The 144179-nt window shown below is 44.5% G+C and overlaps 1 protein-coding gene across 1 annotated transcript; it reads left to right on the top strand.

Annotated features, from left to right (window-relative positions):
• The first annotated feature begins 73306 nt into the window (after positions 1–73306).
• Positions 73307–120116, top strand: LOC144930899 (uncharacterized). The gene is made up of 4 exons (XM_078854470.1): positions 73307–73387; positions 73666–74022; positions 74641–74934; positions 120061–120116. Exons 1-4 carry the CDS (start codon positions 73307–73309, stop codon positions 120085–120087), a joined length of 759 nt encoding a protein of 252 aa, XP_078710596.1. The 3' UTR covers positions 120088–120116.
• Positions 120117–144179: the final 24063 nt, after the last annotated feature.

Below are 144179 nucleotides of genomic sequence, written 5' to 3' on the forward strand. Positions count from 1 at the left end.
AGCCTACAGTTGCCGAGGCTATGAATTGCCAAGCCCAGAGTTGCAGGGGCTCAGTGCTGGCAAGCCCTGGCACAAATTAAGCACTGGACAGGTCATAATGGTGAGGATCTTTTGAGAGTTTTGTTGGGTCACCCTCAAAGTTATATAAGTATGATAGAATTATAATTATATAGTAGTAGAAATAAAGATAGACAAAAGAGTATATAGGTATTGTAAAAAGGTATGAACTGATATCAGTTCCATGCTGTTGAATTTCACTCTGTAACAAATGCAAGGCCAAAGTGCTAATTATTTCAGGCCGGTACAGGACAAAGAGTCTGTGCTGGAAAGTGATAAGAACTTTGAGGAAACAATGCTGTTCTTTAAAACAACACCCTGATGCTCTTCCCCTGTGAGGGCCCCCTTGTTATGCCTTTGTAAATCTTGGTATCCAAAGAGGGAAAAATAGATAGTGGGATAAAACTTGTTAAATGAATCAAGAGTTATAGATTGCATTGTTAAGTAAAAGAATGAATGATGAGTGAATGGAATTGAGAGCCTGAAGCAGGGAAATAATTGGTTAGTAAATGGTGCCAGCCTAATCCTAAGAATTTCAACCTTGATATCGATGGGCCGAAGAATATGCAAAGTGGAGATAACCGGATGACCCCCGGCAGGCAAACCGGAATCCACCCAAAACGCATCAAGGAAGAACAAGAAGATTACACCTAGCCATCATGGAGCCGTCATGGATGTATCACCTGCTGATTGAGCTGATTGATGGTCATCTCAATTGTAAATTCAGCATGATGAAGCAACTTCCATAGACTTGTATTGAACCAGAGACCTATAAAAATTGGGTCCAGGGACTGTGTTCTTTGAGTCTGGTTCTACGACCACCCTCCAGGAGCATCGGATGCGCATCTGACAAGGACTCGGCTCCACTCTCCTGTCCAGGCCAGTGACTTGGCATGAGCAACATCTAGGCTGGTGTCACGGAGTGTGGGGGAGTCCAGGCCCTGCACCCCTCTTCCTGGGATTCACTGAGACTCTCAGCCAGCCAGTAAAACAGAAGGTTTATTGGACAACAGGAACACAGTCCAAAACAGAGCTTGTGGGTATACCCAGGACCCCTCAGTCAAGTCCTTCTGGGGGAGCAGGGAGCTTAGACCCCAGCCCTGGGGTTTCCTGCATTTCTCCACCCAGCCGCAAACTGAACCACCACCACCACCCCCCAGCAGGCTCTCTCCTGCAGCCTGTCTTCACATTCCTGGGCAGAGGTGTTACCTCCCCCTCCCCCTCCTGGCTGAAGTTACAGGCTTTCAGGTCTCCCATCCCCAGGGCACATTCCCAGGTCAACACTCCCCCCTCCCTGCTGCCACATCGTCACAGCTGGTAACTATAACAACCTTTATGTAGAACCTGTGTGTGAATGTCTGTGTGTGTGAATGGATCTCTATAGAAATTGCATATAGGAATATTTTGTTGTATTTACAATAAACGTGGCAATTTGCCTTGTCCCTCTTACAAGATCCTGTTGGTATCATTTTTATTAGTGTAACAGTTTCTCAGAGCAGGAAATGGGGTTCATTCCAGGCCAGATTCCAGACCGTTGCCTACCCCACGTGTCAGCTGCCAGAAACCTTCTCAAGTTCTCAGATCAGTGCTTCCTGTTTGACATGTCTAAATCTGCCCATTTCCTCAAGCTCCTGTAGTTCGACCACAGTGCATCTGACACTATGTGTCTCTGAAAAGAGGAGATCCCATTTGCTATAGGCTGTGGACTACTACAGGCAGACACAGGATGTGTGGGGGCGATTCTAATTTCATTATTCCTCAGTATTATCAGAAAATGCCCAGCTTGTTATAATTTCTTGGACAAATGTGGTAGAAAGAGACACTATCAAATAACAAAAGGAAAGGTTTAGAAAGACAAAAAAATTCAAAATAGAAAAAGCTTCTTTGGTTTTTCTTTCGGTGGGGGAATCCACAACAGTTTCTCCTCTAAAGCCATAGAAATCTAGCTACTGGCGCTGAGTGAATGGTGCAATCAGTTTCTCACAAATATATATATTAAGTCAAACTCCTGGGGCTTATAAATAACTATCCCTGCGTGACAGGCCCTGGTTTCTTAAGTCTGTATTTGTTTAAACTCCTCCCTCAAGCTGGCAGAGCTCAGAGTTTCCATCTTTGAATCACATGTGCAATAACATCCCTGCTATATCAAGTTCCTTAGAAGAAAGTGCAGGCATGTGGTATGCTGGGTATGACCCACTCAAAGAATTACTATACATGCCAAGAATGGGACTTGGTCTGGCTGTTTGTTCACCCCACCCCACCCCACGGAAGCCAGTTCTAATCCCAACTCTGACAACATGTCTCCAGGTGTGTTGTCTCTTTAACAGAAGGCCCAGGTACAGCACATCACTGTTCTGAGTCCAACCCTTTAAGGACAGGCATTTTGGGAGTTGTAGTTCCCCAGGGACCATGTGACAGTAGGCTGGACACATGGCCTGCTGGGAAAGGGGGCAGGACTATATAAAGTCAGTTTCCCCTGGAGCATGGAGGGAAACCAGTGATAAGGGCAAAATCTGGCCTGGGCTTCTGCAGTAAGGGAGAGCTGGGTGTGGTTTGCTAGTGGAAGCTCTTGGGGGACCATGGGTCTAGACTGAGACAGGTGTTTCCCCACTGGGAAAGAGCTTGTAAAGGGTTGTGTCGCAAGAAGCCTGTGTGGCATCTCAGGACTGGGAAGCCAACCTGCAAGGCTCTATCCTTTGTGTACTAGCTTGATCAGAGCTAGAGCGAGTATGTCTCCTTGAGCTGGAATTTATACCACCTGCTTGAAGCATAGACACAGCCACAGAAGGATCTTGGCTTAATAGGAGAACATAAGGGCTTGCCTGTACATAGAGCTACTCCTGTATAACTCTACCTGTGTATATTTATTTCAGAGTAAGAGTACCTTATTCTGGTTTAGCTTAATCCACTTTCAAATGCACTCATATTTCAGAATAAGCATGTCCACACATGGAGTTATTCAGGGACAGCTGTTGCTCTTTTAACTCAAACTCTACCTTAATCTGAATTAATGTTCAAGTTTAGACAAGCTCTTTAAATTGGTTCAGTTGTGTTCCTATGACTTACAAGGAAATCCTCTCTAATTTATCTTGTAGTGAAGCATACGTTTCGAGGAGGCTAAGTATGCATGCAGGCCATCTGTCATCCTAAAATCTCCTTTTCTCTAATGCTTTGTTCCAAATGCTAAATACAAACCATTTTGTTTTAAGAAGACAATTTGGTCACAGGTTCCTGAAAAGAGGAAACACAGGTGCCTGACACCCAGTCAGGCCTGTAAGGTGATAGGCAGTTGCTATACACAAGCCAGTGTGCCCAGGTCCCAGTTTAAAAATGGAAGAATTGTGAGATTCCACCCCCGAGGCCGGTGATGCAAGAGGCCAAACATTGGCTGGGTTTGCACTCAGAGACCAGAAAGAGGTTAGAGACGGAGATCACCCTGAAACAGAAACAACAGATTCTTCTCTGCTGTTTGTGCAGCCAATGCTGCAACTCCAAAAGAAAAAAATACCGGGTCAGTGGTGGACTAGTGTCATATTGCATCCAGGGCAAGCTTTAATTGCAACCAGGGCAGAGCCAAAATTTACATCATCTGTGTCAGGCCTCTTCTGTCAGAAGAAAGACAGACTTTTAGATTTAGTGTTTGAAAACAGACATTTAAACTAGATGGAACACCAAAGCAGAGGAATGCCCATCAAGACATGTACTTTTCCATTCTAGATTAACAACCATATAGCCTGTGACCAAGGGATGTTGGGTGGGGTGGGTCAGCGCTATGAAGTGGCACCGAGCATTCTCTGTCTCAGGCACTTGGCTGGCTGGGTCTTGCTCACATGCTCAGGGTCTAACTGATCACCATATGTGGAGATCAGGAATGAATTTTCCCCCAGGTCAGACTGGCAGTGATGGTGGGGTTTTTTCCCACCTTCCTCTGCAGGCTGTGGATGCAGATCTCTTGCCAGAATCATTTGGGACTCTCTCACTTAATTATTTCCTGTCCATTGTAGGGGCCTCGAGCACTGGTGAACCTCAGTCCCTCCTAGTATCTGCCTGGGGCACATAATAATCTAGTCTCCTTGGGTGTCATTTCCATTGTTGGGTTTAGTGTGCAGGGGCTGGATGGAGTTAGTAGCCTGCAAAACACAGGAGCTCAGACAACGCAATCAAGTGGTTCCTTCTGGCCTTAAACACTATGCCTCTAAGATATGTCTCTAACAACCAACGTGAGACACTGGTCACATATAAGTAATCTACTTGTTTTAATGTGCCTGGGGAGAGTTAACCACCAACAAATATTTACATTGGCTGGAAAAGTCATCAGCAACCTGAACAAAACCATTATTCAAACACTGAACAGAGATATACAGTACAGTCTCTGATCTCCACCCCACCCCCCCAATCTGGCACAAAATCAGTTGGCAGATGGGAGGAAAACCTGTTGCAAAAACGCAACAATTTGAGTTTCTTGTGTTTGTGGGAGCCCCTAAATGAAGACATTTTCATTGTGACCAACAGAGAAATCAGAGGTAAGCAAGACAGACTCCGAAAAGTGTCTGATACCTGTGACAATGGTGGCTCATGGACAGAAAGGGCTTGTGCTAGGATGATCAGGTTCACTCAGGAGTAGATTACATTACTCTGAGTGTAGTGCCACATGATGCAAAGTCGTGTACTGGAACGCATTTGCCTTCGTCAGCAGGGGGAACCTGGAGGGCTAGACTCATCTCCGACTCAGAGCATCCCCGGTGAAGTCAATGGAACTACACCAGAGATGAGTTAGTGCAGCGGTTCTCAAATCGTGGATCAGGACCCCAAAGTGGGTTGTGACCCCATTTTAATGGGGATGCCAGGGCTGGCATTTGACTTGCTGGGGCCTGAGGGCTTCATCCCTGGGCAGCAGGGCTCTGGTTACAGGCCCGTCACCCAGGGCTGAAGCCCACAGGCTTTGGGCCCTCTGCCCAGGGTGGTGGGGCTCGGGCTGGGCTTTGGCCCCTCCACTCAGGACGGTGGGGCTGGGACTGGCTCAGACTTTAGCCCCCCTCCTGGGGTCGTGTAGTAATTTTTGTTGTCAGAAGGGGGTTGTGGTGCAATGAAGTTTGAGAACCTCTGAGGTAGTGATTTGCAGTTGCCTCCATTTTTGCATGCTGAACCCTTAACGGGACCTGATATGCAGACAGGGCTGAGCACCCACTCTCAGAATATAAGGCCCCTATACGTGTTGTCATAAATATAAAGGGAAGGGTAACCACCTTTCTGTGTACAGTGCTATAAAATCCCTCCTGGCCAGAAGCAAAACCCTTTCACATATAAAGAGTTAAGAAGCTAAGATAACCTCGCTGGCACCTGACCCAAAATGACCAATGAGGGGACAAGATATTTTCAAATCTGGAGGGGGGAGGGAACAAAGGGTTTGTCTGTCTGTGTGATGCTTTTGCCGGGAACAGATCAGAAATGCAGCCTTACAACTCCTGTTAAGTTAGTAAGTAATCTAGCTAGAAATGCGTTAGATTTCCTTTTGTTTAATGGCTGGTAAAATAAACTGTGCTGGATGGAATGTATATTTCTGTTTTTGTGTCTTTTTATAGCTTAAGGTTTTGCCTAGAGGGATTCTCTGTGTTTTGAATCTGATTACCCTGTAAGGTATTTACCCTCCTGATTTTACAGAGGTGATTCTTTTACCTTTTCTTTAATTAAAATTCTTCTTTTAAGAACCTGATTGATTTTTCATCGTTCTTAAGATCCAAGGGTTTGGGTCTGTGTTCACCTGTACCAGTTGGTGAGGATTCTTATCAAGCCTTCCCCAGGAAAGGGGGTATAGGGCTTGGGGGGATATTTTGGGAGAAGACGTCTCTAAGTGGCCCTTTCCCTGTTCTTTGTTTAAAACGCTTGGTGGTGGCAGCATACGGTTCAAGGACAAGGCAAAGTTTGTACCTTGGGAAAGTTTTTAAACCCTAGAGTTCAGAGGGGGGAAGGAACCTGGACAGGTGTAAAGCTGAGGAGCCAAAAAACCAAGGCAGCCCCAGTCACTATTTCATGTCTGAAGATCTTGGCCTGTGTTTTTGGAATCTGAGGTCATTATAATAATTGTTCTTGTGCTTTACTGACTCAAAGCACCATACCAGCATTAGCTTGTTAGTACTCCCCACAGCATGGTGAGGTAGGTAAATATCACCCTTTTAGAGTTCAGAGACATCAAGGCACAGAGAGGTTCAACATCACAGAAAGAATCACTGTGCAACATGGATGGCTTACCTGCTGAGCATCAGGTACACCTTTGCCTTTGCTTCCCTTTGCCTCAGGAACAGGGCATACTGGCAAATTGCTCCTCCTATTCCACAGTAGATAAAAGTCCAACACTAAGGGCTTCCACAAATAATCCTTCACATTCCCGCTGGCTAGGTTCTTCCCCTGGACTGCAGAGATTCCATACCAGAATTTAGCCACAGTTTTGCAGGCTTCAGTAGCCCATTACCCTCCTCCGGCTCTGCACTGGTCTCACCCCTTGAAGCATGGCTTCTTCCCATCCTCCCTATAAATTTCAACCACTAAACAAGAACAGGTGGCCATTCCAGGCCTCCAATCCCACACTGCTGCCCCAGGCCTTTTCCTTCACCTGCTTCCAGGGTCCTTCTGCATTTTGCCTTTTAGCCCCTGGAGAAGCGCTCTTGCTGAATTTACTTACCTGTACATTCCTGGAATGAAATGGTCAAACAGCACGTGAGGCAACTCCTTCTTCCAAGAATCTCAGCTCAACACCAGTGCTAGGTTCCTACGCATGAACTCTTCCTGAATAACTTAATCAGAGCCCAACGCAGAAAGAAAGCTCTCCTGTAGCTCGCACCGTTCTCTCTTACCTGAAGCTGCCTCTATACACCTCTTTCATAACTCAAAACTAACAACGGAACATGTGTTCCCGAGAGTCAAAAAATCATTCACGTACTGGGAAACTTGGAAGACTGTAACGGCACCTCCTGGTGATGTAGACTACAAAATTGTACGGGGCTTTAGGAGAAAACTTTCTCTGGGGACCGAGGTTATCCCATAACTGTTTGCTGCAAGGTTTCTTGTACCTTCCACTGGAGTAGGGGAGAGTGACCACTGTCACTGAGAGGACACCATACTATATGGAGCATTGGCCTTATACAATATGGTAATTCCAGGCATACTGCAACTATATGCAGACTGTTACTCGGGGTTCGTAGCAAAGTGACAATTCAGCCCTAAGAGGAATGTTCTGATGCCCTTATTCATATTGAATCGTACTCTGCCCCAGGATAGTTCCCTTTAAATCTATCAACTTAAATATGTTGAATATCAGAAACTGGCCCTTAATTAGTCACACATATCACACAGAGCCAGGTTCCAATATTCTGACTCACGTCAAGCAGTAACTTGATGTCAATGTGACTAGATGTGGAGCAAGGAGCAACTGAAAGGAGTAAAGCCTTTGGAATTCGGCCCATCCATAGCCTGAAACTGAATAGCTGAAAATAAATTGTGTATCCCAAATATGACATCTCTTGGCTAACTGTGCAACTCCAGACTTGGTGAATAGCCAAGCATTAACGCTTTTTTAGGGGTTTTATGCCAATAAATTTTTCTGGAATATCAGAGGATAGTGAGCACGAAGGGATACAAACCTAGTACAAGTGAACATCTGGAATATTAGTTCACCTTTTTAGTGGTTTTTTCTCCCCAACATTTTCCCACTTTGGCTATTAAAAACTTCTTGGTCTCTTTATTTTATTGGTTGAAGCTATATTACTATTTCAAATACGAATGTCAATGGAAGAGGAATACACAAGAACCTAATTTCTTTCTTCAGTTCTGGACAGGCAGTCTGTAATTAGAGGCAATTGAATTGAGGACATGAAATAACGTCCTCTAGAGTGAATGAGTTCTTCTATCACAGCATCATATAAACTAGATGATCTGGACTCTACTAGTGAGTAATTAGGTTTCTCTTTTTCTTTTCATTGCATCGTCATGTCACTATTTCAAAAGAGACTTCTTTTTCTCTTACAACTTTAAAACCAATTTACTGCATCTGAATGAAGCTCAATGCAGCATTAAAAGAGGTTTAAAGGACGGAAAAATGCAAAATTAAGTCTAATCCCTGCCTAGTATATATAAATATTTTTAAATAGTATAGCATTTCAGTAAATTGCTTCCCTAGAGATTTTCTCCCAAGACCATAACCACATATACATTTCAACGATATTTTTAAAATGTCAGTAGAGTATTAGAAATAGAGAACACCAATTTGAGGGAGACACAGCATGGTGCTCAATATAGAGTGGTTGTACTGAAATAGTTTCTACCGGTTTGAAGGGTTTTTATCTGTTAGAGAGATTTCCTCTACCTATAAGGCCTGATTACTCCTTTTATGCTGGTGTAACTCCTCTGGAGTCAATAGAGTAACACTACTATAAGGCCAGGGTAACAGAGTGCTAATCGAGCTCATAATGAGGAATTCTGGTTCAAACTGATCAAATTATTTGTTCAGATGAGATTAGACAAGGTGTAAACACTATAAATATTAAGAGAAAATAAATTGACAGAATGTTGAAGGGATTAAGGGTAAAATTTTCAGAGATGCCTAGGTGATTTTAATCCCTTTTGAAAATGGAACTTAGGTGCCTTTGAAAATTTTTACCCCTAGCCTTTACTGACCACTAGTTGTCCATATCACTGGTATGCCAGAAGATAGCACCCCAGCTACAGTGTTCCTTAGCTACATTTGAGGACATCACACATGTTGCATAATCCAGCAGCAGCTTTCCTTCCGAATCAAGAGAGCCCAAGAATGCTATGACTTGATTATTTTGCTTCAAGAGCTATCATGCCATAGCCCCATTCCCTCAGAGTGCTGCAGCCTAATATAGCTGTTTTTAAATCTTTCAGGGGATCAGGGTTCCTTAAAAGCCCAAAACAGGTCCTTTCTAACCTGCCACTAGCTCTTCCTGTCATCTGCTCCACTATCTGCTAAGATACATGTGGAAGAGACATGCATCTTTTCAGCAAAAACAGGGAGGAGCAGCTCAAATGAGAATGGCTGAGACTTTCCTGTTATTCCAATCTGAATGCATAATAGTGCATCATAGGAGAGAGTAAATGGCATCTTTAAAAAACAATGCATACTGAACTGAGATTGAACCAGAAGAACAGATCTTGAGAAGCCACTTTAAAAAGATGTGGCTTTTAGAACTTACTGATATGAAGAAATCAGTAAGTTCTAAATACTTGATGTGGGACCAACATGCAACGAAGATCTAGCATGTTTCAAACCCTGATATGCGAAAGGAAGATTGAATAAGCCAATTCTGTTTTGGGATTGCGTCAAGCTGTTGGTTTCACTTTTCACACACATTTTGAGGGCTGCTCATTATGTGACTTCTCTTTATCTTGAAGATAAGACCATCAAGAACTAAGATCCAAGGATGTTGTAATGTTCTCTTGTTCTTGTACTTACCTGACCAGATTTTAATTTGTTCATCAAAGAGGTCTCACGGGGGGACAATTTCCATCAGTCCAGAAAAAGTTTCTTCACCCTCTAAAGAAATCCATTGTTCTTGTGGCTGCTGAATCTTGGAATCCTACCGGCACATGAAATATAAGAAAATCAAGAGTCTAATGAATGGAAGTTACCAGGGAAGAACGGGAGTTGGCAGGCATTCTGCCTGCTTCTGTCTTCTCAGCCACCATCTGCCTTCTCTGTGGGAACTCACTTGGAGGCAGTTCATTTCAAGAGAATTTTCAAGTGAAGTGTGAGAAAAGCAGCCAGTCATAAATATTTAACTCCTAAGATTTTAGGCATTAGAGATTAAACATGAAGGCGAAGATAAAAATACAATCTCAAATTTTATTAAGGCAAGAAGTCCTAATGTAGATTTTTTTTTACAAGAACACTTCTATAAATGGTAAAATAAACACATTCTCTGCTGGTTCAAATGGGTGACACACCAAAGGAGACAAGCGCAATTGTCTTCAGTGGGGATCTACTCATTCAGAGTAGCAGAGAAATTGGCCCATTGTTCTAAGGTTCTCTAAGTGAGTGTAGTCCCTATGAAATCTGTCCCATTGACAGCCCGGGAACTGAGATACTTCTTGCATCAAGAACTATTCCAGACGAGCAGCACAAGTGTAACTTACTGTCTGAGTGTGTGAGGAGTCCCCATCTTTATCGGATTTACAGAGGATGTGAGTTTATTACAACCCTTAGCTGAGCTTGACTCTTTAGCCCAAACTCCGGAGACTTATCATGCTTTTGGCTCTGGAAGTTCCAGCTTCAATCCTGGTCATCCAAGATGGCAGCCATGGCATAAGTGTCTCCAAAACTGCCCTGCTAGTATGTCTCAACCACGAGTGGGAAAGGGACATAGATTGATCTCGTTGTCCAACCAGTCTCTAGCTGCTGAGCTGGCTGCCATGAAAAAGGTCACTTGGAATATGATGTGGACACTTGTCCATTTGCAACAAATCAGGAGCCTCCACCTCACTTGAGACAGGACAATGAATTGGCAATCGATGATGACTGTTATTACTGACATGGTGGGGGTGTCAGTGTACCCAGGCACCTCCTGGGTTTGGTGTGATGTCCCATCTGTTGGCACAGAGGAGAGAGAGAGTGATTGATTACGAGTCTGCTCTATAGCCATAGCTAACACCCAGTTGGCTTTTAGCTCATGCTGTAGAGGCTTATGCACTTCGCTCCAGAGGTCCCAGGTTTGAGTCCGCCTGCTGACAACCAAGGTCTGTCAGTGCTACATCAGGACCAGTGGTCTAGAGATGTGAGAGCCTGTGGCTCACTACCAAGTCCTTCAGCAATCTATTCCACCATTTGAGTTTGGTCTGCCTACAAGAACACTTTGCCCTGAAACTGTTAACTAACATTCTAACTGTGCACTGACGACTTTACAAAGCACTCTGGGATCCCTCCATGTGTGCTTTATTAAATGTATATTAATATAATACATGCCATATTATTCATAACACTGTAATTTCTGTAATTGTTCCTTCTGGGTTTGAGTTGAGCTTGCAAGAGACAACTTTACTTCACAGCCTGCCTTTGTTCTCATAGGCCACAATAGTTATGGAAGAAGCTTATTAGACCATCTAATCCATCATTTACCTGCCAGGGTGGGATAAAGTCCCTCAATAGAGACTGTTTATGGGAGCTGATGCGCCCTACAGGATTGTAGGGCACTGAATTGAGTCAGGATGTGCAGATTCTATTCTTGTCTCTGTCACTGATTTCATGTGTGAATTTTTGGACCAGTCATTTAATCTCTGGGAGGGAAACTGAGGCACAATCTGTAACCTGAGGATCATAGTTCTAGTTTCTCATCTCACACTTTGAGATCTACAGACCAAATTGCGCCTGAAGTGCTGAGTATTATTTACTATTCTGTTAAACTAAGACTAAACCTGATCTCTTTCTCTCTGATCTCTTTCTCTCCATTTTATAGTCTTTCAGATTACAAAGAGAATTCAGGAATGACTTGATAGCTTAGGCTCTCCCTGCACCAGGAACAAAGGATAAGCAGCTATCTGTTTCACAAGCCTAGAGAGACTTCTAGCCAGAACTGTGAGAGCTTAAGAAAATCTACCTGGCAGGCAAGTTCTCTCTTTTTAAAACAACATTTAAGCTCAGGCGACAAGGGAGAGCTGAATTTAAAGTCAAATAGGAAATCTTTGAGGAAAACAAAGAACTGAAATGTGTCCCCCTTGTTGTGAGTGTAACAGACGTATGATCTTTTTCTTTCTTCCCTTCATCAAGTTTGCTAATTGAATCTCCCAATCTGGTATAAGGCAACATATTAATGTTGGCAATCCTCAGGATCGCTTTTTATCTCAGCCCTTACAGAAGGCTCTGGCATGGAGTTCACAGCCTATCTAAGCAAGCCTAAAGGTGCTTGTTAGCTATAGCTCATATTCCTTGCCTTTTCTGCACCCAAACCAATGCATAATTGGCTTAGGGTGAGGCCAGCACAAGATTTAGCCCCACCACTTAAGCCCCAGTGACCAAGGATGGGAATTTTCAAAGTGCCTAAGTGACTTAGGTGTACAAGTCCCATCCAGTTTCAATGGGCATCATGCACCTAACTCTCTTAGGTGCTTTTGAAAAATCCATCCAGAGACTACAGCTGGTCTCTAATGGATCTGAGTGGTGGTCAGTCTGTGCTGGCCCCCCACACACAGGTGAATTTCACCCTGGGTATTGAAACTGGTCAGAACATGGGGTTTTGGGGGGAAAAATCTGATTTCTTTTGGTGGGAAAATAAAAAATCTTAGGTTAAAAAACAAAATAAGTTGATTTGGAAATACCACTGGGGTACCTCATGCCCCCATTCTCCTTTATGGCCCAGGATTCACGGCAGGACTATGCTTCCCATGATGCACTATGATCTCCCCTCCTTGCGAGCCACTGTGGTGGACCATAGGAATCCCATGGCTGTGGTTCATCCTGGGAGATGTAGTCCTCCTGAGGCGTTGGAAATATATAATAACAGGAAGGTAAGTAGCTGTAGATAAAACTTCATCTATAACTTAATCTACAATGGTGTGACTGGTTACTCTTCCTATTCGCCTTGCTCTGTTTTCCTAGTATACAGTACCTAAATCCTGTGCTTCTCAATAGAGATGGGTCAATTAGTTTTGGATAAAATACTGACCTGAGCTTTCACTCAAAACTCAAAAGATCTTGAAATGAGGCATTCTTGGAGTTTAAGACACTGTGGATATGCTTTTTAAAGCCTATTCCTGAACCTCTAGTCTTTTCCTGGGACCAGAAGTGCAAGAATACTCTGGGGGAGTATGATGGGGTGGCTGCCCCTCACTGGCAGAAAAGGAGTTAAAAGCAGCCCTAGGGAGGCTGTGCCGGAGACAGACAATCAGAAGAGGGCTGAAGGGAGCAGTCAATCAGGGCCAGGCAGGCCCATATAAAAAAGGGAGCTGCACTGTAGAGGAGGGCAGTTCTCTGCTGGGAGCCCAGGGAGGAAGGACTGTGTCCCTGAAGGGCCAAGAGAACTGCCAGCACCCTGGACAGAGCAGTGCTGCAAACAGGGGCTGAGGAAGCCAGAGACAGCTCCTTGCTGGCTGCTGGGGAGTTGCAGGCTGAGGCCCTGATACAAGGGTAAAGAGGGTACCAGAGCCACGCAGGAAGTGGCTAGACCATGGACTGCAGTTTGCCGCTGGCGGGAAGTGGCTGAATAGCGGTCTGCAGGTCCCCCGGAAGTGGGGAGCACAGTGCATGGCATGGCCAGAGGGCTGTCTTGCTGAAGAGGACACCATGGTCCTTGGAGAGATGTGGGTCCAAGAGTGGGAGTCATGGTGGCAATGAAGGGGGCGCACTCCACTGCAGAGCTCATTCGCAAGACAGGCTGAGGAGGCACCAGAGCAGTGAGTGAACCCATTACAGGGGGAAATGCTGCTCCTATGCGATCTTCGGCCTAACAAGAAGCTTGGTTCCACATAACCTTGTTCCTTTGAGATTCCCAGCCCAGTGCTGTTGATCCAAAAGGTTATCCTGTTCTTTATTGGCTGAGCAAATGATGTCTAACGCCGCTGGATGGTGCCTGTCCATCTGGAATGTGATAACTTTGGAATGCCACATCCAATCAGTTCCAAATCTTCAGGGAATGGTCTAGACATCAGTGGGCACTAGCCTGTTGATTTTTTGTTCAAATCAGAATTCCAGGAAAAGCCTGATTTGTCAGAGAAATCAAGGCCTCCAGGCTGCCTGGTGGTGCAGGCAAAGGAATCTCTCCAGTGCCCTTTGTTCTTGCCCAAACAGAGCAGAGGCAGCAGATTAACTTGCTGTGGAGGAAACCTGTGTGTGGCCTGGACTCTAGCAGAAATAAGGCAGCCTTACGGGGAGAGTTGTAGGGGGGAAGATGGGGATTTGGGGAGGGGAAAGCAGAGTGTTGGGTGAAAATTGAGAGGGGGCAGTGTGAGGAAGCAGCAGGAACCAGAGGGATGGCACATTGATTGTGGGGGGAGGGGAGGAGCAGGGACCCTCAGTGGGTGATTGGAGGGAGGGAGGGCACAGAGCCTCTGGCATGGGGGAGTAAATGGCACCCAATGGTATGGAAGAGGGAATCATTGCAGGCGGAACCCTTGGCATGGGGTGGGAGAACTTGCAGGGAGCCCTGAAATAGAGAGGGATGGGAGAGTGGCACACAAGGGGACTGTGGAGGGATGCAAGGAGGCTCTGCTTGGCTTATAGGAGCTGCAAAGTGTAACCCCCTTCACCCCCAGTATTATGGTGTTATGTGGAGACCCGGATTGGGGATTGAGACCCCCATGGCCCTAGGCAACCTACAATCACACAATAGAGACCCTGCCTTAAAGAGGTAATAATCTAAGTGCCCACAATTCAAGAAGGGTGTTGATAACTTGGAGAGGGCTCAGAGAAGAGCCATGAGAATGATTAAAGGATTAGAAAACATGTTTTATAGTGATAGACTCCAAGTGCTCAATCTATTTACTTTAACAAAGAGAAGCTCAAGGTGTGACTTGATTAGTATATAAGTACCTACATAGGAAACAAATATTTAATAATGGACTCTTCAATCTACCAGAGACAGGTATAATCTGTTCCAATGTCTGGAAGCTGAAGCTAGACAAATTCAGACAGGAAATAAGATGCAATTTTTTTACAGTGAGGATAATTAACCATTGGAAGAATATACCACGGGTCATGGTGGATCCTCCATCACTGACAACTTTTAAATCAAGATTGGATGTGTTTTTTCTAAAAGATCTGCTCTAGGAATTATTTTGAGGAAGTTCTCTGGCCTGGGTTCTACAAGTCAGACCAGATGATCACAATGGTTCCTTCTGGCCTTGGAATCTAAAGAAAAGAAACCACATGCGGAGGAAACATTCAAATGGATGGTTGTGGTGTAGCAAGGTGAGGACAAGGTAAAAATAACAGGGTTTTTTTTTTGGCCTAGATTACCTGTGTGCACAAGATGGATACAGTTTGACTAGGCATCCCATTCTCTGATTCTAGCCCAAAGCTGATGGAGACACAGCAGCCTTATACAGAATCCCATGACCATCAAAACCACGTAATAACCTCTTATTCTGACATGCACAAGTTTTGGATCCTCGGGATGGCTTTATAATGAGTGGGAAGGAACATGGAGAAAAGGGGATCAGGGTGAAGAGCTGAGGGCTAAGGCAGCTCAAAGTCAAGAGAGTTACCATTTCATGCTGTTATGCCTCACACAAATGCGGCTGTACAAAGCACTGTGCTATCCTAACTTCATGGAGTGCATCAGACAGATGCTGCAAGATTAAATAGACTCAGAAATCCTAAGTATGGACAGAGGTTTTGCCTTAAGGTGGTGCATTATTTCCCCTCCCCATGGTCTACTGTATCTGATTCTTTCTGTGTCCTGGGCTGACCCTAATCTGATTATTACTGTGGATTTTACATAACCATGCAATGTTTTTTTTGTTTTGTTTTGTTTTGGGTTTTTTGGACAATTTCTTGATTTGTAACAAAACACTCATTTGCTGCCCATTAGTGTTTCTGAAAACAAGCTGTGCCAAGACTCAGTGTATCAATGATCTTTCAGCAGGCTGTAATTGCCTGTTGTATTCAAATGCTAGAGAACAGTGTAGTATTTTATTTATAGAATTACTGTAACTTGAGAAAGCTATAATAGACTACTCTCTCTCCTAACCCATCTATTGTAGCAAGGAAGAAAGTGCCCTCTTTACCCTAAAGTTCATGCCAAAAAACCCAATAATATTGAAGGTTTTGGTGATGTGAGCAGCTGTCCAGTAAGAATTTGACCACAGTTGCGCCCTCTGTGTACCCATGGTCAAAGAGCCATCAGTGACCTGATCGTTTGTGACCTAGGTTGGAGTTGAATCAAAATTATGCTAAGCTAAGACTCTATATCCCAGTTCTCTTTTCTCCCGAGTGACCCACTCCCATCTCCTTCATCTATCTGCTTTAACAAAAAAGAACCGTCATGAATGTATACATTGGTGCAGCCTTACAGAGTGTCTATATGGGTGCATTAGGGTCTGAAGACCCTACCAGAAGGTCCACTGGGACGTGCGGGGCCATATCTTTGTTGGCTGAAATTATTTCAATAGTTGCTGGGTAGCTGTGGAAAAACTTCAAAAAAGCATGTTTAATTTTCTTTGTTATTCCCTCATTTGAAAAGTTTCAATCCTCCATTGAAGAAACCTTATAATTTAGACAACCAATCGTACAATAAACTCAAAGTTGACGTTGAAGTAAATAGTTCATCCACAAGCCCATAAGCTGAACATTGTTTGGTGAATATTTATAATAAATCCCTGTAAAGAATTCATATTGAAGAAGCACTCAAAGACCCCGGTCCTAGTTGGAGTCCCTTTGTACAGGGTGCTGTACAAACTTCCAGGAAGACAAGCTCCCTGCCATAAAGAGCAATCAGATTAGATTGGTTCATGAATGATTCTCTAGCCAAAAATGGGATACTATTTGTATTGTATACTATTCAAAATGAGGAGAGTTCGTTGAATGATTAATAAGTGTGCAGGGGTTTTAATTTCTAACTTTCACAATCGTAGGCTGTAGACTTAAAGTCTCCAGTGCCTAGTGACATGTGAGGCAACCCATTTCCCCACTGCTTTCTGTCCAGAGCAGGATGTTTAATTCCACCGTAATTCATTTCCATGATGGCAGCATCCTTTGTAATCACCCTGCAATAGGTCATTTTTATTTATCCTCTGTCGTCTCTTCCCTAGAGGTAGAAGACAGATGTGCTTTCTACTTCTTTCTCAGGGCAGCTTACTAGCATGTTCAACCAATGAGGCTGGTTGGGTCAATCTTTCCAGTTGATTCCCAAGATTCTTCTTACACAAAGCTAGTGAAATGAGTTCTGATTCCTATTGTGTAATTCCATCATCTGCCACACTTAAGCAGCAGACAGTAGTGTCAGGAAGACAATAGCCTTGTAGAATCTCATTTTGGTATGTAGATGCATCATGTTGCTCTTCCAGATGTTTGACAAATGAGAAAATGACCCACTGGCTTTGCCGATTCTTGCCTTCACTACCTTAGTGAGCTGGCTATTAGCAGATATTGTACTTCCAAGATAGACAGTCATCAGTTCTTCCATTCCTCTCCTTGCCAGTGCTGACAGCATTCTTTCCTTTCTCCATGATCTTGGTCTTCTGCATACTGATACTAAATCCCACTTTAGCAGCTTCTGCTTCTATACTCATAAGGTCGTTTGACTCTGTCATAAATATAAAGGGAAGGGTAACCACCTTTCTGTACACAGTGCTATAAAATCCCTCCTGGCCAGAGGCAAAACCCTTTCACCTGTAAAGGGTTAAGAACTTAAGTTAACCTCGCTGGCACCTGACCCAAAATGACCAATGAGGGGACAAGATACTTTCAAATCTGGAGTTGGGGGACAAAGGGTTTTTGTCTATATGTGTGATACCTTTGCCGGGAACAGATCAAGGATGTGAGTTCTCCAACTCCTGTAAAGTTAGTAAGTAATCTAGCTAGAAAATACATTAGGTTTTCTTTGTTTAATGGCTTGTAAATTTGCTGTGCTGGATGGAATGTATATTCCTGTTTTTGTGTCTTTTTGTAGCTTAAGGTTTTGCCTAGAGGGATTCTAGATTGTGTATTGAGAAAAGGAGATTTTTACCTTCAGTCCTTTTGGTATGATGTCCATCTGTTTGCATCTGGAAAGGAAGATGATGTCTGTCTATCTGTATGTGTACGAGTTTTTTCATGAAGTTGATAGATTTCCACTCCATACAACTATACGGATACAGACTAACACGGCTGCTACTCTGAAATCTGTGTATTGAATCTGATTACCCTGTAAAGTATTTACCGTCCTGATTTTACAGAGGTGATTCTTTTACCTTTTCTTTAAATAAAATTTCTTTAAATAAAATTCTTCTTTTAAGAATCTGATTGATGTTTCATTGTTCTTCAGATCCAAGGGTTTGGGTCTGTGTTCACCTGTACCAATTGGTGAGGATATTACTATCAAGCCTTCCCCAGGAAAGGGGGTATAGAGCTTGGGGGAATAGGACTCCAAGTGGTCCATCCCTGTTCTTTGTCTAAAACACTTGGTGGTGGCAGTGTTTTACCTAAATCCAAGGGCAAAGACTTTGTGCCTTGGAGAAGTTTTAACCTAAGCTGGTAGAAATAAGCTTAGGGGGTCTTTCATGCAGGTCCCCACATCTGTACCCTAGAGTTCAAAGTGAGGAAGAAACCTTGACAGACTCCATCCAAGTTTTTATCTGGCATAACTAGAACATCTTGCAGCTTATCTTTGCCCAGACAATACTAGTGTCTTTGGCAACAGCTCGTCTTCTTATCACAAAGTCTGACAATCATAGAGAATTAGAAGTGTTTCATTTCCATCTATCTTCTCTTCAGTATAAAAGCACTATATAGTCTTGGTTCTTTCAAAGCTTCCGGCACTCTGCTGAGACATTCGTTATTCATGCCTTGCTGCTTCCCCCTCACCCCGCTCCCACCCTTTCGAGGAACTTGTAATTTCAATGCTTGCTTCATTGCCTTTTTGAAATGCTGACTCAGTGGAGGAAGGAATCCCACTCATCAGAGAGGGACTTGAAATAGCACAGCTGCTAGCTACAGCACTAGTCCCAGCCCATAGAATCATCATTCCTAGACTAATTTTTGTAGGCTTAAATAAGGATCTGAGATGGAGATGACCTGAGATTGAGGGATACTTTTCTTGGCTGTCCCTTTTGCTTTCTGAAAAGATCCTTAGCACCAGAACTGTTTTTTCTTGTAGAAGATCTGGACTCTTGTCATTTAAGTTCTGGCAGAATGCAAATGGAGGAGATGTGAATTACACTCTTACTTCAATTTTTAGTACGCTTTCATATTTCCACTGCCTTGGCCATTGGAGGTTGGGAGCAGCAAACTCAGCCCATGGGAGTGGGAAAAGGAGTGTCTGTAGAGCAGCAATGATGAGCTTTGAAGGGAGTTACATCTCCTCATCAGCTGGTAGGATATCAGCTGTGCCTTAAGGCAACCAGGATGCTGGGGCTGATGAGAGGGAAACAGAGGAGAATTCTTGGGGCTCAATGAGAAATGCTCCTGGGGAGGAGAATATAGTAAAACATATTATGTAGCACCATTCTTCCATACAGACGCTAAAGAGTTTTGTCAAGTATGTTATTGGGTCATTTGCCAGTCACTGAAATGCAGTGACATCTGGGCTGGAATGCAGCAGCCATTTTGCATCAGCAATTCTACACTGCACTTCCATAGCAGAGGGAGATCAAGAATTACCTCTCTAATGCTCACAGACTGAATGGTCAAGTGAACTCATGACTCATGAACTTCAAGTGTACCCTTTGCCTACTCTCATCTACTTTTGTCTTCCCTCATGTCATGTGTTAATCCCTCCTCCTTCAAGGAATTATACAAATGCTTAACTTCATGAATAATCCCCTGAAGTCAGTGGAGCTAGTGAAAGTTATGGGGCTAGCTGCACCTCTGTGTCCTTTCTGGTTCTAAGTGCACCCAGCTGAGGTATTGAGCCTCCTGCCATTACCTGCCTAAGAGTAGAATAATGTGATTCTTCTAGTCTTAGACTGGAACATGGCTACAGTAATCTGAATACACCAACTGTCTAGCATCGAGCAAGTCCAACTGGGTTTGAGGCACCTGTTTCCTCCTTTTGGGGAACCTGTTGTCACAATGTGGCCCATTCCCCCTCTAGACAGACACCAGTCTGTTGTGAACCGACCCAATCACTGGATTCCATGTGCTTCTAAACCCCCTGGTGTGGGTAGTGATTCTTTCCTCTTAGACGCACTCATAGGTGCAGACTCTGATCCTGAAACCCTCTTGAGCAGTGGGACCCTGTAGTCTGACCACCTTGAAGCAGTTTCCCCCATCCCTCCTGACCTCCTAATTGCTTACACAAGTTTCCCCCTGAGTCCACTGCTCTGTGGGAGCACCGATTTTTTTTCCTAGTACCCCTTGGGGACAATGTGGCAAGAAAGTAAGGCGTACAGACTGACCAAAGGAATTTCTTAACCACAGGCACTTTACTTTTAACAAAGCACCGGAGTTACAGATCTTCGAGAAAACAACTAAATCCTGAGTGCATTTTCCTCTGTCACACCTGTGACCAGTGACAGCGACCAACAGCCTTTGTAAAAACAAGTTACCTGTTTAGAGTCATCTGAACTTAAATTTCATTGCAAGCTGTTTTTTAATATAGGCTTTCCTCTTACAAAGAACAGAACCAACTTACATTCTTTATGGAAGCCAAAAAGCTCTGGGGATCCAGGCTGGTCTGTCTGTATTTCAGAGCCTGTCTCTGCAGTCCATTTCCCTGCTTTTTCCTCAGGGAAGCTGGGGGTTTTGAAAGCCCCCACCCTCATGTTGTGTTGTGGCCCAGATGATAATATATAGCTCAACGCCTTTATTACAGTACCAAGATATGAAGTCTTCCTCCAACTATTTTTGTGTGTGGTTCCTTTTTCCCCTGCCTGCCCCCCTCACCATCCACCCAGTCTCTCTAGGAGAATGCCCCTGTTACGGTTCCTCCCTTGTTTGGCAATTTGACCCATTCAGCAAATAAAGGCTTGAGCTCTCCGGTCTTGTGACTGTATCTAGTTGTGGGGAATGGGTGCTTCCCTCTGACAGCCTCACACACCATCTCTGAAATCAGTCGATAAACTGCACTTTGGTATGCAGCTCAATAATCAGTAGAGTAGCCCTGTGATGAATGTAGGGGTGCTCACAGATCTAAATAAGAACACATGTGTTTGTGGGGGCATTGAACTGTAAATTCATAAGGCAGGGACCGTCACCATGATTGTCCGTAAAGCTCCTAGGGTACTATGTTAAACAAAATAATTGCAGCCATTATAAGGCAAATACTTTATTTTTGGTAGCATACGAATAACCCTGCACATGAATGTTCAAGCATTTTAAAAACGTACTCCAACATCTGGGGGAAAAAAGATTATTATATTAATTACTTCCTCCAAGTTAGTCAAAGGCATCATTAGGAAAGCCTAATGATCTCCCTACTCTGTTTGCATAGAAACCAAACCTCAGAGTTGAGTAGCCAGTATAGTGCATTGTTTACATGCTGTGTGACTGTTATTGAGTGAGAGGTATCCTACCTATGTTCTGAACTGTCAGCAGACAGGGAGTTTAAAAAGGATATTAAACCTTAATGCTCTCATGAACTGGTAACAAATTTAGGAAGCAGTGTTGATGTTACCTCTCCTGTTCTCTGCCTACTAGCCCCTTGGTGAGTTTCATTGTAGTATTATGATATTTCAGGTTCCCAAAAAGAGGACACTGCTGCTGGAAGTGGGTACAGTTGGGGATATTGGAGGGGATACCTGTGATTTGGGGTGGGGAGAGCTACTCACTGGAAGGTGAGAGGCAGTGTTGCTCCCTGTCCCAGTGGCTGGGCAGCTGGCCCTGTGGGACCCCTTGCCAAGACCTGTGTGGGCAGGATCTGGCAGCTGTGGTTGCAAGGGAATGGACCAATCACATGCAGGGGAGGGACCAGTTGGGAAGTAGACCAATCGGGGCTCTTTCTGAGCTGCATCTTATGTACTCTTCAAAAACCCTGGATGTTGCCTGTTACTTTTTAAATTCCCCACCGGACAGAGAGAGAATGCTCAAAAAAGAGGCTTTGTCCGGGAAAACTTGGATATGTGTTAACCCTAGTTTATGTTAACAACCTGTGGCTGGAGGCCCTGAATTAAAGATGTGTCAGGACCCGGGAAGCTGGAAGAGGAACTGATTTAATGAAGCTTGTTTCAATATTTGAACAGTTAAATATTAAACCTGTTCAAATATTGGCGCCAATTTACAATGGAACAGATTTTTACATATGTCCATTTGTTCTCCTAGGCCAGAGTCCCCTGAGACAGATTCTCAGTGCAGTCAAGTTCCACTTGCTTGCTATTGTTAATATCAATCCTAAATAAACACTGCCCCATCAGCTGTGCCTAAAAACAACCCCCCACCAATCTATACCATGGTTGGAGCTAGTCAGAAAAATGGAATTTCTGTGGGAAATTCTGACAGAACAGAAATTGTGGAAAAATTTTGATTGGGAACCATTGAGTGGTTTGACTGCGTTTGAATCATTTCAATATTCTATTAAATAGAAGTCTAAACTAAATGGATCAAATCAAGTCAAAATGATTTGTTTCAACTTTTTTCCTGTCACACTTTAAAATCAGTGTGTTCCTGTGAAACATTTAGACTTCAACAAAACTGCAATTTTTCCCCATGGAAAATGATGCAGTCAAACTTTTCAATCAGCTCTAATCATGCTTTCAGACAAAATATTTGGCAATCGCTTCCTCTCCTCAGGTGTTGGTATGTGGAAACAAGTCTTTTGGTTTACTACTGGAATTGATTTAGTTGAGGAAATGGGCCTGAATCAAGCCCTGTGTCCACAGAACCCTAAAATATACTGGTGTGTTTGAAAGCATAACCCAGATCCACATTGCTCATGACTCCCTGTCCTTTTACAATGGGCTGATCCAAAACCCCTGGTCTGAGTGGCCCAAATCTTTGGCATCTGTACTTGGAGATTGGCATCCAAGTTCTGCACCTTGTGCTCATCTCTGATTTATTTATAAGTTTTAAAATTACATATGCATTCTGTTCAGGGCCAGTCTCTCCCCTCCATCAGGGCCAGGTGGCAGCAGGAATGAACGGGGTCCTACTATGTGGCTCTAGGAGAGGACTTGGAAATTTGTCCATCACTAGAGCAGCACTGAGCTCAGGCCTGCAGCAGTTATCTGCACACGCGTGCACGTTGGGCAGATGGACCTGTGCTGGGACCAGAGGACCACAAACCTTTCCGGGAGCGGGGGACAGTGTTTAGGAGGTTCTAGCTATAATAGCAGCCATGGAATACCTCCATGGCCTCTCAGAGGCCTAGGTGAGAAGGAAGCCTGACCCTACTCCCAGGAGAAATCACCATAGCACAGCCTATTAATCAGATTTGTTAAACCCAAGTATTCCAAAATCATGAATCTGGGACAAAAAATCATGAGATTTTAAAGCATTGGGTTCCTTTTCTTTGCCTTCAGGCGTCACATCATTTAGGATTCATGTTTTCAAGCCTCTGAAACTTAGAAGGCTAAAAGTTCTTTGTTGTTTTTTTTAAGTTGAAACTCTCTGGTAATCACCTAATTCCAGCAAACTGAGGTTTTAAGACCCTTTCCCACCCCCCCAAAAAAATTACAATTCATGTTAAAATTGTGGGAGTTGGCAACACCAGATTTCAGGCTATGAACTGGCTGTGGAGACTTGTACCTTCATGATTTAAGAGCTTAATCTCTTTAATTTTTTTATTGTTTTTGTATTAAAAAGCATTTCATTTCACTTGGAAAATTAAAAACAAAACCCCAAAAACTTACGATCACTGAAATGCAAAGAGAGCTTCTGGAAACCATTTCTTGCTATATCAAAACACTTTTTGGTCTCTAAAACCAAAGTTTGGGGCCTGAATTACTTGACTGACCAAACTTGCTTTAAAGGAAACCAAATGTAACTGAGAATTACACAGAATGTTGACAATATGATAGCAAAGTGGGGATCAGCTTGTGGCTCAAATTACACACCTGTTGATGATGGGATGATGAATCAGGGACAGATCAGTTACTTTCTTCCAAACACAAGCCTGTTATTAAAGGCCATCAGGTGGCTCTTTCAACACTTAACTCTTCTTCATATACAGAAAAAGGATAGCAATCTACTGAGCTGAAGCCTGATTCTGAAAAATCCTAGAGCCTGATTTTTTTGCACCTTGTGTAGTCACTTACACTTGTGCAAAAGGCTTAAAATGCTACCATTCACATTTGGTTGCATTTCACACTCATTTTGCAGCGTGCTATGCTATATTCACAGCAGATAAACAGAAGTTAGATAAAATAATAAAATATTCTTGCTAGAAGTTTGCAACATAACATAAGAGTGAGGGGGCATTTGACAGCAGCCTTCAACTACCTGAAAGGGGGTTCCAAAGACAATGAATCTAGACTGTTCTCAGTGGTGGCAGACGACAGAACAAGGAGCAATTATCTCAAGTTGCAGTGGGGGAGGTCTAGATAGGATATTAGGAAAAACTATTTCACTAGGAGGGCGGTGAAGCACTGGAATGGGTTAACTAGGGAGGTGGTGGAATCTCTACCCTTGGAGGTTTTTAAGGCCCAGCTTGACAGAGCCCTGGCTGGGATGATTTAGTTGGGATTGGTCCTGCTTTGAGCAGGGGGTTGGACTAGATGACCTCCTGAGGTTTCTTCCAGCCCTAATCTTCCATGATTCTTTACTTTATTTCTTAGCATTCAGAGTGGTAAGACCAAAGAACTCTAAAACAGAGAGAGAAAGCAGGCTGCTTTCTGAAACAGAAAGAGTAAAGTGTGGTGAATTGTGCCTAAGTGCGCTGGATGAAGAATAACTCTGATCACACATTTCCCTACAGAGCCCTCTAGCCTGCAAGCAGAACCAGGAAACCCCTTACAACTTAAAGTGATGGTCTATAATTTTAACACAGTTTCAATACACCACAGTGTAGATGTCCACATGAGGAGCTGGGTTGAGGCAAATCTGAACTTTATTAAGTAGATAAACTTGTGCCCCTGTGCTCACTTTCCCTTATGATTTTCATCGTATGGAAAATCACACAAGCTGGACCTTTCTGATCCAACATTCAGGACACTATGTGCACCTCTTGTTTGATTTAATTAAGACAGGGAAACAATCCACTATTTTGTTTTTGTTTTTTATTCCCATTCCACAGGGAGCTCTCCTATTTGAAATCTCTTGCTACTATAAGACTTGGCTGAAAATGCAAATGCTGTTATATGGTCCATTTGCTGCTCTCAGCATATTTGTTATTCATTACAATTTCAGGGGCCTCAGAAATGCTTCTTAGTTTTTGATTCTATTTTTCTATGAGAATATTAGCCAGTTAGTAAACCCTAGGGTGAGATTTACCCTGCTGTAATGCAAATGTTAATGGTCTCTAACGAGCTTCCATTCAGCCCCCAGACTACAAAGGGAGCATTTGCGCTGGCAGGGCGGATAGCTAAGAAATAAACTTTCTGTTGATATCTTATTCCCTCTTGCAGCTGGAGGCAGAAGCTGGAAAGAGAAGAACTTCAAAGGGAGAAAACTCCAAATTACACACAATTGCAGCCCATGCTTTGAAATAAGCAAACAAAACAAAATCCCTTCCTGGCTATTATAGTTTAGATGTAAGCAGATTTTTCAAGGTCAGCTCTCTCCGTTCCTGGCTCTCTTTTGTTTTACGGGTGTCACAAGCAAAGCTGGAAAAACAATGGAGTATGGTGCAATGGCCATCACACTTACAATTCCATAACCCTGGAGGACTCCAGATATGGGTGGGCTTAGACTAGGCCCATCTGAAAGTAGAAAGGATCTGATTCTGCCACATTGCTCACATCAAGCAGTGCCCTACTCTCTAGGTACCTCCATCCATTTCAATGGGGCTACCCTCCTGAGCATGTGTAAGAGGGCAGAATAATGCTCACCTGAATGAAACTTTGTATCTACTCCACTTTCGATGGGCTGGGCTGAGACAACCTTATTCATGCTAGATAGAACTTTACACCACAAGTACCGTAGTCCCATAGATTTCATTGAAGTCATTGGGACCACTCATGGAGTGAAGAGCTACTCACTATGAATAAAGGCACCAGAAGTTGGTCCTTGTGGCCATGGATAGGACAACTTACTTTCCTGAACAGTTTGTCAAGGGTGAAAATCACTCGTGTGCTGAAAGCCGGCACAAGGTCTAAATCCTACTTAATCCTTTAAAATAGGGTTCAAATGTTACGCAGGCCTCTTCAGGTCTTCCATCCAGGGGTAAATTTCATCCTAAATGATAACTAAAAGAGCAACATAATTTTTCTTCAATCCTGTGTCTTATATGTGCTCCTTCTTGTGGGTCTCATGTCTATGGCAGATCCTCAGCTCCATGGAAGTCCATGGGGTAATGACCATTTACGTAAGCTGAGGGTCTACCCCTATAAGTTTAACATGTTGGCTAAGGGCTTGTCTAAACACAGCTTGTACCAGTTTAACTATACCAGTATAGCTAGAGCAGTAAACACCCTCCGGTGTCGATGCAGTTATATAAAGGTGTTTTATATCAGTCTAGCTATTGTCATACAGGTAGGAGAATAAGCGACACAGCTATATGACACCTTTAAACTGAAAGACCTGTGTGTGCAGTAGGAGTTGTATCACCATAACTACTAGTAAAAATTACACCCCCTAACCCAAATAGTTATACAGGTACAAAATCTGTGTAGACCAGGCCTCCAGGTATACTTGTCCTCTGCCTTCACCCCACCCTGTGACTGGACCATCTAAGAGGATAAAAACTTGGAAGGCCTGAAGGGGTTTGGGTCTTTCTGGCTGTTGGTTTTTAACCTTGGAGATCTCAGAATTGTCTTGTCTTCCCTTTTTTGCAGGAGGACTTCTTCAGCACTTTGCTCTTGAAATCAATCCGTTGCGCCTCCGTGTACAGCCCATTCTCTAACAACTGTCTGCCAAGTTCTCACTTCCCATTTACTGTTCCTCCATTTCCCTAGGGACTGGAGTGGGCCATTAATCATGTTACAATTCCTTAGTAACTGTGAGGTCACAAACCTACTAGTTCTCCAGTCCTCTACATAATATTCCAGGATCATTAAGAACCAAAAGCCATATCCTCAGTGTTGCGCCATTGATTCCGAGCAGGAAAACCAAACAAGCCAATTTTTCCAGACCTCCTTAGTACATCTTAAAACTGCAGAGAAAGGCACAAAGCCAGTTTGGTTTTCCTTTGCATGTCACTGTCAAAAATATATATACATATTGTCACTGCCCCAGTCAGCCAACGAGATTGATCCTTTAGAAGGCAGGAAAGCCTTTATGCCCTGCTGTTAATAAATTGCTTTGTTGACATGACAGAAGCTTCTTCCTGTGAACATCTTGTTTATAAGATGAATGGCGAATCTGAAGAAGGTTGTGTAATATGGGAAGAACTTATCTTGTATCTAAAAGAGGACACATATGTGCAAATGAGAGGTGTGGGAGACTGGTAGGAAGCTGCTGAGGTGTTGAGTAGCAGTAGAATGGTTTTCTGCTTTCTGTAGTTTTTGTTTCAATGGTATTTAAAGATACTAGTTCTCTTTGGATTAGTTATAAATCAGAGATTTAAACTATGCCAGAAGCAGGATCTGGAAAGGGAGGAGAAGGCTCTAAGTCAAGAAGCAAAGGAAAAATTATGACAGATGACAGTTCCCTACTGGCATGGACATCTACTGTAGTGCATCACCATCCTCAAAGAAGCTGAAAGCCATTCTTTCCCACAGAAAAAAATATGATAGTGACAACTCCCATGGCGTTGCAGGAGCAGGGATGCTTCTATGGTCTGGATGATGCACATGCTGCCAAGTGCATTACCACTCTCACCGAACTCGAGTAGAAAATCCTTGGAGGCCTGTTGATCAATCCATGAAGGTTTAACTTACTTGCTGAGTGACCTCTGTTAGTTTGGGAGATTAATCAGTGAATTTAGCTGAAAGCTACACAAGCCGGGAAGACAATTAGGCTATTGATTCAAAAACCTGTCCTTGTTAAGAACCTACAGTCAGGCTACACTAATAAAGCTTTTTGGATTGATCAGTGTCTTCCGTAATTTCGGATTACTCAGGCTCATTATTTTCTATTCAAGTAAACTCCATTTCAGAGAGAATAATAATATTGTTATACACCTGAAGTGAAATGCCTCTCTGGGCAGGAGAGGCATACGTTTCCCATTGAGCTGTCCTCAGACAAGAGTGTTTATATAATTAAAATACAAACCTATATCTCAGGACTCCCCTATGTGAATGTGGTCTGTATTGATGCTGCATGGGCTCAGACCTCCCTCAAACTGCTGGCTGATATATATATATTTTTCAATATACATGGGTAAATTAGGTTGTGTGACGGGGCAAGGCCAGATGGCTATAGAAAAGTAGTGGGAGATAGATATATTAGCTTCAGGCTAAACAAATCCCTGGTACCAGGATAAGTAAATGGCAGCTGCTCCAGGTCAATTAAGACACCTGGGGCCAATTAAGAACTTTCCAGAAGGCAGGAAAAAAGCTAGGTTGATCGGGACACCTGAAGCCAATCAGGGGCTGGCTGAAACTAGTTAAAGGCCTCCCAGTTAGTCAGGTGGGGGTGGATGTCAGGAGCTGTGGGAGCAAGTTGTGCTGTTGGAGAGACTGAGCAGTACACACCATATCAGGCACAAGGAAGGAGGCCCTGAGGTAAGGGTGAAGTGGAGCCTGAGGAAGTGGGGGCTGCTGTGGGGAAGTAGCCCAGGGAATTGTACATGTCATGTTTCTAAAAGGTCAGCTACCATAGCTGATACTATTAGGGTCCCTGGGCTGGAGCCCGGAATAGAGGGCGGGCCCGGGCTCCCTCCTTCCCCCAACCCCCCCTCCCCAATTAATCACTGAAACTGGGAGACAACAGAGACTGTGCAAGGGATGACAGCTTTTCCTCACCTCCCTCGCTGGCTTATGATGAAAATGGCTCGGTAGACAGTGACCCTTGTCTCTAGAGAGAGGAGGGTAACATGCAGGGTCACAGTGAGCCTCTGAGGCTAGCGAAATCAGTCAGGAAACGTGGGACCCACGGAGACAAGGACAGAGCTTTGTCACAACTGTTAATTCTTTTTGGGGGCAGGGACTGTGTGTGTGTGCGTGCGCAGTGGGGACCCAATCCTGATAGGGACCTAAAGGCCACAATAACCCCAACATCATTTAAAAAAATCCACGAATATGTTCTAAATCCCCATTCTCGCAAACTGGCTAAGATGGACAACAACAGCCCCTGATGACTTTATTTTTAAACCTTGCACAGCACATTTGGCAGCTCATTGTCAGAATAGGCTGTCTATTCCACAGAGATCCGGGTCTTATCCATTCTGAGTTCTGTTGCTGAGTTCTGTTCTACAAATTTGGCTAAGGGGAGATGACGAAGTCGAGCTGGCGCTTGTATGTCACTCTGAGGTGGTGGTATGGTGATAGAAGCGGACAATCATACCACACACACACACACCTGATGGATGGGGAGCTCTACGGATTGGTTAATTCTACTCAGGTGTCCAGCCAGATGTCTGGCACACCTATTGCCTGACCTTAAGAATGGCTATGCTGGGTCACATGAATAGTCCATGTAGCCTTGTATTGTCTTCTGGCACTGGCCACTGTCAGATGCTTCAGAGGGAATGAACAGAATAGGGCAGTTATCGATCAATCCATCCCCTGCTGCCCCATCCCAGCTTCTGGCAGTCAGAGGTTTAGTGACACTTGAAGTAGGGGGTTTCATCCCTGACCATCTTGGCTAATAGCCATTGATGGACCTCTCCTCCACGACCTTCTCTAATTCTTTTACAGCCCACTTATACTTTTAGCCTTAACATCCCTAGGCATAAAAGCAAAAACCAAGAGCAAAATGGGACTAAAGTAACCACCAGAAGCCAAATCAGGAATCTTGCAGCAGAAGGCAACCAGAAAATTTGGCGTGAGCATCAGAATTTCCAAAAGAACCAGCAGTAGAAAGTGAGCCTGCTCAGATATTGGCACTATTTAGATGTTGACAATTAGTTAAATTAAGTTTTACCATGTAGTAGGATGGTCCTAATAAATAAGCTTGGCAGCCGTTCCATTTGTATGCAGACACTCATCTCAGACGTGGTGATAGGCAGTAGGGAAGTTGCAGTTCATTGCACCAAAAACTACTCAGGCAAAAGCGCAGATGACAAATAAAGGATAATTTTCTCCCTTTGTCACTGGAACTTCTATGCGTGGCATGTATGAAGATATACACTCAGTTATGTGTCTATGGGCATATAAGAGATTTTCATTTTATTTCTAGCTGCTGAGTATTTTTCAATCGCATTGGGAGGCTTTTTGGCCACGTTGCATTTTAGAAGTCGTGGGCCTGATTTTGAAACACATTATTATACTGAAAGATGCTAGTGGCTGCCAGCAGCTGGATCTTGGATCCAAACACTATCACAAACCACCCTACAGCCAGAGGGTGTTCCAGGTACTCTTTCAGGCTCAACAGAAGAAGCAATCAGCCTCTTTTCCCGCTATGTCTACACTTAAACCGCTATAACGGCGTTGCTGTAGTACTTCACTGTAGACACTCACTACAGCAATGGAACAGGGTCTCCCATCACTGTGGTTAATCCAGCTCTCCAAGAGGTGGGGTAGCTAAGTCGACAGAAGAATTCTTCCATCAACCTAGGCCCTGTCTACACGGGCAAGTTTCGGCACAGTAAAGCAGCTTTCTGCGGTGTAACTCCCGAGGCACTTAGTGCGCAGAAACTGCACATTTGCAGCGCTGAAGAAAAAACCACCCTGCTGAGAGGCGTCAAGCTTTCTGTGCCAGGGGTACAGCACCACGGTGCCAGTGTAGACACCCGGGTTGATTACAGTGGTTCCTCCATGCCTGTTCTTGCCTCTCTGGTCATCGGTTTGAACTCTACTGCTCTGCGCTCAGGTGACCAGCCATCATCCCATCCCGTAAATTCCTTTGGAATTTTGCAAGTCCCCTTCCTGTTTGCTCGGTGGCGCATGCAGAGGTCTCAGTGCATCTTTCCAAGCGACCATGCCTGCTCCACGCACCAGGCGATCCCCTGCTTGGAGCAATGCCGAGCTGCTGGACCTCATCAGCATTTGAGGAGAGGAGGCTGTCCAGTCCCAGCTGCACTCCAGCCATAGGATACCTATGGACAGATGTCACGATGCATGACAGAAAGGGACCATGACCAGGACACATTGCAGTGCAGGGTCAAAGTGAAGGAGCTGTGGAACGCCTACCACAAGGTGCAGGAGGCAAACCGCCGCTCCGGTGCTGCGCCCATGAGCTGCCGGTTCTACAAAGAGCTGGATGCGATACTCTGTGGCGACCCCACCTCCACTGCGAAGGCCACTGTGGATACTTCAGTGGCTCGCGTGCCACTCGAGAGTGGACCGAGCCAGGAGGAGGAAATCTTGAACAAGGATGTGCAGGGGGAGGGGGACCCAGAGGCAGAGGATGACTTGGAGGTCAGAGATGCGTGCAACCTGGAGCTCTTCTCTACCCTGTAGGAGGCTAGCCAGTCACAGCTGTCAGATCTTGGCAAAGCGCAAACAGGAGAGGAGGCCCCTGGTAAGTGGCTTTGATTTTTGGGAATCGCTGAAGCAAGTTGTTGGGAGCAGGAGGGTTTCAGAAACCAGGCTTGTGTCTGTATGATGTGCATACCACCACATGCCTGAGATACTGGGCAATCTGCTGCCACAGGTTCTTTGGCCGAACTGCTTTGTTTCTTGTCCCATTAAGGATAATTTTCCCATGCCACTCTGTCGTCACTAGGGGGGACCATTGCTGCACACAGGCAAGCTGCATAAGCGCCAGGGTGGAAGCCACAGTCTTGGAGAAGACCCTCCCTTGATTCCCTGCTCACCCTCAGCAGCGAGATCTTCCATAATGAACACAGCCAGTGGAAAATATAGGGACAGGAATGATTATAAGGCCCCCGCTCTACCGTGCTGGCTCTCCCCAAGAGCCATGTGCCCCATGTACAGTATGGTCCTGGAACACTGATTTCCCGTGCCCCCATGGTTACTCACCATTTTGGGGGTATTGTGGCTCATGTGTGCTTGCCTGGGATCAGCCAGTTAATGACAGGAATGTGAATAGTGGCTGTATTTTAAATCACTGGTCTGTGTGTTGCAAACAATACTGCTTCTGCAAGACGAGGTACCGAAAGGAGAATGCAGTGCACCAGAACAAAGTCACAGACTGGCTTTTAGACACTATGGAGCGCCAAGCAAACACGCTTCAAGTGATACTAGCATGGCAAACTGAGCAGCTGTCACAAAACTTTTTCCCATGCACTCCCCAGACACCACCAACACATTCTTACAACCTCCTGGCTCCAGTCTGTACCCGCTGCATTCCACTCCTGCCCCATCACCATCGAGCCGTACGAACTCCCAGCACCCACTGCACTCAACACCCATCCCACTGCAGTTTAGCCCTGCTGAAGTACAGTACCCGCTGCACTGTACTCCAAAGGAGAAGGTTGGATATGATACCTGAACATACATATATCTTTAACTAGGCCAGGACCCCACCTCCTCCTGGAACCCTCCCACCCCCTCAGTGCTGATGTGGTGTTTTTTTGTTTGTTTTGTTTTTGTTTCTCTCTCTCCTCCAGTTGTTGTTTTTTAATAAAATAATTGTTTTGGTTTGAAAGCAACTTTTATTCCATTAGTTGAAAGCAAACAGAGCCCTGCAAAGCAACAGGCAATTTTCTTACACCTTCATAGTACATCGTCCTCACTAATCTCAATCACCTCTTAGCATTACAAGCACTGTACTCCCGAGCATAGGGCGCTGAGCTTCAGCAGTCGAGCCCTGAGTGAAGCTTTCACCCTTCCCTTCACAAATATTATGGAGCATACAGCACACAGCTATAAGGAATATTGTCATCAGCCAGGTCCAGCCTCCCATATAGGCAGCGCCAGTGGGCCTTTAAATGGCCAAAAGCACACTCAACAGTCATTCTACACTTGCTCAGCCTGTTGAACCACTCCTTGCTGCTGTCAAGGTGCTCTGTGTATGGCTTCATAAGCCACGGCATTAAGGGGTAGGCAGGGTCTCCCAGGATCACAATGGGCATTTCGACTTCCCCTACAATGGTCTTCTGGTCCGGGAAGAAAGTCTCTGCTTACAGCTTCCTGAACAGGCTAGTGTTCCAAAAGATGCGTCCGTCATGCACCTTTCTGGACCAGCCTGCTTTAATGTCCATGAAGTGTCCACGGTGATCCACAAGCATCTGGAGGACCATTGAGAAATACCCCTTCCAAGTAATGTACTCAGTGGCTAGGTGGTCTGGTGCCAGAACTGGAATATGCTTGCCATCTATCGCCCCTCCGCAGTTAGGAAGCCCATTTTTGCAAAGCCATCCACAATTTCATGCACATTGCCCAAAGTCACGGTCTTTCGGAGAAGGATGCGATTAATGGCCCTGCACAAGTCCATCAACACAACTCCAACAGTCGACTTTGCCACTCCGAACTGGTTAGCGACCGATCGGTAGCAGTCTGGAGTAGCCAGATTCCACAGTGCAATCGCCACATGCTTCTCCAATGACAGAGCAGCTCTCATTCTCATGTCCTTGCACTGCAGGGCTGGTACAAGCTCATCACAGTCTGATGAATGTGGCTTTCCTCATCTGAAAGTTCTGCAGCCACTGCTCATCATCCCAGACGTGCATGACGATGTGATCCCACCACTCGGTGCTTGTTTCCCAAACTGTGGTCAGCACCTCTGTGAATGCCACAAGCAATCTTGTGTCGTAGCTACTACGCGTGGCGAGATCAGTGTCACACGCCTCTTGCCTTTGTAGTTTAAGGAATAACTTCACTGCCACTCGTGACGTGTTGGTCAGAGCGAGCAGCATATTGGTCAGCGGTGCGGGATCCGTTCCTGCAGACCGAAGAGGCAGAGCGCGCAGTACACAAACCAGTGAAAGATGGCGCCAAATGTCGACAAAAGCACAGAGATTGCTGGGATGCGAAGCGATGCATCACGGGGCATTGGGACAGGACTCAGGATGCCCCGCGACCCCCTCCACTGTCCTACATCTCTTAGCGGCAGAAGAGAAAGAGATGCTCTGTGGGATAGCTGCCCAGAGTGCACCGAATACCGCTGCAAGTGTGAACACGCTATTGTGCAGGCAGCTGCCAGTGTGAACAGACAACAGTGGTTTCCCTTCAATGCTCTCTGAGCGGTGCTGTAACTCCAGGCACTGTAACTCTGCCAGCGTAGACATACCCCTAGTGCTGTCTACACTGGGGTTTAGGTCGTCTTACCTATGTCACACAGGGGTGTGGATTTTTCACACCCCTGAGCGACGTAGGTGGGGTCAGACTATCTTTTTAGTGTAGACTTGGCCTTTATGTCATAAAAACAGCTGAGGGCTGTGGTGCTATTGCTGTCAGGGTTCCCTCCCCACTCTGAACTCTAGGGTACAGATGTGGGGACCCGCATTAAAAACCCCCTGAGCTTATTTTTACCATTTTAGGTTAAAAACTTTCCTAAGGCACAAATTTCACTTTATCCTTGAACAGTACGCTGCCACCACCAAGTGATTTATACAACAGGGAAAGGACCACTTGGAGTTCCTATTTCCCCAAAATATCCCCCCAAGCTCTTACACCCCCTTTCCTGGGGAGGCTTGAGAATAAACAAGATGAGGCTTGAGAATAAACCAGCCTTGGATTCTTAAGACCCAAAAAACCCAATTAGACTCTTAAGAAACAAGACTTTATTAGAAGACTAAAAAAGATAAGAGAACAACTCTGTAAGATCAGAATGGAAGATAATCTTACAGGCAGTCAGATTCAAAACATAGAGAATCCCTCTAGGCAAAACCTTAAGTTACAAAAAGACACAAAGACAGGAATACACATTTCCTCCAGCACAGCAAATTTCACAAGCCAAAACAAAGAAAACCTAATGCATTTTCTAGCTAGATTACTTACCAACTTTACAGGAGTTGGAGGGCTTGCATCCTTGATCTGTTCCTGGCAAAGGTATCACACAGACAAACAAAAGCCTTTCCCCCCGCTCCAGATTTGAAAGTATCTTGTCCCCTCATTGGTCATTTTGGGTCAGGTGCCAGCCAGGTTACTTGAGCTTCTTAACCCTTTACAGGTGAAAGGGTTTTGCCTCTGGCCAGGAGGGATTTTATAGCACTTTATACAGAAAGGTGGTTACCCTTCCCTTTATATTTATGACAATTGCCTAAGGCAGTAGGCTGTATGGTAGGTCAGAGGCCTGGTCTACAACTAAAACTTAAGTCGACCTAGCTACATCACTCAGGAGTGTGACAAATTCACATCCTTGAGAGATACAGTTAAGCCAACCTTAGCCCCAGTGTAGACACCACTAGGTTGACAGAAGAATTCTTCCATTTACCACCTCTCGAGGGGGTGGATCTACTACAATAGAGAAATCTCTTCCGTCACTGTAGCAAGTGTCTACATGAAGAAAAACAAGTGTCTTCCTTTGTTGTAAATGCAGGGGCTAGGATATTGATTGGAGGCAGAAAGTCTGGAAGAAGGGTTTGTGAGCGTGACCCTGAGAGGAAGCAGAGAGATGGAGCTTTTTGGTCACAGAGCTTGAGGAAGGGGTAGAAATGGGATTTTCTGAGCAAAGGAATTATTTGCTGTTTATTTCTACTGGACTTTGTGTGCACTTATTGTAAATAAACAAGCTATTCTGAGAATATGCCTGACGTAAGCCCTTTCTCATCCTACTGGAAACAACCCTGCAGGGACTGAGTTTGGCTCATCCCTCCAGCCAAAGAGGCAACAATAACATTGGATTTAATATCTGAAGACAGGTGTGAGTTCAGTTTTACCAATGCAGATAATTTAGGGTGCATTTTATGGCACTAAGACAGCTAGCTATCTGACTGAATCTGTAAATCACTTGAAGATACCTGCAATTATTTCTGGGTTCAATCCCTAGGCCAATTTGAGGCTCTTCTAAAATGAGCCTGGTTCATTCCTTTATCAAAAATATTCTCAGGATCACCATTTGTGGGATGCAGTGGGGGATGTTGTAACTTCCAGCCATGCCACACAGAATGGTGTGTTTGGGATGCAAATGCCTGCCATGGCTAGTGCAGAAGAGTGTATTGTATTGTTAGTTTTGGGACTCATCAGTTGTGTATCCTGGAGCATGTTACTAAATCTGTGCCTCAACTTCTTGGTCTGTGAAGTGGGTATAATCTTGCGGATCTACATTCCAGGGCCAATATGTGAATGAATTAGCTGACTATGTTTGCGATCCAGGGCTGATAGACCTTATAGAGCTTGCAGACTTTTAGTATCAATCAAACTGGCATTTTTAATGAACACAATTTAATTTTAGAACTACTGAGGTGCTCAAGTCTCCTGCATTGTCAACAGAGATCTGGTACTCATGTCATGTTTTGTTTTCACTGCAATTCCTTCTAATGAATGAATGACTCCACTCAGCTAAATCACTCTCCTAATATATTATGAGACTCTTCTCCAGCGTTGCCTGTGGCCCTGAAAATTTAACTCTATGCCTGTAGAAGACAGAGAGTGGTCAGAATCCAACAGGTCACAGTGGTGCTGTTCATTAAAACTGCCTACAGATCACAGATGGTAAAATTGGAGACCTCAGCTTAAGGGGTCCTCTGAGCACATCATTAATGCTAGAGCTGGTCAAAACATTTCTGATGGCATGGTTTTCCATTGGGGAAAATACTTAGTGACATCAAAACACTTTGCAGGAATGTATTGATTTTTGGTGACATTTTTGATAAATATCGAGGTGCTTCCTTCCTTTGGACTGTTTCCTCTTTTATATTATAATGCAAATATTAAATGAAGTGCATTGCCCCCGTCAAAATGAAAATGGTCAGAAGCTTTGTTTTGCAGGGAATGTTGACTTTTTTCCTTCCGATTGGGATGAAGGGAAATCTCAATGTCAGGATTTCCTGTGGAATTGAAATCCCGAGTTCCAACCAGCTCTAATTAACACTTCCTTTGGCTGTTAACACAAGGCCATTACCTAGGCTGTGTTCTTTCAGCATTCATGTGGATGTAATATGCATTATTGTAAAGCTAATCCCATGGCTACTCAAGATAATGTGTCCCACTTTCTCCTGCTTTTGTACCCCTGCTTGAAAAGGGAAACTGCACCACTGACCTAAATAACAGATTCACTTATAAAAGGCTCTTGAGTGAAATCTTGGTCCCGTTGAAATCAATGGCAGTATTCTCACCGATGTCAGTGGAGGCAGGATTTCACCCCATGTATTCAAATGCAAGTGTGATCCAATTAAAGATAATAGGGATGGTGAATTTATATTATCAGTCGCGAAGAATAAGTCTCAAAGTTTCAGATGCTTCTTAGAATGGCTTGTGTCTGGGCTGGGAATCTGATGAGAACAGAGTTTCTTGTGGGGCTTCCTGATCTGAGACAGAACCAACCCCAAAAACAGATGCAATGTTATAGCTTTCTGGTTTGAGCTGCAACTGGAACGAATGAAGTGGTGAAGGGAAATCTAAAAATAAGAGACCTGTAGAGTAGGTGGAAAAAATAAAGATGGGGGGGGGGTGGGAAATTTCAATGAAAATCTTCTGTGAAACTTTTTTTTTAAGAAGCTGTAGCAAAACTAATCAGTTTTCCCCCATCCTCTCCCACCCTGCAAAAGAAAAAGAAAAGATCAGTTTAGTTTTGGGAAGGAATTTCTAGGCAGCAGGTTCTTGTTTGGGCAGAGAGATAATCCATTCCAAATTCTTAGTCTGCTGTTCTGAGCCCAGAACTAAGAGACAGGACTTCTAGGTTCAGTCCCTAGCTCTGCCACCCACTCCTTCAACAAAAAAACTTCAAAAACAGACTCCAAGGAGAGACTGCTGAATTGGAATTAATTTGCAAACTGGATACAATTAACTTAGGCTTGAATAGAGACTGGGAGTGGATGGGTCATTACACAAAGTAAAACTATTCCCCCATGTTTATCCCCACCCTCCACCCCCCATTGTTCCTCAGACATTCTTGTCAACTGCTGGAAATGGCCCACCTTGATTATCACGACAAAAGCTTCCCTTCCCCCCTGCCCCCGCTCTCCTGCTGGTAATAGCTCACCTTAAGTGAAAAGAAAAGGAATACTAGTGGCACTAGTGGAATGTATCCGACGAAGTGGGCTGTAGCTCACGAAAGCTTATGCTCAAATAAATTGGTTAGTCTCTAAGGTGCCACAAGTCCTCCTGTTCTTTTTGCGAATACAGACTAACACGGCTGCTACTCTGGAACTCCATCTATGATGCTGGGCTAATAATCTTAGGGCTGGTCTACACTGAAAAGGCCTAGCTACATCTCTCGGGTGTGTGGGGGGCAGGAGGTGAAAAATCCAGACCCTTGAGAGACATAGTTAAGTTGACATAAACTCCAGTGTAAACTGCAGTAGCTGAACAGAGGAACTTGTCCTTCAACCTAGCTACCACAGCTTGGGGAGATGGATTACCAGCAGTGTCTCTGTAGCATCTACACTGCAATGGTACAGCTGTGCCCCGGTAGCATTTTAAGGGCAGACCTAGCTTAGGCTATTTGTGTTTCAATATCCTCCTCTGTCAAACTGGGATGACCATACTTACCTGCTTGAGAGGAGTAGAGTAAGAAAAACTAATGCCGGTTTCTAGAGCTCTTTGAAAAATGAAAAGTGATGGGAGGAGGGCAACGGGATAAGGAAATTTTCAGAACATTTCATGGCTATTTTATTATTAGTTCAGTGCTGAGCAGTTTTATTTTCATGGGGAAACCATCCCCCTGCTGCCTGAAAACAACTTTTTGTAGTCCTATAGTAAGAGCGCCAGCTTTCCCTTAAAGCAATACAGAGAGAAAGGGAGCTTTTTTTTTTCAGTATAACACTTCATAGGAACGCTGGGAGGGGAAAAAGAAGCCGTGGTGGACTAGATCCTAAACCCCAAATCTTAACATTGCAGAGATCACAGGACGTCTGGATCCATGTCTTTGCAGCCCAGGCTTGTCTCTGAAGGTAAGAGATCCTGTCTCTTACACCTGGAAGTTGGGCATTAATGAGTTAAGGTGGTTTTGGCCAAATTTTTTTTTTAGCAAAAAATGCAAATTCAGGTTGGCCAGTACACTTTGCAAAATACATGGGGGAGATTTTTCCCAAATTGCTTTGGTCAATATATTTTTTTTAATATCTTAGATTTTTTTTTTCATGGTGATGTTTTTGAAATGAAACGTTCTGATTTTTCTTTTATTTTAAATTACTTTTTGTTTAGAAATTTCCTTCAATTTGTATTAAAGAAAATGTACAAACATAAAGATCACTTGAAACACTTAAGAAAAAATTTTGGAATGAAATTTCAGAAAATTTTTGTTTGGGGTTGATCCAAAACAAACTTTTTTGGGGAGGGAGGGGGGGTGGAACAGCCAGTAAACCAGAAAAATCAATCATTTGCATAATTCTGTTGTTGTTATTTTATTGTATTATTTGTATGCCCATATCACATAAGAGCCTAGTTATGAACCAGGACCCTACAGTGCAAAGGGCTGTACAAAGCGTATGGCCATTCCTAGAAAACCTCCTTCTTACGTTCCCTTTCTGCTCTATGGAGAGGAAAAGCCAATTGCCACTCACAGTCCATGTAGAAGACATCGATTCTCATGGAAGGTCTAACTTAGATGACTTTCAGATCCTTTTTTCAAGGAGTGGTATACGCTCCTACAAGTCTGGGGACATGAAAGAAATAAATGAAGGGCATGTAAACTTTAACAAAGAGGATGGCTAGGAAGGAAAACAACAAGTGTTTCTCTCTTTATGTGAAAGAAAGGGGCCCGGAATACAAAACAGCCTTTATCTCAACACCTTTTAATGTGCAGAAAACTTGTTATTATTCCAACCAAAGTACGTTGAGATTCTTTACATTTCCCGTGAAGAACACTTTGACTGTTGAAAGCTGATTAATTAATAAAAGATTTTAAAAAATGTTAAGAATTGGAAAGGACTCAAAACAAGGCAAAGGACTGTGGAGAAGGGAGGAAGGATCTAAATGTGATGTTTTATTGCATAAGCATTTCACCCTAAGTATATTTATGAGGCCTGTTATATAAGGCCCCTGTGTACCACACTGACAGAGTAAATGGGACTTAAAGTGGGTGGAAATACACTCTCTGATACTCCCTGTATAAAAGGGCTCCCCAGATGGTATAGAGTTTGCATAGGGGGTGGATTCGGGGTTATAGCTAGAGTCTTCTACACTACTTTTCTGCTTTCCAAGGATTATGGCTAACGGAGCCTGTCATAAATATAAAGGGAAGGGTAAACCCCTTTGAAATCCCTCCTGGCCAGGGGAAAGCTCCTCTCACCTGTAAAGGGTTAAGAAGCTAAAGGTAACCTCGCTGGCACCTGACCAAAATGACCAATGAGGAGACAAGATACTTTCAAAAGCTGGGAGGAGGGAGAGAAACAAAGGGTCTGTGTCTGTCTGTAGTCGTCTTGGCCGGGGACAGAACAGGAATGGAGTCTTAGAACTTTTAGTAAGTAATCTAGCTAGGTATGCGTTAGATTATGATTTCTTTAAATGGCTGAGAAAAGAATTGTGCTGAATAGAATAACTATTTCTGTCTGTGTATCTTTTTTGTAACTTAAGGTTTTGCCTAGAGGGGTTCTCTATGTTTTTGAATCTAATTACCCTGTAAGATATCTACCATCCTGATTTTACAGGGGGGATTTCTTTATTTCTATTTACTTCTATTTTTTATTAAAAGTCGTCTTGTAAAACACTGAATGCTTTTTCATTGTTCTCAGATCCAAGGGTCTGGGTCTGTAGTCACCTAGGCAAATTGGTGAGGCTTTTTACCAAACCTTGTCCAGGAAGTGGGGTGCAAGGTTTTGGGAAGTATTTTGGGGGGAAGGACGCGTCCAAACAGCTCTTCCCCAGTAACCAGTATTAGTTTGGTGGTGGTAGCGGCCAGTCCAAGGTGTAATATTTTGTACCTTGGGGAAGTTTTGACCTAAGCTGGTAAAGATAAGCTTAGGAGGTTTTTCATGCAGGTCCCCACATCTGTACCCTAGAGTTCAGAGTGGGGGAGGAACCTTGACATGGTGTCCTTCCCCCCAAAATACTTCCCAAAACCTTGCACCCCACTTCCTGGACAAGGTTTGGTAAAAAGCCTCACCAATTTGCCTAGGTGACTACAGACCCAGACCCTTGGATCTGAGAACAATGAAAAAGCATTCAGTGTTTTACAAGACGACTTTTAATAAAAAATAGAAGTAAATAGAAATAAAGAAATCCCCCCTGTAAAATCAGGATGGTAGATATCTTACAGGGTAATTAGATTCAAAAACATAGAGAACCCCTCTAGGCAAAACCTTAAGTTACAAAAAAGATACACAGACAGAAATAGTTATTCTATTCAGCACAATTCTTTTCTCAGCCATTTAAAGAAATCATAATCTAACGCATACCTAGCTAGATTACTTACTAAAAGTTCTAAGACTCCATTCCTGTTCTGTCCCCGGCCAAGACGACTACAGACAGACACAGACCCTTTGTTTCTCTCCCTCCTCCCAGCTTTTGAAAGTATCTTGTCTCCTCATTGGTCATTTTGGTCAGGTGCCAGCGAGGTTACCTTTAGCTTCTTAACCCTTTACAGGTGAGAGGAGCTTTCCCCTGGCCAGGAGGGATTTCAAAGGGGTTTACCCTTCCCTTTATATTTATGACAGAGCCTAAGAGCAGCTTTGTGATTTATAGAGCGGGGCTAGGCAATGTCTTGCATAGCCCCTGAATATGGGAGAAACAAAAGTGGCTTAACACTGCCTTTACTCCTCACTCACTCCATTCACACCCCAAGTGAAGGGACCTTTTTAAAGGTATCAGGCTTTGCAGCATTGAGTGGAGCAATGTCTAAATACCTTTTAAAATTTGGGCCCTGGTTACTGAGAATCAGGCCTGTATGCTGCATATGCGTGTGCTCGCTCATTTGCATTCTCTACACACACACACCCCCGCCACCAGAGCACATAAGTGTATATTAGAGATGGAGTCGGGGGGGACCCAGGGAGCCTGCAGTTTTGCAAATCTCTCAAACAATTTTCAGGAAAGGTCACAAAACGAGATTAATTTGAGTAAACCTTTCTTCCTCCGTAATTTAGAGAGTCAGATAGGCATTTCAGTTCATTTACCCGTAGTCCTGATGTAGTTTCTGCTCATGCAGCATTTCCTATGTCTTTCCTAGTATCTCAGAAGAAATGGTAACAGGCCAAAAGAAGAGGAAAAAGAACTTGCTGGCCTGCAAAGAGAAGTTTAAATATTTATTCACACTGGGCCATTGTGGAGTTTCGTTTACAAAAGAGAGGGCAGGAGAGAGGCTACTGTAAAATTTACATAAAAGCTGGTTACTAATGAGCTTTGGAGCTATAGGAAGCTGCCTATATGACATTAAATTTGTGGAAGTGTTAGTTGCATTTAGCCCCATGTATTTTATATTTCTTTGAAGACCTTTTTCTGCCCTAGCACCTCATGGAACGAGGACTGCAGTATTTACAAACCAACAAACTCATTTGCCAGTGCTTTCTTCGGTGCTGACTGTATGCAACCCAGAAGGTGATACTTCCCACCATTACAATGTGAAACATAGGGCCAGCTTTTGTAAGTCTCCTGCATCAGATCCTCAGCTGGTGTAAATCAGCCTCTCTGATGCTAAGCCCATTCACACCAATGGAGGATCTGTCCTATTGACTCCTCTGGAGAGAATTCTCATTTTCACTGGGGCAGGTGAGCACAATTGCCCCATGAGGTGTAATGTCATTGAAGCTAAAGGTGGTACACACGGGGTTAATCTGGTCCATAGAGTCAAAGTTTGATGCTAGGCAAAGTAATGGTACCCTGACATTGTAGATCTGACATGATGCCAATGGGAAAAGAACTGGCCATAACTCTAACAGAAATAGTAGAGAAAATCATACCCATATTTCAAGATAATGAGGATAAATCAGAGCATTTGGGGATGTTTTTTTTCCTTTACTTTTTTTCAAATGATCAACCGCTAATTCTGCTTTTATTTCGTGTTTCTCTTCTGCTCCATTTTATGCTCACACTCTCATCTTCTATTCCACTGTAACTTCTCTTTGAACTTCCAGCTTCAGTTGGATAAAGTTAATCAAAATCACAGATGTTAGAGTAATGAAAGACCTCTGGGGTCATTGTGTCCTTTTCTCTGCCTGGGACGGTTTTTATTTCTGCAAATGTGTTTTGTTCGGTTGAAGTTTTTAAATAGAGCTGGCTGAATTATTCATTGTGAATAAATTAACTGATGAATTTAGACCTTCATTTCTTTTTAGGAATGGGTTAGGGTGGAAAAGAAAATCTGGCTTCTCCCAACTGTGACCGGGTCAGGCCGGATGGCTACAGGAGAGTAATAAAAGGCAGATATATTAGCCCCAGGTTAAGTAGGTCCCTTTTCCCTGGGTAAGGTAACAGGGAAGGTTCCAGAACAATCAGGAACCTTCTGGAGACAATTAAGACAGACGGGCTGATCAGAACACCTGCAGCCAATCAAGAAGCTGCTAGAATCAATTAAGGCAGGCTAATAAGGGCACCTGGGTTTTAAAAAGGAGCTCACTTCAGTTTGTGGTGTGTGTGTGAGGAGCTGGGAGCAAGAGGCACTAGGAGCTGAGAGTGAGAACGCGGACTGTTTGAGGACTGAGGTGTACAAGCATTATCAGACGCCAGGAGGAAGGTCCTATGGTGAGGATAAAGAAGGGGTTGGGAGGAGGCCATGGGGAAGTAGCCCAGGGAGTTGTAGCTGTTGCACAACTGTTCCAGGAGGAACTCTAGACAGCTGCATTCCTCAGGGCCCTGGGCTGGAATCCGGAGGAGAGGGCGGGCCCGGATTCCCCCCAAACCTCCCAACTCCTGGTCAGACAGGAGGAGTTAACCTGGACTGTGCGTTCATGAAAATGGCCAAACTGAGGGCTGCGGTGAAGCTCCAAGGCGAGCAAATCCGCCAATAAGCGCAAGACCCACCAAGGTAGAGGAGGAACTTTGTCACACAACGTATTCACTACCTGCAAACTTTTGTCAAATAAGTTCTGCTGACAAATGTCATCCAGTGGGTGTTTGAGAGTTGTTTGTTTTGACTCGATGTTGTTTAACTGGTCACCTAAGTCACATGATAGGGCTTCCACTCCCTGCCTGGATGACTGATACTTCTTAAACTGGAGAATAGGGGATAGCAATTTACTCTTCCCACAGGTGTAGTCTTGTCTTCATGCAAACACCTCAGTCGTAGAAGGAACAGCTATTCACTAGACAGTCTTGTAAACAAAAACCTATTTACACAAATATCTGCAGATAACCAATGCTAAGGGGTACTGAATAGAGGGGAATAATCACTTCCCTCAATCTGCTGGCAATGCTCCTACTAATGCAGCCCAATATTCAGTGTAGACTGAAAGCTCTTCAGGGCAGGGATTGACTCACTCTGATTTTTGGATAGTTCCTAGCACAAGGAGGCCCTGTCCTCAGCTGGGACCCTAAGTGCTACCATAATACCAAAAAAAAAAAAAAAAAAAAAAAAGGTCCTGCCTTGTTTCTGCAGTAACCCGCTGGCATTAGTTTTAAATGCCAAGCAATGGGGCTTCCGCCCTTCCCTCTGGAGGTAATTCACAGTCTAATTTGTCTTGCTGTCAAGAGTATCTTTCTGATATTCAGCCAACATTTTCTTTCTCCTGATTTGATTCCATTGCTCCTAATTATACCCCCTCTATCCTACCGCATAAATTCTCTCCCTCCTTTCTGTTTGCACTCTTCAGAGAGCTGTCAGCTGTTACCATGTCTCCTAATTAGCTATCTCTTAGTCAAGATCTACATGTTTCTCTTTTTAATTTGTCCTTGTAAATCACCCCCCGCCCCCACCCGCAGCTCTTTGTTTCTCTTCTCTAAATCCCTCTTCAGTTTGTCTACATCTTTCTGGCCCTGAGGTGCCCCAAATTCACCCAGGATTCCTGGGGCAGTCTGCTCAGAGCTGTGCAGAGATGCTGAGCATTGTGACACTTCAGCATTTGCAGCTCAGATTGCATTGACATTTTGGTGTTTTGGTTTTGCTGCCTCCTGGCATTGTTGTAAACTCTCCAGGGTGGGCTGATCACGTGAGGTTTTTGAGCACCCTCCCGTCCCATTGACTTCAGCAGGGATTGGTGGCTTGCTGCTCCTTGCAGCCCTGGGTCCTTGATGAGCTTTCTGACAGCACTGGGTTTCTTTCAGCCATTGCTACTCCCTTGCATTGAGTCTTGTGTTAAGTGTCCTTTTTTTTTTTGAGTGACTTATAATTTTGTCTTTCCTGCCCATGCTTGTTAATGGTCACAGAACAAATGGTACAACATCTTGTCTCAGAGTTCCTGCTTGTGCTACACATTTGCTTTTCGTTCAGTTTTAGACCCTGAGACAGGCTTCTGCTCCATGTCCCTCCTTTGTAATCTCTTGTCTAAAACAATGCCCTTTGTCAATCCCAACAATTCTTGCTGCTTTCTAATGTCCCCTTCTAATAGGAAATGTTTTTGGAGACCAGCTATCTTCTGAATGGTTATCCAGGCTCGCTCTGCCACTGGTTTGAATGGAAAAAAGGCTTCCACGGAATAGACTGGGAAGGAAATTTGTAAACTCATTTTTGTGTCGGAGGAGAAGATGGCAAAATACCAAGATAAACCTTATTTGCTTTGCAATACAGCTACAAATAACACCTTGGTAGTTGCTGATTTTTATTTATTTATTTATTTTTTGAGTGAACCCAACAAACAGAAAATTCTTTTCAACCATTTAAAGGCCAGAAAGTGGCAAAATGGCATTAGCACCGTAGCCCAGGGCAGCTTTGCTCAGATGGGCATGAGTCTTCTGTAGCTCCTTTCAAAATACCTGTCTCTTGCTTTCCCCACTGCTCCTCCCCTCACACTTATTTCACACTTATTTCATATGTAAATGAGCACCGTCCCTAGAAAAGGGAGGGCTTGTCTGATCGATAGTAGGATCGATAGTCCACTGGATGGACTCGAGATCTTGTTCTGTTCCTGCTTCTGCTGCAGACTCGCTGTCTGACTTCAGGCAAACCACTTCAGGTCTGATTCCTCCCTCTCCCCTCCCACCTCTCCCCCGCCACCGAAGAGCTTGACTGAAGGTCAATGGGCCTGATTCCCTGAATACTGGAGGAGTCATGTAGGCCAGTGCAAAGTTGGTATCAAAGGCTACACCCACAGTTCTGAACTCACTTCACACCATTTTGATGATTACACAAGGCTTAGTGCACTAGAGAATCGTACCCAGTGGGTGCTCGGTATTTGGAAAATCAGATTCTGAGAGCCAGATCCTCAGCTGGTATGGATAGAAATCAATGGAGATCTACGCCAGCTGGCCCTTAACCTCTTTGTATCTCATTCCTCAGGCTGATGATGATTTCCCTCCCTCGTGGAGTCCTGAGGATAAATCCACTGATGTTTGTCAGGAATTCAGATGCTATGGTGATATGCACCTTCTCCTAGCTCCTAATTAAATAAGACAGATGAATGGATGTGTCATAATCGCTTCTCTCTGCTTCAATCCAGTAGGGATCTCTGAGGTTTCACAGGGCCAAAGAACCATTCTAAAAAGTTTTGTGGGGAAAAATTCTAATGCCTCTGCTCACCTGCCTCGATTTATTTTTTCACTATGTTCAGAAACTTTTCTCCCCCTGATGATTCGTGTTAATGAACATGGCAAGTTTACAATAAGGAGGACAACTGCCAGCCAATTTAGACTGTAATAGAGGAATTTTGTCAGGAATCTCTGGGATGGGGTGTTTAGCAGTAGTTATTTGGGCTATGCCTTCCCTTTGAAAAGGTGAGTTTTTACATCGACACAGCTCTCTTTGTAAAATCCTAGCAGAGACAAAGCACAGGCAGGTTCTACCTTTGCTGTAGCGAATTTAAAGTCAACTCTGTCTCTTCCTGCCTGGGGTTCATGTCGACTAGCTACATCCAGGTAGAAACTACAGTGCCTTGCCTCCACTAGGATTGTCCCCAGAGAGAGCTAGCTCTCGCCATGTAAAAAGACAACTTTCTTTTTTCACAGTGAAGACAGCCATGAACACGGTTAACTGAATGCCTGGGCTGAGGTTGAGAGAGAGTTTTGTCTTAGGGCCCCTTTTTGAAGGGATTGTGGGTTGGCTGCTTGTTCAGACCATCTTCTGGAATGTTGAGTGGGGATCGTAGGTTAGGATCTGGTCATCCCACTTCCTGTGTTATGAGTTATAGGTGGAGGGTGGTGAGGTTTTGGCCTTGATCATCCTTTTCTCTTTCTCCTGTTTCCAAACTGATGGGGGTGGGGGGTTAGCACAGTATAGACCCTCTCCTCTGTGGTCAGCCGTGATCTGCTTGCAGTGGAACCAACATGGTTCTGCTATATGTGATATGACCAGATGCCAAGAGCCCATGCCAGCAGCTGGACCATGCATCATCCCTCTACCTACTCACATACACACCAGATTCCAACTCCTCTGAGGATACTAACATGTTGCTTCAGTGTAGGGGGTTGAGAGCTGAACCAGCAGGGGGCCAGCAAACCTATGAGAATCTTCATTTCCGAAATGGGGGCGGGGCAGGGGCGGGGCCTGCAGAACAGTGCCATTGCAATAACAGGTGCAAAGTGGCTCCATTCCCTCAAAGCAACGGTGCTGGAACTGGGAAGCAGCATTCACCCCCGGGTGTGCTTTTTTAAATAAACCGTCTTGGGAACCGGAAGCGTATTTTACCGAGAAGTGCTCTCCGTGGTTTTGCTTAATGCGGACAGAGTCTGTGAAAGCAAGGCAGTGAGACAGACCAAGGGGCTTCTGATGTGGGCTTTGCCATCTGACCTGAGCACTTGTTAGAAGAACCTTTCTTTTCTTGAGTAGCTGGAGCAGCACGCGGGAGCCTCTGGGAATCTGTGTTGGATTTTAATTAGATGCAAAGGGGGCCTGGATTGTTGGAAAAGAACAGAAACTGTTTTCGGGAAGAATTTAAAAGATTCAGAGAAAAAAGTGCAATTTGAGAAGGGAAACAAACCAACCCTCCAATTGGTTCACCGTATCCTAAAGCATGAGGAAAATCTGCAACTTCTCATTCAATGAGCATACAGGGTAGTAAAATGCAATTGCACAAGGGTTTGTGGAGAGCAAATGCACAAGGGTGTGAATGGGGCTGGCATAAACTCATTTGGAAATATCAGTGTTCACTGGTAACTGCACGCAGTATTTACCCAGCTTTACTCAAGGGATGCATTTCATCAGTGGCGTTTTCACCTGGTTTGGGTCCCATTCATCACATAGGGGATGGTTTGGGGTGCCACCTGCCTAGAGCTTTGTACATGTCATCTGCTATCTCCCGGGTTGATTTATATTCTAATGACACATCTAGGTATGAATGGCAATCCATACCACAGGGATTAACGGTGAGTAAAACGCCAAAGCTTTGACACAATCAAATCTCATGCCCAGGGCAATTCATTCACACTCTGCCAGTTCAGATGTGTGTTCTGCTGTGAATGGTTATAATGTACAATGGCACCTGAAAGATAATGATTCACTTTTTTAAAATAAAAGGGAAGGGTATGTAGGAAATAACCCAAATTGAACTGGGAGACGAATGGGTATTGCTTAGCATCACATAGCAGCTTTAACTCTCTCGTTAAACCTCCATTTACTCTAAAGACCATATATGCAGGCATATTAGAACTGTGTCACTTGGAAGCAAAATTGGCAGCTTTCTGTCCACGGCCTTCAAGTCAAACTGGATGTAATCGCATTGTACGTTCTCTGGGGTAGGGACTGTGAATCGTTTTTGTTCATCCAGCACCTAGCACATTGTCAACACGATCAGAAAATAAGCAGCATTCCACCTTTGACTGTGCAGCATGTAGAAGAAGAAAAGCTGATTATTTCTCTTACTAAGCTGCTGTTAGTGTTGTAATGTGGGGTTTTTTTTTCAATTTTTGCTGCTATTGTGGTTCTTCCTCTCCTCCTCTCCACCCTTCACTGCTTTTTTCTCAGCCCTCTGCAATCCGTCACTCAGTCCTAACATCCTGTGGAGCAAGAAAAAGGGCTACTTAACCATTGCACAAATGGAACGACTGGTGCCAGAGAGCATCTGAACTAACTGCATCTTGGGGTGAGCTCAGTACGCCAAGTGTTTGTAAATTCTGGCTGCTTAACTTTAAATCCGTCATTCTGTCCCACGCTTTTGTTTAAATGCCCACATGACCCACGACTATTTTTTCTTTGCTGTGCTCTTGCAGAGCCAGACCGCCAGCAGAGGGCGCACATTCTATTAATAAGGATATGTCCGTCCCCAATAGGACTTGATGGATCACTAACATCCCTGTGTTCCTTTGATCTTTGTTTTACAAACGGGGACACCGAGGAACAGTTTGTGAATTGTTCAAGGGCACAGAGGTTGTGAGGGTCAGAACAAAGAACAGAAATCAGGTCTAACTCTGGCTCCCAGTCCTGTACTCAAACACACTCACCCTTTACACACACCCATGCATGAGTCTATATAGTGCACATGCTCTGTTTTGCTAACTCTCTCTCTTACTCTACACTGAATTTTGCAGAGATTACAGTTTTGTGACATTCCCCACCACTGTTTGCTTCATTTCCTGCTGCTCACTGCCTGTTTCCTCTGACCCAAGCCATTAAGGGCCGACATTTCCAAAAACAATTCAAAAAACGATTTTTGATGGACAACTTGAGACACCTAAGGTAACATTTGGTTTTTCACAGAGCTTGTGTAACTGCCTCTTAACTAAGGCTGTAAAGCAGACTCATTTAACTGTCTCTCTCTCTCTAAGTGGTCTGGTGCCACTAGATGGGACAGACCACACCCAGAAGATGTATGGGTTACACTTGCAGCCCAGAGGAACAGAAGGCTAAGGTGGCTTGAAGCTACCTTTGCCTCCTCTTCATCCTGGGCTGATCTGAGGGCTGGAGCATCCCCGGGTGTTATTTAGACAGCTCTGAGGGGCTAAGTTGCAGTGGCCTCCCTGGGCTGCCCAATGGGCTGTAGCACTGGTCAGAATTACTGGAGCACTGTGTTGCAGTCCCACCCCCAGAAGCCACCTCCCTTCCCCAGTAAGACCCCTTGATCAGGGCTTGTGAGGTGCTTTTGGAAGGCTGCCTGTAATTATCCTCACAGTGCTGTGGTATGGAAATTCTCCAGCCCTAAGCTGGGCTTTTGGAGCTCCTCTCCCCAGCCTACTGGGGCTGGTGCGGCTTGCACCCCTAGAAGGGCCATGACATTCAGAATGTGGATGCTCTGCCGTCTCTGAAAACTGGACCCTTCAAAGTGCCCATATATTGATGACCCAAAAATGGAGGTGCCGCCAATCACGAGTCACTTTGAAAATGGAGGCTTTGCCATTTAAAGGGGAGACGCCCATATATGCTGCTACGACATCAGCATCCCCCACTTTCCGTGCAGCTTCAGCACACAATGCATTGTGGGTCTCAGCAACCTTAGCAAACAGAAACTTCTTCACTCCATTTCTTAGTCTTTTCACGTCAAGACTTTATAAACAGCAAGTGTTCCTTTGAAAATGCTTAGCAAATCGCAAATCACAATTCAGTCAGTAGCTCCTGACTAGCCTAAGATAGCAACGTTGCAGCAGGTTTGTTTTCTCGGTATCATCTTTAACATCCTCATCCAGAAAGGCTCTGGAGACATCATTAGGCACAGCTCTCTCTTTGTAGATCCAGGCTAACAACTGCTGATTGGTTGCTTTGTGTAAATCATTTGTCACTGAACGTGTGGCATAAGCTGGGGACGGTGCATGGCACAAGGATGAGTGGAAGAGATGAGGTTTCTAACTATTTCAGAGGGCACTAAGAAGCCATTGTTCCTTTAAAGGCAAGCGCACGCTTACTGGCAGGGTGAAACTTGATTCCAGGTGTGCAAGGCCTGGGCTTGGCCCCATCATAACACATGAGTCCCATACCAGCTTGGGAGTTGTAAAGCAGAGGGGGAAACCTCTTCATCCTCCCATTGGGGATAACTTCAAGAGTGAGCTAGGGGAAGAGTCCTATGATTGTGCAGAATGCAGTAGCTCCAGCACCCAAGTGGCCCAGAGGGATAGGGGCTGGAGTAGTGGCTGGAGAAGGACTGATATTTCTACTGTCCTGCTCGTTGGGTTAAGCATTGGATTTGACCTACCCATCCCAGTGTACTAGACTGACGTTCAATCTGATTACCCTGATCCTATGTGGAAAGGTGTCTTGCGCTGGCCCTTCCAGACGTGGATTGAGATAGTCTGGCAGGCCAACTTCAGGGAAGACTCACTGTTCCGTGGCTAAATAGATGGCTGAATTCCCCAGTGCTGGCAACGTGACCAGTGCCTTTCTCTGAAGCTGGATTCTAATGGTGACAGGAGAGGGAGGCAATAAGGATGTTTACACCTTACCCAGACATCAGACCTACCCCTGAAGATGATGCCTGGTGCGTTCTTTAATGGAGACTTGTATTCATTCTCTGCAGTTAATACAGGTTTCAGAGTAACAGCCGTGTTAGTCTGTATTCGCAAAAAGAAAAGGAGTACTTGTGGCACCTTAGAGACTAACCAATTTATTTGAGCATAAGCTTTCGTGAGCTACAGAAGTGAGCTGTAGCTCACGAAAGCTTATGCTCAAATACATTGGTTAGTCTCTAAGGTGCCACAAGTACTCCTTTTCTTTTTGCAGTTAATACAGTAAGTCCTGAACACCAAAAAGACACAATGCTAGCGTAGTAATTAATTCCACAGCATGTTTCAGTGGAATAATTGGAGCCCATTATTAACATTTGTTCTTTCCTTTATCAAGAATCTCTGAACAGGTTTTTTTTCTCTCCACCCCCTCCCTCTTTCCCATACATGTTGCATTATAAATTAATCTCACCAAATATGAGTAGAGACTAAGCCTAAAAAATTGCAACAACTTCTAAAAAGAAAAGGAGCAAATCCTGCAAAGTGCCTTTATACCTGTTACAAAGAGAATTCATTTACAAAAAGAATATTTGTGTGCAAATTAGCTTCCATTCATGCCCTAGGCCTTGCATAATAAATCCTAGTGGACAATAGCTGATTGAAAAACTCTGGTCCTTTTGATAGATTGTTTTAAATAAGTGTGCTCTGTCTCAAGGGACCTGGTAATGCAAGAGGGGTCAGTGGTGGATCTCTTTTGGAATGAAATATGAGCAGGGCTGGAAAAACCAGAAGCTTAATGTTTTGCATTAGAGCCTTAGGGGACACGAAACACTGACTTATAGACCAAGTAGGAAGTGTTAACTAATGAAAATGTCTCCATCTGCGAATCTTCAGTCCTGCCTCCTCAAGGTGTCTTTTAAATTGCTCTAATATGAATGTGACATCTGCTATCTGGAAAGATCATTCATGCCAAAATCAGCAGACCACCTCACCGCACCATTAGCCTGGCTCTCCAGCTTGGAACCAGATTCAGAGGTGATGTGTAAGGTGCTGGAAGGTATTGGTTGGTGGATGTAAGTTTAAGGCTATGTCTACGCTAGGAGTGATTTATCGGTATACTAACACCGGTATATTGTAACAGCGAAGCACTCCTCATGCAAATACAGCACACCAGCAAAACTGTGGTTTTTACCAGAATAGTAAAATCTCACACACACACATCCATCGAGCAAAACAAGCTACACAGTAAAAGTGCATCTGCATTCGGGGCTTCAGCCAGCAGAGCCCTGATTCACACTTCTTCAGAGCCCTGACCAGCATAGCTATGCCAGCAGCAGTATGTAGTTTAGACATGGTCTAATGGAGTCTTAATCAGTGTAAAAGTATATCTACATTTGAATGTTTAGTTGTGTTGGTTCACATGTTAAAACCCAATTATAAATTCAAGGGTAGACACTTCTCAAATGTTCATTCCTAGTCGGGTTTAACTCTAAGCTGAAGCAAACTGTCTCTGGATTGGCCACAAACATTTATTTGTACGGTTGTATTCACAGTCATGCTAGTTAACACAAGTTCAGACACATTGAAACCTACAGGTTCTGCTGTACTGTCAGGGGAGTTAAAGCGATTGTAACTCCCAGGATGAGGTCACAAAGAAGGTATCAACACAGAATGGGAGCTACTGTACTTGACTTTCATGACTGAACCAGGATCATTTCAGGTGGAAGCAAATGTCACACATAAAGATTAGCTTTGCGACTGTTTGTGAAATGATTTTTTTTTTTAACAAAAGACTTTTTGGTGACATTTCCATTTTGTCAAAGTCATTTTGTGCCAAGAAAAACCTACCCCTATTTTGATGGAAAATCTTTGACCCACTCCAGTTTGCTTATACAATCAGTGAACAGAAACCCTAGCATGTGACCCGCCTGACCAACTTCACACCTCAGATGTAGAATCACAGCTAGAAACTACCCAAAGGAATACTTGCAGCAAATCTTTTGCAAGCAATTTACAGACTGAGAGACGTTTCCAAACATTGTTCACTGAACAAATAAGAACAAACAAATTTGGAAAAGGTCTGTTAATGGACAATTTGTGAATGGGGAAAAATGCGTTGTTAGTTGAAAATCGGCCACTTGCAGTGCAGTTACTAGGAGTTCTGTGAGCCAAGACTCTGAGGCTCAATCGTGAGCTGTATTGATTATGAGTAAAATTCTCAAAAGTGCTTGAAAATTTTCCCAGGTCTGTGCTGCAATAGCAAATGGTAATAACATTAAGGAACAACTCAAACTATAAGGTGGAGCTGGTTGGTAATGCCAGAGAGAGACAGCTACTGCAGGAAAGCCACAATGACTTGCGGTGATTCAAGATGCAGCTATTTCCTGATGTCCTGGAGGAGGATGTCAGGAAATAAACAGTGAGGTGGTGAAGTTTGAAGATAATACAAAACTACTGAAGACAGTTAAGTTCAAAGCTGACTGTGAAGAGTTACAAAGGGATCTCACAAAACTGGGTGGCTGGGCAACAAAATGACAGATGAAATTCAGCATGGATAAATGCAAAGTAATGCACATTGGAAAATATAATCCCAACTATACCTACAAAATGAAAGACTATAAATTAGCTGTTATCAGTCAAGAAAGAGAGCTTGGAGTCGTTGTGTATAGTTCTCTGAAAACATCTGCTCAATGTGCAGCAGCAGTCAAAAAAGCGAACAGGATGTTAGGAACCATTAAGAAAGGAACAGGTAATAAAACAGAAGATATCATAATGCCACTATATAAATCAGTTCAGCTCTGGTTGCCCCATCTCCAAAAAGATATGTTAGAATTGAAAAAAAATACACAGAGAGGGAACAAAAATTATTAGAGGTATGGAACAGCTTCCATATGAGGAAAGATTAAAAAACCTTGGGACTGTTCTGCTTAGAAAAGAGACGACTAAGGAAGGATATTATAGAGCTAGGAGATCATGAATGGTGTGGAGAAAGTGAATAGGGAAGTGTTATTAACCCTTTCACATAACACGAGAACCAGGGTGCACCCAATGAAATTAACAGGCAGCAGGTTTAAAACAAACGTAAGGAAGTATTTCTTCACACAATGCACAGCCAACCTGTGGAACTCAGTGCTAGAGGACGTTTTGACAGCCAATAATATACCTGGGTTCAAAAAAGAATTAGCTAAGTCCATGGAGGATAGGCCCATCAATGGCTATTAGCCAAGATGGTCAGGGATTCAACCCTATGCTCTGAGTGTCCCTAAGCCTCTGATTGCCAGAAGCTGAGACAGGATGATGGGATGGATAACTCAAATTGCCCTGTTCTGTTCATTCCTTCTGAAGCATCTGGCACTAGCCACTGTCGGAAGACAGGATACTGGGCTAGATGGACCTTTGGTCTGACCCAGTCTGGCCATTTTTATGTTCTTATGTTCAGCTTCTCCTGGCTTGGTGGAATATGCAGCCTAACCCTCAATTAACTTTATCCTCTTCAGCCAATATTCGGTGCCTATTCCTGAATACAGTGAGGCAGAGTGGCCTCCCCCTGGACCTGAGAGGGAGGAACCATTACACTCCCCTGATGGATGCAACTAACCTCACTGCGCCCTCCTCTCAGAAAGTGCAGGGGCAAGGCAGGAAGTATAAAAGTAGGGCCCTGCAGCTTATTTGCACGCAGACCAAGGAAGGAGGCAGATGTCCCCACCAGAGAGCTGAGCCCTCTGTTAAATCCAGGACAGGCTGTGGAGCAGACCAGTGCCCTGCTGGCCCAGGAAATGGAAGGCCTCAGGGAGATACCGGAAGAAGCATCGCCCGACTGTGATCCAGAGCCCGGTGGCGATGGAGCAACGCCAGCAGCGTCAGGTAGGAAGTAGCCCAGGGAAACCAGACAGTTGTGCTTCCGGGATGTGAGGCCGTGATCTTACATTTCTTCACTGACCCAGTAGTGGAACCACCTGTCACTGTCAGGGCTCTGGGCTGGGACCCTGTGGAGTAGGGTGGGTCCAGGTCCCCCTGCCGCTGCCCCACACCTGAGGCTGGCTGCATATTCACCACAGGCCAGAAGGCCTGCACCAGACTGTTTGTTGCCTGCCCTAGCAAGGAGGCTGTGGGACAAAGACTGTGTGTAATAAAGCAGAGCGGCCTGCCTCTGGACCCGAGACAGAGAAACCATTACACTGGAGATAAATGCGCCAACCTTAAACCATATTCGTTGCTCCATACCTGTTAACATTGGTATCTACACTGTTGTTTTAAACTTTTCAGCCTCCTGATATCTATTTAGCTTCTTCCATCCATCTGTTCTCTGTCCAGAAGTTGTCATACTTAGCCCATTGCTGCTAGCTTACCTGGTCTTTTATTTACTTGCTTCTTAGGGCTATAAATAACTACAGCTTGACTTAGAGGTGAGGTGAAAGGGGACAAGGATGAGCTGGAGCTAGATTTGTAATATTCATCTGTCTTTAATTTGCGGAAACTTATGGTACCTCTAAATCTTCAGTGCAGATTCAGCTGCGTGGGCTTCCATTCAAGTCAGAGGGAGTTGGCTATAAATCTGCACAGTGTTTCAGAATGTGTACCCCTTTTAGTGAACTGGCCTTCTCAGCTGTCTGCAAAGTTGTCACAGCAATGGCTATTCATAGCTATTAGATGTTGGAAAAGTCCAAGTGCATCAGCTCCTCCATGTGCTTTGCCAATGCAGGATTGTTCCTTTATAGGTATATTCTTGAGTGCTATCTTCAATCTACTTCTAAATTACCCAAGCAATGGTGCTTATGCTGCTTTCCCTGGGGAAGCTCTTCCACTGTCTAGTACATCTCACCTGTAGCTAAGAGTAATGGGATGAAAGAGAGCAATGAATAATGCAGGCTCAGCAAAAGCTCTCCATTTCCACTTGGATCACCCTAAACAATTCCATTTTTCCAATGCAGTGCCATTCAAACACTGGTGAGATGGTTCTCCTCTGTATCCATCCACTAGCTTAATCATTTTATAATTGTGTGGTCCAGCAGCAGATCAGTCTGGGTTTGGTCGAGCAGCAGCTTCTAAGTCTGCTTAGCTTGCCTAGCCCTGTCTTGTTTTTCCAAAAGCCAGATGCTATGAGTTAAATGATCACTATACTGATGGAAATTTTGCAGACAGTAGACATGGATGGGGCCGCTTCAGAGCCAGTTCTATAGTTTTAGGTTTCCTTCATGGCAAGATTGTGCGCCACCCCACATGGATGCACAAGTGAAGGAAGATAGTACGAGGAGCATCCTGCCACTTGTGCATGAGCTGATCACACATGCAGTCCTGTTCGTGCAAGGACCACATCAGGTTAATGTTGCTGCTGGTGGCTGGCTCCCCAAAATGGGGTAGGGAAAGGCAGAGCTATTAGGAAATGCTGCATCTTTTTCCAGGGTGTCACAGAACTCCCACTTCCCCAGACTTCCCCAGACCTCCCCAGAAGCCTTTGAGATCTGAACTTGGTTCAAGCACTATGTGTCCTAGGGCTTCCACTAGGATGTTCTATTGCTTCTGCAGGGCTATGCATTAAACTCACAGTGTGGCCCTAAAACTCTCTTCCATTCCATTTCTGGTGCAGTAGGATAGCTGTGACAGTCTATACTATTATGGTTACCACTTTTACAAGACTATGATAAATTTTGTTCAAAATATGCCTTGTGATGAATCATTTGAATCCTGCCTTGAGCAGGGGGTTGGACTAGATGACCTCCTGAGGTCCCTTCCAACCCTGAGATTCTATGATTCTATGATTTGGAAACTCATAATCTGCTGAATATTATTGTCCTGATAAAATATGTGTATCAACATTATATTTAAAGAAATACGTTTCTGCTATATGCATTTCTGTAACATATTCCAGAATTAGAAAGACAGGTTCAAAGCAGCTTTTAAGAGACAAAGAGAGTCTAGCACCCTAGCCAGATGTTAAAGAGCAATCACCGGCTTAAGCAGCCATTCTTTAGCACTGGGAAAGTGTAAACAAGAAATTTACATTTCATCTCAGGGACAGTTTGAACCTCATGCACACAAGAGATTGTTTGTCTGCATCTCGATAGGGGGTAATCCTCAAAGAACGGAGAGGGTATAAGAATGAGAGACAATGACCTCTACCTTACCTCTCCTCCTCCCATCTCTCTGCTTTTAACATCAACAACTCTCAAAGAACAGAACTAAGGCTGAAAGGACACCTGCCTATGAAATTTACAACAGCATATGGTGAGACAAAACCTTTGCTTTTAAGTTCACTTAGCTTGGGAAATTAGGTATTAAATTGCGTGTTTATCTTTTATTACTTTCATAGCCAATTCTGACTTTTATGCCTTATCACTTGTAATCACTTAAAATCTATCTTTCCACAGCTAATAAACTTATCTTATCATTTTATCTTAATCAGTGTGTCTGGATTAGAGTGTGTGGGGAAACTCCATCTGGGATAAAAAGGCTGGTGTATATATCATTTTCCTTTGATGAAATGATGGATTTACTATGAGCTTGTACTATCCAGGAGAGTACTTGTGCAGTACAAGATGCACATTTCTGGGGTCAAGGCTGGGACTAAAAACATGCAGGTGTTGCGCTGTAAGTAATTTATGAGTGGCTAGCTAGTAGCACTCAACACTGTGTAGCGGGGAGCAAGTTACATGCTGGAGGCTGTGTGCATGAGCACAACCTGAAGAGGTGGTAGCTCTCAAGCTTGGAATGTTTCTTATACTGCTTTGCTGGTGAACAAAGGGGACACAGCTGTTCAACAGTCCACCTTGTTCCCTGGGGACTGACATGATAGTCAATCATTCCATTTTCATGTGTCCGTGTCCTCCCACCGCAACCCTTTGTTCAGGGAATAGTTTTCCTAGGTTTCTGTGACAGGATTCCCTTTGGATTTGCGATCCCAAGGGCGATGAGGGTTTTACCTGGATGCTCTTCATCCTGTTTTCCTTAGGATATGAACTAGATGAGAGTGAGATTGCACTGGGCGAGTGTTCACAATCAAGTATGTCTCATTTTTGCTTGTTTTCTAGATTGTTTCACTTTACTAAGGATATTTAATAGGGCTGGGCCAACAGGAATCTAACTGAACTGAAGCAAATCACCCCTTTTGCGTTTGGGTTAGGAGATGTAGAGAATCCGGGGGTAGCCGTGTTAGTCTGTATCCACAAAAACAACAAGGAATCTGGTGGCACCTTAAAGACTAACAGATTTTTATTTGGGCATAAGCTTTTATGGGTAAAACACTACTTCTTCAGATGCATGGAGTGAAAATTAGAGATGCAGGCATTATATAATGACACATGAAGGGAAGGGAGTTACCTCACAAGTGGAGAACCTGTGTTGACAGGGCCAATTCGATCAGGGTGGATGTAGTCCACTCCCAATAATAGATGAGGAGGTATCAATTCCAGGAGAGGCAAAGCTCCTTTTGTAATGAGCCAGCTACTCCCAGTCCCTATTCAAGCTCAAATTAATGCTGTTAAATTTGCAAATGAATTTTAGTTCTGCTGTTTCTCTTTGAAGTCTGTTTCTGAAGTTTTTTTGTTCAAATATAGCTACTTTTAAATCTGCTATAGAATGTCCAGGAAGATTGAAGTGTTCTCCCTCTGGCTTTTATATGTTACCATTCCTGATGTCCGATTTGTGTCCATTTATTCTTTTACGTAGGAACTGTCTGGTTTGGCCAATGTACATTGCTGGCACATGATGGCATTGCTGGCACATGATGGCACATATAACATTAGTAGACGTGCAGGTGAATGAGCCTCTGATGGTGTGGCTGATGTGATTGGGTCCTCTGATGGTGTCGCTAGAACACTGGTTCTCTACTTGTGAGGTAAAGCCCTTTCTTTCATGTGTCATTATATAATGCCTGCATCTGTAATTTTCACTCCATGCATCTGAAGAAGTGGTGGTTTACCCACGAAAGCTTATGCCCAAATAAATCTGTTAGTCTTTGAAATGTAGAGAAGTGTTGAGGTGTGTTGCCATATAATTATATTCATGTCATGATACAAACAACATCACATGGCACTCAGAGGGCACAAGGGTGGCTGAGTCTGGACTTAAGTGAGGTCTTAAGTCTCTGCACCTGCCTCTCAGCCTTTGTGTTGGAGAGGGATAAAATGCTCCCAGTGCACATGCAGCTCTAGAAATTGCATATGCAAAGGTAGCTGCACAAATGCACTTGGGCCTCATGTCTTACTTTATGAATATCTGGCTTTTGGTGGTCACTGAAAAGCAGTTTAGCTCCTGTCCAAATTCTGGGTGTATTCTGGTTCTTAATACGGAAGCATTAAGATGTATAAGTAGTTATGTCACTGACTGATAGGATCTGTTCTGGCCCGAGTTATGGCACCTTCTTCCTGGATATATAAGTACCCTTGAGGGCTAGTTTTACAACCATTGTTCTTTCATCTTTGTGTTTACTGAGTTACAGTTCTGTCAGAATGGTTCACATTATTGCTATATGCTTGGTATGACCCAATTATTCATTTGACTACAACTGTATAAAAAGATTTTGATAGAATGAAGTATTGGTCTCACAATAATAAAATTCTTGTAAGTGCTAAGGTATTTATTTTTGGTTTGCTTAGCTGTCTGAAGCGATGCAAGGATTCTTTGAGGCAGATGTTGCTGTATGTCTTGTAAAGTCAGCTACTCCACTTGAAAACGGTCCACATGGCTTCCAAATGCTTTTCATGGGCTTGCTTTAACTTGCTTTAACTTTTGCGCTGGGGGATCCAGAAGATGATGTAAATGTCACCAGGTTAGACTTCCTCAGACTCCCCTCTAAATATGTCACTGTGAATTAAGAGAGGAAGATTGTTCTTGTAACTAAGGATTGGGACTCAGGAGACCTGGGTTCCATTCCTGGCTTTGCCACAGATTTCCTATGCAGCCTTGACCAAGTCACTTAATCTATGTCTACACTTTTGGCAGCATGTAGAATACAGGCACTTAGTGAAAGGCTCTGGCAGCAGGGAGATGCTGGAGACTTGCACTGAAGTGAGGAAAGGCTCTGGCAGGGGGAGGCGGCAGGGAAGGGCAGCCGCAGGGAGATGCCAGAGCCTTTCCCCACTACTGGAGCCTTTCCCCAAAGGTCCCCGTCCACCGTCCACCATCCCCCACAAGAGCCTTTCCCTATGTCAGGGAAAGGCTCCGTCAGTGGGACATCTGTCGACATGGGAAACACTACTTGGGCATGTAGAGAGCTGTACACAGTATAGACCATGGGTGTTTAGGATTGTGGGGCACTCTGGTGTACTTGCTTAAGCCATGCCTCACCATCTATACTGCTTTTTAGGCCCAGGCTAAGGGTCTGTGCGGTGTGTGTACTCTACGATCTGCCTCAAATGTAGACCTACCTTTAGGGTAAAATGGGAATATTAATATTTCCTTCTCCGACCCTTTGTCTGGTCTGGAATGTAGGCGAGGGACTCTATCCTGGGAAGCCGTTACTCTGAAAAGATCTGGGGGATCATGGTGGATCATCAGCTGAACCGACCGGAAATAGGACATACATTTCTCCATCACTGACCATTTTAAAATCAGGATTGAATGTTTGTCTAACAGATCTGCTCTAGGAATTATTTTGGGGGCATTCTCTGGCCTGTGTTATACTGGAGGTCAGACTAGTTGATCATGATGGAATCTATGAATAACACTACAGGGCAGGAATCCCATTGTACTATTTAATGTTTTGGTAACTTTCCTAAGTCATTTTGTCATTAGCCTGATATCATTCTCTGTTTCTCAAAAGACAATCATTAAGAGTGTATAATATTACTACTTACCTGTCTGTGTGTAGAATGACAACATAAAGATCTCAAACAAAATTAATTGTTTCCTGTACAAAACATTATTTAATATAGCCAACCAGTCTGTTCCTTTTAACATCATCTTCCGAGGTAATTGGTTAAAACTAATAGCAGCTATTGAAAAGATTTTTCTCCCATAAGATTTTGTTCTTGGTACAACAAAGGTCAGCTCATCCAGCAAATATAATTGAACTGCACCATCAGCACTCTGCCTCAATGATTTCAAATTTTCTCTGGTGGCATCATAACTGCATTTACAAAGACGAATGAAATCAGTTACAATAATTTCTCCTCTTAAAGGGGCTGACCTAAAATGAAAACCTTTGAAACACACAGCTAGGTTTAAAATTCTGTACAAGTTGCTTCTTTATTTTTATTCATTTTATTTCTCCTTAAAAAAGAGATGGAAAAGAGGACTTGATACATGTATTTAAAAGAATGAATGGTCTAGAGGAGGTTGATCAGGAGCTTCTGTTCTTCCTGTCTCATAACACAAGAACAAAGGAACAGTCAATGAAATCGAAAGGTAGGAAATTCAAAATTGATAAAAGGAAATACTTTCCCACACAATGCATAATTAGACTGTGGAACTCATTGCCACAGGAAGTCGTTGAGGCAAAGAACTTATGATTCCAAAAGGGATTGGATATTTGTATGGATATCAAGAATATCCAGAATTATCACAATTATAACAAATGTTGTGGAAAGGATTTTAAACCTCTTAAGCCAGTCTTTAACTATTAGAGATCAGGATGAAAGCTAATGTAGGAGACAGAGTATCCCACATATCTCTTCTTTTAAACCTTCTGTTGAAGCATCTGGTACTGGACACTGTCAGAAATAGGTTACTGGACTAAAGAGACCTCAGGTCTGGTACAGTTTGACAGTCTGTGTTCCTATGTTAAGTGACTATTTTGATACACTTCTAAACCACTTTCTATATTTCTTCACATTGCAAATAAATAATAAACCTTTGTGCAGACAAGAGAGACTAAGGGCATATTTACACTGCCCTACAGTTGGGACTACAGGGGTGTGAATAGCTGTGCGCACCAAAGTGTTTCACTGTACCTCCCCCATGTGGACACTGTGGGCGTGAACTTAAAGAGATCGAGTTTGCACTAATGTAGTTCTCTTCAAAGACTCAGGACCTTTAAGTTCACACCACAGCATCCACATGGGGCAATTACTGCATAACACTTTGATGCATGCTGCTATTCACACACTCTTTTGTCCCAAACAGTGGAGACATACCCTTATATCCTAATCCTGCAACCTATGAAATTGACAAGAGCCTTCCAAACAGGCTGCCAGAGGTTAAATGCCATTGCATTCAGCCTCCCCACCACTGCCCCAGCCCATGGCTGCGGAAGCTGAAATTGACAATGGCCTCCAAGATGAGCTGCCAGCGAGCCATCATTCTGATATTACTGCAGAAAATTTTGATTTTTTTTGTGAAAGGAACAATTTCCATCAGAATGATTGTTGGACAGAAAATTCCTGGCCAGCTCTAGTCAATAGTATCAAAGAGCTGATGGCTTTTTGATGCCCTATAAGAAATGAATGGATGCGTCTTTGATTGTAAGCTCTTGGGGGCAGGAGCTGTCTGTTTGTACAGTGCCTAGCACAATGGGGTCTTGGTCCCTGGCTGAGCTTTCAAGGCATTACAATAATACATTCTGGGGAATCTTGAGGAGTAGTATGGGAAAGCTTGATCTGTCACTACTCAGACTGTACCTGTACTGGGGGTAAACAGATGATTTCACTCTGCGAGGCTGTTCGCCCCATAATGTTGGTGAGCATTAAATTCACACAGCAATCCTTTTTAGCAAATAGTTATCAAAAATAATGTATGGTACGGTATGTGCTAAAACTGTAATACATAAGAATGTAAAGCTGAGAGCTTAGAGTGTTTTATGACTTATTCTGCGCACTTTTTATATTTAGCAATTCAGAACATGATAAGAAAAGTAAATAAATTATTGGAGTGAACTCAAGGAAGGAGGAGAAAGCTGTGAAGCAATGTTCAATCCTGCCCGCATCTTGTGGGCTTTAAATACACTTATTCAGAGGGATGTATCTGAAATGTTGTATGTTCAAATTAAAGAATATAAGCGGTCCTTTTATGTGATGGGTGGATCCAGCTCTTAAAGATGGCAGAGTTTGGGCTTTGCCAACACACACCTCTGAAAATTGCTAAAGGAAGGCACCTACTGAAGAAAGAACTTCTTCCACAGGATAGGAAACTCAAATGGTGAAATTTGACCCCATGCATCACTTAAATCTCATTTAAGCCCTATTTTAGGGGGTCAGGTGAGACTTCAGGTCTCTGCACTGCTCATGTGAATTTCACACACACTACCTACTGAAGTCAAAGCTCCTTTCCCAGCAGCGTTAGCTGTCTGAAAATCTGTAGCCTGCTCCATAAGGGCATCGAAGACTGATATGAAACTTAATGGGGTAGAAAAAATTACTCAATAAAAATGCTGTAGGTGAGGAAAGGGAGTCAGGTCTCCTGTTACCAATGGATGTGGACATAAGTAGTCTAAGTAGTCCTCTTCACTCCAAATGCTGGGAATACACAGGTAGGACAACGTTCGAAAGCACCTTCGAGTGAGCAGTGTAGTTAATTGTGCTAGGAACTTTATTCCATGGCTATGGAATCAAGGATTTGGAAATAAACTATGAAGAAATTCGTCACAGAGGCAGTGAAGAGGCTGCAGGTCAAGGTCTCTCAGCCATGGAGAAGCAGATTCATCGGCTAATCATTCAGTCTATGTGGGAGGAGAGTTTCTTCCCGGTGATTTTAACAGCAGTGAGAAGGATTTCTTGCCAGCCACTATAACATGGGTTTCTACTTACTGCTGATTCATGTGTGCTCATGCTGCAAAGAGGGATAAACCATTCTGACAATTTGCAAGTGGCTACAGTATTTGCGATTGTACAATCAGCTAAACCAGTCATGGCATAACTGGCAGAAAAGCTAAACCACTGAGAGGTGAAAGTGCAGAGTGTGGGGCTACATCAGTGAAGTGCATTTTGATGTTGCTGTGTGTTATTAAACAGCTACCACATTCCTCACCAGAATAGAGAACAATTTCAGTAGTCCAACAAGGAAGTGACACTTGTACACATCTATGGAGCAAAATTCTATGAGCTGTCCTGTAGATCTATTTACCATAATGCAGACTGTAGCCCATAAATTAATTTGGGTGCACATCTGTCACTCACATTGAAGGAAGTTTGACATAGAAGGGGTGATATAAATTGACCTAGCTCCATTCAGATCAACAGAGTTATGAAAATTTACACCAGCTGAGAATCTTCCCCATGGAATGAGTGGGGTATGTAATAGAAATCTGCTGTCTGGATAAGAAATCTACACTGTAGATTGGAGAGAAGAGATTTAGCCTCAATTTGTAAAGCAATCTGAGATTAAAAGGTTTTATATGTATGGAAGATTGTAACTCTACTGTGTTCAGAGGAGTTAATCTGGATTCAGGAAGCAAAGGGCACCCTTGCGAGAATTGCTTCACTGACTACTGAAATTCATCCACCCCTATTGGGCAGCTGTTGGAGAGGTGGTTTTGCCCAGTAGACAGAGCACTGGATTGGAACTCAGGAGATCATGGTCCTATTCCTGGCTGTGCCTCTGGCTTCCTGGGTGACCTTGGGCAAGTCACAGCCCTGCTCTGTGCCTCAGTTTCCCCAAAATGGGGATAATGATGCTTACCTCTTTTGTAAAATGCTTTGAGATCTACTCAGAAAAAGTTTTATATAAGAGCTAAATATTAGTATTAATAGTCACAGCAGCATTGAAATGTGCTCCTCCAGAATTCAAGGGCACTCAATATCTCATAGGACATGCTCAGCATCTTGCAGGTTCAGGACCTAATTCTGTAGAAAAATCCTGCTCCTATTCAAGTCAATAGGTGGTTTGCCATTGATTTCAAAGGGAGGAGGAGCAGAGTCTGAGTGAGAACAGCATTTACCCTGTTTAGCTTATTGAAGTGATAGACAAGTTGTTCTTGATGGTACAGCCAATACATTTAATGAAATAGAAGAAATATCCCTGAGGATATTCTTTTCTGACAGAAGAAATGGTAGATTAGTGTTGAATCGAAAAAGTGAATGTCAGAGAAGTAAAAGTCTAACTTCTTCAGGGCACCTCACAGACTCATAGATATTAAGGTCAGAAGGGACCATTATGATCATCTAGTCTGACCTCCTGCGCAATGCAGGGCACAGAATCTCACCCACCCACTCCTGCAATAAACCTCTCACCTATGTCTGAGCTATTGAAGTCCTCAGATCATGGTTTAAGGACTTCAAGGTGCAGAGAATCCTCCAGCAAGTGACCCATGCCCCATGCTGCAGAAGAAGGCGAAAAACCTCCAGGGCCTCTTCCAGTCTGCCCTGGAGGAAAATTCCTTCCCGACCCCAAATATGGCAATCAGCTGAACCCTGAGCATGTGGGCAAGATTCACCAGCCAGATACCCAGGAAAGAATTCTCTGTAGTAACTCAGATCCCACCGCATCTAACATCCCATCACAGGCCATTGGGCCTATTTACCATGAATAGTTAAAGACCAATTAATTGCCAAAATCATGTTATCCCACCTATTTATCTATCTATTTTTAAATGCATTTTAACATATTGTGTCGTTTAATTAAAAATACATTTCGGCACCAGCGCAGCCAAATTATCGTGTTGCCAATCTTCTTTTTCTAAAAAAAATTCTGCTCAACATTTTGAATTTATTACAAATTCATTGTTTCTAATAAAACTTTCCCTTCTCTCATCAATGTATTCTGTTTTTCATTTCCCTTCTCTTTTGTTAATCTTTCCAAATAACTGTTAAGTAGTCCTCCATCTATTTAGCTAAATGAATTCATTCCACAGATACTCATTATTTTGAGAATGATTTATGCGAGTACTATTAGCTAGATTGTCCCTTGTTTGAAGGCTTTTCTGCAGTCAGAAAAACCCAGATTTGAGTTAGCTAGAATTAGATCCAGTAAAAATAATATTATATAAAGCACTCAGGACCTTCTATCTGACTGAATATCTATGATGCCAGCTTAATAGGCATAAAAGTATAGAGAATCTGTCAAACTATGGGAATGGCCTCATGATCTCATTTTGGCTTCAGAAAAATGGCAGTGTCCAACCCTGAAGTCAAATGCAGAATGGTTTTTCTTCAGATTTTTTGAACCAACCTTTGCAACTCTATGAGATGAGGTTGCGAAATCATGTACATTCAAAGAACAAGGCATAAACTCCACTACACCGGTTGATCTGCTGTCTGGATTTCACTGGACAAAACCAATCTACTGGCATCCAGCACATTTTGTAGATTTAAGAAAATACTCCTTTTTGTAATGGCTGTAGTAGAAGAGGACATGTGGTATAGTGGTAAGAACAGGGGACTGGGAATCAGAATGATTGGGTCCAGTCCTCAGCTTGCTGTAAGACCTCAGGGAAGTCTGCTTGATTCTTATCTGATCACGGTGTTAGTTCTGATTAAAATTATCGTAACAGAGCAGAACTCAGCCGTGTGTGCCTTAGCCAATCAGTCTGGATAGATTTCTTCTTACTTTAAAATCTGCAGGGTTGCTATGAAGCTCAGATGATGTTTAATATCCTCGGATGAAAGGTGCTGGGCAAGGTCACAGCAGGAAAGCTAAATATGATTTTTCCTTAAGGAAAATCCCAGAGACAATTGACAATTTGGTTACAAAGTTCTACCCTATCCTTAGCTTTAAAAAGGGAAAATACGACTGTGCAAACTTTAATTCCAAATAACGGCAGTATAGTGCCAGAGGTGGGGTTAAGTGACTGCAACTAATATATTGGATGTAGTCGTAGGAATAGAGGGCTGGATCCTTGGCTGTTGCAAATCAGCTCCCCTCCACCCCCAGCGATGCCAATTTCCACTACCTGAGCTTCTAGCCCAACGTTTTTGCCGATAACTGTACCAAGGGCTGACTGCTTCGTTCCCCTGAGATGGTTTATTTTCCACATGGTGGAGCCTGGTGCCACTGTCTTCTTGACATTCATGCACCTCAAACACCAGCAAGGACAGAATCCACCCGAACTCTCTCTCAGAACAATGCTGCTTTTGCAGGGGTGCTTATGACAGTGCTGTGTAAGTTTCTCATCCTCACACTGCATTGCACACAGACTGAAACTGACTTGCACGAATGCCAGCCTGTGACTGTTTATTAAGACCAGCTAAGAGCATTACACATCTCATTGAGTTCAGCCATCATCTTGCAAGCCAACTGCCCATCCATTTTGTACATGTGTATCCTAAATTCAGTATCAATCTGTACAAGCCTAGCAGTTCATTAATGAAACACCAGAAGCCAACCTCTGCTCTCAGTTGCACTGCTGTAAATCTGGAGTGATTTGATTGTAGTCAATAGTTACAGTGGGGGTAAATCTGGAGTAAATGAAGGGAGAATTTGGCCTGCTCTTTCTCCCCACTGTGTGTGGATTAAAGTTTGAGGAAGCAAACCGTTTTGCCACCAACACCAAAAGATCTCTTTTTGTCAGCAACTGAATCTGGTACTTAGCCTTCTCCCTTTTTGAGTCAAAGGCAAAAATCCCCTTTGGATGAGGATTGGGTCCATTATTCACAAGGCTTATTCAGCTCCTCCAGGTACACATAATAGTACATAACCATTACCATTGGTGTATAGAGTTTATTAGTCTTTCAGTAAGGTGACATGTTAAAACCCTGAATATGTCAAACTCAACATCCTCTGTCTGGCTATGGAAACGATTTCTAAAGGCTTGTGATAGTGATCTGACATGCAGTCCCTGCATGACAAAGGACAGGGGGAAGCTGTTTGGGCTGCGGACAGCTGGTCAGGGAATACCTTTGCAGATGGGGCTTCTAGGGGCACAAAGCTCTACAGATATAGAGCAGGTTGCACAGAGGAGCCAAGAGACCAGTGAAGAAGCTTGGCAACATGTGACCTCCAGAAGAGGTAAGCGGAATGTCCGGGTTCCAGTAACACAGACACAGGTAACTAACCGCTTTCATGTTCTCTCCACAGGTATCGTTGCGGAGAGTGGACCAGATGATATGTCTGGGGCGAGAAAGCAGAAGGAGACTCCGCTGGTTGGAAGGCATGAGATGCGCTGTCCTGAGGTTGGGGGTTCCACGACCACCACCCCCAAGAGGAGAAGGCGGGTGGTGGTGGTCGGGGACTCTCTCCTCCGGGGGACTGAGTCATCTATCTGCCGCCCTGACCGGGAAAACCGAGAAGTCTGCTGCTTGCCAGGGGCTAAGATTCGTGATGTGACGGAGAGACTGCCGAGACTCATCAAGCCCTCAGATCGCTACCCCTTCCTGCTTCTCCACGTGGGCACCAATGATACTGCCAAGAATGACCTTGAGCGGATCACTGCGGACTATGTGGCTCTAGGAAGAAGAATAAAGGAGTTGGAGGCGCAAGTGGTGTTCTCGTCCATCCTCCCCGTGGAAGGAAAAGGCCTAGGTAGGGAGCGTCGAATCGTGGAAGTCAACGAATGGCTACGCAGATGGTGTCGGAGAGAAGGCTTTGGTTTCTTTGACCATGGGATGGTGTTCCATGAAGGAGGAGTGCTGGGTAGAGACGGGCTCCATCTTACGAAGAGAGGGAAGAGCATCTTTGCCAGCAGGCTGGCTAACCTAGTGAGGAGTGCTTTAAACTAGGTTCACCGGGGGAAGGAGACCAAAGCCCTGAGGTAAGTGGGAAAGCGGGATACCGGGAGGAAGCACAGGCAGGAATGTCTGTGAGGGGAGGGCTCCTGCCTCATACTGGCAATGAGGGGCGATCAACAGGTTATCTCAAGTGCTTATATACAAATGCACAAAGCCTTGGAAACAAGCAGGGAGAACTGGAGGTCCTGGTGATGTCAAGGAACTATGACGTGATCGGAATAACAGAGACTTGGTGGGATAACTCATATGACTGGAGTACTCTCATGGATGGTTATAAACTGTTCAGGAAGGACAGGCAGGGCAGAAAAGGTGGGGGAGTAGCACTGTATGTAAGGGAGCAGTATGACTGCTCAGAGCTCCGGTACGAAACTGCAGAAAAACCTGAGTGTCTCTGGATTAAGTTTAGAAGTGTGTGCAACAAGAGTGATGTAGTGGTGGGAGTCTGCTATAGACCACCGGACCAGGGGGATGAGGTGGATGAGGCTTTCTTCCGGCAGCTCACGGAAGCTACTAGATCGCATGCCCTGATTCTCATGGGTGACTTTAATTTTCCTGATATCTGCTGGGAGAGCAATACAGCGGTGCATAGACAATCCAGGAAGTTTTTGGAAAGCGTAGGGGACAATTTCCTGGCGCAAGTGCTAGAGGAGCCAACTAGGGGGGGTGCTTTTCTTGACCTGCTGCTCACAAACCGGGTAGAATTAGTGGGGGAAGCAAAAGTGGATGGGAATCTGGGAGGCAGTGACCATGAGTTGGTTGAGTTCAGGATCCTGACGCAGGGAACAAAGGTAAGCAGCAGGATACGGACCCTGGACTTCAGGAAAGCAGACTTCGACTCCCTCAGGGAACGGATGGCCAGGATCCCCTGGGGGACTAACTTGAAGGGGAAAGGAGTCCAGGAGAGCTGGCTGTATTTCAAGGAATCCCTGTTGAGGTTACAGGGACAAACCATCCCGATGAGTCGAAAGAATAGTAAATATGGCAGGCGACCAACTTGGCTTAATGGTGAAATCCTAGCGGATCTTAAACATAAAAAAGAAGCTTACAAGAAGTGGAAGGTTGGACATATGACCAGGGAAGAGTATAAAAATATTGCTCGGGCATGTAGGAATGTTATCAGGAGGGCCAAATCGCACCTGGAGCTGCAGCTAGCCAGAGATGTCAAGAGTAACAAGAAGGGTTTCTTCAGGTATGTTGGCAACAAGAAGAAAGCCAAGGAATGTGTGGGCCCCTTACTGAATGAGGGAGGCAACCTAGTGACAGAGGATGTGGAAAAAGCTAATGTACTCAATGCTTTTTTTGCCTCTGTTTTCACTAACAAGGTCAGCTCCCAGACTGCTGCGCTGGGCATCACAAAATGCGGAAGAGATGGCCAGCCCTCTGTGGAGATAGAGGCGGTTAGGGACTATTTAGAAAAGCTGGACGTGCACAAGTCCATGGGGCCGGACGAGTTGCATCCGAGAGTGCTGAAGGAATTGGCGGCTGTGATTGAAGAGCCACTGGCCATTATCTTTGAAAACTCGTGGCGAACCGGGGAAGTCCCGGATGACTGGAAAAAGGCTAATGTAGTGCCAATCTTTAAAAAAGGGAAGAAGGAAGATCCTGGGAACTACAGGCCAGTCAGCCTCACCTCAGTCCCTGGAAAAATCATGGAGCAGGTCCTCAAAGAATCAATCCTGAAGCACTTGCATGAGAGGAAAGTGATCAGGAACAGCCAGCATGGATTCACCAAGGGAAGGTCATGCCTGACTAATCTAATCGCCTTTTATGATGAGATTACTGGTTCTGTGGATGAAGGGAAAGCAGTGGATGTATTGTTTCTTGACTTTAGCAAAGCTTTTGACACGGTCTCCCATAGTATTCTTGTCAGCAAGTTAAGGAAGTATGGGCTGGATGAATGCACTATAAGGTGGGTAGAAAGCTGGCTAAATTGTCGGGCTCAACGGGTAGTGATCAATGGCTCCATGTCTAGTTGGCAGCCGGTATCAAGTGGAGTGCCCCAGGGGTCGGTCCTGGGGCCGGTTTTATTCAATATCTTCATAAATGATCTGGAAGATGGTGTGGATTGCACTCTCAGCAAATTTGCGGATGATACTAAACTGGGAGGAGTGGTAGATACGCTGGAGGGGAGGGATAGGATACAGAAGGACCTAGACCAATTGGAAGATTGGGCCAAAAGGAATCTGATGAGGTTCAATAAGGATAAGTGCAGGGTCCTGCACTTAGGACGGAAGAACCGAATGCACAGCTACAGACTAGGGACCGAATGGCTAGGCAGCAGTTCTGCAGAAAAGGACCTAGGGGTGACAGTGGACGAGAAGCTGGATATGAGTCAGCAGTGTGCCCTTGTTGCCAAGAAGGCCAATGGCATTTTGGGATGTATAAGTAGGGGCATAGCGAGCAGATCGAGGGACGTGATCGTTCCCCTCTATTCGACATTGGTGAGGCCTCATCTGGAGTACTGTGTCCAGTTTTGGGCCCCACACTTCAAGAAGGATGTGGATAAATTGGAGAGAGTCCAGCGAAGGGCAACAAAAATGATTAGGGGACTGGAACATATGAGTTATGAGGAGAGGCTGAGGGAGCTGGGATTGTTTAGCCTGCAGAAGAGAAGAATGAGGGGGGATTTGATAGCTGCTTTCAACTACCTGAAAGGGGGTTCCAAAGAGGATGGCTCTAGACTGTTCTCAATGGTAGCAGATGACAGAACGAGGAGTAATGGTCTCAAGTTGCAGTGGGGGAGGTTTAGATTGGATATTAGGAAAAACTTTTTCACTAAGAGGGTGGTGAAACACTGGAATGCGTTACCTAGGGAGGTGGTAGAATCTCCTTCCTTAGAGGTTTTTAAGGTCAGGCTTGACAAAGCCCTGGCTGGGATGATTTAACTGGGAATTGGTCCTGCTTTGAGCAGGGGGTTGGACTAGATGACCTTCTGGGGTCCCTTCCAACCCTGATATTCTATGATTCTATTCTATGATTCTATGGATCTGTGAGTTGTTGGGAGCTGGCACTCATGCTTTCCCAGAAGATGCACTTAAAAAAAAAAAAAGTCAATGAAATGGAAAAGGGTTTTCCTGACCATCACGAATAGCTTAAGCTACTCCGCCCCTTCAGAGTGGTCTTCATTTCTCCATATTTCCCCTTTAGTAAACCTCTCTTGATTCAGGGGAGGCCGTTTTCTTGCACAAAAAGCAGCATCCAAATCAAATGCAACTCTTCCCTTCTAGGTGACAGTTTGTTTGCCCTAATCAGCTTGTAAAAATGTGGGGGACCTCCAAGTGCAATCTCTTTCTCACAGAGTTCATGTTTGTTTTTACAGACAGTGCCATTTATGTCAGAGCATTGTTTGCTCAATAATAAAGTCACCACCTGCTGTTAATCACAACCTGCAAACGCCTAATAAAACAGCCCTTGAAAAGCAGGCCTGTGTGTGTATAAAACCAACTCTTGCTCGCTCCAGTACAGTTGGCTCTTTCTGCTTTGAAGCCTTCATGACCTCCCTTTTCAATCAATCCCCAGTTGTTAACCATGAAGAATAGCACCGGGAACTGCATTTGCAAATTGAATGTGGTGGTATATAATGAACTCATCCTTTAAAAGATTCCAGGTGAGGGGAGTACATCAGGCGAAGATCTTTTTATTTACCCTGCCCCCCTCTTTACAGCTACCTATTATTCATGCAGTTTGAAGTAACTCAAAAGAATAAAACTTCCTAGGCAGAGTGTATAAGGGGCAGTGCCTCTTACAACTTCTTATCTGTTTATTCTGATCCCTGGAAGCTAAGCCCTTGGAGAAGATTAGCTACTTAGCTAGAATCCCTGCAATTTATTGAAACGCCTAGGCCTCCAACTTCAGTTGATATATTTATTTTTTTAAAAACATCTACTGAATTAATTCCCAGCTTGGTATGAGAGCTGTAAAACAAGGGGCTGTGAATTCCTTGCATCTATTCAACTGACAGGATTTAAAAATAAAATAAAATACAAGCCTCCCCCTTTATATATATATATATATATATACAAACAACCACCCGCTCTAAGCTATGAAATGAAGCAGGAACCATCTTTATGGAAACCCAGACACGCTGATTAAAAACATGACGTGACCGAATGACCTCCTTCAGGGAGAGGGGAGAAGATGCCGTGTTATGGTGCACAGATCTCAAGCCCAGCGTGCCAGGAAAGTAAAAAATCCCAACAGCCACTAGTGCTGGAAATATCTCCTAGGAATATCAGTAAGTAGCACAAGGAACAAGTACAGCCTGATCTAATGATAGCAGCATTAATATGACTATCTGCTGTGGCCTCTCCAGAATTGTGCTTGGCTTTCCATGAACGGGGCCTGATTTGTCCTCTCCCTTGCACCGGTCCCGAGTGGGAGCAACTGTTCCGAAGTCAACCGAGTTACACGGCTGCGAAACTGGCCTAAGTCGGAGGAGAGGGACGCCAGGCGGTCCGAAGTTGAGCGCTATGAAGCGCTGGGCACCCCCCGGCTGAGGACCCGGCGGGCGCACGGTGCCGGAGCGCGGGGGAGCTCGCGGCAGCCCCGGCTCGCCCCCAGCCCCAGCCGGGAGCGGGGCAGCTCCTGAAAGGCGAGCAGCCGCGATGAAGCGGCAGCCCCGAGGCATCGCCCGCTCCACGTGTCCCGGCGCCGGGGGAACAAAGGGCGGCGGCGGCGGCGGCGAGGCGGGGATGGAGAGACGCGGGGAGCGGGGCGAAGGGGGCCGCTAGCCGCACCTGGAGCCGCCCGCTCCGCGTCCCCCGGCCCGGGCAGCCGGGCGCCGCCGGGGAAGCAGAGGGCCGGGGGATCCCCGCTCCGCTGGATCCTTGTCTCTGCCCGGCCCATCCCTCCGGCTGGAAGAGACACGGTTCCCCCCGTCCACGCTGCCATCCCCGCCCCTCTGGGATCCCAGCTTCCCCCCCCACACACACACACACACCTCCCCCTTTCTCCTCCCCGCCAGCTCAATCCGAAGTTTCCTGTTCGCACGGGCGAAGCTTCGCAAAGAAGCGGCGGGGCTGGGCTGCTTTCTGCTTGGGATTATTCTTGCACGAGGATCCGCCCGGGAAGGACCCCCCGCCCCCCGCCTCGCCTGCCCCCCCCCCGCTCCCCTCCCCAGCCCCCTTTCGCCGAGGGGCCGCCGCGCCAGGGGAGAGGGAGAAGTCGCCCGCCTCTGCCCAGGACCCCCGCCTCCCCCTGCTCCGCGGCCGGATTTACAAAGGTGCCGTCTCCCCAGGGCAAAGCCCCGCTCCCGCCTGGTCTCCTGCGAGCTGGGAGTCCCGGCTATGCTGCTGGGAACCCGCCCGTCCGCCAAACGAAGGTAAGCGGCGGCCCCCGACCCACAAAGAGGCGCACCTGCGGGCCCTCTCCCCAGCCCGGCGCTGGTGGACGCCGGCCAGGCAGGGCTGGCTGCCCTGCGGTGTGTCTGTCCGGGGGGGGGGGGTCACTCCTCCGCCGCTCAGGACCCTGGCAAAGTTGGCTCCAGCAGGCTGGGGGGGAATGGGAGGCTGCCCGCTGCTCCGGGTCCATCGCTGGGATCAGCCACCCCCCCCCGACCCCCCCGGGCGGCGGGGTGGGGGTGTCTTTAGCTCCCGCAGACCCTGCTCGGGGTGAGTTCAGTTGGGGGACCCCATTTGCCCCTTTCTTCTGTTTTCATCAGCGGGGAGGCTGAAACCGTGGGCAGTCCAGGTCTCCTCTAGCCTCCCCCTCCGTCCCCTTCTAGCTTCTTTCTTCTCTCCCCCTACTCTTCTTCTTTTTTCTTTTCCTTCTTCTATCTATTTGCTCCCCCCTCCCCTTTCTCTCCCTTGGATTTACCAGTGCTTGCCCCCCCCCCCTCCCCCAGCGCTTCTCTCATCCAGGTGGAGGGTGTGCCCCACCCTGGCGCTGGGGTCTCCCTCGATGCCTGAGTGACCCTTGCCCCCTGCTCCTTGCCCCGCAGGTCCCGGCTGCTATCATGACTGATGGCGAGAGGAGAGAGCCCTTCCAGCCACTGGCGAGTGACGAAGTCCGGGTGCCCATAGCCTCCCTCCCCAGCCAGGCAGCCCAGCCGGGAGAGGACGAGGATGTGCTCAGCCCTTGCAAGTCGATCCAGGGCAGCCTGGGCTCTGGAGGCTCCTCTGCCCGGGATCCAGCCCAAGAGGACGAGGAACAGGTCCCTTACCCGGCCCTGGCACCCACTGTCTTCTTCTGCCTCAAGCAAACCACCCGGCCACGCAGCTGGTGCCTCAGACTGGTTTGTAACCCATATCCTTTCCCAGGAGAGGCTGCCCCATGCCAGCTTGGGGTGTCCCGCTGCATGGTGTTGCTGGGTGTTTCCCTCTGCCCCCCACCCCTGAGGGCCATCTGTGTCCAGCACCTGGCCGTTGAGTTTCAGGTAGTGCTGGGGGAGCGCCGCTTCGTCTGTTTTGTTTCTCTGGATGGGTCAGGTTCCATGCTTGGAGTAACTCATCTAAGTCCATACAGTCAGGGTTGATCATGGCAGACAGAGAAGCCTGGCAGGCTGCAGTCTTTAAAGCCACTTGGTTTGTGAATCCTTGAGGAAGAGACTTGGTTGGTTCTAGCAGGAGTTGGTTTGAGGATCAGGTCCTAGCCTCTTTGACCTAGAATTGAACGCAGCTGTTAAAGGTGCACCTTTCAGAGCAAACTGATGTGACACCTTGTGCTAACCGGAGTGGCCTTTGCTACCTCCCAGGGAAAGATGAGCAGCACTGGCTCGCATCAGCAGTGGGATTTTAGTGTCTCTTCTGTTATTCTGATTATTATTTATTGTACTGCCATAGAACCCAAAAGCCTCCAGCAGGATTAGCATGTGTGTCTTGGTTAATAGGTTTGGTAGTCAATTAAAGTTCTCCCAGTCCTGCTACTGTATAGGAAGCATTAAAGTATACTTCAAGCTACAAATGAATAAAGCCCTGATGAAGTTCAAGAAAAACCATCAAAGAAAACATACCTGGTCTTGTGCACTTTAAGTCTTTTCTTGGCTGCAAATAGAAAACCAGCATAATAGGGGGAAACGACTGAAAGCAAATTCATTTTAGGACCTACAAGGAAACAATAAAATCAGAATTCCTTAAACTTTACTTATTTGTCCAGGGGGGTGGAAAAGAGTAAAGTTTAAAGATATCTCCTTATTTGTGTTAAAAACTGTGGGGAATTTGAGACCAGCAGTAACCCTTTAACTGTTTATATAAGAGATCTGTGAGTGCGTGTGTTACTTCACATTGGAAAATGAAACATTAGAATTGCTTTTGAGAAGCTGAGTTCACGCCTGCGTTTTCATTCCGGGTTCTGAAAGCTCCTGTTTGATTTTTATTCTTTTTATTCTTTATTTTATTCATAGCTAGGGATGGAGAAAGTGCAAACAGTCTTTCTAACTCCCCTTTTCTTTCCCAATTGCACCCCTCCAAATCCATTCCCCCTCCCCCCCGCAAATTAAAAAAAGCAATGTGTTCTTAGTTGTGACAACTAGAAAACTGAATTTCAGGAAAATGCAAGAGACGTCTTGTATGAAAGGAGAGTTGTTAGTCTGTCTTGATGATCTTCAGAATTGAGCTTTTAGCTTTGCTGCACATGTAAACGTGTCATGTAGGTGTAGCACTGACATTCTGCAGATAATTAATGCTTACATTTCCTTGATATGTGCCAGTTGGTTGCTGTCTGTATCCTGCCATTGCTGTTATAAGCATTATTTATTAATATGGTTTTTATTGATTTAGCTTTAGTTAACCAGTGTGCAATTGAGATCACTTTTCCCCTCAGTATCAGCACCAACTTGTATGCTGTCATTAGAAGGAATTACACAATCCTTCTTAGAAAACTGCTGTAATCCATTATTACGAGAAATCCTTGGAGAGAAAACCCACAAACTTTATACCCCTGATTCTCCCCTCACTTAAAGTAGCTTTACTCCAACTAGGGTGAGAGCAGAATTAGGCCATGTAGCTATTAAAATAGAATAGAGAAGAAAAGTGAAAATAGAACAAAGTAATGGCTCTTTTCATGTTGATTCTATACCAAAAATGTAATATAACCTATGGTCAAGGGTAGCTTTTTATATCTAAGCAGTACAGTGAGTCGAGAGATTCTTCCCCATGTCCCCCGAGTTGATTATCATGTTTCAATTTTATGGGGAGAAGGGGGCAATAAGCCCCCTCTTCAGATTCAAGGAATATTTTTGCCCTTCATATTACATATCAGATTGATAATCCCCAAATCCCGAAAATAGCCTTGACAAACTAACCTGTAGCTGTAAAAAAAAGAGAAACCAACATCTACCTTATGGGAGTGAGACTTATGTAGCAGTGTTTTGTCTGGCACAGTAATTGCATCCGAGCCATTGTGTAGCATTACTGTACTTTATTCTTCAATGGAGCTTGATTTTTTTTTTTTTTTTTGCAACTTTTCTCTAATCTTTCAATTGTATTTACAGGAAACAAAATTCCCTTAGCAAATTATCTGTATGACAAAAATAGTAGACTTAGATGGACAATTGTGATGTTTGGTTACTAATGAGGAAGATCTAATCAAAACAATGTAAGCTTTATGCTATAGTGGAATTGCCAGTTGAGTTGGTGAGGGGGGGGAATTTTATTTTAACAGAACAATGTTTACAACGTATACAATGGTAACGAGCGTACCTAGTATAAATCTGGACTGGAATTTCTCTAGTTTTCACTATTTCCAATCGCTGGCAGTTTCATTCTATGTAGTGAAATTAATCTGTAAATCCTGAGTGTAACTTTCTTAAAGATAGAGGGAGGAATAACATTTATTGATTACCATGTCTCTGAAGATATTTGGCGAGGCTTTGTCAAGCACCGTAAAAGTTAGTAAAGAGATCTTCATCTTGCCCGTGAAATAATGCTCAGTCCAAATTACTGTACTGAAGTCTGAGGATTGCATGCATTTCAAATCACATTCAGTTGAAGGTCAAGCAGCTTTGGAAGGAATGCAACCAAAGCATTTTTGTGAAACTTAAAAAGCAGCCAGACGGAAAGACAGATAGATGAGGGGAGTGGATGGATAGATGGAACAAGGGCAAGCACTCGATGAGCACCTGTCTTGGAAAAACTTAGCTTGAAAGAAATGTCAGATTCACAAAGGTGGTTTCTAAACAGTTATGCAGTGTATGTGACTCTCCCTGCCTACCAAAGCATGAATCCATAAACCACAGTACTGAGCAGCTTTGCGTTAAAAGTTCCCTTTTTTATGAAAAGAAGAGAAGCATCTTTACATTCTTTTAATGGCCGAGTGAGAATAGCTCTATGGAAGTGCCATGTCACCTGGGATGCACTATCCCCTTAAGCAAAGGAGTACATTTCATAATTGTTATGCTTTTCCTTAAAGCAAATGTAGTTCTTTGTTCAATTTGACTTAGACAATGATTTATTTGTAGGAAGAAAAACTAGGGAAGTCCTTTCCCTGCTAAATTATCTGTTTGTCAATTCTAAATATTTAATGACCCAGGGAATTTATGTGCCCATCCAAGCAGGCAGTGCACCTTCCCATCCTCTGTATTTTTATGTAGTTTGCATTATCATTTGCTGAATATGTTCTGCTAAGAGTTCTTTGTCCAGGCCTGCAGCTCGGAGACCTGTGTGTGGCTCCCTGCACTACTCAGCAAAGGAATTTCACCAACGTGCAGTTCTTTTTAAATTGAAGGCATCTTATTATATTTTAATGTTCATTTCCTCTGCAAATGAACCACCTTCTTCTATTACAGAGCAGACCTTTCCTTTTTTGCAATGCAGGCTTGACTTCCTCTCAAAAGGCCCAATATAGTGCCCACCAAAGTCAGCGGGAATCCTTCCACTAATATCAAGTGAGCGCTCAGTCAAGCACCATATGAACAGTGTATTCTATGTATATATTTGGATCTGTACTGAAAACACCAAATGCTTCTGCAGATCAAGAAAATTTAATGAGTCCAAAGTGTGGGTAGGCTTCTGACTTATTGAAACCTTTATCAGTCTAGCTCAATTTAGCTGTGAAACTAGCCCAACGGCTCTAAATATTTGTGGATAGCGTGGATCTATGACCGTCAGCAGGTGTAAGTCCTAAGTATATGGGCCAAAAGCATGGCTTGTTTCTGTGGCTTAAGCAGAGGGGGTTACCACGAGGCTTACCAATAGCTAAAAAAAGCTTTTGCATGGTTTTCATGTCAGACAGGTGTGCACAGGATCAGTTACTGCAGGGGTTAAAGGTCAGGCATTCTGAACATGTCTGGCAGGAGGCATGTGCCCCCTGGAAATGTTTGTGAATTGTATAAAAATTGGGGTAATGTGTAGAGTGCAGTTAAGAGATGCCACATTTGTAGGGTTTTTTTCTTTGTTTTTTTTTTTTTTTTTTTTCCAGTGGTTGCTCTTGATTCTGCAAGGAAACAGCAGCTAGGAAGACCCTGCACAGATTCCCCTAAAAGCTTGAATGTTTATCTGTTAATACGTGCTTTGAAGCCTTACGAAATTATGGAATGCAAAAGATCTGCAAATGAACTCTTATTCCTATATAAAAGACTTAGTCAAACTGCTCTGTGCGTTAAAGTTTCACCAAAAGCGGAAAAAACATCCTGACTAGATTTATGTTTGATTAATTGTGTGTTCCTATATGGTTACTTTGTCAGGCTATTGCTTAATAGCATCCTTCTTGTCCTATAGTTTAGTAAGTTATGTTTTGAATAGAGTCCTTTTAAAAAAAAAAAAACCCTCCAGTGTTACCTTTCAAACTCTATTTCAACAATAAATTCATCATCTATGATAGCAGAAAACTAATAAACAGCCTGAAAGTAGTTTTTGTGAGTCTGAGCATTGGTTTAAATTTAATCCTTCACTATCAGGTCTAAAGAGTTTTTCCCCTCTGTCATTATTGATTTACTTAGTTTTGCTTTTTTAAAAATATAATTGGGAGCAAACTTATTTCTCTCAGTACTGGATCTCCTACACAGGTTTATTTATAGAGGTCTGTGGGTAGGACTTTGTGTATGGTCGCATGTTCTCTGGTGTCGCCTTGGGTTTGCTTTTGAGTTTGTTTTTTTTTCCTGGTTCTTACTTACAATAAATGACAGCTCGATAGAAATAATCTGAGTTTGCTTTTTAATGTAGATTTTACGACTGGTCCCATTTCAGTAAAAGATGTGCTGTGTCACCTTTTGTCAATCTGTGGGTATTTCTGCACTCTGTATCTGAGTGTGGATTTTGATTGTTTGAGCTATTGGCCGACAAACATATAATAGATGGACCAGTTTGTGTTGCTAATTTGCAGTCAACGTGGGCAAAGTAGGTGATGGACTGCAGTTTAATTTGCTGGAATGTGGAACGCTGATTTTATGGCAATTGCTGTTGTCTGTGCATCTGAACAGAATACTTGCTCTATCATTGGCTGTAGGAACATACGGTCAACGTATAATCCCCAGTAGTAATTAAATCTGTTAATTTTGACAGAAACCGGTCTTAGCTTTGTGGTTCATATGGGTCTGGTGAGATGAGAACAACTTTTGACAACTAAATAGCTACTGTCAAAGGCCCAATTCTGCATTCCTAAATCAGAGAGAACCCCCATTGACTTCATCTCACAAGTGACTAGGAGTGTGATCTAAAGCCCATTGAAGTCAAATGGACTTCAGTGGGCTTTGGGTCAGTCTGTCTGTCTGTCTAGGGCAGCTATATGGACTCATTATCTTCAAATCTGAGCACCCCACTATCTTTAATGTCTTTTCTCTGACAACACTTGGTTCAAGCCCTGAAAAAGAACACCAGTGGGAGATTTCCATATAGGCATTACAGGATCTGGGCCAAAGACTGCAGTGCTATTCTGTCTGTTACTTCAGTGCATCCCCTAGCATCTAATTCCTAATGCTACTAATGCAGGAGGGATGCAGATCAAATTGCTTCAGGCACTTTTTGGCTAGATGCTTTGTTGGGTCTATTTTGCAAAAAGAAAAAGTGACAGAATTAAGAACGTAATCAGTTTTGGATGGGGGGAACAGTATGTTTCATTCAACAAGGTTCATTTCTTTCACTCATGAAAGACTCAAGGCTTGGCCTCCCCCATCCTCACAACAGCAGCCGATTGTTTGGGTTTGTTTAAGAAGTTTGCTGCTAGGCCAAGTTCACGAGTGGTTTCTGACAGGTGCCTTGAATTTGTGTTTCTTGAGTTCCTTGTCCCACTGTTACCATGAACAGTGGTTACTTTGGACTCTATGATATACAATCATGTACACATGTTCTAACTACGACATTGTTTAGCCTGCATGTCACCTTTTAGTTGAGGCACGAAGAGAAAGAATTGTCAATTTTCAGGAATTTAATCCCAAACTTCAGTGGAGCGTACATGTGTGTTTGCTTTTTAGCGAATGTCCTATCAGCCTTGATGGGCGGTATCATTAAATCTTTACTCCACTTTTAGTCTGTGCTTGCCAAGTCTCAACTCCTGCTGACTCAATGGGTGTTCTGCCTGAATAACACCTGAATCAGAATTTGCCTAATAAATATTTTATTTAAATGACATGTACATATTTATGAGGTGGACTAGAAGAAACTATCATATAACAAATGTATTGACAGGCCTAATCCTGAGAGCCAGTGAGCATCCACAGCTCCTGTTGAATTCAACAAGAGGTGCAGGTACCACACCCTTAGTGAAATCTTCCACTGGATTACAAGCAATTACAAAACACCAATGGGACAAAAATAAATCCCATGTAAATTACAACTCTTCGAAAAAAATGTCGGCCACATGAATCTCTGTTTTTTAAATTCATTTAATTTCAGTGGTTTTATATCAAGAAAGGATGGACTCTATATAATTAATCAACAAAGTACTTTTTTTAATATCAAAGAGAAGTGCATTTTAATATGCCTAAATGTAAATGTATACACCTGGGAACAAACAATATAGGTCATACTTACAGGATTGGGGACTCTAGGGTGACCAGACAGCAAGTGTGAAAAATCTGGATGGGGCTGGGGGGTAATAGCCCCAAATATGGGGACTGTCCATCTAAAATCGGGATATCTGGTCACCCTAGGGCAGTGGTTTTCAAACTGCAGGTCTTGACTCAGTACTGGGTTGTGGAATGTGAGGCACTGGGTCGCGGCAGCTCTGGTCAGCACCGCCGACCGGGCCATTAAAAGTCCCGTCGGTGGTGCTGCCCAGCTAAGGCAGGCTAGTCCCTACCTGTTCTGACACCGTGCTGTGCCCCGGAAGTGGCCAGCAGCAGGTCCAGCTCCTAGGCGGGAGGGCCATGGGGCTCTGTGCACTGCCCCTGCCCTGGGCACCGGCTTCGCACTCCCAGTGGCTGGGAACTGGCCAATGGGAGCTGGGGGCGGGGTGTCTGTGGGCAAGAGCCGCGTGGAGCCGCTTGCGTGCCTCCATCTAGGAGCCGGACCTGCTGCTGGCTGCTTCCAGGGCACAGCGCAATCCACAGTGCCAGGAAGCCTGACTTAGCACGCCCACTATGCCACTGACCGTGAGCCATCCAAGGTAAGCCCATGCCCCAACCCCGCCCCCTCATCCCTGGCCCCACCCCAGAGTCTGCACCCCCAGCCCAGAGCCCTGATTCCCTCCTGCACCCCAACCCCCTGCCCCAGTCCAGAACCCCCTCCCTCACCCTGAACCCCTCATTCCTGGCCCTGCACCCCAATCCTCTGCCCCAGCCCTGAGCCCCTCATCCCCAGCTCTGTTGGGTCGCAGGCATCAACAATTTTCTTCAACTAGGTCTCCAGAAAAAAAGTTTGAAAACCACTGCCCTAGGGAACTGTATCCTGGAAGCAGCGACTCTGAAAAAGATGTGGGGATTGTGGTGCACAGCACACGCTCCCAGTGTGATGCTGTGGCCAAAATAGCTAATGCGACCATGGGAAGCATAAACAGGAGCAGCTCGAATAGGTGTACCTCTGTATTTTGGTGCCTGTCTGACCACTGCTGAATCATTGTTCAGCCACCTCTCAGAGCCATTGTTTTAGGCTTTTTGCAGACTCACACAGGCATCAGTTTAAATTCAGCTCCTATTCTGAGGTGTTATTTGCACCCATAAGGGCTAGGAACTTTTTTTTTTTTTTAAATGAAAGCTGAGATTCTGGATCATAGCTTTGTAGCAAAGAGTGAAGTTCTGCGGTAAATTTTGCGATCGTAGAATATGCTGGACCATATGTATGTCGTGAACCCAGATATCAGTGTTTGTGCTAGCCCATAAGAATAAGAAAGTGAAATTTATTATTAGAAAAGGTGAAACTGACGAGACAGTTTTCATGATCTAAGCTGAGTGAAGCGCACAAAGTAAACCAAGGGCCTAAATAATGAAAATGAAATGAGAGCTTTAACATTATTTTGGTGTTAAACACAAAAGTTGTTGTTAATAACACAAATAAAGTTTTTATTTCAAATATATGGGCCCAAATTCATTCCTGGTAGAACCTCATTTGTTTACACCAACAATGAAGATGATCATGAATTTTATGACCTTGACAGTCGTCTCTTCTCTGTCCCTAGTGGATGTTTAATTTCATTACAAAGCCACCGCGCAGTTCACCACAGTTATTCATCTTTGGTCAGTAAAGGCCTAAACCCAAATTGCAAGAGGTGCTGCTGATTAGTATTCATTGGGAAATGCAAGTAAGAAACTTCTACAAATTTCCCCAGCATGCCTTAATCTAGTTACCAGTGTTATTTCCATAAAGACCAATTCACGCAATGGTTAAAACGCATGGCACAATATTCACAATTTATATGATCTCATCAGAGAAATTAAATTTAATCTTTTACATGTATTTTTCATTATTGTCCTAGCTTTTGAAATGGCTCTCTACTGAATTACCTAGCCAAAGACGTTTTAAAGAGAATTGACTGTTACTCCAGTATCTTTTTCAAGGTTACTCCTAATCTCCTCGCTGTAATTGTTCCATACTTGTGTTTTGTTTTGTTTTTTCAGTGCATCTGTAATATTTCACATCACTAAACCACAGAAAATTTAACTGCCTTCTTGTCAGCCCATGTAGAAAACTAATCCTAAAGGATCTTGTTAAAGTTTGCAATAGCCTTTGGTTTTTCTGCCTCTCTGACTTGGTAGGAACCAATAAATGCAATCAAGTTTGTTTACAACTGGCTGACATGGGTATGTTTGCTTTTTCCATTGTGTTCATGGGGCCGATTCTGAGATGGTATAAATCGGCATAGCATAGTCAATGGGACTGCACAGATTTATACCACCTGTGGATCTGTACCCCTACATCTACTTTGTGTGTGTATATTACGTATAGTAGTTATACCTTAAGAAGTTAGTCTAAATATTGTTTTTACAAATGGATTTTATGCAGTACCATCCCAGATTGGGTATAGATCTTTTGCCGAGCATCATACGTTAATTTAATTTAATTCTTTTTTCTTAGATTTTTTTTTTTAACAGGGTTGGGGAGCATCACGGAGAATTTTTTTTAAAATGAAGATTAGTTTTAAAGTTATTCTCATTGAACTTAGCCAAGGAATCATTAAGTCATCTATCCACATGGAGATTGCTATAGGTCTTATTGCACTATTTTACTCTGTAGTTCACTATTTAAAGGCTAAAGTCCAAAAGCTATGCTCATAAAGGTCAGTTAGCAATATTCTGATAGACCTCATTGGAAGCAGGACCATAAATTCAGCTGCCATGTGCTATCTAAACTGTAAGCCTGATTCACTGCTCATGTTGGAGTTACTCCACAGTGGTAACTGGAGTTATATTGGTTTATGATCTGCAGTGAGTTAGTTCTGAATCAGTCCTCTTGGTTTTTAAACTACTCCGAAAGCCAAGGATGATCGGCTACTCTCCATCTCCCGTGCCCAAACTTGCTGGCTTTCTACTGGATTGTAACTGTGACTCTTGCATCTCCATTCACTTATGCTGGTGCAAATCAGGAGTAGCCCCATTGAAATCAATGGGAGCTGTGGATGCTCAGTTTTTTTTTCACCGCTAAAGAGAAGCTGTGACACATTCCAAGGCTGAATTCAAACCAGGAGTGCCTCCAAACCATGCAGCGAAAACCTTTGCCACTAGCATTAAAACTCATGTAAAAAATATGTTAGCTCTGTTTACACAGATGTTCTAAAAGAACATTGGTCCAGATTTTGCCATTAATTCTTAAGGTAGCATCTGGCATTACATCTAATCCTGTAATCCAGCTGTAGCAGCAGCTTTGTGTTTTTAAGTAAGATCATATTTGCCTTTACTTTTAAGTGAATATTTAGCTCCATGAGATGGAAGGGAAGTTATCTTCCTCCCCTAATAGTTAATTTTGTGATAACTTGGAACAACTTAAAATCATCAGGGTACATACTGTATTTCTGAACCGGCAATTAGAAGTCATCAGCCTGCATAGAGACAAATTTAAAGTGAATTATTTGCTGATTAGCTCAGTACAGACTTCCACAACTATTCAGAGCCTCCTGTTGCATGAAATTTTATACTGGTCACTCTGGAACTGATCTTCCTTCGGTAGAGTTTTGACAAGATGCAGCTGTACGAGACCATTTCTCTTTCTCCTTCTTAATACAATCTGTTTTGAGCACTATACCAATCTGACTGGTTTGACAATGGTCTAAATGCTCAGATTCAAGATCTAATTTTGCCAATTTCAATTGACAGATGGAAACTGTGTGCTTTCACAAAGCTAGTAGTGTCTAGTAATTTCACTCAGAAGTAGTGCTGATGAAAGCAGTCCAAAAAAGATGTATTTGGATTTTTTTTTTAAAGAAGGTGAATACAAGTTGCATGTGCACGTCTCGCCTACTCTTTCCATCGTTGCCGTCCAAACGAGGAGAATGTTTGCTTGAATATCTCACATTCTGGCAAATTTTGCTGCCGGAAAAGTAAACCACAAGATTTCTGGTTCATGGTTGTTGACAGATGTTGCAAAGTTCCAGAAGGATGAAGATTTGGAGTAGCAATGATGTTTGATGAATGTTACAAATAGATAAGAGTAGGATAATTCTTCCACCCTCCCACCCCCTTGCCCCTGAGAAGCTACTGTGCTGAACCTTTTGATTCATCCACTTGATTCATCCACGCTTGTCTTCATCCACACATTTGCTACAGTTGTTCAAATGGGCATAGATTAAACTCCAGGAGCTTCTAATGGATACACAAGTTTTTGCATTTGAATCCGTTCCTTTCTTGGATGTAGTGTGTAAATATGTTTCGGGACCACCGACCAGGCCCACAGGTTACCTTACAAACCTAGCAAAGCAGACCCACACCTTTTGCAGTAGCAGACAAAACCACTACTAACTCTGAGTTCAGATCCAAGGAACAGGTTTATTTCAGCACAGGCACAGAATGCCACACTACAGTGACCAAATGGGATATGCCAGACCAATGGTTTGGCTACATTGACATGGAATAAAATTTCAATCCACTCTTTTTATACCCAAGATGACACCATACTTTTTATCAACACCCCCTCCTCTGATTCGTTACATAATAAATGTCTGTGTCTGAATATAAACTTCCACGTTACAGACCAGATTATGTAATATGCTTACCTATTTCTTAGCAATAATAAAACTATTGGCAGGGACTTCTGGGACTTCTCTTGTTTATTCGGATTATATTTGGTGGGGTTTCCATAACCTCGTTGTAACTTGTAACTTGTCCTGTACCCAAATCAGGGACATTTGAAGAATTGAATAACAGGATACTTGGCTTTGTTTGCACACCTTCCCAATGGCTTTGTTTGCACACCTTCCCAATGGGCTTTTTTCAAAGGCCACACTGAAAACTAGGCCAGCCGTTGTATTGGTTATGTACGTGCTTGTCTATTACTCGCTGATATGTTTATATCTATATAATCTATTAAGTGCAGGATTAAATATGCTTAAACCCTTCCATTTTACATGAGATAAGTTCACCTAGTCACTGTCTCACCTAATTATACCCTGCTGGTCAGATTTCATCAGGATGGCATTGGGGAAGGAAACCATAAATTGACACCTTTTTCATTGAAGATGACAGATGAGGAAAAGGCTGGAAAAGTAGCTGTGAAACGAACTAAACCCAGCGGTTTGAATATCGTGTCCTTCCCCAGGAGGAAGAAAGAGGAACATGCCTTGGGACTTGGGTTTCAAGCACAGCTGATGAAAAGCAAACAGTAAAACACAGTACTAAGTGCAATCCGATAGACACACAGCCACCCTGCTCCTAGGGCCATAGGGGTTTTTACCGCAGGGAGGCCCACTCCCCAAGCAGCCTGGTATGTAAGAGGATTGCACAGCCTTTACTGTGATTCATTCTGTGGGCTGGTGTTGAGGGGGAGCGGCTGTGGTCCTAGCACAGTGAAGGAGGAGCCCTTGTGTTCCTCAAGTCCTGACATGCTCCTTGGATGTTCCCTCCCCTTCACCTCTGCACACCCATATCACATTCTGACACTTTCTCTATTTTAGGGTTCTATACAGCCATACGTCACTGTAGTATCGGAGCACCTGCCATGTACAATTGATAGCAACAGCAAAGTCCCTCCTGCATTTCATGCAGTCTCTAGACCACCCTCCTTCCTTAGAGCACTGGACAACCTTGAACTCCAGGCAGGGGAGTAAACCCTCCTGTAAACCCTTACTTGTGAGGAATCCTTCCTCCCTGAGTCATCTCAGTGATGTCAGCAAGATCAATGGGACAATTCAGTGAGGAAGGGCTACTCTCCCCACGGGTAAGGGTTGGCAGGTGGAGGCTGTAAACTAAAGAAGCAGCAACAGGTTTTGTTTTGCATCTGCCCTGATATTTCTGGAAACAGTCCCATCTAGAAGGCTGGGTTGTTTGCACCTCACACTTGGTTTATAAAAAGAAAAGGAGTACTTGTGGCACCTTAGAGACTAACCAATTTATTTGAGCATGAGCTTTCGTGAGCTACAGCTCACTTCATCAGATGTTTACCGTGGAAACTGCAGCAGACTTCTAAGCACTTTTCACGCAGGAGGTTATCAACCAGTTTTATTTCTTAATTCACTTTTTAATTAAGGCTGCTAGTCCTAGGGTGAAATCCTGGCCCTATTGAAGTCAGAGAATTTTGTCATTGACTCCCGTGGAGCCAGGATTTCACCCCTGAAGTATAGGTTCTTATACAGAAGTAATGAGCAGTTTTGATTTATTAAAATCAGGACCCTATTCTTCCTTTGGCTGCACATGCCTAGGTCCTGTTTACTTTCATACGACCCGTGCCTACGGCTCCACAATCAGGATTTAGCCCTAAATACATTGTGTATCACCAACCTCTTATAAGTGTGTTTGTCTGGAGTCTCTAACTGTATATTGCACACTGTAATTTTGTTTTTTAAGATAGATCAACTGTGCTGTCAGTGGGGACTCGGAAGATTGGAGCGTATCTGTTCATTAGGATCATTTAATTTCATAGCCTGGAGGCATCAGTGACACTGAGCAACGGCTGGAAAAATTATCCCCCTTCTTCTGCTCCTGAGCCTCTTATTTTTAGGAAGATAACAATTTTGTTCTTGTTCAACAGCCTCAGACTTATAGACCTATGCAGGGGGCTGGGGAAGGCTAGCAATGAGGAGAAGCACACCACGGACTAGTACCTTTAGTTTTATGTGTGTTTGCCTATTCAGAATTTCCCATCCATTCCCCAGAGGACCGGTTAAATGCCGAGGTCTGTAAAAAAAGTGCTGGAAATTCCTGCATCTCACTTTTCAATAAAGGATTCAATTTCGGCTCTCTCAAAACCAGTAACGGAAGAAATGAAGCCAAAAGGGCCTTTTGTTTGAAATATACTTATGTCATTTTTTTCCTCTTTATCCATGATGTTGAACATTGTTTCTGCAATTTCAAGCATATGCCTTTCCTGTAAACACATCTATTAGAGAAGCTACAGCTCGCATCGTTATGCTGGAGCTAAGGGTCTCTCAGCCATTCCATTATAAACCTCTATTTCCTACTGGTTTTTAAGGCTGCAGTAAAAACTCGCTCCATGCTGAATCATATTTCTTTTATGTGAATATAGAGTTTGTGAAAGGTGCCAGATTAACGGCCCTGGAGAGTTAAAGCTCTTATGAAGGCGCAAAAGACGTGCAATGCCAGTTTCACTACACTGCCCTCCCAGTGTTTCCTCAGATCTACTCTTCAGTCACTATGGACCATTCAGTCCTTTGTGTCTGTGCTGAGGCCTCCAACATCGTGCCCTATTGTGTTAATAGCATTTTTGTGGCGTGGTCCCTATCTGCCCTGTAGGAACTGGACTGAGAAACCAATTCATTTCATGGAAGCTGTTAAGTAGTTTTCTGATGGTAATAGCTTTTGGTCACCACTGACCAGGACCGTGTTTGAACTGGTCACTTGGAAATCAGAGTGAAATCCTGGCCCCTGTAAAGTCCAATGGAAATTTTGTCGTTGCCTATAATGAAGCTAGAATTTCACCCTCTAATTCTGAGTCTGATTCTCCTCTTGTTTACACTGGTTTAATTCCATGGACTTCAGTAGAGTCACTCCTGACTTACACTGGTGTAAATGAGATAAGAATCAAGCCCTGCATATCACCATTCCCAACCCCGTGGCATGCAGTTCCTACATCAAGCTTCAACTTTGACATACAAGGTTACAGGCTGGGATCCCTTTTATTATATTTTGCAGAACTGGTGGAAGTGGGATGCATTGTGATGGGAGAAAATCAGATTCTGCACTAAGTTCAGTAAAATCAAAATATAGTGGTTTCCTACGTTTCTTTTTTTGCATCATTATTGTTCAGTAATTTTGTTTCTCATTGACTGAAATTTCCCAGACGCTGCTGAATCACGACTATATGACTCTGTCTGGGATTTTATTTTAGCTGAACGGTGCACTTGCTGCTGGAGTATTTGCTTCCCCACCCCCCAAATGCATATTGTAAGGGGATTTACTACAGAGATTGGGTTTTCGTGTATTGACAATCAGTTATGGAACTAATTAGCCTTTCATATGATTATTATTTATTTAGTTGTAATAGTTCCTCAGGCCCTATCCTAGATCAGAGCTCCATTGTGCCAGGCACTGTACAGGTACATAGTAAGACAATCCCAGCGCCAAAGAGTTTACAATCTGAACAGAGAAGACAGATAAAAAAGGGAAAGAAAGGTACAGAGAGATGAAGAAACTTGATCATGCACACGGGATTAGAACCACGGTTGCCTGACGTCTAGCCTAGTGCACTATTCACTGGACCTAGGGTGACCAGATGTCCCAATTTTATAGGGACAGTCCCAATTTTTGGGTCCTTTTCTTATATAGGCTCCTATTAACCCCCACCCCCATCCCGATTTTTCACACTTGCTGTCTGGTCACCCTAACTGGGCCACAGTGCTGCTTCGATTTTTCTAGCTGTCTCCAATTCTCTGTGCTTGCTGTATGCTATTTTAAAACATTTTGTATCGATATGAGCAAAGAGAAATGTGGTCTTCCAAATAGGCACCAGTTATTACTATTATTTATTGGCAGTTGTATCCACTGTGTTCCAGGCACTTTCCAAACGCTCAAGAAGGGCAGTCTCTACCTGGGAAGCTTACAGTCTGAAGCTGGACAAGCAGACAGAGGTTATGGACAAGGGAACAGAAACAACAATAGGCAAACTGTATATATAAATAGTATATAAACTATAGCTATTATATATTGTGTATAGCTTACACATGTGCCATCTTGACTCGCTGCCGACTTATCTTAGCATTGCTTTTCTGGGAACAGTTGTATGCCCACCTATTACAGTTACATAATACTTCTGCCATCTGAAGACCAGATGCTTCTGCACGTCCTCATTAGAACAGTCCCACCGCAAGCCAAAGGGACTACTCAGTTGAGTAAGGGGTGTGGGATCCGACCTCCCCGAAGACAGGAAGGCAAAATGATGCAGATGCAGGTGCCTGTTTCTTATCACTTTGTTCTGATAGCTGCCAGTTTAGTTCTCAATAGGGGTGTCACCAAGATACATTTAAAGATGTCTGTATATGTTTCTGGTTATGCAGAATGGGTCAGAATCATCCTTGGTCCAACAATGTCGGTGGAGTTATACCAGGGACCAATTTAGCCCAATGTTTGACTCACAAATATATCAAAGGGATGGGGAAATCACACTCGGAACCACTGGCTGACAATCTTTGATCGTACTCAGGTAGGAAAGAAATTTACACAGGAGGACAGACTGCCCAGAAATAATTTCATCAAGCCAGCCCTGCAGTCTAGTGTCCGTGCAAATGTCAGATCAGACTGTGGATCACATGCTCACTGAACCTCGGAGCTAACAGGAGCTGGGCGTGTGCTATAGACAGAGCTCCTGTTGGGTAAGGCTGGATAGTATTTTGTTACTATCTAGAGGTCACTGCTGTTCATCTGATGGCAACTTGCACAGCCTTCCTCGCCAGAGGGAGGGGTGCCATAACGAGATGGGAAGGGTTAAAAGTGGGAAACGGGAGCCCTCAGAAAACCCCTCTGGAATCTCATCTTGTGTAAGAGAGCAAATAGTAAACATTAAGTCATCCTGTTGAAGCCTGAGGTATTGCAGCAGACCTGGCATCTTAAGAACACATATCACCATGGGGTGACTTAAGGACCAAGCTCAAGTCAGCCTTAACCCTGCATTTCCTGGCTCCGGCTGATATAAGCCAGACCCATCATGTTGTTTGAACACTGCCTTTGTGGTGCGGGTGATGAATTGAAACATAGGCTTCCTCACCCTTCATCGCCGCTTCCTGCGCTCCTTCCACCCGTTACATTTCGTTCCGTCAGTTTATTGTAAATAAAATGTAGATGCTGTGGTGAACCATGCATGCCACGTGTCTTTCCCTTTGCCATAGCCAAGCACGAATCAGCTTCGAGGCAACTGAGGCATTTTAATGTGAGTTTTAAAACTCGTATCTCTACAAAATGTGACTTGTGTTTACGGGAGTGGGCATTTAACAGTCTCTTATCAAAACATGGACAGTGATTGCTCTGTGCAGGTGCATTCCAGCTAACAATATATATTGTATTGTCCTACAATGTCTGTAGACCTACTTAAGTCCCGTTGTTCTGTTGACGTAGCCTTGTTTTTATGTGTCTACCAAGCTGCACTTTCTTCACTTTCCTCCAACCAGCTCTGCAGCTCTTCGCAACTTCTTATCACTTTAATTCCTCCTTTCACTGGCATACGTTCTTGGCAGGCAGAGCAATTTCATGATACCGAAAAGTACATCATGCCAAATAGATAAGATGTCGGCGAAACAAAGTGACTGGGTTTGTTAGTTTTATGTTTGGGAGCAGCCAGTAGCAAATGGGATGGTTGAAACTCTAAAGATACTGGCCAAATTCATTCCCGGTGTGCCTTACTGATTGGAATTACTCCAGAAATTATTAGGTATTATGTTGCGGTAGTAACTGGAGGCTGCAATCAGGGATTCAGGCCTAGGCACAAATACAATGACCAAAAGAGCTTACAATGTAAGTAAAGTGTGTATTTGGTTCATGGAGTGTGTCCTGAATCTGATCCAATCATGTGCTGGATCCTGTCCAGGTTTCATGCAATTTTTAGATGCCTCTTGGAGAACAACGCCTTATGAGACGGACTGACTGGTAAGGTTAGCCATTGCCTCTCGCGGCAAAGGGATCAGACCTGTTCCTTATGTGCTTTTGTGTCCTAGTGCCCAGTCTTGCAACCCTGATTAAGGTGAGCTGTCTCATTAGCTTTAATAGGATTACTAGAAAAAATAAGAATTGACAGGTCATGAATTAACTCTTCATCCTGAAGCATTGCTTTATTTGGTGCATCTTAGCCCGCAGTTGCTTGGAGGGTTGGACAACCTTCCAAAAGTTCTTGCTGCTTCTTCAAAACTTTTCCAAACTTCCCCAAGCTTTTTTGGCCTATAAATTGGAGTGGAAGGCCAAGGCACAAAATGAGCTCAAACAAAGTAGAGACAATAAAGGCTAACAAGAAAACATTCTACAAATACATTATAATAATTAGATAATTAGTCCTGCCACAAGTGCAAGGGACTGGACTAGATGACCTTTTGATGTCCCTTCCAGTTCTATGATTCTAACAAGAACTTCTAATGAAAGCTCCAGTATTCTCCAGTACATCACATTTAAAGGGAATTAGGCATTCAACCCCCCTCCTAGGCAACTTTGCAAATCTCAGCCCTTAGCCGGGTCTGAAATTAATCACAATTATTCAAGCCTCAAAGAAGGTTCTTCATTTAGCCGGTTATTTGGGATGGCACTTTAAGCGCTCATTTTTATGTCATATTCCTTGTTTGGTTCTAGCATGACTGAGTGACTTGTTTATTTAAAAACATTGTTTAGAGAGTATTGTGGCTTGCTGAGGAGCAATATAGCTCTATGGTTAAATCGCTATCAACTAAATTAATACTCTGGTGGTTTTGACACTGGGCAGAATCCAGTTTGCCTTACTCTTGAGAGTAGCCCTATTGACACCAATGGGAATGACTCATGTGAATTAGGGGATCAGAGTTTGGCCAATTTGCATTCATCACGGTCAGGATTTGGCACTAGTCGCACATACCTTTTAAATGACTCTCAGGATCTGGGCCCCAAACGTCCAGGCCTTTTTGGGTCTGCTCAACCCCTACTCTTAGCATTTGGCGCTCTTTCATAAAGCCATGAAGAGACAATTCCAGCCTGTGATTATTTTTTGGCAGGCAGACCTATGAAATTATTCAGAAGGATACTTCCCCTGATTTATGACAATACCCCAAGCAACACCATGTAAATGGCTTTTAAATGGAATGTTTCAGCTGCTTTATAAGAATTCCTCATGCGAGGAAAATAAACACTTTGTCATTTTCCAGACTCTATTTGATTATCAGATTTGTTGCTATAAACATTAAGCTACGCTACCTTAAAGCGAAGCCACCTGAGATGTATGACTTAGAGAACTGTACCATTAAATAAAAATGAGCCCAACATGGGAAATCCGTGCATGATTGATCCTACCCATTCTCCCTTTGAGTAGATTCTTGATGGCCCACAATGAATACCTGAAACTTTTGATTAATGTGGAGCTAGTTTTTCACATCTCATTCATAGCACAGCGGGGATGTGAAATGAAACACATGCAGTTTAGGCATCCTAGGTGCTTTTTATTAAAATGTGATGATGTTTCTATCTCAACAGCGCTTAGCAATGTCATTCTCTTCCCTTCCGCATTCATGGACTTACGAGTGAATTGTATTGGGGATGGAATTCATTCCTTAGCATGTCTATCTGTTACACCCGTGATACTCCAAATATATGGCTAGCAGCTAATCTATACGGGCTACTGATCTCCTCTGGTGCTTTCAGCAGTCAGCATGGAGTAAAACAACAATGAAATCAATAAACAGCGAGTGAAAATCTGAACCCTGTCGCTTGCATTCGTGGGGAAACAACGGGAAAGTGAAGGCCTGGCTCTGACTTATGCTTTACATTTACTTTACATGGCTCCAGCAATGAAATGGGATCTTAATTGGAGAAGTATAATTTATGTCCACTTCAGTGAGCCTTTACATTGCCAGAGCAGCGTAAAGGGGTCTTGGTGTCAATGAGGATCAGGCCTTGAGAGTCGCACAGGCTACTGCAAAGACACGCAGGACAAGCTACCAGCAGGGGTTTGTAAGGGTTTCCAATATCTGGGAGTTTGACTTCATCTTCCTTCCTTCAGTTAAAGTTATTAAGATTACGAAAGCTGGGAATGAGGCTAGAAGCAGCTCATGAGAGACAATAATGCCAAGGGATGCCTGGGTCCTAAGAACCAGGGAAAACTTGCAGAAAATGAGTGAGCTGCTAATTTTGCTATGCAGGGTGTAATGCGATGACATTTGGGGGACATTTGGTGGGGGACATTTGGTGGCTTTGAACGGCTGCGTACACAGCCTGATGCTCAATGCACCAAAAGGATGACGCCGTCGGATCTGCCAATGAATGGCACAGGGCGCTCTGCAGCACGCTTGAAAGGAAATGACTGAGGGGTGCTGAGCGGAGCAAACTGCAGGGATATTTCCATCGTAATGAAGAAAGACCTTGTGTAGCTTGAGACTATTTCAAAGTCCCTGGCACAGCGTGCTCTTCTCCGGCACAGAATATGTGAACAGGTGGGGAAGACTCGAGTTAGAGGCAGAGAAGAGCAAAGAGGAAAATCAACCATGAAATTGGTAATTTTATGAGCTTCACAAGGGAGGGCAAAGCTTGTTGTTCGACACCGTGTAATTGTGTCTCGGTGCCCTGGGTTATAGAATCTAGACGGTGTCAGTTTATCCAAGTACTGAGGCTTTTTAACATAGATTTGCAAAGCATTTGGAAAGACTACAGTTAATAGGAAGAGAGGCTCTGCCATCCTGGAACAGGCCAATGGCCCACCTAGACAAGCATGCTGTCTCCAGTGGTGATATGGAGTTGATGCATCTTAGTAAGGTTTAAAATTCATGTGTATAAAGTAAAGGAAAAGTCACTTTCATTCTCCTTATTTGGGGATCAGTATGTACCCTGAAAGCCAAGGACTGATCCCCTTTGAGATTGTCCTACCTGGTATCACTGCAGGGGTTTGTATTCATAGAATCATAGAGATGTCGGGCTGGAAGGGACCTTGAGAAGTCCTCCAGTCCAGCCCCCTGTGCTGAGGCAGGACCAAGTAAACCTAGGCCAGCCCTGACCGGTGTTTGTCCAACCTGTGCTTAGAAATTCCCAGTGACGGGGTTTCCACAACCTCCCTAGGCGGCATGTTCCAGTGCTTAACTATGCTTATAGTTAGAAAGTTTTTCCTAATATCTAACCTCAATCTCCGTTGCAGATTAAGCCCATTCCTTCTTGTCCTACCTTCAGTGGACATGGAAAGCAGTTGATCACCGTCTTCATAACAGCCATTAACATATTTGAAGACTGTTTTCAGGTCCCCCCCCCCCCCCGTTTTGTTTTCTCAAGACTAAACGTGCCGAGTTTTAACCTTTTCTTATGTCAGGTTTTTTAAACTTTTCTATAAGGGTCTAGTTCTGTCGTCCCCCCCCCCCCACCACCACCACACACACACACTGTAAAACTAGTTGAACTCTGTTGACTTCAGGGGTTGAACTGGGCTGTTTTGTAGTAGTTCCGGGAATTAATACTTTTTTTATGGCAGCTGCCCTTCTGTTTTCCAGGATCTCAGCTTTAATAAAAATACACAAAATGTCTTTAGCCCTTTTGGTTTCAAAGCAAACCTGTGGAACGTGACCCAAGTGTAAACTGATGCAGCTATGTCTGCCCGAGTCTGCCTACAGCCTGAAACAATCGTTCTGAACGGTGTGAAATGCCCGTATTAATTTCAAGCGATTGTTAACACTTATGTGGGGTAGGGGCTGCCTTTTGTGGTGTGTTTGTACTGCATAAAATGGCCTCCAGTGCAGTCTAGGGCCGAAAGTATCTAATCCTTTCCCCTCGCCTAACAATATGTTGAGGATGGAAAGGGCATAAGCCAATATAGCATGTCATGCCTCAGATATGGGAATTACACCAGAATTAGTGGCAGAATTGAATGGTATGTGCTTTTTTGGATTCCCAAGGAAATTCTTCCCTGAATGTCTGGTGTGGGTCTGGCACTCTGCCCTGTAACTGTCACAGTGGTAGACCCATTGTATGGGTTGATCAGAGACAGGATTATTTGGCTCCAGAGTGAGACCCACACTGAAAAGGAAGCTGCTCTTCTATACCATCTCTCTAGGAATAGGCAGGTTCAGGGGTGATCTGGGAGGAGCAATGCCTCTGATACTGTCTTATAGAAATGGGAAGTCAAAAGGCACCTACTGCCTAAGGGTAGGTCTACCCAGAATTCCCATGCATCCTTCATCCCATGTGCTTGCTCAGCTTCCGTTACAGTAACAGGACTCCATACGTGAAAGAACTAAAGGGTTTTTGTTGTCCAGTATATCACTAAATCAGCATCTTCCCTCCCCAACTCTTAGAGGACTCTGCCACATTACAGGGGTATGCTCACTTAGTGGGCTAGTTCTTATAGGAGGCAATGTGTCTTAGTGGCTAGAGCACTGGACTGGGACTTAGGAGCCCTGGGTTCCGTTCCTAGTTCTGCCATTGGACAAGTCACATGCCTGCTATGTGCCTCAGTTTCCACATCTCTAAAATCATTCCTCCTTTGAAAAGTGCTTTGAGATCTATGGATGAAAAGTGATACAGTATATAAGTGAGAGGTGTATTGTTAGCATTTAGACAGATAAGGATTCCCATCTTATGGAGCAGCACTGTCGACATGCACCGGCAGCTGACATCCGGTCCCCCCTAACATTCCCCTCCAACTACTGTGGGGATTTAGTCCCTGTTGACACAGGTCTGCTTGTGGGGATCAAGTGGGAGTATACGTCCTGACTTTACCAGTTTGTTTTTTCTCCTCCATGTAGAGCTAAGGCTGCCTGTGTTGTAAAATAAATCCGTGGCCTTTGCTTTCTGAACAGTGAAGGGCCAGCATCTTAATATGAGTTCTGGAAGGGAAGGCGGCCGTGGCGGTTTGCCAGTACGATGTACTTATTCCCTGATGTTCTTCTTGCCAAAATAATGTGAGCCCAACTCCAATAAAGGTTTCCTATGGTTACAAATTATATCTTGACTGAGTTTAGTAGTCTCCAGTCAGTTGCAAGTTAATAACAAACAATCCTTCTCCCCAAACTCCGAATGAGTTATTGCAAGGGGGGTGACGTTTGCCCGGCGGGGCGAAGGAGGCAGTTAGTGCAACAGTCCTGTCTCTGTAGGGTGCTTGCAATCATGTTCGCATCCTGGTCGCAAATCAGAGACCACCTGCCTTTGCCCTTAGGCACTTCCCAGCGATATCCCACCTGGCGCCCTCGCAAAAGAGATGGGTGGACCTATCTCTCTCCTCTGTGTCACATATAAGCTTATGGAGAGACTGCTTATGATGTGCATCAGTGAGGTTATTGAGCCCTTTGTTCAGGCTGGCTTCAGGTGAGGATGGTGTACCCAAGATCAAGTCACCCACCTAACACATTGAAGATGCCTTTGAGGCGGACAGGAAGGGCAGCGCCATTCTTGTCGATGTGTCATAGAATCATAGAATATCAGGGTTGGAAGGGACCCCAGAAGGTCATCTAGTCCAACCCCCTGCTCGAAGCAGGACCAATCCCCAACTAAATCATCCCAGCCAGGGCTTTGTCAAGCCTGACCTTAAAAACCTCTAAGGAAGGAGATTCTACCACCTCCCTAGGTAACGCATTCCAGTGTTTCACCACCCTCTTAGAGAAAAAGTTTTTCCTAATATCCAATCTAAACCTCCCCCACTGCAACTTGAGACCATTACTCCTCGTTCTGTCATCTGCTACCATTGAGAACAGTCTAGAGCCATCCTCTTTGGAACCCCCTTTCAGGTAGTTGAAAGCAGCTATCAAATCCCCCCTCATTCTTCTCTTCTGCAGGCTAAACAATCCCAGCTCCCTCAGCCTCCCCTCATAACTCATGTGTTCCAGTCCCCTAATCATTTTTGTTGCCCTTCGCTGGACTCTCTCCAATTTATCCACATCCTTCTTGAAGTGTGGGGCCCAAAACTGGACACAGTACTCCAGATGAGGCCTCACCAATGTCGAATAGAGGGGAATGATCACGTCCCTCGATCTGCTCGCTATGCCCCTACTTATACATCCCAAAATGCCATTGGCCTTCTTGGCAACAAGGGCACACTGCTGACTCATATCCAGCTTCTCATCCACTGTCACCCCTAGGTCCTTTTCCACAGAACTGCTGCCTAGCCATTCGGTCCCTAGTCTGTAGCTGTGCATTGGGTTCTTCCGTCCTAAGTGCAGGACCCTGCACTTATCCTTATTGAACCTCATCAGATTTCTTTTGGCCCAATCCTCCAATTTGTCTAGGTCTTTCTGTATCCTATCCCTCCCCTCCAGCGTATCTACCACTCCTCCCAGTTTAGTATCATCCGCAAATTTGCTGAGAGTGCAATCCACACCATCCTCCAGATCATTTATGAAGATATTGAACAAAACTGGCCCCAGGACCGACCCTTGGGGTACTCCACTTGTCACTCGTCACATGTCAGCTGCATGTGATGCTGTCTGGTACGTGGGGCCAACCAGGAAGGTGTTGCCGGCGAGTCTCTGTAAACCTGTGCGACAGTGGATCATGGAAATAGTAACAAACTGGTGTCTCATCTTGGAGACAAAGTCAGCCAGCATAGGCACTTCTGTAACAGACTCCCGCAAGGATCTATTCTAGCTCCTCTCCTTTTCAACGTATAAGCTGACGACCTACAGCACCGAGCCGAACAACCTGAAGGCCAGAAACTCCTTCCTCTACAACGCGCTGATCCATCGCAAGACGGTGGGCGTGGAGCCCGCGGCGGACGGGAAGAGGATCATGGTGGTGCTGAAGAAACGGGCAGGCCAGCCACATCCTATGAGAAGACGACCCTTAACAAGAACGCCCGGGCTACGCTCAGCAGCCTGCGCCACGTCATCCGCAAGAACAACGACCGCAGGGATCTGCGCAAGGCCGCTCTGTGCCGCGCCATCCTGCAGAGCCAGAAGCCAGTGGTGGTGAAGAAGAAGAGAACCCGGGCTACCAAGACGGCGTGAATGGCTAGCATGTCCCAATAAAGGGTTCAAACCAGAAAAACAAAACAAAAAAACCAGCTCAGTACATGTATGCAGATGTGGGTAATGAGCGGCACGATAGTGCAGGGTCACTCAGCCAGGACATGAATTCTCTGGCCACTTACCTTTAGACTCAGTGCAAGTCAGTGGCCACAGCTTTTCACCTGCACAGTCACCTGGCCACTCAACCCCTGTGTTTGTCAGGGAGCCAGGTCAGTCTCCTCTCTGCACATCGCTGACCCCGCAGCGCGGGCCGGGGCTGCCTGAGTGGTAGAGGGGCAGAGCTCAGCTACTTCTGGAGCCAGCAGCAGCCAGAGCTCAGCAGCTGCTCAACGCTTCCACACCTGATCCCGTTTCCTACCCACTCTGCTCTTGTGCCCACTTCAGTTCCTGCCTTCCCCTTCCTTGACACCCTTGGCTCCGTGCCTGGTTCCACTTCCCAACCCCAGCTCCAGCTCACTCGTTGGCTCTGGCATTCGGCTTCTGATCCCTGGCTCTGACCCTCACCTCTGCTCTTGGCTAAGCCCCGGGGTGTCCTGTGGTCCTGATTCTTGATTCCATCTTGGCTCAGCTCCTCTTTAACCTCCAAGTCTGGCCACCCCCATGGCTCCGACTATTAGGCCTGACTGCCCACATCCTGGTCATGATGCTGACAACGTTGAGGATTGTCTATTCTCTTTCCAGCCAGTTGTCACTTATTTAGGAATCAGACTGGACCACAGTCTAACATACTGATCCCATGTAGAATACTTTAAAAGATCGCTTTCTACACTGTCTTGATCCAGAGGCGAGCAGGAGCAGAAGCAAGCGTTGTGCAGTCCTGGGGGTGGTGTTCGCTCCGGCGAAATATTATGCAGCAGTTTGGGGCAGAGAACGGCATGCGTATCTCCTTGATTTGGAGGTGAACACAGCCACCCGTATCATTAGTGGTTGCCTTAGCCGCACATTAACCTTTAATTTATGTGTGTTGACTCAGAACAGCTCCCCCCAGACTTTGATGGGGTGCCATGACCCTTATAACTCCATGGAGCGCTGTGACGGATGAAAACAAGCTGCGGCACGCAAGGCTGACAGTGGTTCCGATATGTGCAAATAAGTAGCCCACACTTCCTACAGGAAGTTCTGCCCGCCTCCGGAAGAAAACACCTCCATCTGCAGCTCCTGCTGACTCGCCACGACTGACTGTATGCTACCCTTTTGCAGCAGCTGTTCGCGCACTGATATCCTGCACTGCTGAATCTCGGGTGAGGAGCGGCATCTCAGTGCCCACAGCTATGTCCCCACAGAGGGATAGCAGCTCTGGGGTAGGTTTCAGAGGAGCAGCCGTGTTAGTCTGTATCCGCAAAAAGAAAAGGAGGACGTGTGGCACCTTAGAGACTCACCATCCGGTGGAGTAAGCTGTAGCTCACGAAAGCTCATGCTCAAATAAATGGGTGAGTCTCTAAGGTGCCACAAGTTCTGGGATAGAGAGGCAGGCGTGCTGATGAATTTCACAAGCCCTAACTTACGTCCACCTGTTTGCAGCCTGGGACGCAGATCCTGGACTAGATTTAACAAGCCGCTGACTGGAATGGCAGAGGAGCTGCCAGAATGCGGAAATTTGGCTTAGCCCATCTTCACAGTGTGACTGCGGGGCAGCAACGCAGATGATCTAACATGGTGGTGGCAATTAGAATATTGAAAGGTGAACTGCAACACCGTCCTATCCCCAATGAAGGAGCAGTCAGAGGGCTGGTGATCTAGATATCGACTTGTGATGCATATGAAAGAAGAAGTCTTGCTCAGAAAGAAGAGGGTTTTTTTCTAACCACAATTTTATTTTTCAAAAATGAAAATTTTCATTGACTTTTTTTCAATGGTTTCCATTTCTCAAAAAAAACCCAAACCCTGAAAATGTATTTTTAAAATTTGTTTCCATTTTTCTCTTTTCTTTCCCATCCATTTCCCCCCCGCCACCACCACCCCGGTTTTCCATTTTTCCAGTGAAAAGGGGGAGAGGAGAAAAAAAACACAAACTGAAAAACGTTTTTTTTCCAGTTTTGAATTTTTTATTTTGTCCAACTGAAGAATTTTTCAACTAACTCTCAACTTTCAGATCTGTTTTTAAGGCTTCAGGGACTGAGGGTCTTATTTAAAATACATTGAAGTTAATGGGAGTCTTTCCATTCACTCTCATAGGTTTTGGATCAATCTCAAAGAGATTCCATTGCTGTTCAATGCACTGTCTCAAAAGATCTTCTGCAGATGTTGGTGGGTACATGCTTCATGATAAGCAGTTGCCCCATGAATTCATTCAGACGTGTCTGAACACATTTGCAGAACTCTTCAAATTAATTTGTAATGACCCATTAAAGGAGGGGATTATTAAATATTGGTTTAACACAAACAACAAAGATGTTATAATCCCGCTAATGCCTCTTTAAGAGTCGTTCATTTCAACACCATTACTGTAGGGCTCAGATTAATCGTTATGCAGGTGGTAAAGTGGAATGATGTTACCTGTTTTCACAGGGATGCATACAAATCACTTTTCACCTCATTAGTTTGCTGCCCAAAAAGGCACTCTCCTAATTCTCCCAGACTTCAAGTGCTTTCTGAATTTCAAGCTGCATTCGCTCATGTTTTAACCCTGATCTGAGCAACTATAACATTTCTAAACAAGATAAATCTTTGCAGTAACCTAAAGTGGAGCTTCTCTTTTCCCATAGGCTATTTCTTGTGCAGTAGGCGGATTGCAATCGCTAGCCTTTACTCCCCTCCTGGGAGTGCAGAACAGAAATAGGCCAGGGCCTCTTTTCAGATAGCTCCATTTGAACACACTTATGCTTTAGAAACTCTCTCTCACTTCAGGAATAATGTTCCAGTGTGGGTGTATTAAGAGATCCTCAGAAGTGGTCATTTACTGATTTGGGTCACTATTACCCCTCATCCTCTTTGTCTGAAAATGTATAACTGGTGTGGGAAGGACTACCAGGAAAATCTATATATTGACATTGGGAAAAAGATAAGGATGAAAGATGGAACCTATTTAATGCAAGGCTATCATCTGTTATCTCCCGTTCCCCAACTGTTTTAAAAACAAAATACAGAAGTTCTTATACTCCAAGGACCACTTTCTGCAACACAGCTGTGCCAGATATAAAATGCAGTACATGTTCATGCTCAGAAACCCAATAAAACTGGTAATTAGCCTCTGAAACAAATTAAAACAGAAGATACAATTTTATTCAGTGTAGTTTGTCTTTCCTGCAAACTGTACCTCGAAACATATTGGAGAGTTAAGTAACGTAGAGCTTAAATAATAGGAGCACAGGGAGAGCGAATTAAGAGGAAAAGATGTGTCTCGTGATGCACTTAAGAAAGAACCAAAAGATTGTTAAAATGGGGAGGAGTAGAAGGAATGATCTTGGATATTGTCTTGGCTCTTCCACATGCTGCTTGTTTGTATTTGAACAGACCATTTAGCTTGCGTGTGCCTCAGTTTCCCCCACCTTTCGAAATCAGATAATTGGCCCATGGAGATGGGTGCGTGATAAATGCATACAGGCTGTTCTAAGTGATAGATCCTGCAGAGAAAGAGGCTTTCTCATCCAAAGAGGCTAGACCATGTGAAGTGGTTCAGGAGTTCGAGGCTGCGTAAGCAGAGCAGGTAGAGTCCAGAGTAAGGCAAGGTGTGAAGGGACAGGCTATAAATACAAGAAGGGCGATTTTGAACCAATCTGTTCCTCTTTCCCTTTTGTGGTTGGAAACAGGGTAGCTACTGCACAAGGGCACTTCATTGCACTCTCGCTTCCCCCTCATCAATGCTCCAATTCACTTTAGAGCTCAGCTGAAAGCATAAATTTTCCTCCTTCCCTCTAACTCTTGGTTTCTCTCTCGCTTCCTCTGCTATTATTTTGAAATTTCAGAGCTGTGTTTATTTAACTCTGGGCAGTGCGGCAGGGATGCAGTGTGTGAGGAATAAATCTGTACTGCAGCGATGGAACTCTGGTGGGTGGTTTCAGATGTTTCCTTACCTCCTTCCTTGCTGATGTGCCCAAAAAACTGGTGGGTCGCCAGGGCCACTTGTGAATCAATAAGGGGTTAATTTTAATGCCTCGTAGAAACACGAATGCTGGGTGGAAAACCAGGGGCGGTTCACACGTTTTTATCTGAGCTCTTGTGGGTTAAATCTTGTGCTCCTGCAAATCAGGGGAAGCTTTGCCCTCAATGGAAACATGATTGAAACTTGTGTTTCTAATAAAAAAGGCCAGACTTGTCCCTGGTATAACCCAAAGATTAGGGTCCTTGCCACTAGCAACCCTGCCGGCCCTAGGAGGAGTGGGCAGAGGAATGTGGCCGTGGAAGGCAGCTGTCACCCCTCCTCTCGGAGGTAGCCTGTACCTGATTGGCTCTGGTTGGGGTGGGAGCATGACTTGAGTTTGTACAGTCATGGTGATCCCCCTTCATGTGGGTGGTTCCTACAGAGACCCACATGGAAGCTGCTGTCCCTTGGTGGAGTCCCCAAGGGAGGATTGCAGTATAAACACCACCTGTCTCTCTAGGGGTGAATCCCATCTGCAGGGCAGTGGCATACATTCATCAGGAGAGAATTTAGCCCAAGATGTTTATTACTGAGTTTAATAACTGTGTGGGAAGCTCTGTAGTCCTAGAACCCAGATCTCCTAGTTCCTGGGCAGCTGCCCTGTCCACACTGCCAAAGCAAGGAACAACAGCATATGGGCCGTAAAGTTTCAAGCACCACCGGCTGTCCCGCCCACAGAGGTCCTGACTGGCAGTGCCTAGGGCATTCCCTGGTTGTCCCAAGAATGCTGTTTAAGGTGTGGGGAAAACACCTAGAGGTTGTCTGTGCAACTAGACAGGTACCTGCTTGGTTCTTTAAACAGACCCTGCTGCACACTCCTGATACCTTGCCAGGCTCCTGGTTTCTGGCCCCAGCCCTGCTTTCATACCTGGCCTCTCTCCTGGTCCTCTGCTCTGCTCCTGACTCTTCGCCCTGCCTCAGTTCCAATAACTCAACTTTGGCTGACTCACTTAGCGTTGGCCTGGTGTGGCTCATTGACCTTGACTCTGACCTGATCCTGTGGTGTGACACTAGTACGGAGAGCTGCTCTTGGTCTTGACCCTCCAGACAGAACTCGGATCATGTCCCCTCCAACCCAGGCCCTGGCCTCAGTCTGTGGTCCGTATGCCCTTCCTCTAGGATCGCAAAGAGAGGAGCTGTTATTATGGCCAGCTTATTGTTGGGGAAAGTGAGCCAAGGAGAATTGAAGTGACTTGCTTAAGGTCACACAGCAGGCCGGTGGCAGAGCCAGGAATGGACCCACATCTCTCAATTTGGCCAGGAGTGAATTCATCCCTGTTATAAACAGGGTGGAACTCTCTTTGAAGCTTAAGTTGAACTTGGTTTTTATTAATCAGGTAATATCTATTTGTAAGTGACTCTCCCTTACCATTTTGCAATTCAAGGGATCACTGAGAAAGAGCAAAGTGAATAGAAGACAAAAAGAAGACTCCGAACTCTAATGCCCATAATCCCGTAGGGTGGAATAAAACTTTGGCAGATCTCCACCATTTTGGAGGTTATCCCGACAGATTTCCTGTAGGGTCTCCCTAATGGTCCACTAGGCTACTCTCCTCTTTGTGAGCACTCATATTCATAGTTCTGTCAATGCCTGACATGAACTCACAAGCCTTGAGTAGCAGTACAGCAACCAGACTGAACCTAATCTGGATTGATGTGCTCTCTTTATAGCCTCATTACAGAGCAAATCAATGTAGAACAATGTTAAATGCAAAGCAACTCGGCTTAAAATAACTTCAAGGGATTGACTGGAATGGGAAGAAGGGCTGGGGAATGTAGCATAAACGCTGCTACCTCCTTGGAACTTCACCATAAGGGGCAAGAGTCTCTCTTATGTCCCTTTTCACTAGCACCAGCAGCTTAATCAGCCTGTAGAACAGCCAGTTTCCCTGCTGAGAGAAAGGTCCTGGTACAGGGGGAATCCTCAGGTGATGTACAGGCAACATACCACCTCTATGCCCCCACCATAGCCCTCACCACACCCCGTCAGGGCCTCCTATTGCAGAAATGGCCATAGGCAGCCGGATTTAAATTTGAGTAGCCCTGACTCTTATTTAACTTGCATTAGGGCCTGGGTGGTCAAAACATGCCATTTCAGAGAAAACCCAAACATTTTGCAGAAAAGTTATCGGTTTCGATAGAAGTTTGGCTGGGCCGTTTCTCCAGGTTTCTGATGGAATTTCTAGGGGTGGGGGTGGGGATGAGAGTGAGCACCCAGTTTAGAATAACCAATCCCTGGTGATTAGGGCACTCACCTGGGATGTGGAATCAGGTAGACCAGGGACTTAAGCCTGGGTCTCCTGCATCCCAGTTGAGCGTCCTGGCTATTCTGGGGGGCAGATCTGGCTCTCACTTTTCATACAATATTTTGGAAGGCCTTGTGTTCGCTGAGCTTTGGAACGAAAGCAACTTTTGAAACCTCATCAGCATCCACGAAATGGAATTGTTTTCCGGTCAGTCTTGTTGGTGAGATCCCCGTCCAGCTTGCGACTTGGGAAGATCAAAGGGGGTTTATTCACTGTACTGCTTGTTAAGGGTCCCAGACTGAGAGGCACAGACAGTGGTAATCTTGATTTCACCCACACTGCGCACTGCCAGTGTGTCTCTGCATTGCGGATTGCCTGCTTTAGTGCAAAACCCGAGTACAGACAGGCAAAGCCACAATTTTCACCAGTTGAGGGAACCACTTGCTTGAAACCAGGGTAAGCTCAACTGGTACAAATTGCATCTGTCCTTGTCTACAGTAAGTGGTTTTTATCAGTGTAGCTATACCAGTTGCTGGCCACCAGTGGCTGAAATAAGGCTAATCCCAAGTGCAGAGAAAACAAGAGGAAAGCTTTCATGACGTTCAGAGCAGTGTATTCAGCCTGTCTGGTGGACGTGTTGGCAAAACGAAGCACGATACAATAATTGATTTTTCTTGAACAGTTAGTTATACAAGGTGTTTAAAGCGGACACCAGCAAAACCGCAGAGCAATCTGCATTATAGCTTTGACTTCCAAGCGCATCGTAGTACGTGCAATTTTCTTTAACTATCACTGCATCTGCGAGTTTGCCAGTTTGTGGATTTACTGTATAGTAAAAGTGCATTGATTGAAATGTTGCTTGATGCTTGGAGAGAGAAGCATGCTATCGTTCTTGGTGTCAGTTTTCATTTGAACAGGGTATGGTTGTCTTGCTTTTGAAGAGAACAAGTGCCCATTAACACAAAAGGTTATAATTTTGTCTTGATGCTTGGGGAACGGTATGAGCTTTTGCATTTAAATTGGCAAGCCTCCTTAGAGTAAATGTGCCTGGCACCTGAAGCTAACCCAGGTATTGCAGAATATTAAAAGCTTCATTCTGAGCCAATTTACAACAGGTGTAGAAATCTTAGACCGCACTAGTGCATGGCTGTTCCATTCTTATGGCCAAATTCAACTCTGTTTACCCAGTACAAGTCTGGAGTGACTCCAGTGACATCAGTAATTACTGTTATTGTTTGTGTCAGTAGTGCCCAGAGGATCTAGTCATCAAGGGTCCATTGAACAAACACATTGGAAGAGACAGTCCCTGCCCCAAAGATCTGAAAATCTCAGTTAAGGCTAGATGCAACAAGCTGGTGTAACAACCAAGCAGGAGGAGAGAGAAAGTGGGTGATAGTAGGTACGTCTACACACTGCACAACTCTTCCAGTCTCATGTAGAGTACACTGCACATCCCGCTAGCATGGGTATCAATAGCAGTTGAAGGAGGTCAGGCACTGCTTAGGTAAGCAGAGGAAAGATGCCTGAACCCTGTGGGTATATACCCGACATGGCTCTCTACACACCTAAGCAGTGTCCCCCAAGTCTACACTGCTGTTTTTAGCAATGTCATCTCCCGCTGCCTCGCTGTTGCCAGAGCCTTTCCCTGCCAGAGCCTTTCACTAATGTGTGTAGCCATGCGCCCGCAATGTAGACACAGCTTGCTTTTTACTGCAGCGTGTAGTTACACATACCCTATATGCCTACAACTGCTTGTGCTGTGCAGTTGTAGACATAGCCAGAGAAAGGAGCATATGATTTTGGAGACTGGCTTTGTGCAGATTTTGAAGGACCAAAGGATTTTTCTGGCTGGAAATAAGGCAGAGACAGTAAGAGCAAAATTTTCAATGGGGCTAGTGACCTTTGGGTGTGTTTCTTGGGTGCCAGATTGATTCTTTTTCCCAGAAGTGCTGAGTACCCACAGTTCCTGTTAATTTCAGCAGAAGTTGGGCTGCTCAGGACTTCTGACAATCAGGTGCAGGGTGTCTGAAACTGGGCACCTTAAAGTCACTGGTCACTTTTGAACATTCTGGTCTAATGATGGTCAGTAATCCTGACTGGTTTAACTGGTTCAACCCTGTTTTTAGTGGGACTAGCTAAAGAGATTCAGAGACCAATCCTACATTATCACTAGAGTGAAATTCTGCTCTTGGTGCCAGTGGTGAGGGTCTTGAATCCCTCCTTTGTGCAATCAGTTCACATGCATGATGAGTTGGGCCGTTGAAAGCAATTTATGAAATTGCACAAAGTGAAAGAGAAATGGGAATATTTAGTTTAAAACTAAAAAGTTCAATTTTAAAGGTAATGCAATTCACTGAACCAGCCTTTCCCTAGAGCAATCTTTATTCTTTGCATGGAGATAAGGAATCTTGCCAATTCTTCAAAACCTTATTTAAACTTAGTTGGTGTTGGTCCTGCTTTGAGCAGGGGATTGGACTAGATGACCTCCTGAGGTCTCTTCCTACCTTACCCTAATATTCTATGATTCCCATTCTTCTGGTGTTCTAAAAAAACCTCCGCAATACAGAGCATTAACAAAGCCAGATACAAGACTGCTCATAAGGGGCCAAGCCCTGTCTCTGTTTTTGGCTGTGGATGTCTATAGACCTGTCAGATACTGAGCAATTAAACTGTCTCCTGTAGCCACATGGTGGAGATACAGAGTGGTTTGGGGAACCCTGAGTTGTTTGCACAGCACTTTTAACTCTTGCTTTAGTCTGATGGGATGTCTTCATCTCGTTAGACAGCAGATAAAATGCCTGCCCTTGAGGAAAGGAAAAGGAACCACTTTCTTAGACAAGGACTTAAAATACGTAGGCTTATAAAGAAAATGTAAGAGGACTGTTGCCTCCTTACTAACATTCAGTGGGGGTGTTTTGGTTGGCTAGCTCCCACTATTAAAAGGGGAAGGGTCTATGGGAAACCAGGACTCTGAGACTGATAGACCCCAGGAACAATGGGGAGAGGCCAATGCTCCAGCTCAGCCTGAATGACAGGGTGGGCAGGCTAATCAGAGAGTCAGGAGGCCAGGGAGGTCCCATCCTCCGTGTGAGCTGGAATTGCCTGGGTCAGACAGAGTGGGGCCAAGCTAAGGAGAAAGCAGGGGCCTGAGCTGAGCTGGGGAGCAGAGCTGTGCCAGATCCAGAGAGACCAGAAAAGCAGCCCAGAGAGAGCAGACCCTGTCCTGGGAGCAGATCTGCAGCCCCAAAGCCAGAGGCACAGCCCAAAGAGAGCAGACTTGCCCTGGGAGGAGAGCTGCAGCAACCAGAGCCAGAGGGGTCAGAAAAGCAGCCCACGAAGCAGGTCAGTGCTGGGTGCAGAGACACAGAAGCAGCCTGCAGAGCAGACCTGTCCTGGGAGCAGAGCTGCAGCAACCAGAGGCAGAGGGGCCAAAGAAGCAGCCCAGGGAGCTGGAGCCAGAGCAGCAGCAGCAGTGCAGAGACCGAGTGGTGGGGCTGGGGCTGGAGCAGTCCGGAGCTGGGTGCGGTGAGCAGCGGGGGAGAGCGAGGGGGACCCTGGGCAGCGGGCCCAGCACAGTTAGACACCTCAGCCAAGGGGCTTTGCAGGCCAGGCTTGGATCGTAACCCCGACAGGGCGGGGGCGACACTGGGCAGAAGGGTCCTACCACTTAGAGCCTGAGAGCGTGTGGCCACCACCAGAGCAAGTGTCCAACCCACAGCCTCCCTGCAGCACGGCCAGGGCCTGAGAAGAAGGCCTGGGACTTACAAGGAGCAGACTGTGAACTGCCCTGACGTTCCAGAGACACTGTTTGTGATGTTCGCTGCCACAGAGCGGGGTGATGTGTTTCCTTTAACCTTTCCTATTTTTCCTGATTCTTTTTAAAATTAATTGTTGATTAAATAACTTGCATTTGCTTTAAATTGTACGTAATGGTCAGTGGGTCAGAGAGGTTCCCAGTGCAGAGAGAGTACCCCGGAGTGGGGACACCCTAGCCCCTGTCCGAGGTGGCCGCAGCAGGGTTGGGGGTCGAGCCCCCCAGGAATCCTGGGCCCAGCCCTGTTGGGGTTCCGAGGACTCTGCCAGACAGGAGAGTGGAAGGGGAGTCCTCAAGGGCAGGGAGGCCACTGGGTAAAGGAAGTGGGAGCGAGGACTCAGATCCTTTCGCTAGCCCACTTCACCGGGGTCGTACAGAAGCCAGGAAAGTTCCCCACAATAGCAGGACTATTCCCCCGATTACAAAAAGAAAAATCAATGTGTTTCACGTGAATTTGGCTCTGGTGGCAGGTGCCAGACTGACAGTCCTAGAGACGGAAATCCTTACAGAACAAGTGCAGCCTGGGTAGATACTGCCTCACCCACCTAACGCACTCCAACCAGGCTTTGAGGGACCATTTGAAGAGGGTCAGGGACCAATCCTGCTCTTGTTGCAGTGAGTGCATGTTTGGTTATTGATGTCAGTGGCAGCACAAATGGGCCAATTAAGGGCCTGACCCACTGACTGACTGGGCACCTGAAGCTCCTGCTGAAGTCCGTGGCGGCTGTAGGGGCTGACCGTCTCTCAGAATCAGGGCCTGTCTCTCTCAGGCCTCAGCAACACTGCCAAAGAGGGTGCTAATTAATGCTGCTGCTTTGTTTTGAATGTTAAAAACCTATCCAGGGACAGAACTGCTACCACTAATTTATTTCACCAAGGTAACCAAATGGCCTAGAGAGTAGAGCTGGTTGAAATTTGTGTTCAAAACAGGGATTTTCTTTAACCCCCCCCCCCCCCCCCCGACTTAATCAAAATGGGCATTTCGCCAGGAAACATCCACGTATGATGTATTCTTTGGGGTTTTGTCAAAAAATATCCTCCCCGGCCAAACTTTTTTGATTTTTTTCAGCTGCAGAGAACAGACACGTTTTAGCTAAAACCTCCCCAAAATTCAGGGTGGTTTTTTGTTTTGTTTTTACAAAAACCTGAGAACGTTTGAAGAGAAAAAATCAACAAACACAAAAGCTCTTTTGTTTCCCTTGAAATGTTTTTACAAGAACAAAGACCAACCAGTTTTACTTGGGCTCTATCCATATTAGGTTCTTATCTGGTCCCCTTCACAGTTGTCTCTGAGACCCTTATACAGTCATTTAATCTTTGTATGTCTCCTCACAACACCCCTGTGAGGCAGGACATGGCTGCTATCCCCATTGAACAGATGGGGAACTTAGGCGCAGAGAATTGAAGGTCCAAGGGTATTTAGGTGTTGCTGGGCTCAGTACTGCAGTGGCTAACAGATTTAGGAGCCTAAATCTCACTTTCAAAAGGGATTTAAGCGGTTAGGAGCCAAAACCCGACTTACAGTTGAGTGCTGGCACAGCAATACCTAAATGCCTTTAACAGTGTAGGTATAACTGACTTGTCCAAGGTCACACAGGAAGTCTTTGGCAGAACAAGGAATTGAGCCTGGAGCTGCTCAGACCTAGGTTCGCGTCCTAGCCACTGGATCATCCTTCCCCTCTGGTAGTAATGATATTCCCAAATTGGGTTGAATTTGTACCAGTAACCCTAAGGAGAAAAGACCCCATAATAGTCTGTCCTGTTCATATAGTCTATTTGTTGTCTTGTGCAATCTGTCTCTGTGTCACACCCTCCCTTCAACCCGCAAATTTCTTTGTTAAACCAAAAAGTGGCTTTGGGGCCTTTGTCCTGCTACTTTTAAAACAGTGGTCTAAAATCAGCATACTTCAGTTAGTTGAGGTCAGCATAACATTTCCCCTTTGAATTTAGCAAAGCAGGCCATTAAGGTAAATGATCATGTACGACAAATATTGCCTCCTAAAAAATTTAGCTCTCTAAAACCCCAGTTGCATAATGACAACGTTTTTTTTTTAAAAAGGCCAGTATTAACCTAATAGCGGTGTTTAATGGGACATAATAAGTAGTGTTAATATATCCTAGTTTAATCCTACACAGGCTAAATTACTTTTAATGCTGCTTGTTATGCCAGTTAAACACCCCTGTTAGATTAATACTTTGGGCTAAGGCTGCCCTTTTAAAACATGTGTCCTGCAATTACAGCACGCATGCTTCTGTGAAGGCCACATTTTAGGAGACAATAGTCACAATGCATCCATAATTGGATCAGTGTATAGGGAAGCTGAAGAAGACTCAGCAACTTTATTGACACTGATTTGTCACCTCTTTATAGTTTCTTTTAAAAACCAGAATCTGGGTCATTTCGGGCCTGATCCTGGGTAGTGTTTGGAACCTCTCTCAAAGTGGGATGCACACCCTGTTTCAGTGATGTCAAAAATAGTGATCTCCTTTCTTTCAGGTCTTTTAAAAATGGAACTATTTCAAAACAGCTCAGCACAAATCGACCCCTGTGTTTATTGGGTATAGGCAGAGTGGGACTCATAATAACCAAAACCACTGATTACTTCAAAGTAAAAAGTGTCAGTTTGAACAACGTTTCCATGAAACGTTTCAACTTTGATATCCGTCTTCAAAAGCAGCCCTTTTCTGCAGCCCTAAAGTTTAGAGAAGTTAGAGGTGGAACATGACTAACATCAAATCCTCTCTGCAGTGTAGGATCTAATCCCTTGCAGAAGGATCTCTCTGGTACTGATGATCTTTAACAAGATGTTCTTTGTGCTGAAATGTTTTGGCTGCCACAACACGCTTTGGGATGCACCTTGTTACATTAAACTTGATGCTGTAATAATAAAAATAGCATCTTGCACTTATCAAGTCAATGTAGATTTGTATGTTTAGAGAAATCAGTGGGATTCTAAAAGGGCTTTGCAGACCATACAGCCCTAGTTATCAGAAGCTCTTGGTGGGGCCGATGCCTAAAAACTCAGACAATTGAGGATCCACTCTGGCAGACTTTGAAGTCCTGGTGAGCTGGCCAGCCTTGATGAAGCCCGATGACTGACAAAACGGAGGTGCTCTTGCTAGATCCATTGGTAGCAACCAAGCGCAGGAAACAACATCTATTGAGCATCAATAGAAAGCTGCATGTGTAGGCATGAATATCCAGATCTCTGGGAACTTAACTGACGCCCCTGTTTGGTTAGAGGTGATTCAGAATCACTGTGCTGTTTCTGGGGTCTAACATGGCGCTATTTGATAGCAGCCAGGAACACACACAACAAAGAAAGGAGAGGACCATTGTACTCCCATGTCACCGTGTCAGCCTACCAGGGCGAAGACACTCTGCTTCAAGCTACCTCTTCTCCCAGAGCCACTGCTTCAAGGACGAGCTTATGAGGAGAGGCCAGATGAAAGGAAATCGGGATCCTCTTGGTTCTGACAAGTAGATTCTAATTATGGGTCTGTCCTGTGGCGTTGCCCCTCCCAGTAGAGCGGCGTAAGTGCAGGACAGCATGTCAGCGTCTTTTCCTCACTTCCCGCACACCCCTCACGCAGACACAATTTTTCCAGACTCACCATTGGGAAACCCTGCAGTGTAGCTTGTGAAGGAGCAATACATAAATTAAATCAGTCAGGCTCGGGGGGGCGGGGGCTCCTTTAACACTGCAGCTAATGGGATTGTGGGAGGTGCCCCAGGCCTTCTGGTAGGTGTTCCCAGTGCATGGAAGCTAAGGGCACTGAGCACTTTCCAGTGGTGCTTAGCATCACCATGGGCTCAGCCCAGTGACTCACGCTCCCTCCCTCTGAGCACAGTATGGAGGGGCAAAACTCAGCGAGCTCTCCGACCATGAGCCTGTTCTTGCTAGGTGTTGAGTGCCTCCGGGGCGCTGAGCATTCTCCACTTGGTATCTTACAGGCCTGTGCCCCGGGCCACAGATCGCTTTTACACTGATCAGCTGGACTGGACTGTGTTGAGCCAAGCAGCTCCCTGCTGAGTACTGTTAATATCTTTCTGTTACGAGCTTCACAGGCTTATTATGGTGAATAATGAAAGCCTTATCCCCAACCTTTGCCCTTTCTACTCAAATCCCATTCTAACAAGTATATTTCCCCCCTCTCCCCCCCCCACCAGGGCCACTTGATGGAAAAAGGCTCCCTCCCGTTAAAATAGTGAAAAATATAGGACTTCAGTATTTAGCAACAAGCAGGATTTCCTGTTTGTGCCTTCGTGATGGGCTGTTCTCTCCCTTTCCACTCCCTGTGTTCTAGCGAGTAACATTGTAAGCAGTCGTAATAAAAGGGGGATCTGAAGATGTTTCTTTCCTTTGTCATCTAATCGCTAGAAAAATACTTAAGATGAAGCCAACTTTGATAGTGTCTGATGTGATATTTATTTGCACCAAAATATCAAGCAATTAATTTAAAATGATGTATTAGATGGTAAAATCTCTGGGGCAGGGACTGTGTATTTGTTCTGTGCTTGTACAGCACCTGGCACAATGGTGTCCTGGTCCAGGACTTGAACTTGCAATGCCAGTGCAATGCCAATAATACATCACAATAATACGTATACAATCTTCAATATAAGTCAGTTAATTTGCTAGGGGCTGTTTTTGGTCATAGCAATTGAAACATTGTAATATAAAGGGTTTTATTTAATATTTTGGAAACCTGGCGATACAGACATACTCTCTCGTAGTGAGCAGATATTGACGCCGTTGAGTTGAACTTTAAGATTTATTGACTGTGTAATGGGGTTTGGCTGCCTCCATAGTGTCCCCTCCCCCTTGTGGCCAGGGTCACTTTGCTACATCCTGCCTCAGTTTCCACCTCGTCGGGGCCCCTTAAGAACTTCACACGCGCTTCTCTCTGGGTTAACACCACCCCTGCCTGGGGCCAGTTGAATAACAGAAATTGTTCTTACCAGTTCACAGGGTCCCAGAATGAAGTCCATGACCACACAACAGTCCATACTTAGCTCTGGTATCATCTCTCACACCCAGAGCTCGTCTTCTGTCCTATTCTGTTCTCGCAGCTCATCCTCCCAGCTCTTCCTACCTGGAGCTTATCCTTCTGGCATCTAGGCACCCAGATTTCTGGGCTCAAACTCTGTCTGGGTTTCCTCACAGGAGCCTCCTCTCTGTTATAGCTCCCTTGGTCTCAGCATCTTCCCTGCAGGAGCCTTACACACACTCTTCTGCAGTCTCCACAATTATCTGAGCTAGTACGGGCTGGATGAATGCACTATAAGGTGGGTAGAAAGTTGGCTAGATTGTCGGGCTCAACGGGTAGTGATCAATGGCTCCATGTCTAGTTGGCAGCCGGTGTCAAGTGGAGTGCCCCAGGGGTCGGTCCTGGGGTCGGTTTTGTTCAATATCTTCATAAATGATCTGGAGGATGGTGTGGATTGCACTCTCAGCAAATTTGCGGATGATACTAAACTGGGAGGAGTGGTAGATACGCTGGAGGGCAGGGATAGGATACAGAGGGACCTAGACAAATTGGAGGATTGGGCCAAAAGAAATCTGATGAGGTTCAATAAGGATAAGTGCAGGGTCCTGCACTTAGGACGGAAGAACCCAATGCACAGCTACAGACTAGGGACCGAATGGCTAGGCAGCAGTTCTGCGGAAAAGGACCTAGGGGTGACAGTGGACGAGAAGCTGGATATGAGCCAGCAGTGTGCCCTTGTTGCCAAGAAGGCCAATGGCATTTTGGGATGTATAAGTAGGGGCATAGCGAGCAGATCAAGGGACGTGATCGTCCCCCTCTATTCGACATTGGTGAGGCCTCATCTGGAGTACTGTGTCCAGTTTTGGGCCCCACACCACAAGAAAGATGTGGATAAATTGGAGAGAGTCCAGCGAAGGGCAACAAAAATGATTAGGGGACTGGAACACATGAGTTATGAGGAGAGGCTGAGGGAACTGGGATTGTTTAGTCTGCAGAAGAGAAGAATGAGGGGGGATTTGATAGCTGCTTTCAACTACCTGAGAGGTAGTTCCAGAGAGGATGGTTCTAGACTATTCTCAGTGGTGGAAGAGGACAGGACGAGGAGTAATGGTCTCAAGTTGCAGTGGGGGAGGTTTAGGTTGGATATTAGGAAAAACTTTTTCACTAGGAGGGTGGTGAAACACTGGAATGCGTTGCCTAGGGAGGTGGTGGAATCTCCTTCCTTAGATGTTTTTAAGGTCAGGCTTGACAAAGCCCTGGCTGGGATGATTTAATTGGGTATGGGTCCTGCTTTTGAGCAGGGGGTTGGACTAGATGACCTCCTGAGGTCCCTTCCAACCCTGATATTCTATGATTCTATGATTCTGTTCCCCCACTTCAGTGCAGTGTCCTTCTGCTCTTTATAGAGAAATCACCCTAGTCTCTCCCAGGCGTGCCTCATTCTGTAATCAGGGTTGGCTAGTCCCAGCCCTTAAGGGACAAGCCACCCTGTTACAGACTTAATGGATACATTTGTCAACCTTTACCTCAACAGCAACTAAATGTTGATATTTATGTAAACAAGAAGTCACTTTATCCATTACGTATCCACATCGTGAATGTTTGTCCATATTATTATTAATGGAGAGATTACATACCTCTCTCATTAATAATAATAATACGGACAATATTTTCAATAGTGTATCAGTTTTTCCACTTGGAACTTAAGTGGGAGGAGATTAGAGGTGTAGGAAATAAAATCCTTCCAATAGCCTTTACTGAGCTTGGGAGCACCCAATCAGGATGCAACATTCACATATGGGCTAACCCTAAATCAATTCCCTGCCACGTGTAAGGACTCCAGGCACTGGTGCACCTGTTTGTGGCCTGTGATACACATTTGTTTAGTCTCCTCATGGCTGTAATACTTTGATCTGATACTGATTGCTGGTTTGGTGTACAGATGCTGGATGATGTTTAGTGGCCTGTGATACACAGGCGATCAGACTAGATGGTCTGGCAGGCGATCCTTTCTGCCATAAGCTTTCTGACTTCTTGAACAACACTCTTGGCTTTCATTTAACCTCGGAAAAGGAAAGCTGTAGAAGCATGTTGACTTGCTCCATGACTATTTTAGCTGACCATCAGAGAATACACCTCATGTATGTAAAAATCAAATATAGAATCCAAACACTTTTTCCCATGGGGTGCTTTGTTGGGACAACTGTAGTTTGGCACGAATAGTTATAGTTTGCATAATACTCCAAAATGTTGTGAGCCCAATTTTTACTCTTGCTGAATAATACCAACATACTGCATGAGTACTCTCAATGAAATCAATGAGTAAGGCTGGTAGTATCAGGCCCTGTATTAACTTTATTGCAAACTGTAGTTTGTAGACTATTACTCAAAGGCGATAGCAATCCACAACAGTATACTTGCAGGGGTTCTCGCAACAAATTTTTTGGTGGCCTCAGAGTGCGGCCACCAAATCTTGTTGGTGGCTGCTCTGATAATTTTTCCTAAAATACTTAATAAACTTTAGGAAAAACAAATCAGTATGCAGATATGCATGTCCAAATCACTGTAATTTATTTAAGTAGGATTTTTTTGCAGTCTCAATAATAAAAATAATGTACAGTTGTCTCTAGTCTTTACTGAACCTAAACAGAATAGAAACACAAATAAAGTGATTTGCACATTCTTGTCTTTTTTCTTGTTGTTTCTTTTGTGGTTTTGGTTGCTTTTTTTTTTTTAAGATACTAAGTCTGTGAAAAGTGATACTAACAAACATACAAATATGACTTACTTACTCAGCCCTGGCCCTGGAGGGCTGGAGTGGGTACGGCGGCAGCGGGGGCTAGGGGCGAAGGGGCAGTGGGGATCTGGGGTGATCAGAGGGTAGGTGAGCTTGGGGCCAGAGCCCACCACTGTGTGGCCGGGAAGTGGAGCCCAAAGCCCAGTGGCTGGAGCCTGTCACCCCAGGGCTGACGCCTGACCCCACCGCCCCCAGTGGCTGCCTGCTTTTGTGTCTTCAGAGGGGGGCAGGGCCCAACCTCTGCTGGTGGCCCCAGGAGAGGGGCTGTTGCTTTGGCCCCACCCCCAATTAACTTCCCAGGAGCCTGTGGTGCAAGAATAGCCCCTGGTGGCCACGCTGGCCGCTTTTGAGAAACGCTGTTCTAGAGTAGATGGAAGCTGCAATGTTCCCTGCAGTGGAGGAAATAATTCTACAATGTCTGATGTTTCTTCTTCTATGCAAAAGATCAAACCCGACATCTTGAGCTGAGCCGGTATGCAAATAGTGTTAACGAAAGGATATGCTTGACTTCTGAAAGAGAGTTCTCTCTATGCATGCTGCTCATGTGTAGCACTTCTTGGTTTTTCTGACATAATCTAAACATATAATCTAAACACACTTGGCAAAAATAAGTTGCATGACTGATCAGTTTTTGCTCAAGATAAAATCTGTTGTGATATTTGGAATGGCTCTCCATGCTGGCAAGAAATGTAGGGTTTCATTTTGTCTTGAACTGAGAGGCAGTGTCATCCAGTGGTTAGAGCAGGGGATTGGGAGTCAAGTTTTCTGGGTTCTTTTATTTGCTGTGTGAATTAGTTGGGTCTTTATTCAGAAGTTGGATGTTTTGAATATTAAGGAGTTAGCTTTATTACCAGGACAGCAAAGAGGTCTTTTAAAAATATATACTCATCCATTTTACCATCCCCTCCCACCAGAGGATTTTGACACCCACGCTCAGAGTTAAGTTGGAGTGGGGGGGGGAATTATTAATGAGTTTAGAGCGGTTGCTATGGGAACCTCTTGCTAATGAATCTCTGGGGTTTCCTTTCTGCCTTGTCAGAGCTGCTAAAGGCAGGCACTCCATGCCGGCAAGTTTCCTAGTAATAAGGTTTCCATGGTAACCAAAGTCACTAATACACAGCCTGGCTCCTATGCCTCACCCACATATGGACAGATAAAACTCCTCGTTATGTTAAACAGGAAGATTCCTTTTATTTAAGTGGGGTTTGGAGATTAAAACACATGACTCCCCCTTCCCCACATAGGAGTTTGGAGACTTTTACCTCTCTTCCATTTCCCACAAAGAATAAAACCAGGTCCCAGTCTTTTGCTCTCTCCCTAATGTGGCACCTGAAGACCTGTTGATGCGTTTTCGACACAGGCACCATTTACTGCTTACATCTGCACCTGTGACTTGGCTTTCCCCCTGCTCACCCCTCCTCGACTGAGTCAGTGTTTAGTCCTAGACTCTTGACAAGATGGCTCTGTGAGCACTATGGGTTTGGGTGGAAAGCCTAGGAAATATATGGGAATTTCCACTGAGTTCTTTGTATCCGGCTCCACCTCGCAGAGTGTAGGAGCTGCCGGATAATTAGCCGCAAAGTAATTAACTCACTTCCTTGCATTTTCAAAGGGCCATGTAACTAGCTCTGTGGCTACATTTCCCATCTGCACTTCTTAGAGCATTGAGTGGAATCTGTCTGATACAGGTGGAAGAGTTTAAATATGCCTTGAATTAATGGTGGGCCAAACAGTTCTGGAGGAATATGGGGCCAGCTCCTCATCTGGGATAAACTGGCAGAGCTCCATTGATTTCAGCCTGGCCTCCCGGGAGGGTCCGGTACATGAATTCTTCATTTCACATGTGTGGGCCGAACCTGTGACTCCTAAGTTCACCATATTTAGCCTCCCTTTTTATACTAGGGTCTCCTTATACATGCACAGACTCCGTATTTTTTAAACCCATTTTTGCATGACAGATTAGGGCACTCGTTCATAAATCAACAGGAAGCAGCGAGGGTGTGATCCTGTGAGGTGATATGCACCTCTTAGAAGGTCCTGGGCACCTTCAACTCCCTTTGTCTTTTCCTGGAGTCGAAGGCTCTCTACGCCTTGGAAGACATCAGTGTCAAAGGACAGGGTGCTTAGAATTGTGGGTATTTTTATTTCGGTTTTAGAAATTGGTAAACTGAGGCTTTGATTGGTTAAGTGGCCTGCCAAGGTGACACAGCAACGTGCTGGCAGAATCTTTAGCAAACCACGTATTGCCTGACCTCCAGTCATCTGCTTCCACTGACTCCTTGTATGATTACAGGGCCAGATTCACCAGTAAACTCTGGGTGCTTTATGCTGTTCCAGTAAAGAAAATCTGGTTTAGCTGGTCGAAATAAACAGGATTTACAACTGCTTTGGATCATTGGTGGCTTCTGGTGAATATGGTCCACATTGTTTCTCCATGAACACAGGCAGTAAAATTATGATAGGGTCATGGATAAATGAAACAGGTTCTAGTTGTCTGTATCCATGAGGTTTCTCTTGCTCTCCAGGGCACCCTGTATACAGCAGTGCTCTTGAGTTATAGGAAGGTTTACAACTTTTTGCCCCATAACTGAAGTCTTTTCTGATGCACCATATCCCTGGGTGGGTAGCAGCTGTAACAAAGTCACAAGAAGGAAAATCCAAGTTCCTTTCTCATGGCAGACTTGTTATTCATAAGCGTTGCAGTAGCCAGATCCTGTATCAACATCTATAAATACACTTGTGGGGAATATTGAGCATCCGCAAACTCCTACTGCTGGTAAGTCTGAGCCCTTGTATAACAGATGGTTTCCGTATGGAACGCAAAATCATCGTCGAGTTCTTGCTTTTTATTTTTTCCCCAGTGTCCCCTTCTCCGATGCCTCGCTTGACTCCTGAAACCTTCCAGTTCCCCTTATGACATCAGCTGAGAGAGAACTAAGGCAGCTGGGAGCTGTATGGAGAAGCACTGGGAGTAGCAGAAGAAAATGAGCTGGCAAGGAGGAACTGGCAGAAAAAGTCTCAACACTCTGGGCTCATCCTCCATTAATCTGAGGTTCCTTGACACCATTCTGGCAGCATAAAGGGGGACACAAGCCCCTGGAGAATCCCCTCTGTTCCAGCTGCTAGCACAACACTAAAAACCAGCCTTGCTCCTAGTTCCTGGGTAGGGGCAGAAAGAAGCGTTATGGGTTTGAGAGGGGGTGTGGCCAGGGCCTACTGAGCTATCGCTGTTTTCTGCTTCCCAACACCCTGCTGCAGATATTGGAGCCAGTTGTTCAGATTCAGATTTGGACTCTACTTGCCCTGAGTTTTTGGGGTGTGCTGATTTGGGGTTCTGATTGGGCTAATATCTCATCCAATCTAAACCTCTTCATATTTGCCTGGCTGTGCAGTTGGAAACATTTGTAATTGTAAGGTGTCTAAACTCCTTGAGTTAGGGATTGTCTTTTTGTTCTGTGTTTGTACAGCCCCTATCACAATGGGATCCTGCTCCATGACTGGGGCTCCTAGGGGCTACCACAATGCAATTAATAATAATAATAATAGGCTACCAGTACTTGCCTCAAGCATCCCACTCTGTTAGCAGATATTGATCCTGTTGGTAAAAGGTTATGTTGACTCACTGGGATAGGTGGTTCATTTACCCCAAGGGGATATAAGGGAAGTGGGTGTGGCTCTCTGAGTATAGAGGATCCCATGTGTGGGCTGAGCAGTCCTGAAGGAGGATCTATGGGAACAGTCATGCCCAGAGAGAAGGTTTGCATTGAACTTTATGAACTTTATGGTTAATTCTTTTGTTAATGTTAAACCCCAGGAAGGGAGCAAGTCCGGCATCTGCATTGTATGTGGAATGTGCTTCAGAGCAGATTTGGAAAGGCCACCTGCTCACACTGCCTTTGTCTCTGCTGTGCATTTCTGTAGTCTGGTTTACTGTGTTGAACATCCTCTAATTCAGAGAGGAAGTGACATTTGATTTATTTTTTATGTTGGGTTTCTGAAGCCTTTCCATCCTTACTGTCTGATTCCTGCAGCATCATTGTCACAAGCTGGTTCCGACGTTGCTGAAGTCCTGCAAGGTTTCTTTTTGTTCTTGCTTTAGACAGCTCAAACCATTTTTTTTCCTTCCAGAGGAGGAAAATGTTGAAGCGGAGACAAAGATTTTAAGTGGACCAAACGGTATATTTCTCCCCACTTCTTTGGGATTCAAAGACATCCCTGGCCTTTAGATGATCCACTGGCCTTCACCGTTCAAAAAGTACTGTGGTGTTAAAACAACTCTGTGTGTGGGTGGATGTGTGTGGGTGTGTACACATCACAGACATTTTATAGGTGTATTTGTGTGAATTGTACGCAAGTGGTATTGTTTTACTCTAGATAAAACAGTTTCCTTTATAACCCCCCTGTTTTCATAGGCTTTCAGTTTACCAATAAATAAATAAAATCCATATCTTGGCTGAAATTTTTCATGTTTTGGTCTCTGGCCAAAAAAATGCAGTTTTTCTTAAATCTCGAATAAAAATTGTTCAATAGAAAATGAGGCACTTTTCCCTCCTGTTTTCAAAATGGATAAATAAATAAAATGTGACCACGTCCTCTTGGGAGTGTCTGTTAAACAAACAATCAAACAAACAACAGTTGCACTTTGACATGTCCCACTTGACACAGACGTAGTTCCCAAGGAAAAGTATGACATTTCATAAGCTATTTGGGGGAAATGGTTTTAAAATAAGATTTAGAATCATTTGAATTAGCTGGAGAGTTGCTTTGTTAGAGGTGCTCTTAACAATGGGCATGGTAGGAGCAGGTGTGCCCTGGGGTGAGGTGAGGTCAGGATAGTTCTTCAGGTGAAGCCAGAGGATGTCATCTGTTATGCAGTTAGCCTTTCTCTGAAAACTGCCTCATTCTGCTGCTGTAACCCACTGAGGAGTGTGTTTTACAAGTCTCTTGCCAGTGTGTTACAATCCCAGCTAAGAGGCCCATTGTTTTGGCTACGTTTCCTCTTTCTTTGGATCCCTCCACTGACTCCCGCTTCTCTATAACATCAAACATAGGCTAATTTCACGGCTCTTTATGATCAGTCCCCACTCAACCTATAGTTTCTCATGTGCTATCAAAATGTCAACTCCTGCGTCTGATCAGCCCCCGACACCAGCTTCCATTGCTCGCTGGTTACATTTTCAGACAAGCCCCTTAATGTTTTCTCCCAGGCTGCCCCTCATGCTTGGGAGGTGCACCCTGGAAATATCTGAAAAGCGATCTCATTCTCCTCCTTGAGATCCATCCTTAAACCTCTCTCTTTTGTGGTGATGCCTACTTGAAATCGGTCAGGATGCTGATGCCCTGCTCCCACTGCTTATCATGCTGCCCAGTATTGTCTCCTTGTTTCTCCGTGCTCCCCCGTGGGCCTCTCTCTATCCATCAAGATTGTAAACTCTTTGGGGCAGGGACTGCCTTTTCATTCTGGGTTTTTACAGTGCCTAGTACAGTGGGGACCTGGCTCATGACATGCTACAGTAATGCAAATAGTACATAATATAAGAATAAAGCATTAGCTTTCTATCTCAAATTGTAGCAGCTCATGCTTTTAGCACTTGAAGTCACTCATTCAATCCCTGGTCTGTTGGCCAAAATAGGAGCCATCATGCTGGAAAGTCAATGGAGTCTTGTACCCTTGGAGCTGATGGGTCTCCTTTTCCCCTGCTATTTGTAAATGTTTTTTTTTCCTTTTCCCTTTTCTGAAAAACAACCCAGGAAGTTAAAAGAAGTAGATGTTAATGCGATGTCTGCGTGTAACCAAGAGCAGGGCTTGAACCTGGGTCCTTCAGCACTTAAGGCCAGATTTTCAGAAGAGCTCAAAACTCTATTGTTCAGATGCTCAGCCTGCTCAGTTAAGATTTTCAAAAGATCTCAACCAACCTGCTGAATTCTTTTGAAAATATGGCCATTTATTTTGGTGCCTAAATGGGAGCTGAGAAGTTCTGAAAATCTGACCTTACTAGCATGTTTCTCTGCCTTTGAGCTAAAGGATTACTTGTGCTAGCTAGAACAATAATACTGTGGACCAGTCACTAAAGAGGGACAAAGACCTAACTATCCTAGTATGGGTTACATGTGTAGCCTCTAACACCACAAGATTCCTAAATTTGTTAGTCTCTAAGGTGCCACAGGTACTCCTTTTCTTTTTGCGGATACAGACTAACACGGCTGCTACTCCTGAAACCTGACCTAGTAGGGCTTTCTAGGTGCCATCGCAAATCAAATAATAACAAGATTGCTCAGGTAAGCAATCAGACTAGAGAAAGGGAATGTTTTATGCATGGTCACATGTCATCTTAGATACATGTGTATGTAAGGTGGTAGGAAAAATGTTCTGTATTTATATGTGATTACTCAACTGAAGATAGTCATGATGCATGCACAGAAGGAGGAAAAGTGAAAGCTGTGCAATCAGTCTTAACTTCCTTATATCTCATCTTCCATTTTTAATTATGTAATATTAATGCAACGGTAGAGGCTTTTCTGCATTTAAAATACACACACACAGTTACCATATAATTCTGTTCCTTTTATGTTCCTAGAAGAACGTATAAAGCACTTTTTTGTGTGCCAGCTAATATTTATATATATTTTAATTCATAGCATAGTAGGACTGGAAGGGACCTGTATTAGTAGGGATCGTAGTAGTCTATGCAAATTTATGTAGCTGGCGTATAGTAGCAAGATTAATAATTAGCTCTAGATTCATTTTCAAGCAACACCATCTTTATACAGACTGTAGATGTGACTGAAGAGGTAGAGAGAAGGAAGAACACACTTGCATTTGTGTTTAATACAAACTTTCTGGGAACAATGGTAAATGAAATGCATTTCATTAATAGGCAATGTGCTTCTGTAGATGTTGTAGTTACCTTGTAGCTTCTGTCTGACACAGAGAGCCAGCAAAAGCTGGAGCCATGAACACATGCAATGCTTATTCATTAAGATAGGCCACCTCTTGTTCTGAGGCCGAGATATACGGTATTTTGTGTGTCAGTCTTACGGCTGGTCCAAACTTTTCCACGTAAAAAACATTTTTGATGGAAAATTGGGGGGTTTGATTGAACAGTTTTTTCATGGAGAGTATCTGCTTCCCATGGAAAAAATTGACTTTTTGTTGAAGAAACAAACACCAAAAAGTTTTGGTTTTTGTTGGGAAACTTTGTCGTTTTCAGGGCAAAATTTTCCATGGTGGGCAGGGGGAAACAACCAGCTATAGTAAATATTCAATTCCGTCAAAAATGTAAAATCAAGAACTTTCTCAGTTAAATGTTACTATATATGAACAGGAAACTGTATCAACTGAAGTTTAATCATGGGGGAGGAACGGGGTCCGTGAAGAGGATCCAATAATGAGACTGTAAGGTGGCTTTCCCCCCACCCCATGTATGATCAGTACAACGGGGAAAATCTCAACAACACCAGCCATCTATCATTGCCAAACAATGGAAGGATGTGTAATAGAGTATTAGTTTGTTAGAGGGCTGACAGCTATAGCATAGCCATCGGCACTGATTGTAGACTGTCTACAAGCAGAGAAGCAGAATACCTAAGAACAGCTTCTGCTACTGCTGGCATAATGTACAGTGAAATCCATCACAGTGTATATTGTTTCACTGGGCAGCGTTTACAGATTGGTTAAAAAGCCAAGCCACCTCTAACCATGGAGTTTGGGTATGATAATATTTTCCCCTTTTATAGCAGCTCTGATCGGAGCATCTTATAGCACTTTACAGACCTCAAAGTATCAGACCGGATATGCTGCAGATATTATCTTGATTTTACAGATGGGATGGACTGAGTTACAGAGAGGTTAAGTAACTTACCCACAGTGAAACTATGGCAGTGCGAGGAATAGAACACGAGTCCAGAATCCTGGCTCTGTGATCTAAACTTTAAACTATCGTAACACCTGTGTAGCATAGCAATTCTCAAAGGACCCCTCATTTGCTGTGGTTTAGTTTAGTCAGAAGACGGGTGGTATTATTATTTCATGTCTCTTATGTAGCACTCCTCATCAGCAGATCTCAAAGTGCGTTACAATCCTTAATGTGTTTATCCTCTCAACATCTCTGTGAGGTAGGGCAGGGCGAGGCTGTTATCCCCCTTCTTACAGCTGGGAAGCTGAGACACAGAGAAGCTAAGTGACTCGCCCAAGGTCACACAGGAAGTCGGTGGCAGGGCAGGGAATTGAAGTCTCCCAAATCCCAGGCTAGTGCCCCTGAGCAAGAAAGCTATCAAGCATTAATGATGACTGTAGAAAAACTGTGTGTGTGTGTGTATACACACATGTCCGACTCTGAACTGTATGAAATTGCTGTGGAGTAGACGGCAATAAAAAAAACAGACCTGAAGCCCAGCAGGCAACTGGCAAGATTCCCTTGACTTTGGTAGAAGTTCTTGAGCCAAAGGAAATCAATCCTTGCTCAAAGTCTTTCCAGATTCTGCAAATGAAGAGGACAGGAGTCTGCTTATGGTAATTGTGTGACATGTAATTGTATGGTGACAAGGTGTACAGATAATCAAAGGAAGTGAGAGAGAAAAATGCCTTGTGTAAAAGGCACACTCCATTTCAATGTGTGATCTGTCCTAATTTGTACCCAGTTAAAACAATCATTTAAAAACCATTTGCTGCCCATACCGTCCACTACAAAACAGGTCTATTTTTTCCCCCTTGCATCTCTCGTAATGGTACATGAGACGTCATGGGGATGATTCTCAGAGGTGCCGGCTGAACACCTGAACTCCCGTTGTCTTCACTGTGACTTGTAGGTGCTCAGCACTTCTGAAAACTGGGTCCTCAGCAAATTGAAAGTACTGTAGCAGTAATGATTGAACCTGCTTTTCTTTATGGGCTTAATCCTGCAAGATGCTGAGCCACTTCCTGGGAACTGCTGAGAGCTCAGAGATCCCTTTGATGTCCCTAAGAATTGAGGGGCTCAGCACCTCACAGGATTAGGCCCTGTCTGTATGGACAAGGTTTGCGTTTATCAGCTTAACCTTCCTTGACTTCAGCCCTGTGTGAAAGAAGCTTCATTCTCTAGTGAGTTAGAGAGACCAGGCCCTGTGACAATTCGGCAAGCAGTGCCAAATGTGAGAGAGACTGTGGAGGGTGCTGGCTTGTTGAGCTAAGAACAGGAAACTTGTGTCTAAGGGGACTGTGGAGAAACTGGCGTGACTGCTTTTTTCCCTCCCATCAAGTCACTTTGTTGTTCTCCCCTTCACAATTTGCATGAGGCTGTTTATCCTTGAAGATATTGCTTGGCTCATGTCGATTCTTTGAAGTACCAAAAATCTAATCGAATCTCATTGTTAAACAGATGTCAGGTTATTATGGGAGTCATTTCATCTGCTTTAATGTACCTAATGAATACAACGCATTGGAAGCGATAAGAATCAGATTGGTAGCTCTCAAAACTGTCCCCAAACAAAACCTTCTGGCTTTCAATGAGAGTAGCGTATGTGATTGCTCTCTTTGCCGTACCAGACTTTCCCCTCAACGTTTCCACACGCTATCAGATATAGGCAACGACAGCTGCACATTCTTAATGAATGGGCTGGACCACTGTTGGCTGGCTCTCAATCTGTCTTCCCAACCACTCTTGTTAAATGTTGTCCTTTAAGGTGATTTTTGTTGTTGTTCCTCGGAGCTACCCCATGCCACAAAGCCCATTAGAAAACTTCTCCTTTTTTCCCCTTTTGTCTTGTGTGATAAATATTTAATCAAACACTGGTTTTCTGCTCTCTCGAGGCGCTTTTCAGTGCAGTATGTACAGTGGATCTAAATTTATTATTTAGATTTGAAACCAATAGGGGAGTTAATGATTTTTCTCAAAGTAGCTTGAGCTTTGAGGTGGGTCCATCCATATATACAGTAGCTTTCCCAGACCGGTAGGGAGGTGGCAGGCAAATCTAGAATTGTTTCATTGGTAAAAGGCAATCTGGAGTCATGGTGCAGTGTTTTGGTCTACAACATTCCTCCTCAGTAGATGCCTTGCTTTTATAAAGGGCTTATTTTGAAATATGCGCCTTTGCTAGTGAGCTTGGAATGTTTTGATTCTTAATTTAGAATGTTTATCTCAAGGGGTTCTAAAGTTCCAAGTATGAAAGATACAAAGACTTTTTCCCCCGGCTTTTCCCAGCAGCCAGTCTTTTCTGCTTCAGTAATCCATGCTACGCACTGTAATGTTATCGCTGGGGCACCCAGCTGCACTGAATTATTTTACACCATTCACGACAGGCTAATGTTGTTCTTCCCATACCATAAACCAATTTGATAAATGCCTATTTTTCTTTGCAGAGGAGCCTTCCACTGTATCACTCTGGCGACAAACGGGCTCCTTTAAAGACGCCCAAGCCAAAATGATGTTCCATTGGTGTAAATCTAGAGCAGAGTTGAACCCAATAGGCCAGATGCCCCCTCATGGGTGCAGGGATTGCAAAATACACCCTGCAGCATCATTCATTTCTGAGGGAGGGCAGCTTTAAAATCCAATCAGGATCCATAGAAGCCTTATCAATGGAACATCCCTGGGAGATGTGCTGATTCTGAGTGCCTCTCCTGTCTCCCCCATTCCTGGGCCAGAACCATTCATTTTGGGGGATGCACCAGCTAGCTCTAGGCCAGCTCCCGCTCCGTGGAGCCAGGGGTTGAGGGCAGTTGGCACTCCTGTAGCCCCAGTTCCCTGGAGGTGGATTCACCACCTCCAGGGAACTGCAGTCTGGGTTGCCCTGTCTTAGACCAACCTGATGAGTCAATCTGGCCCAAAGGAATCACTCCTGATTTACACCAGCATAGCTGAGAGCCAGATTCTTCCCTGCCTCTCTAAAGGACCCCTAGAGAAAAGCACCCAAAACTACAGTTTGTGAATGATCTTCTGCATTTCTCAACCATTTCCATCAGGTAGCTCACCATCCCAGCTAGCAATACACCTGCGGATTCTTTGTGAGGGGGACAAGCCTGCATTGCCACAGCTTACACTGTACAGAGCCTTTTCCATCTCCAGTTTCTGTGGGGTAGGTTTAATTCCTTTGTTCTGCCACCTCATAAGAACCCATACTGGGTCAGACCAAAGGTCCATCCAGCCTAGTATTCTGTCTACCGACTGTGGCCAATGCCAGGTGCCCCAGAGGGAGTGAACCTAACAGGTAATGATCATGATCTCTCTCCTGCCATCCATCTCCACCCTCTGACAAACAGAGGTTAGGGACACCATTCCTTACCCATCCTGGCTAATAGCCCATTAATGGACTTAACCTCCATGAATTTATCAAGTTCTCTTTTAAATCCTGTTATAGTCCTAGTCTTCACAACCTCCTCAGGCAAGGAGTTTCTCAGGTTGACTGTGCACTGAGTGAAGAAGAACTTCCTTTTTAAAAAAAAATCTGCTCCCCATTAATTTCATTTGGTGGCCCCTAGTTCTTATATTATGGGAACAAGTAAATAACTTTTCCTTATTCACTTTCTCCACTTATTCACTTTCACCTCCATTGAAACCTGCTATGACACTCGCCAGTCTTTGAAATCCAGAACCTGAGTCCATCCCGTAATGTCCAGGAAAACAGGACAACAGTTTGATTTTAGCTTCCTGATGGGGTTATTCAGAATGGTCTGATCCTGCTTTCCTTGCACAAACCGCTTCCATTGGTTTGGAGAGTTGTTGACATCCATAGCCGATCTGGGTGCATGAGAAGTACAGCATGGTGTGATGGGTTGGATCACAGAAACCCCTTGGGGGTTTCCAACTGATGTGCCAAGACTACTTCTGCCCCTGCTTTCCCTGCCAGCCTGGGACTTCAGTGCCCTGCCTGGTTTGAGCCAGATCTGTTAGCCTGCTGCAAAACCATACTCAGGTCTGAACCACTTCCCCTAACAGCTCTAGGCTTAATTGAAAGCAGGTTAGGAAGTGTTCCTGTCCTTGACATTCAGATGCCCAACTCCCAATGGGGCCAAACCCTAAATAAATCTGTTTTACCCTGTATAAAGCTTCTAGAGGGTAAACTCATAAATTGTTTGCCCTCTATAACACCGATGGAGAGATATGCACAGCTATTTGCCCCTCCCCCCAGGTATTAATATATATTCTTAGTTAATTAATAAGTAAAAAGTGATTTTATTAAATACAGAAAGTAGGATTTAAGTGGTTCCAAGTAGTAACCACCAGAAAAAAGTGAATTACCAAGCAAAATAAAATAAAACACGCAAGTCTATGTCTAGTACAGTAATAAAACTGAATACAGATAAAAACCTCACCAGTTCCAGTAAGCTTTCTTTTACAGACGAGTCTCCTTCTAGTCTGGGTCCAGCAATCACTCACACCCCCTGTAGTTACTGTCCTTTGTTCCAGTTTCTTTCAGGTATCTTTGGGGGTGGAGAGGCTCTCTCTTAAGCCAGCTGAAGACAAAATGGAGGGGTCTCCCTGTGTTTTCAATAGACTTTCTCTTGTGGGTGGAGACCCCTTCCTCTTTCCTATAAAAAGTCCAGCTACAAAATGGAGTTTGGAGTCACCTGGGCAAGTCACATATCCATGCATGACTGAGTTCTTTACCAGCCAAGCCACATTCCTGGGAAAGCCCAGATGTGGATTGGCATCTCCAAGTTCATTGTTGGCTTAAAGGCTTCTTGATTGGGCACTTACTGAGAACAGTCTTTTCTCAGGAAGCTGACCAACTGCTTCACTAAAACCTACTCAGAATCAAACAAGTATGCAGCCAATGTTCATAACTTCGAATACAAAAATTATACATGCATACAAATAGGATTAATAGATTCAGTAGATCATAACCTTTACAGAGATATGTTACATGGCATATGTAACGTAAAACACATTCTAGTTATGTCATATATACATTCATAAGTATATTTCCATAAAGCCTTGGGGGGCACCATCACACATGGATTCCAACAAGATTTATCAAATACAAAATACCTTTCCCCAACATTTCTACTCTGCGTCTGATTCTGCCTCCCTTCACCATATTGATTAACACCTGATTTAATGGAGTTAACTGTTATTCTACAGGGCTACTGATGGTCACAGATTAGACCATAGGCATGAAATCCTGACCCCAATGAAATCAATAGTAATTTTGCCATTGACTTCAGTGGCACCAGGATTTCTACGCCAGTGGGCTTGATCTCTTCTCACTTGCACTATGATAAATCAAGAGTGATGCCACTGATGTCAAGAGAATTATATTAATATAAATGAGAGGCCAATGAGGCCAAGATTTCTTTATCTTGGCGAGGGGAGAGGGGGGGTTTAGTAGGCACCAATTAAGTTTTTTTATTCCTGACTCTTTTTCACATCACTTTAGTAAAAGACCCAAATTCTGATCAATTAAAAGAGAATTCATATATTTCAGTTAGATCAAAGCCAAACTATTATTAAATACTTCAATGGTAAGAAATAGCCATTTCTGCAGCAAGATGTTAAATGGTCATCTTATGATAAATGCCACCTGGTATGAATTTAATTAGAAAACATGTATTTTATGGAGTCTAATAATCTTTGACCAGTCTTTAGTCTAATACTGGACCATGATTCCTGTTGCTATGCCAACCCAATTTTTTTAACCTCTCAGATGTCATTTTTGATCACATCATTTTGAAAGGAGATTTTATTTTTTTAGAAATCCAGGCTACTCCGATCGGAGTGCAGGCTTTTAAGCTAATAGAGTTTGCAGAGTTCTTGAAAAGCCCCTCTGCATTTCCATCTGCCCTCTGAAGAAAGTCACAGCATGGTGAATGGAGAACATCAGAGATAATGAAGACAAATGCTGTAAAATCACAGCAGAAACAAACAAGCTTCCAGTCTCCATTTCTTCCTATGAATACACCTTTCCTGCAAATTTCAGTCTTGAAACCCTGAAAGACCTTGAACTGTCTGCTCAGGTTAGTTTTGTGACATGTGATTATATAACAATGCTGCAAAGACAGTCAACATAGAGATTTCAGTGTGTGCCTTTGTTATTAAGGCCAGCTCTTTAGCCACAAAAGAACCCCTTCAATTGCAGAACCAGGAAATGATAGACAATACTAATGCAGAGCTAGAATAGTGTATTCTTGATTCAAGTCAGGCTTTGAGAGAATCTCTCTCTTTCTACATAATAGTCTGAATTTCAGGTAGCAATTTATTTTACTGAGAATTTTCAGTGTAAAACACACAAAGCTTGGATTTCCTAATTAAGTCTTATTAAGCCAAAACAGTTGTCTTACAGCAATTTGGTATTGCCCGTAATGATAGCTCAAACCCATCTGAAGTGCTATAGGTGGCAGTTCTCTGTGTAAAGGTCATGTGAAGTAGAGTAACTATGGGGTGGTTTAATAAAAGATTCCCTTATAGAATATAGATTAATTTTAAATCCTTAGTACAGCTATTCTAACCTATAGGTACAAGTCCTGACGTCTTCACTTAGTTCTCACTGAGACAAAACTTGCATTAAATGTTTCATTCGATAATCTTGAATTTATAGAGTACTCCTTAGGATCTCTGCATGCTTCACAAAAGATAGGTTTGCCCATCAGTGAAATGCAGCCACCTCTAGGGTGAAGCACAGCATGCGTTTAACAGCACACAGTTCTGCACATTAATTTCGGGCAAGAAGTGAAGCATATTGCATCCAAATGAACCCACCCAGGGAAGCTGGTAGCTGGGGTTACTTACATCGGAATTTGGGCCGAACACCCCTACTCTTGTGGAAAAAAGGAGTATGAGATCTTCACAGGTCATCAGGACATCTCTTTGCACTCTGAAACATTGGTGCCTAGCACTATGCCAGGCCACTAGTTCTGCTCTGACTTAGGGCCAGATCCTTCTTCAGTTGAAGCCACCGGTAAAACTCCTATTGATTTTAGTGGAACAGAATCAGACCCTTCAAAGGGCTGTCTTTTAAATCACCAACACTACATCCTTCAGTATCTACATTTCCCCCCTGAGGTCTCCCATACCAGCACAGTCCCAGCCTTGAGGCAGTAGCAGCGTCAGAAGAATTCCTCCCCTGCTGCAGGCAGTAGAAAACACAACATTAATATGCATGTGGCACAGTGTCAGTGCTAATGATTTTTTATTTTAATGTGAAGTGCTCACGCGCACCCATTTCAGATGGAAATGTCCTAACTTTATATATAAATGCAACAACATAATGCATGGAGATTCCATTTTAGGTCTGCTCTTGTGATTTTTTTTTTTTTAATGTCACCTTGATGGAATTATTGCTTTGGGTTTCGTAGCTGCTTGTCAGTTGCTCTGTCGAGACAGCCAGAGAGAAAGGGAATAAGCTATAGAGTACATAAAAGAATTATAGGTGCTCCAAGTACTCCTTTTCTTTTTGCGGATACAGACTACAACACAGTTGCTACCTTGAAACCTGTCAGCTATGCTGCAGTGATTTATAAAGAAATAATTCCATCGATTGCTTTTGGTGATGCTCCCATGCTTTTCAGTGTCCTCTGAATCCCTGGATGGAGTCATCTCAGTGTTGGATTTGAGTTGCTTTTCAATAATGTCTACACTACGAAATTAGGTCGATTTTATGGAAGTCAATTTTTAGAAACCGATTTTATACAGTCAATTGCATATGTCCACACTAAGCACATTAAGTCAGTGGAATGCATCCTCACTACCATGGCTAGCATCGACTTACAGAGCGGTGCACCGTGGGTAGCTACCTCACAGTTCCCGCAGTCTCCACTGCCCATTGGAATTCTGGGTTAAATTCCCAATGCCTGACGGGGCAAAAACATTGTCACAGGTGGTTTTGGGTACATGTCATCCAGCCCCCCTGTGTCCCTCCCTCTGTGAAGGCAACGGCAGGCAATTGTTTTGCACCTTTTTTCCTGGGTTACCCGTGCAGATGCCATACCACAGCAAGCAGGGAGCCCGCTCAGCTCACTGTCACCGTATGTCTCCTGGGTGCTGCTGGCAGATGCAGTACTGTATTGCTACACAGCAGCAGCTCCTTGCCTTCGTGGCAGACAGTGCAATAGGACCTACAGCCGTCGTACGTCTCCTGGGTGCTCCTAGCAGACCTTAGTGAGGTCGATCAGGGTTGTTTGGCCAGATATGGCTATTCTCCTCTTAGAGCACTGAATGGGAGCCAGAGACTCCAGGTCATTCTCTTCTTTAAGTTTTGTCTCATGGAGATTCAGTCCTGCCTCGAATATCATGCGAGCTGGAGGCTTCTGCCTCAGGCTGCTCTCCCAGCTGGCAGCACCATGCAGTCGCACCCACCCCTTGATTCCATGGCTTATGAAGCCTGGACAGTAGTAAGGAGCAGTTCAACTATAGACTGAGCAAGTGCAGAATGGTGGTAGAATGGTGCCTTTGGATGTTTAAAAGCTCGCTGGTGCTGTTTGGTGACTAGGTCAGAGCTCAGCGCAACCAACATTCCCATTGTTATTGCTACTTGCTGTGTGCTTCATAATATCTGTGAGAGTAAGGAGGGAGACGTTTATGGAAGGGTGGGAGGTTGAGGCAAATAGCCTGTCATCCAATTTCGAGCAGCCAGACACCAGGGCGATTAGAAGAGCACAGCAAGGCATACTGTGCATCAGAGAGGCTTTGAAAACCAGTTTCATGACTGGCCAGGCTTCGGTGTGACAGCTGTGTGTGTTTCTCCTTGATTAAAACCTGCCCCCTTCGTTGATTTTAATTCCCTGTAAGCCAATCACCCTCCCCCCTTCAAAATAAAGAAACTATTGTTTTGAAACCATGCATTCTTTCTTTATTAATAAAAAAAATGAGATAACGGACAAGGTAGCCTAGGTGGGGTGGGGGAGGAAGGAAGGACAAGGCCACATTGCTTATTGTAGCCACACCAAAAATCAAACTGTTTGAATGACAGCCTTCTGTTGCTTGGGCAGTCCTCTGGAGTGGAGTGGCTGGGTGCCCGGAGCCTCGCTCCTCCCGCGTTCTTGGGCATCTGGGTGAGGAGGATATGGAACTTGGGGAGGAGGGCAGGTGATTATACAATGGATGCAGTGGGGGGCTGTGTTCTTGTTGGCTTTCCTGCAGCTCCAACAGATGCTTCATCATGTCCATTTGCTCCCCCATTAGCCTCAGCATCGTGTCCTGCCTCCGCTCTTCGTGCTCACTTAATTCTTTCCTGGCCTCTCCCACTGAATGCCTCCACTCATTAAGCTGTGCCCTATCAGTGCGGGAGGACTGCATGAGCTCGGAAAACATGTCATCGCGAGTGCAGTTTTTTTGCCTTCTAGTCTGCGATAACCTCAGGGACGGAGATGATAGGGGGAGTGTAGAAACATTCTACGCTCTACGATTCTGGGGGGACTGCATGGTCACCTGTGCTGCTGAGTTCGCCACGCTGACCAAACAGGAAATGAAATTCAAAAGTTCCCGGGGCTTTTCCTGTGTACCTGGCTAGTGCATCGGAGTTCAAAGTGCTGTCCGGAGCGGTCGCAATGGAGCACTCTGGGATAGCTCCTGGAGGCCAATACCATCGATTTGCGTCTGCACTACCCCAAATTCGACCCCGCAAGGTCAATTTTAGCACTACTCCCCTCATCGGGGAGGAGTACAGAAGTCGATTTTAAGAGCCCTTTAGGTCGACGGAACGGGGTTAGTTGTGTGGACGCAGTCATTTTTAAATTGACCTAATGTGGCTAAATTCGACCTAACCCTGTAGCTTTGACCAGGCCTGAGTCTGATCATGTTTCTTCTGTAGCACCTTCAGCCATCCCCCACCCAAATTCAGAAGTTGGACTGGAATATTATTCAGGCATCGGATTTTTAAAAAGCACCTAAATCCATTGAAAGTCCATAGGAGTTAGGCACCTAATTCACATAGGCACTTTTGAAGCTCTCACCCAAGCTCTTTTTTACACCTGTGTTACAATCTCTCTCTATCTTTCTGGATGCCAACTGACCAGGGCGCCTTTCACCCTTCCAGTCAGCAGTTCGTTCTTTGCAAACCATTAGCACTGTTGCATGATCTTTGATAATGATACAGAGTTGTGTTACAGAAACCCTGTCATCTCAAAGACCCTTTTTTCCATCTGAATCCTTTGTATTCACCATTGTTACAAGTAACCCCTGAGATGACAATAGATGAAGGGGATTAGAGTGGGGAAAATACCTGTTGGTTCACTTTCTGCATTTATTATTATTTAGACATTTGGCATCTCTCCATGTGTGGTTAGTTTCAGCGTTTTGCTTTGTCCATTACACATCTTGTTTCATGCATTAAATTACAATGATGACATTGCTTTCATGCTTTGGATTAGGGGAGCTCCAGTACCTGCTTCTCCCCAGTCCCTGCAGGAGGGTGCTCACCAGTGTCAGCAGCAGCAAGGATGAAACTGAAGCGAAAGCAAGGGGAAGGATGTTGGTCTGAGCTGTTTGGTGGTTGCTCTCAGGCCCACCTGAAAGACCCTTCTAAACATCACTTTGTTCTTTCTTTTGTGTGTGTAAAATAAATTAAATAATTTTTTAAAGGAACTGGGAGAAAATCAGAACACAGGCCCTGATCCTCAAAGGTATTTAGGTGCCTGTTGTCGGGGTTGGCGTGACCAGGATGGTAGGTGGTCAGGCCAAATGGTCAGAGCCATGGGGGTGGTCAGGCCTGTAGGCTGGAGTGGAGCCAAGGTGGAATCAAGAGAGTCTATGGGACTATGTTACAGGTCTATGGGACACCCGGGGGCGAAGTCGAGAGCAGAGCTGAACCAGGGATAAGAAGCCAAATGCCAAGGCCCTGGGTGAGCTGGAGGCGTGGTTGGGAAGTGGAGCTGCAGGCCAGGGGTGTCAAGGATGGGGAACAGCGAGCACAGGAGCTGGCTGTGCAAGAGCAGATACAGGAATCAGGATCAAGTGCGGGCGTGGTGTGGAATGCATCGAGCAGCTGGCAGGGTTGCCAAAAAAACGCCCAGCTGGTGAGTTCTGTCTGTTGCTGGGTCAAGTAGTAGCTTAGTTCTGCCCCCACACCAGTCAGGAAATGCAGTCATTCAGGCAGCCCCTGCCAGGGTCAGCTACACCCATGGTGTTGCTAGGAGACTGACCCGGCTGCAGCTGGCTCCCTGATTTCAATGGGTGCCTAAATGCCATTTGAGGATCTGACCCTGACTGTTTAAAGGGTGTGCTACCAAAAAATCTTTTTTTTAGACAAACTAGTAAAGAAAACCAAAAAGTCAGATTGGCAGCGTCCTTTTAAAATGCAAGGCCGTGCGACAGCCAGGGGTCCATGAATCAAAGACACTAGCGATGGAAAAGTCTGAGTATCAGTAGCAAGGAGCTTTAGCCTTTAGAGCTGTGAACCAGGAGTCAGAAGACCTGAGTTTTCATACTGCTTCTGCCACAGACTTGATGTATGATCTTGAGCATGTAACTTACTAAACCTCTCTATACTTCACCCTCCCCATCCATTAAAGTACTTTGAGATCTTCAGATACAAAGTATTAATAATTAGGATGATCATTGTTAAATTTGGTAGTCTCCAAATGGACCAGTGCAAGACTATCCCCTCCGCTGCGTGATTATCTACACTGCTTACTGTGGACCAAGTATCTTATCTGGACACTGCGCAGATCCTATGAGAAACTATTTGAAAGCTCAGAGCCCTCCTGAAGCAGCAATGGCCTGCTGGAGGAGAATAAGAGACTGGGATAAGATAAGAGTTGCCACAGGAGACTGAATGACACTTTGAAGAGCTGAAAGTGGTGGTGGAGGAGCTGGGGCTGGAAACAGTTGAAAGGCAGTGCAAGACCGCCTATCAGGCGTCAGGAGGGGGGAGGGATGCAGCTGGGCAAAGATGGAAGGCAGCGGGCTGAACGGAGCCAACCAGTGGCGGTAGCGGGGGCTAAACATCCTGCAGTGGAAGTCGAGTGACGCTGGTGCAAGACGCAGGGGTGCTAGAAAGGGAACTGGAGCAGGAAGTGTAAGAAGCCAAAATCCCAAGGTTTATGGAGCAGGAGGGGTGAGGAGTCTCTGTGCAAAGAGACAAGTTGCACACCAGGCTGCTTAGTCCTGGACAAAAAGAGCAGGACACCCACACCTGCTTTGGTAGTTAGGAATCTGAAGCTGTTAAAGGAACAGAACTCATGCAGATGAGCAACTTTTGGTTTGTTTTTTTATGTTTTTTTCTGAAGCCGCAAGGATTAGTCCATAGTGGGTGGATGGTCTTGAAGTTAAAGCACTGGGCTAGAAAGCAGCAGATTGGGGTTCAATTCCCAGACTCCCTGTGTGACCTTGGGCAAGTTGCTTAAACACGCTCTTCCTCATCTCTAAAATGGGGTAATGTGTGGTTTCCCACACACCTCCTCTATGTGGACAGAGGGAAGGTGTGGTAATATATGTATGTATAGCGTCTAACACAACTGGACTTGATCTCAGTGGATGTTGTTGTAATACAAATAATATAGACACTAGTTGGAACCAGATATACTCACTGTGTCACAGAGAAAGATACCTGATGTATTCAAATGGCATGAGCACACGATGGATTTCCCCCTCACCTTTACAAAGAACACCACCCACAGCTGGAAAGATTGATTAACACATTCAGCCATTGAAACATGAGACAGACTCACTGCATCATCAGAACAGCCACCTGGATTGATCAGTGATTTTTGCACTGCTGAGCAGATGATTAACCCGTTTGTGGTGTGAGATACATAGAATTTCTGCGTTTGAAGTGAAACCCATTAGAAACCCTACTGATGTAAATACTTAAGGACAGATTTTTTAAATCAAATTTGCACCAAGAACATCCAAAATGATCCATATACTAACTGCAGCTTTGAAAAGTCTTTCCAGGGGTGAGGTGGAATGGGGGGCCTGTTGGCAGAATTCCCAAAAGCAAAGAGCACCTGTTCTCTCTGGTAGCTTGTCCCTAAAAATGTAGAGGTTCAGAGCAGGGATAGATTTTGAGAGAATGGCAATAAATGGCCCAAGTCCCATGCTAATCAGAAGTAGAACCTGGGTTCCCCAAGGTCTAATCTCCAAAAACCATGTTGTGATAGGCTCACTCATACTGATTTGCATATGACGTCATATGAAATCCCATTGAATCAAGAGCACTATTCATGGAGTGAGTTATTACCAATCTGGCCCCAAACCACTTAGACGTTTCAGTTCATGTTCCTAGATTGAACATTATACTATAGGTTTGCATGAGGGGAACATGTATTTCATTTGTGGGTCAACAAAATGGCCAGAGTCAATTTGGGTAAAAATAGTCCAGCTCTCACTGGTCATTCAATGAAATAACCTCCGCTCAAAACATGTGAAATGAGTCCGAGCTCCGATCATTTCTCCCCAAATGTGGAAAATGAAAAGAATAAAGGTCTTTGCCTGTTTTTGTCAGAATATTGAAATTCTTCCGGCTTGTATGCATTTAATTTCAAAATTAATAGCACTGATTTGGTGAAATGAAAGATGTGTTTATTCCTTGATGAGGCAAACATGTTAATGGATTTCATAAATTGATTTTTGTATTATACTTTCTCTAATCAAACAAAAGTGTCTGGAAAACACTGCAAGAAATTTCTGTCCAGCCAGGGTTTGCATTAGTGGCACACACTCATGTGTGCTAGACCCTACATGTCTTACTAAATACGAGAGAGAAATCATTAAACTGCTATTAATAAAAATGTGTTCATGAAGTTGTAATTTCAATGAAACCTCCTTCCCCACTAAAATCAAGGGTTGGGTTTTTTTTTTGTTGGTAAACAGCATGTTTTCAGCTGAAACATTGCAGCATTGTGCTGGGACATGAGAGCCAGAAAGTGAAATTGAAGCTCTTTATTAATTATTATTATCGAAATTGTAATTGATTAGTTTATTTTTATTAATCACATCAGTGGAATGGAAAAAGTAAAGTACAAAAATGATGAACAGTATGTTGGATTTTCTGTATGTGTGCGAGTCATGGACCCTTACAGCAGAACTTGAACAGAAAATACAGGTAGTAGAGATGAGATACTGCCGTAAAATCCTGGGCATCTCCTACTTCGACCACGTCACTAATGAAGAGGTCCGCAACATCATCACCCAATGCGCTGGATCATATGAAGACCTCCTGATGACTGAAGAACCACAAGCTGAAGTGGTATGACCATGTAACAAGATCATCTGGCCTACCCAAGATCATCCTCCAAGGGACAGTACAAGGGAAGAGAAGAAGAGGTAGACAAAAGAAGAGATGGATTGACAACATAAAAGAGTGGACAAGAATGGACTTCGTGGAGACTCAAGCATTGACACACAATCGTCGGGGTGGAGACAATTGGTTGATTGCTCATCAGTGATGGTGCCCCAATGACCAATGCAGGTATGGCAGTGATGATGACGATGTTGGATTTAAAGTTCTTTTAGTTGTAATATTCCCAGATGTGAGTTGTAAATGTGTTTACAGCACTTGAAAATCATGAGTCAGTCCCCCAAAATCACGAGATTAGTTTAAAAATCGTGAGATTAAAAAAACCACCAATGTGGAGTCATTATTATTTGGTTTCTGATTTCTAAGCCTATGGGATGCAATCAGATCACATTTTCAGGCTTTTCTCTATAACTATGAGGACTAAAAATTTTAAAAAAGAAAGAAAAGAAACTTTCCAGAATCTGGGTGTCACAAGCTGGCTGACCCTTTAAGGCTAGCCATGCTCAGCCTTGCCTGTGACTAGATCTATTCTCACAGCCAGCTGTGATGGAGACTTAATTATAATGTCTCACCCCAGCTGAGGAGGATCAGAGAGAGGACTACTTAACCAGAGCTGTGAGCTCATTCAAGGCTGAGAAGCCCCAGAGAGCAGAGTCAGGTGAGTTCCCTCTCTCTGGGACAGGTCTGGTGAAAGGCAGCTGGAGAGAACCAGGGGGAGCAGGGAAGGCAGCTGCGGGTAGCCTTGTAGATAGCAGCAAGTTCCCCAAGAAAAGCTGCTGGAGTCTCCAGGGAGGGGAGGCAGTGGGGAAGCTCTGAGAAGGATCTGTGGGGAGAGGCACAAATAGCCCAAGAGGGCTAAAAGCAGGATTTGTTGTGGGATGTGTAGTTTAACTACTGGACTTGTTACCCCAGAAGGGGACGGAACTAATCTTAGAGGTGATCAAGCTGGAGGGCCAGGACATGGAAGATGCAGACAGAGACAAGGCATCATCGGGCTAAGGAAGTGGCCACCAGCAGGAGCAAGAGCCAAGGAACCCTGCAGCGCCATGACTGGACTCAAGGAGATGCTACGGCAGGGATGGCAAGGGGGTTTTAAGACAAATGTCAAAAGTGGCCAGATGCGTGATAAAATCGTGACCAGTGGCAGTGCTTGCTCTGATTTGTTGAAATCTCAGCCCACTGCAAGCAGGTACTGATCCTGCTGGAAAAAATATTCCATGTGTTTTGCTGATTCTTTGTTGAAGGTGGCTCATTACCCCACCTGGATGTAAAGGAAGTAGGATTGTTATTTTAGAGAGAGGATCTAGAGTATGGGCTGAGCACTTCCCTCGGAGGAACCCTGGGGACACCAAAGCCTGGAGCATTGAAGCAGGCTGGATTTTATGGTCTGCTCTTAGTTCCTTCGGTGCATAAAGCCAAACCCCAGAAAGGAGGTAAGTTGTGAGCTGATGCAACTTGTTGGGACCCTCTGCTCGCATATATGGGGCTAAATGTGTATCCTTTCATAGAAATACCAACCAGAAGCAAATAAAGGGGAACTCAGATCTGCTTTCTGTGCCGGGAGAAGTTTGGAGGGCTGCTGAGGTGGCAGGGGCTATGTCATCCTTGGATCTGGAGGGGGAAAATAGTGTTAGTCCCACTGTGGTCACTCCTTCTCTCACTGTCCTCATTATAAGTAGCCTTATAAGCCAGGAATGAACAAACCCACCTGTGGTTGGGATGGTTTAGTAGGTTCCAGAGAATGAGGTGAAGTCCAGCAGAGACAGAGAAATTCTTCCTTTCGCCTCCTGTTCAAACACTCTGCCCACCTGACAATTCATGAGGGTTCTTTGCTTACTGGGGGAAGTAGAAGCGTCTAACAGCACCTGATTGCCTTAGACCAGGTTTCTGGCTTTCAAGAGACATGTTTTAGTAAGAGATCTGGGAGGGGGGGACCAACTGGGATACATTTTATTCAACAGAGAACTGGCCGCTTATGGTACCTAGCATTGAAATGCGTACAGCTAACCAGCAGTGCCGCCGTCCAAACCAGCTGCAGAACCCACCTCCAGATGGTTCTTCCAAGCTCTCCAGCCTCTTCAGAATCAAATCAGCTATTGATTTGCTAATTTTGCCTGCAATCAATTTTACCTCCGATTTGTTTACTGTTACCTGCTGCCTGGGGTAGCGCTGACATGCTGTCTGTTTGGATGCTATCTGGCACCATGCTATACACTCTGTTGTAGACCATTAGTCTGGGCTTCTTTTTTTTTTTTTTTAAATCTTTCCAGCAGCATAATCCCCATTTCAGTTGACTCAGCTGCTTCCGCACAGAGAGGCAGTGGGCTCCTGTTTGTAGATGTCATCTAGTATTAAACTTCCCCCTGCCTTGGACTTTATTTATCTGTTGATTCCTGTTCTGTAATCACTGGACCGAAGATATAGCAGTTGACATGTATGCTGATCTGATTCTGTTTCAGTTTCCTCAGCTCCACGAGGGCATTCGTTTATTGTTAAAAGGTCGCTGTGTGTGGCTAGATCCCAGCAAACCTTGTACTGTGCGTTGCTTCTCTTCCCCGCCCTTGTATTTCCTTAGCCCTCCCTTCCCTAAATCCACATCTCTGGGAAATAAGAAAAAGGAAAAACAAGGGGATGGGGAATCAACAGAGCTTCTGCCGCGGTCGTTTGCCAAATCTGAGAAATGGTAAGTAACAGAAAACAAGCAGCTGACTGCTTTCCTGCTGGGAGGTTTCTGTCCACTCCAAGAAAACCATCTGGCCTGACAGTTCACCTTTAGCTGTTCATCATGCATACCCGCGGTAAGGAGAATCATCAACAAAGATGATCAGACACTGACCTCCTCCTGCAGACAGGAGCTTGGCATGAACAGAAAGGATCTAAGTCCTATTTGCACTAAGGCCATTTTGAGCCCCTTTTATGGGTAAAGCAGCCTTGAAGTCTTTTGGATCCCAGCGTCTGGCTGAGAGTATTGACATCAAATCAGGTACCCAGGCCTATCGCAAAAGGCCATTGATTATCAAGATGTGACTGAACAACGTTACCCATGAGAGTGGGTGGGAAGGGAAGCTAGGGAAGCAGGCTAGGGAAGCTAGATCTTTGAGGTTCCGCTCCCCCAGCTTTCCTTGTATTGTTGCGATGGGGGGAGGGGAAGAAAGAGGGTTTAGGAGTCTCATTGCCTGCAGCAAATGCTCAGGGATATCAGGAACCCTGCAAGTTCTGGGGCCCTGCTTCCTTCTTCATTTCATATGGAGCAGAGAAAGGGTTAAATCCTAAACAAGGAAACAAAAAATAAAAAATTATTCATACAAGGTTCTGTCATAGTGTGCCACACGCCTTCCTACCTCTTTCTTTTACAAAAGCTCCACTTGAGGCTGAAACTATTTTGACACTGTCCATTCAGTCTTAACCTGTGGAGCAGGCTTAGAGGGCAAATGGGGAGAAAGAAGTTTGTGGCAAGAAAGAGGATTAAAGTTCTCCTCCTTTGTCCCTGGGAAATTCTGAGTGGCCTTGGTGCACATCAGAGTGACTGATAATGTGAAGTTCCTAAATAGCTGCAGATTTGATGTATATAATGTATGGGATTACCTCTGTTTTCTGTCACCTGTGTCTTTGAGTCTAAACTGAAGCATAAATCTTGTACCATAAATAAGTCGTCCCTTGAAAAGCTGCTTACCCATTTCCCTGATACACTCCCAAAGTTCTCCCAGGGGTTTCAGAAAAACACTGGCTTTTCAAACTTCAGTGGGGCTGCTTTGCCTTAAAGGTTCAGTGAGACTAAATAAGTAAATATAGTGGCTGCAGGAGCAAGGTTCACTAGAGCTCTCACAAATGAAATTGCACGCCATGCCATTTGAACACTCCCCATTCTAACAGCAGAATGCTGAGGGCATCCTATCTTCTGCAAGTCTGCTCCTGAATGCCCCTCTGAGAAAGAAACCCTGAGTAACTGCAGTAGCCTAATATCTCTCCATATACACCCACACGTGAGAGCCCAGCGGTCCAGTGGGGACAAACCCAGGATTCTGATCTTTGAAACAGAACATTCATGTTGTCACTGATGTGAGGGAAGACCCACTAGGAATAGAGGATTCCTAATGGAAAAGATGAAGAGGTGAACATGAAAATATTCTCTTCCATGATGTCAAGATTTTTTGTTTGTTTGATTCCCTAACTCAGAAGCTGATTGTCTGACTGACCTCAATTCAGACTCTGCCATAAAACCAGTTGTTAATCTTCTGTTTCCTTTAGGAAACAAATAAAATGAAGACCAAGGGCCACCTCTGCAGCTGGTGCAAATTAAGTTGATGGAGCCACATGGATTTACACCGGCTACGGCTCAGATTGTTATGTCCAGAAGCACTGATCATCCTATTGTTAATCTGGAGAGACATTTAGTAGTTTTATTGTGAATTACTTATTTAATCAACAGCTGGTTAGCGCACTCTCTGTCTCTTCGTCTTTTGCTCTCGCCTCTTGAAGAGGCATCTTCTGAGTCTGAAGGGAAAAAAAATCTTTTGTATTTCATTTTTTGACGGAGAGTTGTTATCCAATTCAATTGTACAAAACAGGTTGGCGAAAGAGACAGGAAGCCTTCAACGTGCTCAAAAGTAACGAAGAAGGTGGTAATGTTTTATAGCCTGCTTCAAATTAGATTAGCAATTCCTGCTGCTTTTTTTGCACTGACAGTTGTCCTTAATCTTAATCAATAGGATTGATTGTCTTGTAATGCTGTGTGCAGTCACCTAGCCTAGAACATGATTATTTTGGCCAGAAAGACAGTGGTAGCAAACACTGTTTTTTCCATCACTAATTTTTCCATGTGTGTGGGTGT

Source organism: Lepidochelys kempii, chromosome 10, assembly GCF_965140285.1.
Source record: "Lepidochelys kempii isolate rLepKem1 chromosome 10, rLepKem1.hap1, whole genome shotgun sequence".
Taxonomy (NCBI): domain Eukaryota; kingdom Metazoa; phylum Chordata; order Testudines; family Cheloniidae; genus Lepidochelys; species Lepidochelys kempii.

Bases quoted from the DNA above. Each gene is read 5' to 3' on its own strand.
- LOC144930899 (XM_078854470.1), top strand. From the start codon at position 73,307: ATGAAGCGGCAGCCCCGAGGCATCGCCCGCTCCACGTGTCCCGGCGCC. The intron at 73,388-73,665 runs GCGGGGATGGAG...CCTCCCCGCCAG, and splicing joins GCGGCGGCGGCGGCGGCGAG to CTCAATCCGAAGTTTCCTGT. The intron at 74,023-74,640 runs GTAAGCGGCGGC...CTTGCCCCGCAG, and splicing joins CGCCCGTCCGCCAAACGAAG to GTCCCGGCTGCTATCATGAC.